The sequence below is a fragment of the Corythoichthys intestinalis genome, chromosome 13 (assembly GCF_030265065.1).
Source record: "Corythoichthys intestinalis isolate RoL2023-P3 chromosome 13, ASM3026506v1, whole genome shotgun sequence".
Classification (NCBI taxonomy): domain Eukaryota; kingdom Metazoa; phylum Chordata; class Actinopteri; order Syngnathiformes; family Syngnathidae; genus Corythoichthys; species Corythoichthys intestinalis.
In genome coordinates, this window is record NC_080407.1 from 23,646,540 (window position 1) to 23,784,675 (window position 138,136).

At 40.6% G+C, this 138,136-nt stretch overlaps 4 protein-coding genes and 1 long non-coding RNA gene across 8 annotated transcripts; 2 read left to right on the plus strand and 3 right to left on the minus strand.

The window, feature by feature from the left end:
* Nucleotides 1–2,809: 2,809 nt before the first annotated feature.
* Nucleotides 2,810–8,745, plus strand: LOC130928040 (uncharacterized). Of its 4 annotated transcripts, none has more exons than XR_009066568.1 (4): nt 2,810–3,088; nt 3,220–8,381; nt 8,513–8,574; nt 8,675–8,745. XR_009066568.1 is itself a non-coding variant. In XM_057854236.1 (2 exons), the coding sequence occupies exon 2, from the start codon at nt 4,083–4,085 to the stop codon at nt 6,042–6,044; it is 1,962 nt and encodes a 653-aa protein (XP_057710219.1). In that variant the 5' UTR covers nt 2,810–3,088; nt 3,220–4,082; the 3' UTR covers nt 6,045–8,486. The 4 variants fall into 4 exon arrangements, 1 of the variants encoding a protein (XP_057710219.1); XR_009066567.1 differs by having other exon boundaries at nt 3,220–3,281; nt 3,382–8,381; nt 8,513–8,745; XR_009066566.1 differs by having other exon boundaries at nt 8,513–8,745.
* Nucleotides 8,746–19,454: 10,709 nt separating this feature from the next.
* LOC130928077 (zinc finger protein OZF-like) lies at nt 19,455–28,543 on the minus strand. The gene is made up of 3 exons (XM_057854305.1): nt 28,177–28,543; nt 27,788–27,901; nt 19,455–20,695 (listed from the first exon to the last, which is right to left on the minus strand). Exons 1-3 carry the CDS (start codon nt 28,286–28,288, stop codon nt 19,590–19,592), a joined length of 1,332 nt encoding a protein of 443 aa, XP_057710288.1. The 5' UTR covers nt 28,289–28,543; the 3' UTR covers nt 19,455–19,589.
* Nucleotides 28,544–31,615: 3,072 nt separating this feature from the next.
* LOC130928107 (uncharacterized) lies at nt 31,616–33,896 on the minus strand. Its single transcript, XR_009066631.1, has 4 exons — nt 33,695–33,896; nt 33,157–33,384; nt 32,902–33,054; nt 31,616–32,703 (listed from the first exon to the last, which is right to left on the minus strand). It is a non-coding gene; the product is annotated as an uncharacterized LOC130928107 (long non-coding RNA).
* Nucleotides 33,897–37,006: 3,110 nt separating this feature from the next.
* LOC130928015 (oocyte zinc finger protein XlCOF6-like) lies at nt 37,007–77,079 on the minus strand. Its single transcript, XM_057854189.1, has 3 exons — nt 76,804–77,079; nt 72,779–73,162; nt 37,007–41,566 (listed from the first exon to the last, which is right to left on the minus strand). The coding sequence occupies exons 1-3, from the start codon at nt 76,808–76,810 to the stop codon at nt 39,345–39,347; spliced, it is 2,613 nt and encodes an 870-aa protein (XP_057710172.1). The 5' UTR covers nt 76,811–77,079; the 3' UTR covers nt 37,007–39,344.
* Nucleotides 76,338–90,302, plus strand: LOC130928088 (zinc finger protein 773-like). The gene is made up of 2 exons (XM_057854315.1): nt 76,338–76,599; nt 89,495–90,302. The coding sequence occupies exons 1-2, from the start codon at nt 76,389–76,391 to the stop codon at nt 90,247–90,249; spliced, it is 966 nt and encodes a 321-aa protein (XP_057710298.1). The 5' UTR covers nt 76,338–76,388; the 3' UTR covers nt 90,250–90,302.
* The last annotated feature ends 47,834 nt before the right edge of the window (nt 90,303–138,136 follow it).

Genomic DNA, 138,136 nt, shown 5'->3' on the forward strand with positions numbered 1-138,136 from the left:
CAAGAATGACTTTAATCCAGAACCTCCGTAGAGTTGTTGTCTCAAATGTACGTTTGATAAGGTCGCCGTCATTTGCTCTCTCTACAAGTTGATCCTCCTGTTGCACAGACATGCTCGAATCACTCGTTTTATTCACAAACGGGTCACGAATCCACTCCTTCGCCGTTCGTGGGTCTTCGAGGTTGTAGGCTCGTCAGGTGCCCTTTTCGCTGTAAAAATATCTCCAAAGACGTCTGTTTTCCAGTCACCTTCGCTCGTGTGGTGGCTAATTATTTCCGGGAACAAATGTGCTGCGCCCACGGCCTATTAATACGTTATTATGGAGGACAAGCGCATATAGATATATTATATACACAAACAAGATGTACTGCTAGCAGTCCAATCAATGGATTTCTATGACGACATTCTAATCTATTATATCTATCTATCTATCTATATTATATCTAGAGTAGACAGGGATATTGGTGTGTTAAGCAGGGGCACAGGGTTAATTCGGCCAGAATGCGGTTGTTATTAAATTATTATTTCTGTGCGGCCCGGTAGCAAATGCGCACCGGAACCGGCCCGGCAGATGGGGACCCCTGGAGAAGAGTGTAGTTTTTAGCATGGACTACGGTTTTGAAGTTAACGGTTTCACTCAATCGTTGACAGACCCCCATCCCTACTGTACCTTGCTAATGTAACATTAGCCCTGCGGAGGGCTAGATTTCTACTAATTATGACTAATGTCGATGCGTGGCTAACGTGTTTTTCATACAGGCTTTATTTAATCTGTAAAAACTGCCCTGTAGAGTCATGAGGGTGTCAAATATAAAAATAATAAAGCTAACCGTCAATTCTAGCTCAGTAGTCATTGATGGATAAAACATCAAGTAGCACTGGTGCCTAATGTGCTCAAGTACAGCAGGTATCATACATTTATTTTGAATACTGCAAAAACTCAAAACTCTTACCCGGACTTACAATTTAGACTAGAACCTAAAATGAGCTTGACACAAACGGAAATTCAATTGAGACACGTGGGGAAAACACTTGGTGATGTGTGATGACAAGAGTAATTACATTTTTAGGTAAGAAATAAGAATTTCTTTTTAGAAGTTTTTTGAGTGAAAGCAGTGATTTTTTTTTTTATTCTAGCCACATCTAAGATGCAATTGGCTTTTTTCAACAATGTACATCTAAAATAAAGACCTTCATTGTCTAAAAGTGGTTTAATATTAGGTGAAATGTCTTGTTTTGTCATGTATATTTATAATTGCTCTTTACCGAAAAAAAGATTACTATTAGTAATCGATGGAATTTTCAGTGGAATACTTGATTACTACAATATTCGACAGCTGCAGCCCTACTTTTAAAGCACTGTAAAAAATGAAGTATTTGACATAGAGCGCTGCTGTCAACATGACTTGAAAGCGAGGGAGATTTTAATCTCTCCCAGTTTTTATTTGCCACTGATTGATCATGGAAACGCGGTGATATGATCCATTATGTTTCATAATAGGAAATACAGTGCCTTGCAAAAGTATTCGGCCCCCTTGAACCTTGCAACCTTTCGCCACATTTCAGGCTTCAAACATAAATATATAAAATTTTAATTTTTTGTCAAGAATCAACAACAAGTGGGACACAATCGTGAAGTGGAACAAAATTAATTGGATAATTTAAACTTTTTTAACAAATAAAAAACTGAAAAGTGGGGCGTGCAATATTATTCGGCCCCCCTGCGTTAATACTTTGTAGCGCCACCTTTTGCTCCAATTACAGCTGCAAGTCGCTTGGGGTGTGTTTCTATCAGTTTTGCACATGGAGAGACTGACATTCTTGCCCATTCTTCCTTGCAAAACAGCTCGAGTTCAGTGAGGTTGGATGGAGAGTGTTTGTGAACAGCAGTCGTCAGCTCTTTCCACAGATTCTCGATTGGATTCAGGTCTGGACTTTGATTTGGCTATTCTAACACCTGGATACGTTTATTTTTGAACCATTCCATTGTAGATTTGGCTTTATGTTTTGGATCATTGTCCTGTTGGAAGATAAATCTCCGTCCCAGTCTCAGGTCTTGTGCAGATACCAACAGGTTTTCTTCCAGAATGTACCTGTATTTGGCAGCATCCATCTTCCCGTCAATTTTAAGCATCTTTCCTGTCCCTGCTGAAAAGCAGGCCCAAACCATGATGCTGCCACCACCATGTTTGACAGTAGGGATGGTGTGTTCAGGGTGATGAGCTGTGTTGCTTTTACGCCAAACATATCGTTTTGCATTGTGGCCAAAAAGATCAATTTTGGTTTCATCTGACCAGAGCACCTTCTTCCACATGTTTGGTGTGTCTCCCAGGTGGCTTGTGGCAAACTTTAAACGAGACTTTTTATGGATATCTTTGAGAAATGGCTTTCTTCTTGCCACTCTTCCATAAAGGCCAGATTTGTGCAGTGTACGACTGATTGTTGTCCTATGGACAGACTCTACCACCTCAGCTGTAGAACTCTGCAGTTCATCCAGAGTGATCAATGGCCTCTTGGCTGCATCTCTGATCAGTTTTCTTCTTGTTTGAGAAGAAAGTTTGGAAGGACGGCCCGGGTCTTGGTAGATTTGCAGTGGTCTGATGCTCTTTCCATTTCAATATGATGGCTTGCACAGTGCTCCTTGAGATGTTTAAAGCTTGGGAAATCTTTTTGTATCCAAATCCGGCTTTAAACTTCTCCACAACAGTATGTCGGACCTGCCTGGTGTGTTCCTTGGTTTTCATAATGCTCTCTGTGTAAATGCAGCTAATCTGCATTCCAATGTAATATAATTTAATATAATCTTTAAAGGTTCAAAAGTTAATTTGTTTTGAATTTAATTATCCATATATGTCTGCTTGTTCATTCTGTATCATTATTTCGTGCAATTCCCATAAGCGCCATAGGGTGGCAACGTTGCGCAGGCTTCCCTAGTTTATCTGCACGAAGTAGAAGTAATGAGGAGAAAGGCCAGAGCTTCAGAATGCGGGAGCCACCGCTCGTTGCAGCCGTACGTTGCACAAGACGGCAAAAGGGAAAGTTCTAGAGGCGAGTGAAGAGATAAATGATAAATCCAAAATCGTTCAAGGTAATTTTTATTTAACATATAACAAATATTTTGTTAATATAGTGTCACATTAGGTGCTCTATTCATTTGTTTTAAGCACGTTTTTGCCTGCCTTTTGTTTGTCTAATGGCGCTCATTGTACATTTTCTCAGAGTGTCCATTAAAGCTGCAGACCAGGTCATATTGTTTTAGCACCCTTGGTCGGCGAAATAAGGTATTAGATAGTGAATTATAATTGAATATTTTATGGTTTGTTTGTGAATGTATGTTAATTTTGTTTGCTCATAATATTTTTTGTATGTAAAATTGTCTAGTTTTCACGGTGCACCAGGTGCTTATGGTGCGAACAAAAGTGGAGAGAAAAATAAAAGAAACTGGAGCATCAGTCGAGACTACTTCGTCTTTTTGGACCGAGGGGCAGCTACAGTGAAAACTTATCGCATCCACGTCTCAGCTAAGTCAACGAAGACATCTCTTGAAGCCAGTCCAGTGATCAGGTGACATTGTTCAACTGCAGCATCACAAATGAACTCCTGGTCTTATTGCCACACAATATAAAGTAACACTGGAAGAAGATTCAACTTCACCTTCATGTTGAGTTTGAGAGACTTTATTGATGGATCGTTTTAAGAATCCCTCTTTCACGTATTGACTCAACACATCTACTTAGCAGTTGTTATATCTCATGTCATATTTGAAGTGACCAATGTAAATATTTAAAATATTTTTCTGTTTAGAAAATGTTATAGCACTTCAAGGGTATAATATTGTGATTGCATTTGATTATTGCTTGAGATAACTTGCCACATTATTCCATATTTTTGATAATTTCTCGGCATCAAAGGGTTGTAGAAGTGTAATAAGCTTATAATTAAGCGCTCAAAACTTATAGTCATATATTTTGACCTGGTTCGGTTCTTACTAAGAACATTAACGTGTTTAATAACATATTGTTGATTAATTGTCCGGTCAGTTTTAGTGTTGCTCGTAAAAAACAGCTAGGCATAGCAACAGTATGTCGCTCCACGAGGAAGAGGCAACCCAATCTCTACAACAGAGCGAATTTGACCCCAGTTTAGAGACTGCAATTGAAAGGGGATTAGAGATGCCCAGTACCAGTATAGTTAGTCAAAACTCAGATGTTTGTCAAGAAAGGCCTGATGGACGCCAACGCACTCTAACTGAGAAAGGTCGAGAATTCCTCCATCAAGAGACCCAAAAACGAGAGAAGGCCTTCATTAAGGCATATGACTCCTGGAAGCAGACAGCAAAACAAAGTAGAGCGACACTAAAATCCTTGTGCTCTCCTGAAGACCTAGGCCATATCGAAAGGGAAATTGAAATAAGACACAGAACAGTATGTCAACAATATGAACCCATCAAGCGTAACCATGCTACGACACCTATGATCGCCAACAAAATGGACGCCTGCAACAATTTAACTGAAGAGATAACCACCCTTGTCAATATGCGAATGCAGCCACGTGAAAGATATAATGAAGAGCTAGAGAAACAACGGGTAAGAATGGTGCTAAATAAAGAGGAGTATGGATCTGTTTTTGGTCGTACAGAGACTGAGACTGTAATTTCAGACCAATCTGAAAGCCAGCCAAGTTTCAACTCATCTCATTCTAGTCAGCGTTTAGAGGCAGAAGCAGAGCTTGCTGCTAAAAGGGAACAGGCTAAAGCAATCGAAGACATCCAGGCTCAACAAGCAAAGATCATTCAACTAGAAAGTGAATTGAAGGTGGCAGAGGCAGCAATAAAGGTAGAGGAAGCAGCCAGGTTAGCTGAAGTTGAGAGGAAAAGAGCTGAGAGGCACAAGAAGCTAGAACAGGAACGAACAAAGCTAGCTCGGATACAAGCAGAGAAGGAAGTCCAGATAGCAGCAGCGCGGGTAAAAGCGTATGACAGTTTTGGAAGTGATTACGAAAGAGAATTTGAATTAAATACAGCTCACCAAGAGATGAATCACACGCTAAACCCAAATGCAACGTCCTTCCAACCTCAACAAGCACCCTCTCAAAAAGCTACACCTGTGGAGGCCATCAGCCTAGCTCAGGCCATCGCGAGCTCTCTCAGTATAAACCGCCTACCTGTGCCCGAACCAACAAAATTTACTGGTGATCCTATCAGGTATGTCGACTGGAAGACAACCTTCATGGCACTCATTGACCAAAAACCTATACCTATAGCAGAGAAAATGTTTTACCTAAAAACCTATCTCTCTGGAGAGGCTCTAAAGGCAGTGGAAGGGTTCTTCTACAGGACCTCAGAAGATGGATACCAGGGAGCTTGGAAGGTTCTAGAAGAAAGGTATGGTAACCCATTTATAGTGCAAAAGGCCTTCAGAGACAAACTTTCCAAATGGCCGAAGATCAGCGCTACCGATCCAATATCCCTGAGAGATTTCACAGACTTTCTGCAAGGTTGTGCAGCTGCTCTACCTCATGTCAAAGGACTATCAATCCTAAACGACTGTGAGGAGAACCAGAAACTACTCCAAAAATTACCAGAGTGGATTGTGCGAAAATGGAGCAGAGTCGTCGTGGAAGAGCTAGACAAGTCAAACAGTTATCCAGATCTGGCGCACTTCATAGACTTCCTGAACAAAGAGGTCCGGATTGTCTGTAACCCCATCACCGCTCCCTTCTTCATGAATGCAAAGGCTAACGAGACGAGAACACCACAGAGGACCAGAGCCCTTAGTACAACTGCACAGATAAAGGAACCCATAAAACAGACCCAAGAGACATTTAAGCCAAAACCACCATGCGCCGCTTGTAAAAATGAAAGTCATGGTATTGTTTGGTGCCCAACCTTCGCATCAAAGAGCTTAGAAGAAAAAAGGGCTTTCATACAGGAGAACAACCTTTGTTTCGGATGCTTGAGGAAGGGGCACACCAGCAAAAATTGTCAAAGGCGACATATCTGCAGCGTCTGTCATGGGCGACACCCCACATGCCTGCATGAATAGAGGAAGCAAAGGACAACAAGAGAGATAACGAACGACACACCTCCTGCAGACAAAGCTCTTGGTCAAGAAGCCCACGTGGTGCACTCTCACACCTCAGTACAGTACGTACCTGCCACCTCCAGCATAGTCCCGGTTTTGGTGTCATCATCATTAGAGCCTCAGCGAGAAGTTCTTACCTATGCTATACTCGACCAGCAGAGCGACGCAACCTTTATCCTAGAAGATCTGCTCGACAACTTGAATGTAGAGTCAGCCCAACCAACGACGTTAAAACTTAGCACCATGACAGCCATTGACACTGTCTTACCAAGTAAGTGTGTCAGTGGGCTGCAGGTTCGAGCACTCCTTTCCGGAAAGCCTATCCAAATAAACCAAGCCTTCTCACGGAGCTTTATTCCTGTGGATAAGTCATACATCCCGACAAAAGAGACAGCCCAGCAGTGGTGTCACCTACAGCATTTGACAAACCAGATACCGACACTCCAAGATTGTGAGGTAGGACTGCTAATTGGATCAAACTGCCCAGCAGCACTAGCCCCAATTGAATCTGTCATAGGTGGAGGAGACAAACCGTTTGCACAGCGGACAGAGCTCGGTTGGAGCATTGTAGGACCATCCAATCTGCATCACGAAAAACAAGGAAGGACCAGCTACGTCCACAGAATTGCTGTAAAAGAAATCCCAACCTCACCAGTCATGGATGAATTGAAAGCCCTTGAGCTAGATTTTAGCGAGAGAAACTGCGAGAAATATATGTCGCAAGATGTTAACTTAGGACAGTTCCTCAGCAAGAAAATTAGGCAGAAGGATAGACACTTAGAGATGCTTCTACCTTTCAAAAATTATTCTCCATCATCTCTTTCAAACAACAAGAAGCTTGCCACCATCCCACTTCAATGTCGGAAGAGGAAGCTGAAGTCCGACCCACTCCCAAATGACTTCAGATCACGGTGGGAGAAGTGGAAACTCTGTCTCGAGAAGCTACAAGAAGTTGTAATTCCACAATGCTATCACCCACAGAACTTTAGTGCCATCATTAGAACAGGACTGCATCACTTTGCCGATGCCAGCTGCAAAGGCTGCGGTGACTCAGAAGTTAAGGTAGCTCTAGCATGTAATACTAAGTCCAACGATAGTGTCAACCTCCTCAACCGTCTAAGTCGGATCTCTTTGTTGATGAAACTCTTGAAAGTAGTCACAAGAATCAAGAGACTAGAGTCCAAAGAACCACACAGAGAGCTGGTGACTGTCACAGATACAGAAAGAGCTGCTAAAATCATCCTCAAGCTCCTCCAGCAGCAAGCTTTTCCCAAGGAGCTGAAGATGATCCAGAGAGGAGAATATCTACTAAGCTCGAGAGCTCTTTCCCGTCTCGACCCAATCCTGCGGAGAAATCTACTCTGTGATGGTGGAAGGTTAAAGAAGTCAACACTGAGTCTGGAACGAAAATGCCCCATCATCCTTCCAAAGGACAGCAATGTCATCAAGCTGATTCTTGCCCACTACCATATCAAGACCTGCCATCAAAGACGAGGACAAACCCAGATGGCCCAATGGGCTCTGGGTTATTGTTGGGGCAGACTTGTGGCCAAGCTCATCCAACTCTCTGCGCAAGGCAGAAAACGAAGGGACCGCCTCATGAAGCTCACGACTAGACAGGAATCGTTCAAACCCCGTGGCAATCTCCAAATGGATGATGAAAATCTCACAAGAAACCAATGGCTACTAGGAAGAGTGGTCGAAGCTATTCAATGAAGTGATGGATTAGCTAGAAGAGCTAAGACCCAAACTGGAGAGCACAAATTGAGAATTCGGGATCATTCATCCGAACCTTCGATTATAGAGAGGCGAATTCAAAAGTTAGTGCTTCTCCTCGAGAGCGAATAGAACTGTTACCTCACTCAAACTTATTAGCGTAAAAGTACAAGGTAAAATCAGTTGCAGATTAGAGTTTAAAATCCTGCAAGAAGCATTTAAATTGTTCAAAGCAGGATTTGGTGGGAGTGTAAATGCAGCTAATCTGCATTCCAATGTAATATAATTTAATATAATCTTTAAAGGTTCAAAAGTTAATTTGTTTTGAATTTAATTATCCATATATGTCTGCTTGTTCATTCTGTATCATTATTTCGTGCAATTCCCATAAGCGCCATAGGGTGGCAACGTTGCGCAGGCTTCCCTAGTTTATCTGCACGAAGTAGAAGTAATGAGGAGAAAGGCCAGAGCTTCAGAATGCGGGAGCCACCGCTCGTTGCAGCCGTACGTTGCACAAGACGGCAAAAGGGAAAGTTCTAGAGGCGAGTGAAGAGATAAATGATAAATCCAAAATCGTTCAAGGTAATTTTTATTTAACATATAACAAATATTTTGTTAATATAGTGTCACATTAGGTGCTCTATTCATTTGTTTTAAGCACGTTTTTGCCTGCCTTTTGTTTGTCTAATGGCGCTCATTGTACATTTTCTCAGAGTGTCCATTAAAGCTGCAGACCAGGTCATATTGTTTTAGCACCCTTGGTCGGCGAAATAAGGTATTAGATAGTGAATTATAATTGAATATTTTATGGTTTGTTTGTGAATGTATGTTAATTTTGTTTGCTCATAATATTTTTTGTATGTAAAATTGTCTAGTTTTCACGGTGCACCAGGTGCTTATGGTGCGAACAAAAGTGGAGAGAAAAATAAAAGAAACTGGAGCATCAGTCGAGACTACTTCGTCTTTTTGGACCGAGGGGCAGCTACACTCTGCACTTTAAACAGAACCCTGAGACTATCACAGAGCAGGTGCATTTATACGGAGACTTGATTACACACAGGTGGATTCTATTTATCATCATCGGTCATTTAGGACAACATTGGATCATTCAGAGATCTTCACTGAACTTCTGGAGTGAGTTTGCTGCACTGAAAGTAAAGGGGCCGAGTAATATTGCACGCCCCACTTTTCAGTTTTTTATTTGTTAAAAAAGTTTAAATTATCCAATAAATGTTGTTCCACTTCACGATTGTGTCCCACTTGTTGTTGATTCTTGACAAAAAAATTACATTTCATATCTTTGTTTGAAGCCTGAAATGTGGCGAAAGGTTGCAAGATTCAAGGGGGCCGAATACTTTTGCAAGGCACTGTATGTTTTCTTCACCAGAGTAATAATGCTTCACTTTTGTTCATTTTTTTGTCTTGATGGAATTCAATTATTTTTTTGTATTTCTTTGGCTCAGGAGTCTCTCCATTACACACTCATTAGTTGATAATGACGAAATATATTGTCATATGAGCAATTCATGCTTTCATATTATTTTCCAATTTCATTCAAAGACTTTAACTTGATAATAAAACACAATTCCAGACTGCATTTATACGGAGACTTGATTACACACAGGTGGATTCTATTTATCATCATCGGCCATTTAGGACAACATTGGATCATTCAGAGATCCTCACTGAACTTCTGGAGTGAGTTTGCTGCACTGAAAGTAAAGGGGCCGAACAATATTGCACGCCCCACTTTTCAGTTTTTTATTTGTTAAAAAAGTTTAAATTATCCAATAAATGTTGTTCCACTTCACGATTGTGTCCCACTTGTTGTTGATTCTTGACAAAAAAATTAAATTTCATATCTGTATGTTTGAAGCCTGAAATGTGTCGAAAGGTTGCAAGATTCAAGGGGGCCGAATACTTTTGCAAGGCACTGTATGTATTATGATTTTTTTTCTGATGTTGGTGGGTTTAAAAAAATCAGTTAATATCCACCCATCAAAACCCACCCATCTATCCATTCATACACACATAAATCCACCTCAACATACACCCACACACATACAGTACAGGCCAAAAGTTTGACACACCTTCTCATTTGTGTGTTTTCTTTATTTTCATGACTACAGTGATCCCTCGCTTTTTCGCGCTTCGAATTTCGCGGTTTCAGTCTATCGCGGATTTTTTTTCAGTCAAAATATATATATATGGCGGAAAACACTCAGGTGACTTGAAGCTCCGTTCTGAGACCCCCAATTTGGCCAAATTTCAAAATTGTCCAATATGCATGTGTGATACATCATTGGAAAGCTTAAAAGCTCAACAGAATTAAAGACGCCATGACTTTAACGAGATATTATCGCGGACTTGTTTCGGTCCAAAAACTCCATGTAGCATGTATCACCGAGTGTCAAGACACAGCTGTGAATGGCCACAGCTGGATTTTTGGGGGATTTTATGGGTGAAACATGGTAATATAACAAGGGTCGCGATGCAGAAATCCCAGACATCAAGGAGTGGTCGAGATGTTCTTTTTCATATATTTAGCCTTTTAAATGTTGTTTTTCAATTCTTCTTTGTTTGGATCAATTATTTATCATCTAAAATATCGGAGAAAATGTGGTAGTAACAAAAAAAATACAATTAAGCGATAGTTATGAGGTAGATATTCGTGATTTTTTTACAGACACCATTTTTTTCATTGTGACGTAATTTGTTTAACAGTTTGAAATATGCGAGTGAATAATTTTTTGAAGTCGTTTTTTTTTTTTTTTTTTAACGAAATATTAGACATCAATTAATGATTATAAGCTAAAAATGACAAAACATTTTGAATAATAAATATAGTTAGTTACCTAAGGTTTATGGCTGGGTTGAAACAAAAGCGTTGCGCGATGTCTGTAAACGGAGGTTTTGAAGGTAAAATGGACAAATTAAAAATAGTTCGGGGGCTTAATGTGCCATGAATCTGCTATGGCAGCATATAGACATATTGTTCTTTCAAGCACAACAGTTTTTTGGCTTAAAACACAGCAGTTTATTTTAAAGAGGAGTGCAAGAGCAGAAACAATGGAGAAATAATAGAGAAAATATGGTGTTAAATCTGCCCGTACCATGACAGAAGGCAAGGGGAGCCTGCCCAACTTATATTCCACCGCTCTGATTCACCGGCCAGCATCACTTGGGAATATCGTAAACTGATTGGCCGAGATGTTTAACCTTGCTGCTATCAAAGGAAAATGGTTCCAAAACGTCCTCCGCCTGCTCTATCCTCTAGCGAACCCAAGAAGAAAAGAAAAATGATAACGGTGCACGAGAAAGTTCAATTACTGGACATGCTTAAAGTTGGCCACAGCTATGTGTCTGTTGCACGCCATTACGGACTAAACGAATCAACCGTTTGTTACATGAAAAAAGACCAGGCGAAAATCCGAAAGACCGCCTCAATGTCGTTTTCCAGGGACACTAAGCGAGTCGTGACTCCTCTCAACAAGACGATTGAAAAATGGAAAATGCACTAACAGTGTGGATATCGGACTGTCGGGAAAATAAGGTAAGTTTCGATACAAACATGATTCGGGCAAAAGCCAAAGCGCTGTATGATAGCCTCATTGCTGAAGGAGAGTTGAATGAAGGTAGCGGTGATGCCGACTACGAAGAAGATGAACCAGAGCCTAGTACCAGTGCTTCCAGTGAAGAAAATTGTGGTTTTGTTGCCAGCAAGGGCTGGTTCGAAAATTTCAAAAAGAGGTTTGGACTTCGCAGCGTTACGTTGCATGGGGAGGCCTCCTCGGCGGACCATGACGCAGCTGTTCTCTACGTTGAGGACCAATTTCCCAAATTAATTGAAGAGGGTGGCTATCTCCCGGAGCAGGTGTTTAACATGGACAAGACTGGCCTTTTTTGGAAGAGGATGCCATCCAGGTTCTTTTTCAGGGAAGAAGTGAAGAGGCAAGGCTTTAAGGCCCACAAAGATCGTGTGACTCTCCTCATGTGTGGGAATGCTGCGGGATTCATGCTCAAGCCCGCCTTCATTTACAAGTCCCAGAATCCTCGCGCTTTGAAGAACAAAAACAAATCCTTGCTATCTGTCTACTCTTCTCAATAAATCATCTTTATCTTCATATCCATTGTTCTGGAGTTTTTTCTTCATTTATCAAGATCAGGGGTGCCCAAGCCTGGTCCTCGAGAGCCCCTATCCAGCTTGTTTTCCACGTCTCCCTCCTTTAACACACCTGACTCAAATGATCAGCTCATCAGCAAGCTCTGCAGGAGCCTGATAATGATCCTGATCATTTGAGTCAGGTGTGTTGGAGGAGGGAGAAATGGAAAACAAGCTGGATAGGGGCTCTCGAGGCCTGGACTTGGGCACCCCTGATCAAGATCATGTGGTGAGAACATTTTATTAATCTTATGCATGTTAATGTACGTATATTAATATTGCATTTACTTTTTAAACTAGTGTACTGTATACACAAAAAAATATATAAAGAATGTAATATACATAAAATAAAATTCTCCTGTATCCCAGCAGCTGAACAGGACAGGTTTAAAAAAAAAAAAAATATATATATATATATATATATGGCGGAAAACACTTAGGTGACTTGAAGTTCCGCTCAGAGACCCCCAATTTGTCCCAATTTCAAAATTTTCCGTGAAATTTGCACGTGTGATACATCATTGGAAAGCTTAAAATCTCAGTTTTCTGGGGGAAGAAAAATTTTGAACAGGTGGGCATTTAAGAAAAAAAAAAACAAATTACACAGCAAAACCCTAACTGGAGGCGAGAGTACGCGAGAGCAGAATTAAGGACGCCACGATTATAACGAGATATTATCGCGTACTCACCTTGTTTCGATCCAAAAACTCCATTTAGCATGTATCACCAAGTGTCAAGACACAGCTGTGAATGGCCACAGCCAGAATTCTTTGGGATTTTATGGGTGAAACATGGTGATATAACAAGGGTCGCGATGCAGAAATCGCAGACAACAAGGAGTGGTTGAGAGTTTGTTTTTCATATAGTTACCCTTTTAAATGTTATTTTTCAATTTTTCTTTGTTTGGATCGATTATTTATCATCTAACATATCGGGGGAAATGCGACTGTAACAGAAAAAATACAATTAAGCGGTAGTTATGAGGTAGATATCCGTGACTTTTTTACAGACGCCAAATTTTTCATTGTGACGTAATTTATTTTAAAGTTTATAATACGCGAGTGAATATTTTTTTAAAGTCATTTTCTTTTTTAAACTAAATATTAGACATCAATTCATGATTCCAAGCTAAAATGACAGACATTTTGAATAATAAATATAAATACTTACCTTCTTTTTATGGCTAGGTTGAAACAAAAGCAGTTGCGCGACGTCTGTAAAAGGGGGTTTTCAGGGTAAAACGGACAAATTAAAAGTAGTTTGGGGGCTTAATGCACCATGAATCTGCTATGGCAGCATATAGACATACTGTTCTATCAAACACAACAGTTGTTTTGGCTTAGAATACTGCAGTTTCTTTTAAAGAGGAGTGCAAGAGCAGAAATGGCTTTTTCAGTCTTCTCTGTGTTTTCCGCCATTGTTAGGGCTGTCAAACGATTACAATTGTTAATCGAGTTAATCACAGCTTAAAAATTAATTAGTCATAATTAATCGCAATTCAAACCATCTATAAAATATGGCATATTTTTCTGTAAATTATTGTTGGAATGGAAAGATAAGACAAGACGGATGTATACATTCAACATACTATACATAAGTACTGTATTTGTTTATTACAACAATAAATCAATAAAATGGCATTATTAATATTCTGTTAAAGCGATCCATGGATAGAAAGACTTGTAGTTCTTGAAAGATAAATGTTAGTACACGTTATGGAAATTTTTATATTAAAACCCCTCTTAATGTTTTCGTTTTAATAAAGTTTGTAAAATTTTCAATCAAAAAATAAACTAGGAGCTCGCCATTGTTGATGTCAATAATAAATATGGTGCTGAAACCCATAAAACCAGTCACACCCAAGCAAACCAGTCACACCCAAGCACCAGCAGAGGGCGACAAAACACCAAAAAACACAAGTAACAAGTGGAAATAACACTTTGCTGTCATTTTAATCTGTTTGAGCGGGGCATGTGCGTTAAATGCGTCAAATATCATAACGTGATTAATTTAAAAAATTAATTACCGCCCGTTAACACGATAATTTTGACAGCCCTTATCTACGTATATATACAGTATATTTGGTTGTTTTTTTTTTGGGGTGGAGGCGCTATTTTGCGGTTTTTCACTCATCGCGGTGGGTTCTGGTCCCCATTAACCGCTAAAAACGAGGGATCACTGTATTTACACTGTAAATTCTCACTTGGGACCTTCATTTGTGTTGCATTGAATGAGGTGTGTCCCAACTTTTGGCCTGTAATGTATGTATGTAATAATGTATGTATGTATGAATGATGTTTGGATATATGTTTGCGTGTGTGTAGGTGTGTCTGTTAGGAAGGAATTCATTTACAAAATATTGTTTTAACAAATCAGTAAACGCTTACTTATTACTGGTAATGGGGACCGGAACCGACCGAGTAAATTGGAAAAACTGCGAAATAGGGTCATGCCCCACACCCATATTAAACATACCTTATTTGGGTGTATAAGTAATATCAATAAGTGAAATCCTAAAAATGCATATGTTATCATTACAACATTAAAGAATAGTTTGAAACGAAAATGAAATATTATGAATACAAATAACACAAAAAAATAATGTATAACTAATACTGTACGTACTGTACATACATTCTCTCATGATACATGTGTGGGGGTGTATGTAAGTGTAGATAAATACGTAGATGAATATCAAGTGCACATAAATGTTTTTAGAACTCTTTTTCATTCCTATAACATGATACTTATAACAAGATCAAAAAATCTGCGATGCAATGACTGTGCGAAAGTTGAGTCACGAAGTAGCGAGTGATTACTCTAAATACTGTGTAGTGTGTGCGAGTGAAAATGATTCCTCAAAGGGTATTATCTTATGACAGGTTGTGCAGTATTTTTTTTTCTGAAATTGACATGAGCGTAGGCAGGGAGAGAACAGTAAAAGTATAACTTGAACATTGATGTACAGCATGGGGAGGGGGTGGGGTTCATTCATTTTAATTCAAAAACAGAAGTTTTTCCACACAGGCTGGCTCCATCCTATCAACTACTGTACCACTCCTTAACCTTTCACTCTCCAAACCACCTCCAAACTATCCAGACTCTCACCTGATCGCAACTCTTCTTCAAACACCCTCATTTTGAGAGGTGTTAGCGAGCTATCAAACCGCGCGGCAAAATCTAAAGCACTCCCAATCACGTGGTACAGCTGGGCAGCGAGGCGTCGGACATCATCGTTTTCGCAACCTCCCCTAAATTAAGCGAGCCTCGGTACGCAAATTGCGGAAATGTCCCTTTATCAAGGCTGGTTTATGCTTCTGTGGTGGACCTACACTGTCAAGGCAGACCCGATTTACGAAGTTTAATTTTCAACAACAGACAGTTCACACACTTAATACATCATCACTGATTGAGAGTGCCTCGGTGCATTTATGATAACGTGTTCGCCATCAAGGTTTCCAACCCAGTTTGGGAAGTTCCATAGCCACCAGAAATCTGCTTTGGCTTCCCACTGGCTGGTGGTAGGACACGGCAAATAAATCTGACAAAACACTGGACAACACAACTTGCTGGCTTCCACCCGAAGCTAGAATTCGTAATGTGACTGCCGGTCTCTATACGGCATCAACAGTCGGACAGACCACCTCCGCAATAGTCTCCGGCGCCTCAATATTTATTGTTCATTGTTGATGAGCTGAAGATCCACATTCAATTCTTGATCTGTTTTAGTTTTTCCCATCCAAAAATAGCCCTTTTGGAAAAAAAATTGAGTTTTCTCCATACAAGGCGTGCACGAAGGCAGTACACACACATACCGGATAGTTAGGAAATAGAAGTGCCCGTGTATTATTATGCAAATCCCAACAGCTAGATAGCGCAATAACATGAACACATTTGAAAACTAAAAGGTCCAATAAGCCTCAGTTTAACACTCCCTTTTCACAACCCTTAAATAAATTGCACACGAGTAACCAACAGCACTCTGCACAGCGGAAGCTCAACAGTAACAATAAAATAATATTATGGCTACAAAAAATATCCTGCCTATTTCAAGACACCAAAGATCTAACTCTAATTCCTCATTGGGCACTATTATACAACCATCATCAAAGTCATCTTCATTTTCGACCTCAAATTCAATATTAGAAAATTTCACTGTTTTGTATTGTAAAAAATCATTTTGCGCCACGGTAACGCCTCCTTTGTCAACAGTTAATTTTTCTGTTCCAATAGCGCCTTATTCATTGTGACCCTTGTAGCAAGCCAGGTGGTGACCATGTTATTAACAAAAACATTTTCGACAGACATATAATCTGCCAAGTTAAATATGCAAATATTTCAGTATTTTATTTATTCTGGTATTTATTTTGAACATAGATGATATACCAAAACTAACTTACTATGACAAAAAAAAAGTCTTGTCGTACAAATACGACTTTACTGTCATGGACCTTTTTTTACGTCTTTATTTTTCTTTATTTGGCCCTCATACTCTCTTGCAACATGTCTCTGTCAACCACAAGTAGTAATAGTAATTTTGAAAAATTGTACATTAATCCCCCCCACAAAAAACTCATTTGTGAGCCAGAATTGATTTTTTTATAATTAGTATTGAAAATGGGTCAGGGGTTAAAAAGGTGAGAAGGGTGTGGAGGAAATACAGTATGTTCCGGTACACTGTACAACCCAACAAAACATTGAGCTCTGTCGACCCACACTGTGTTTCTGCAGGGCCGTGCAGAGACCAGTGGAGGGGCGGGTGCTCGTAGATCAAAAGGTGCACATGAACAAGTACTTACCGTAATACACCTTAAAACAACATAACTTCAATTTTAACCAGCTTTAGGTAATAATTGGCTGCAACTGTGACATACTTTAATTAGGAGGGGGCAACAGTGAATAGAAATCAACACTGTCATCAACACTTTCTGGCTGTGACTCAGTCTGTCTGACTCTTTTCTTCCTTCAACCTCTGCATCAAAACTTCCTTCCTCAACTTGTTCATCTGAGAACAAACCACATCAGATGGTCACTGAGCCACCAACAGCACAGTTTTCTCAAAACTATTATTTCATTATTATCCATTCTTAACAATTCTGGCACCTAACAATTAATAAAGCAATGGCATAAAATCTTATAGAAAAATAACATTATAATTGTGTTTATAATTGTATTTTATACCCAACTATCCTTGCAAACTTATTCTTACCAAGTGTGCTATTCAACCAGCTGACGAGGTATCCACTGCCTTTAGCAGCTTCATCCAACTCTTTCTTTATCCCTCAATCTCCGTTCCTTACAAGGCATATCTATATAATGAAATATAAATCTTAATTTTTTTTATTTTTATTTTTTTAATCAGACTCCCTGTTGGCTTTTATTTTTAAAGCTTTCTAAATTTCTTTCTCAATAACTATGGAGGTGGATTTGTGTCTTTATTATTCAATCAAAAAAAGTGTTGCTTCAATCAAAAACAAAGTTGCTTCAATCAAAATAAATATTTTTAATCCCAAAATAGTCACTTCAATTAAAAAAAATGTTTTTGATTGCAAAAATAAATTTGAGACAAAAAAACATTTGAAAACTATTATTCTTGATTGAAACAACTTTTTTTTGTTTCTTTTGCGTTTGGGCCACATTTTGGCTAGGACATTTGTGTCTTTATTATTTTTCAATCAAAAAATAAGTTGCTTCAAAAAAACAAAAACAAAAAACTCACTTTAAAAAAAATCATTCAATCATAGAAAAAGTTTGCACATGTGTCAATCATCGTTTAACAAAGTGAGCAGCCTCAGAGGGTTTGAGTAGACTCACTTTGAAGCATTTAATAAAGCCAAGCATTTTCTTACTACTTTTTTCTTGTTTAAAATAATTCGATGGGGCAGTAACATGTTTAAAACATGTAATTCTTACATTTTGAAGTGTTTAAAAACCATTTATAAAAGATACTTTGTGTGTGTGTGTGTGTGTGGGGGGGGGGGGGGGGGGGGTGAAAAAACATGTCTTATATATGTATCTTTTTTCCCAATGTAAAATCTGAATAAATACATTGAACACGCACAAAAAAAATTGTGGGGGGGCGCTACTTCGCGGTTTTCACTTATTGCGGCGGGTTCTGGTCCCCATTAACCGCGAAAAACGAGGGATCATTGTATTTCTGAAAAGCTTTAAGAAGCATGAATCATTAGCACCACTCGTCAGGCCGGTGTTGTGCCGACACCGGCCGTCAGCTCAAGTCCCAGCCGAAAATAACGCGTCTCAGGCGGACGACGGGAGCGATGCGAGGCGCCCCCCTCCATCCGAGAGCATGCCGCTTAATTTGACTCAACAGTGCGTTTCTTCGTTTATATTACCGCTAAATACACAAGCTTGACGCCAATTTAACGGGAGCTATTTTTTCACGGGAGATTTGGCTAGCTCTGGCAGTGTTCAACGCAAGCTGCAACGAATGGCAGTAACTTTATTATATCGCAAAATATGAAAACGATTGAAACCACTACTCACTAAATTCAATCTGCTGGCAAATACAGGCAAGTGTGTATGCTGCGCTCTGGTCTGCCCCGGTGTGGATAAGGCCTGCTTTTTGTTTTCGCAGCTTTGCAATGCAACCAAAGGCACTCCTAGCACTCCATGTACACGTAAAGCGTGCGGGTGTTTGGAATAATGGAACGCAGTTTGGGCCGATGATTGGTTCTCGTCAGCGAAGTATCTCGAAGGATTTGCTGACTGTCCAAGTGTCACTTCCGATTTCTGAATTGCTCAGTTTACGTACTGAGTTAATGATGACAATAATAATTAATTAAATAAAATCTCCCGACCCCCCCCCCCAAAAAAAGAATTTCTCGTCGGATCTACGTAGGAAACCCTTTTTGACTTCAAAACGGCGAATTTCGCCGAAAGGTGAGAAATTTTCATGCCTGAATAATGCCACTTTGTAATGAAACGGTGAGCCGTATAAGATGGATCCAACACAGAGAAGGAAGTTTGTGTAAAATTTATTACAAAAAAAACAAGGCAGCAGGCAGAACATGCGAGAAAAAATACAAACAAAAAGAAGCACGATCGGAGTCAGTGAGAGAACCAAGGGAAAGGCGTCGATGGCCAGAAAAATGGCAAAAAACAAAGTAAACGAGTAAGGTAAAACAAACTAATGAAATAGTCCGACACTCGCATATGGTGGCAGGAGTCTTTAAATAATAAGTGCTCCTAATGCGCCTGACAAAGCACACAAACATGACAAACTTGAGAGAGTTCTATCGGCTGAGGTTTAGGCAAAAGGGTGGATGTACATCATACAACAATTGAGCAAAGCAAGGCACCAAAAGTGCCAATCCTCAACAGGATTTAAGGAAGCTGAACGAAATGCAATTGTCCTATGTGCAGAAAATCTGATGAAGCCAGCATGGATGCCAGGCAAAACAGTCATTGGCCTCTGCTCCTCACATTAACAGACACGTCCCTTTATCCGATCCTTCCGAATGAATCCTTGACCACAAACTGAGCAGGAAAAAGTTTTTCGCCAGTGTGGATTCTTGTGTGTCTTTTTAAGGAGCTCTTGACACTGAATCCTTGACCGCAAACTGAGCAGGCAAAAGGTTTTTCGCCAGTGTGGGTTTTTTCATGATCTTTTAAGTGTTGCTTTTGACAGAATCCTTGACCACAAACTGAGCAGGAAAAGGTTTTTCGCCAGTGTGGATTCTTGTGTGTCTTTTTAAGGAGCTCTTGTGACTGAATCCTTGACCACAAACTGAGCAGGAAAAAGGTTTTTCGCCAGTGTGGATTCTTGTGTGTCTTTTTAAGGAGCTCTTGACACTGAATCCTTGACCACAAACTGAGCAGGAAAAAGGTTTTTCGCCAGTGTGGATTCTTGTGTGTCTTTTTAAGGAGCTCTTGTGACTGAATCCTTGACCACAAACTGAGCAGGAAAAAGGTTTTTCGCCAGTGTGGATTCTTGTGTGTATTTTTAAGTAGCTCTTGAAACTGAATCCTTGACCACAAACTGAGCAAGGAAAAGGTTTTTCGCCAGTGTGGGTTTTTTCGTGACTTTGTAAGTTTTGCTTTTTAGAGAATCTTCGACCACAAACTGAGCATGAAAAAGGTTTTTTGCCAGTGTGGGTTCTTATGTGTTCTTTAAAGTATTGCTTTCGAGCAAATCTTTGACCACAAACTGAACAGGAAAAATGTTTTTCACCAGTGTGGGTGTTAGAGTGTATTTTCAAGCTAATTTTTTGAATGAATCTTTGACCACAAACTGAGCAGACAAAAGGTTTTTCACCAGTGTGTATCCTCATATGCGTCTGACAAGTATACTTATTAGCAAAGGTTTTCCCACACTGAGAGCATTTGCAGAGTTTGTCGTCACGGTGAGATTTCTTATGACAATCGTCATTGTAAGGTGAGTGTGATGTGGTGGCATTTCTGTCTGATGGAGCGATGAAAATGTCTGCTTGCAATCCTTCTGTTGAGCTGCTGCCGCCTGGAGGCTCCGCCCCTCTGCCGGCCTGACTTGAACCATCTTCACTCTTCAAGGGCTCACCATTTGACCTGGTGATATGCTCCTCTTCTTCCTCATCTTTAATGTATGGCAGCTCTTCTTCCTCCTTTTTGTTTGGAAGTTGCTTGTGTTGACAGGGCTTTGGATCCTCCTCCTCTGTGATTTGGGGGAGCTCAACATCCTCTTTTACGCTGGAACATGCTGCCTCCTGCCGCTTAGCACCAAGATATTTTCTGAAACCTGCAAGACGCAAGAAAACCATTGATATATTTTTTGGACTACCACCGCGTCTGAAACAAGTACAGTGATCCATTGCGGTTTCGTGGATTCATTGCTTGGTGTGGTTTTAAAAAGTATTTATCAAAAAAACAGTCGGAAGAAAATATGCAGTTTCATTTTGAGGCGCAAAAGACATTGTTTCATATAGAGATGCATCCGAAAATTTGGCGCCGAAACCCATATTTACACATCCGTGGCTGAGTGGTTAGCACATCTGCCTCACAGTTCTGAGATCAAGGGTTCAATCCCGGGCTTCGGCCTTCCTGTGTGGAATTTGCATGTTCTCCCCGTGCCTGCGTGGGTTTCCTCCGGTAACTCCGGTTTCCTCCCACATCCCAAAAACATGCATGGTAGGCTGATTGAAGACTCTAAATTGTCCGTAGGTATGAGTGTGTGCGTGAATGGATCTATGTCTCCTTGTGCCCTGCGATTGGCTGGCAACCAGTTCAGGGTGTCCCCTGCCTACTGCCTGTAGATAGCTGGGATAGGCTCCTGCACCTCCGCGACCCTCGTGAGGAAAAGCGGCATGGAAAATGAATGAATGAATGTTCGTATTTAGGCATTTGTATCGGTAACCACCAAATTCTGATGTCAGTTTTTTTTTGTGGGTGCTTGAATACAACTCTCTTTTCGACGACTAGGAATCTTGTCTGTGGACTAATTCAATTTACCTCTACGGATCAAAAGCGTTAAAATGACGTCTTGTCGGTCTTGGGGAAAACTAATCGATCCTCTAATGGCACATGCGCCGAAACAACAAAACTGGCTGACTGCATTGCTGTGCGCTGCGCTAACCTGTTAGTTGGAAGCAATGAATCACCTGTAAAGTCACTAACGTGTTTGTCAAATATTTATTGATTGGATATAAGCATTTGATAGTGTTTTCTATTGTCACTGCACTATGTCTGTGTATGTTGGTGTACTTGTTATAATTCATTCATTCATTTTTCATGCCGCTTTTTCCTCACGAGGGTTGTGGAGGTGCTGGATATTATCTTTACCATAATTTTCGGACTATAAGGCGCACCTGACTAGAAGCCGCCATACACCAAATTTGACACAAAAATGGCATTTGATCTTAGATAAGCCACACTGAACTATAAGCAGCAGCTGTCCTCACTGTATTGTGGGGTATGTACACAAAAAGATATTAACCGGTAACACTTTATTTAACAGCGGCATCATAAGACCAAATGAACCACCGTGAAGTTTTGAACCAATCTTCTTGAAGCTTCATTGCTGTCATAATTATGACAGTCTTACGGCATTCTTATGACGCCGCTGTCAAATAAAATGTTACCTCTTAACCCAATAAATTAACAAATAACTGGACTATAAGTCGCAGGATTCAAATTGAGGGAAAAAAGTAGCGGCTTATAATTAAAAAAATAAAGTACCTGTATTTTGATATCTACCTACCATCGTTAGCCTCACACTGTTGATTCACACTCTATTATTGTACTAAAAATCTTAAAATATAAACCAGACCAATACCAGTACTAAATGTTGTTTAATGCCAAGTTTACAAAATTTTTGATGAAAAATGCCATGGGCGGCAATGTAGGTCAGGTGGTTAAAACTAAGACCTCCTAATGAGTAAAATTGATAAATTTTCTGCACTTTTGACTTGTTTGATAAGATTAATTAAATTCTACTCAGTGGTTCGTAGACGATTTATTTAAAAAAATATATATATTTCAATGCAGTTCATTAATTATTCAATTTTGGTGAAATCATTTCAGTTCGGTTCCGTTTTTATGTATAGTATACTCATATTTATTTTACAAATATTACTTAACCCTGTTCACAGTTCCGACAATGTATTGCACGTAATATATATATATATATATGGCAGAAAACACTCAGGTGACTTGAAGTTTCGCTCTGAGACCCCCAATTTGGCCAACTTTCAAAATTGTCCGATATGCATGTATGATACATCATTGGAAAGCTTAAAAGCTCAATTTTCTGGGGGAAGAAAAAATTTGAACAGGAGGGCATTTAAATAAAAAAAAAACAAAAAACAGCAAAACCCTAACTAGAGGCGAGAACACGCGAGAGCAAAATTAAAGACGCCATGACTTTAACGAGATATTATCGCGGACTTACCTTGTTTCGGTCCAAAAACTCCATGTAGCATGTATCACCGATGTTACATCTCAATTTTCTGGGGGAAGAAAATTTTTTGCCATATATAGAGTCTACCCACGTACCACGTGTTCGCTGTAAGGTTCCGCCCACTTGTCCGTCAAAACATAGTGTTAACCTATTACGGCTACGTACATTTCTCCTATTTACGGCGTGTTTTTCTGCTCCTTAACATTAATAATCAAAATGGTGAAGGCGTGTGTGGCTGTTGGTTGCACTAACAGAGAAGATGGAAGGAGAGACTTGAAGTTTTACCGTATTCCGAGGGATCCAAAGAGACGAGCGAAATGGACGGCTGCAATTCGACGTGAAAACTGGACACCAAAAAATCACCACAGACTATGTAGTAGTCATTTTATATCCGGTAAGATGCATTTAATATATATTTAGAGGGTTTTGGCCTGACAACCACAATTAAGATCATTGCTAGGCTAATCGCCGACAACATACGACGTAGTACGACATAGTTTCAAATTCAAGATGTTTGTGACTTCCCTTTCTTCCACCATCGTTATTTTTTGAATAATATTTAGCTGTACCAAGTGAAAGAAACTGGCCTCGTCTACGGGGCTGACAAATAACCACAATTAAGATCATTGCTAGGCTAATCGCCGACAACATACACGTATGTATGTAGTAGGAGTAGGAGTGCTATCGCTAAACCATATAAACATTAAAAGCCTTAACTCCATTGACAAACGACATGAAATACATTAGACTTGACAGTGGATGTTAGCAATAACAAAAGAATTCGAATTGAAAATTTCGTAACTCACCTTTCCAAGCACAAGATAGATTCCTGCCAAACGAGGACCTGTTTCACCCAACCAGCAACGAAGTATTTATAAGCGTCCAAGCTCTTGAAGTTTTTCGTGAGAATAGGCTGATTTTGTGTGGACAAGATCATTGTAAAAATCAGCGTAGCAGATGTCAGGCAGACAGGGCGAAGACAGTGGGTCGAAAAACATCGATTTGGGCATCAAATATGGATCTGGCGACTGTATAAAATGAAGCTTTTCCTCATAATGCCTTTTATGCAACAGATCCAGTGAGTTTGCGGCATCAGAAAGCACCGGGTCTTCCATGAAATGCATTTTAAATTCCGCCATCAATTGAAAACAATGCAAATACAGAGTCAAAATGACGGACAAGTGGGCGGAACCCTACAGCGAACACGTGGTACGTGGGTAGACTCTATATATAGGGCTGTCAAAATTATCGCGTTAACGGGCGTTAATTAATTTTTGTAATTAATCACGTTAAAATATTTGACGCAATTAACGCACCGGGCCCGCTCAGAGATTTAAATGTCAGTACAGTGAAAGGCCAACTTGTTAATTGTGTTTTATGGAGTTTTTACGCCCTCTGCTGGCGCTTGGGTGTGACTTGCATATGTTATGTGGCGTAATGTCGCCCTCTGCTGGCGATTCAGTGCAGCTGATTATTTGGGTTTCGGCGCGCTTTTCTGACGTGATTATATGTCGACGCGAACTCACACTAATAGACAGTGCTATTCAGACCAGCTAACGTCCGCATCCAGTATTCAGTGGCAGTTCTCATAGGCCCATCACACTGTTTGTGTCTAATACATGCATCGCTTGTGAGTTATATTCCTCCTTTGTTTATATTCATGAGCATTAGATAGTTATTGATAATGTGTATTTGAATTTGTTCACATATATGGTGAAATGCAGTTACATTGTTAGATGCTTGTGAGCTAATTGGCTAGTGCTACAGCTCAAATACACATGTGTGTGTACATTTTATGTTATTTTGTGATTTATGCAAGTTATTGACACATTGCCTTGTTATTTTCAGTTTTACAAAAATCCAAGAAACGTGCTCCTGTCAAAAAGAGATGACTTCAGTAAAGCCCATGCAACTTTGCCACACCGTCTGATTTCTTTTTGGAACTTATGTTCGCTATCTGTCAATTTGTGTACTCACACATATTGAGGACAGAATAGGGCTACTAGTTTATTTTTTGATTGAAAATTTTACAAATTTTATTAAAACGAAGACATTAAGAGGCGTTTTAATATAACATTTCTATAACTTGTACTAATATTCATCTATTACAAGTCTTTCTATCCATGGATCACTTTAACAGAATGTTAATAATGTTAATGCCGTCTTGTTGATTTATTGTTATAATAAACAAATACAGTCCTTATGTACTGTATGTTGAATGTATATATCCATTTTGTCTTATCTTTCCATTCCAACAATAATTTACAGAAAAATATGGCATATTTTATAGATGGTTTGAAATGCGATTAATTGCGATTAATTACGATTAATTAATTTTTAAGCTGTAATTAACTCGATTAAAAATTTTAATCGTTTGACAGCCCTAATATATATATATATATATATACAGTATATAAAACACAGAACACAGAAAGCCAAAAGAACTGTTGCGTTTGACAGAACAATATCTATATCTAATATATAAAATGTCTATATGCTGCGATAGCAGATTCATGGCGCATTAAGCCCCCGAACTATTTTTAATTTTCCGTTTTACCCTGGAAACCCTCGTTTACAGACGTCGCGCAACCGCTTTTGTTTCAACCTAGCCGTAAAAACAAGGTAAGTAATCGTATTTATTATTTGAAATGTCTATCATTTTTAGCTTAGAATCATAAAATGATGTCTAATATTTAGTTTAAAAAATAAACAACTTAAAAAATTATTCACTCGCATATTTGAAACTTAAACAAATTACATCACAATGAAAAAATTTGCATCTGGAAATAACTCACGGATATCTACCTCATAACTATCACTTAATTGTATTTTTTTCGTTGCTGTTGCATTTTCCCCAATATTTTAGATAATAATCGATCCAAACAAAGAAAATTTGAAAAACAAAACAAAAAAACATTTAAAACAGTTAATGTATGAAAAAGAAAATCTCAACCACTCTTTGATGTCTGCGATTTCGGCATCGCGACCCTTGTTATACGACCGCGTTTCACCCCTAAAATCCCTCCCAAATCCGGCTGTGGCCATTCACAGCTGTGTCTTGACACTTGGTGATACATGCAACATGGAGTTTTTGGATCGAAACAAGGTGAGTATGCAATGATATGACGTTAAAAATCACGGCGTCTTTAAATATGCTCTCTCATGCTCTCACCTCCAGTTAGGGTTTCGCCGTTTAATTTTTTGTTTTTTCTAAAATGCCCTCCTGTTCAAAATTTTTCTTCCTCCAGAAAATTGAGATTTTAAGCAATGATGTATCACACATGCATATAGACCCCAATAACCAACGTCACACAATCACGTCATCGCTGTACTGTGCCGCCATATTGTCCGTCATTGTGTGTCCGTATTGTCAATGATTGTAGTTTTAAAGGTGGATTTACTTGCAAATTATGGAAGCCCCGGTGCTTTCAGACGCTGTAAACTCATTGGATGAGTTGCATAAAAGCCGTTATTTGGAAAAGCTTCAGTCAATCCAGTCGCCAGATCCGTATTTGATGCCCTAATCGATGTTTCCTCCCGCCCGGTGCCGTCCCGTGCGTCAGAGCTCGTCCTGATACCACAAAATTTCCAGTCATACTCCAGTTTATGTCACGATGAGGAGTCGGGTACCCAAAATCGGCAACGGCCCGAATATAAACCGACATTTGGGCAGCTGAGCGTCACCATTGTCACGATTGTACAATGAAACTTGATCGGGGGTTCGACAACGGGCCGCTGTGTGCCGAAAAATTGACGCCCCGCATGAAATGTCCCCTCTACGGGAGCGCTTATTTATAACAGTTTATTGAAGCGAAAACATCAAATGTTTTCATGGACGCATTACAGTAATGGATTTACAACTGTAAGATCAGTTTTGAATAAATAATTCAATTACACAAAATATTAGTACTGTATTTTAGTAACATCGTGGACTGGGCCACATGGGCTAAACATCTTTGAACAGAAATGTATTAGTCTACAGGTTTTCACGACCATATCCCAATGACAATCACACAGGTATGACATTTATTAGTTCAAGCAGAGTAAAATAATACATATTCACAGTACAAGATTTATTAGTTCAAGAAGAGTAAAATAATACATATTCACGGTACAAGAAAGTCGTTTCCGTGTGGGCACTCCCGTCAGGGGGGACATTTCACGCGGGGCGGCTATTTTTCGGCATAACTCCTGTTTCTGCGCTCACCTTCTTGCTGCGCGACCGTGGCGACAAGCTTCGTATGTCTGCGATCGTGTTGGCATCACGACTGTTGATGTTTTCGCCGCTGTCTGACGGCTGCCGACACAAACGCATCACGGACCGAGATAAACATACCATGCAGCTTTAGAGATTTGCCCTTTGAACAATGGGCACATAGTAACTACTAAAATGACCCTATATCTTCTCTGTTACTGCAACCAACCGCCACACTTGCCTTCGCCATTTTGATGAATCAATGTTAACGATTGTCAGGAAGGTTTTTGGATTCGTTTACTAGCCGGTGATTCCTTAGACAAGCAGAAAAACACGCAATAATAGGAGGAATGTACGTAGCGGTAATATGTAAACATGATGAGCTGACGGACAATATGGCGGCACCAGTCAGGGGGGCGGAGTTGTGACGTCACGTGATTGGGGTCTATAGGACAATTTTGAAATTTGGCCAAATTGGGGGTCTCAGAGCAGAACTTAGTCACCTGAGTGTTTTCCACCAAATATATATGTATACCTCATGTAATTCCTTCAAACAAAGCAAATCATTTACATAGAAGGAAATCTTTCAATCGAAGCAGTGGTGAAACCTGATGTTGGCTAACGAGTCCATTGTACGGCTACTAACTAAGCAACACCACGATGTAAAAGGAATGAAAAATACCATATTAGCCTGAAAAACATTTCTGTACTAATGAGGAAAAAGCAATGCTTGGGATGACCTTTGATGTGTATGAACTCTTTTTCTTCCTTAATGGATGGCGACTCTTCCTCCTCGTCCTTGATGCATGCAGACTCCGGGTGCTCAGGATAATGGGCTTGACTGACATCTAGATCTGCAAGACCACGAACAAATCTTATTTCTTCATTTGCAAACTTGTGTCCCCAAAGTTGATTTCTGCTGGACAAAATTCATCCTTGCTATATTTTTGTTTATTCGTGTTTTGTTGTCTTCCAATCCAGCACAAAAATCATTTCAAAGTGCTTGACATCACATTAACTGCGGTTAAAAAATGGAATCCCTTGACAGCACTATTGTTAACATTAAAAATGAATTCTCATCACCGCAATCTGTCATGTACAGTGTACTTATCATCGAAAGTGAACCAACCTTCTAGTCTGTGAAGAAGAACCTTAGCGTGCATTAGTTTACACACAGTCGAGTGTCGGTGACGTGGGGGCTCCTCTTTCACTCCACAAAGTTCCTCCGGTCTCGCGGACATTTTCCCACTTGATTTGTGAATGCTGAGATGAAGATTAGCTAATGGCTTTTTTTTAGACCATAATGGCGGACACGTCGTCGAGAAAAGAGGAAAAAATGGCGAGTCTTTATCTTTTATCTTCTTTACGTCTTTATTTCTTTAATCTCTTTCTCTTATTAAGAGCCAATCGGGGGAGCGGCTGTTGCGAGCGACTCAACATCGCACAGCCAATCACGAGATTAGCGACAAGCAAGTCAAAATCTGCGTAGCCAATCACGAGCGTGGTCCGATTGCGGAAGAGGAGGGCCTTCCATCGTTGTCAAAGCACTTTAAATATTTACGTTCGTGAATTCGTTAACATATCAGCATGGGTCTCTATCACTAACGGTAGCTAATGGAGTTGTATATGTGCATTGTATGTATTTTTTATGCCTTCGCGATGCATATTCAATATTGATGTTGCATGATCTATATTTTTTGCTGTGTACGGTAGTTTTCCATTACGGCCGCTAGATGACAGCATTCGTCCATTTGTTGTAAGCGAATTCAGTCAAAATGTATGCTTGTTCGTGAACGTGTGCACGTCACTGTATTTTCCTGATTAAATTGAAATTAATGATCGTATTTTAGCTTATTCCTTTTTTGTTGTAGTGTTTACAGATTGATCTCATACCTTATGCCCCGTGGAGTTACAATTCCTGATTTTTTGCACCTCAAGGAAGATTTGGGTGAATATGAGGCAAATTAAAGCCATTTGAATTCAGCAGTGGATTCACTAGGGCCAGGGGTCCCCAACCTATTCCACTAAGGCACACTGTGGGTGCAGGATTTCATTCTTACCAAACAAGATGACAACACTTTTTCCCCAATCTGGTGTTTTACAAGTGCAATCAGTTGATTGCAGTCAGGTGTGGCTTGTTTTAGCAGAAGCCTCATTGGTTCAACTGTCTCTGCTGGATCGGCTGGAACAAAAACCAGGACCCACAGTGTGCCTTGAGGACTGGGTTGAAAACCCCTGCACTAGGCCTTGGGGTGGACCCTGAAAAAGTGCCTAGAAAATGAGTTTCGTTCCACTTTCTGGGCACTACTTGTTCAATGCATTTTTTGATAGATAATACCCTTCTGAACTTTGGGTTAAAAGTTCACCCAACGTTTCCCTGCACCAATTTTGTCAAAAGCCAGGAATATATACATAGGGAAATAACAAAAAACGAAAATCTGGTGCTGCCATTTCTGGGTGTAAAATGTCTTACATTAAATTTGGCAACACAAAATCTTTCTCAAAAGTCATACATACATGTACCTAATATCAGAAACAAGTATTGGTGGTTTAGTATACTCATATGTGAATTTAGATCATTAAATGTAGCAAATCTGTGCAAAAAAAATCACTTCAACTAGAGGTGACACCAGCACATGAAGCACATATGTTACATTTATCTAAAAGCTTATGTTTTATATATGAAAACAATTCACAACCTACTATGTAATGAAAGATACACAAGAAGCAGCACACATTGGCCAAAAATGGCTGAAAATCCTACCATGCACCTCAAAACTGGAACAAGGCAAAATGGACTGGATGAAAATAAATGCATTAAGAGCCCAGATAATTGTAACAAAGAGTATTTATTAAAGTGTCAGATTATGTCACAGCATGTCATTTACACCCCCACCCCTGCCTCACACAAAAAAATATATATACAGTGCCTTGCAAAAGTATCCGGCCCCCTTGAACCTTGCAACCTTTCGCCACATTTCAGGGTTCAAACATAAAGATATAAAATTGTAATTTTTTTGTCAAGAATCAACAACAAGTGGGACACAATCGTGAAGTGGAACAACATTTATTGGATAATTTAAACTTTTTTAACAAATAAAAAACTGAAAAGGGGCGTGCAATATTATTCGGCCCCCTTGCGTTAATACTTTGTAGCGCCACCTTTTGCTCCAATTACAGCTGCAAGTCGCTTGGGGTATGTTTCTATCAGTTTTGCACATCGAGAGACTGGCATTCTTGCCCATTCTTCCTTGCAAAACAGCTCGAGCTCAGTGAGGTTGGATGGAGAGTGTTTGTGAACAGCAGTCTTCAGCTCTTTCCACAGATTCTCGATTGGATTCAGGTCTGGACTTTGACTTGGCAATTCTAACACCTGGATACGTTTATTTTTGAACCATTCCATTGTAGATTTGGCTTTATGTTTTGGATCATTGTCCTGTTGGAAGATAAATCTCCGTCCCAGTCTCAGGTCTTGTGCAGATACCAACAGGTTTTCTTCCAGAATGTTCCTGTATTTGGCTGCATCCATCTTCCCGTCAATTTTAACCATCTTCCCTGTCCCTGCTGAAGAAAAGCAGGCCCAAACCATGATGCTGCCACCACCATGTTTGACAGTGGGGATGGTGTGTTCAGGGTGATGAGCTGTGTTGCTTTTACGCCAAACATATCGTTTTGCATTGCTGCCAAAAAGTTCAATTTTGGTTTCATCTGACCAGAGCACCTTCTTCCACATGTTTGGTGTGTCTCCCAGGTGGCTTGTGGCAAACTTTAAACGAGACTTTTTATGGATATCTTTGAGAAATGGCTTTCTTCTTGCCACTCTTCCATAAACGCCATATTTGTGCAGTGTACGACTGATTGTTGTCCTATGGACAGACTCTCCCACCTCAGCTGTAGATCTCTGCAGTTCATCCAGAGTGATCATGGGCCTCTTGGCTGCATCTCTGATCAGTTTTCTCTTTGTTTGAGAAGAAAGTTTGGAAGGACGGCCGGGTCTTGGTAGATTTGCAATGGTCTGATGCTCCTTCCATTTCAGTATGATGGCTTGCACGGTGCTCCTTGAGATGTTTAAAGCTTGGGAAATCTTTTTGTATCCGAATCCGGCTTTAAACTTCTCCACAACAGTATCTCGGACCTGCCTGGTGTGTTCCTTGGTTTTCATAATGCTCTCTGCACTTTAAACAGAACCCTGAGACTATCACAGAGCAGGTGCATTTATACAGAGACTTGATTAAACACAGGTGGATTCTATTTATCATCATCGGTCATATAGGACAACGTTGGATCATTCAGAGAGCCTCACTGAACTTCTGGAGTGAGTTTGCTGCACTGAAAGTAAAGGGGCCGAATAATATTGCACGCCCCACTTTTCAGTTTTTTATTAGTTAAAAAAGTTTAAATTACCCAAAAAATGTTGTTCCACTTCACGATTGTGTCCCACTTGTTGTTGATTCTTGACAAAAAAATTAAATTTTATATCTTTATGTTTGAACCCTGAAATGTGGCGAAAGGTTGCAAGATTCAAGGGGGCCGAATACTTTTGCAAGGCACTGTATATTTACATATATCAAATGTGCATTCACAATAAAACCATGGCACTTCATTGGAACATCCATCTTTTTTGGCAGTCAAATTGAACAAAGGTCTATGTTTTGGGAAAAGGCAATACAGACATTTTTTTTTGTTTTAAAAGGGTTAAAATGGAGAGTACCATCTTGATAATGAATCAAAACTTAGGACAGATTTGACATGGTGGGTGATTACTCATCAATATCACTATCATCAGTGTCATTATCCCATGTGCCTCTTTCTGTTTCCTTTGAAATATTTTCACAGTTCTGGCAGTGGCATAAATCTGTACAAGACATTTTTGCAGACAAGCATGAACATCTTTCAGTCTCACACTTGCTTATCTTGCAACCACAGTGGACTACCTGTGGCACACTATCTGGGGCATGATTTCTAGTCATCCATTTTACTGTTAATTCACCATCCTCAATGTCCCGTCCATTGCCAATTGGTGAAGGGGCACACATCATACCAGTCAGAGAATGTTGCATTACTGCTGCTTGGTAGTTTGCCCTTTTGCTGTGTTGGAAGAGAGCATCAATTGTTGGAGGAATGGACAGTTCTGGCAAAGCTGACGATGCCATACAGAATGCCTTGTATCTTTCATAGTTGACATTTTTGGCAGTTGACTGGCCATATAGATGGCACATATGTTTGCTCAATGCCTCAAATGTAGACTTGTCAAGGTTAAAACTACTACCCAGATATGTAAACGCAGTCAGGTATTCTACTTGCTGACAAGCAAGAGAAAATGTCTTTGTTTTGCCCTTGCCATGAAAGGCCCTGGTCGAGTCACAACCTGTGAATGTATGGATGCCAAAGAGGGCTGAACAAACACTTGGGCCCAGAGCTGGTTTTCCAACCTGATGTTGTGCTACCCATTTTTTCAGTGTCACTTTCTTGGCTTACCTCAGTAGATTCGGGAGCTGATGTACCCGATGACTGAGGTATCCTGTCTAAAAGTTTGTCTGTTGTTGATAATATCTCAAAAAAAAAAAAAAACATTTCAGACATGTTGCGCTGGAAAGGGGTGTGAAAAACCAACTGGAGGAAATCGCGCTTCAATCTTCTTTTCAGGAAAACCTACCTGAAACAAAGTTAAAGGGAAAGATGAGCACAAGACACACATATTCACATCACACACACCCACATTCACTCTTGCACTTATATTTCTCATTCACACAAATACACCAAAGAGAACAAAATTAAACATTCTCTCAAAGCCTTTTTTATTAGAGACTACATTTATATAAATTTTTTTTTAGTATGAAGATTTATATATTACCTGTAGTCTGAAGCATCAAGATCCTCATGGTTCTTCAAGGTGTTCACGAACAACCTTTTTAGCTTGTCCATTCTGAGCACTTCTTTGTCAACGATAATCCTTTGACGGACCACTTGTTCACAAACGAGTTTGTAGCTCTCAGCATAGGGTTGTCTGAAACACACACATAGTTTGGATGTGCAAAGAGTAACGCTTTCAATGCTTTGGCTAAAGGCAAGCAGAATACAAGTGGCATGTTGTTGACCAATGCTTTACCTTTGAAATGTGTAATTTTAGCAAAGTGTCAATGGAATAGTGCAATGTAATAACTCATAGTTCTTCGTCCCTCGTTACAGTTTCTGCTGCTGTTGACTTGGTTAGGAACCTGGTGTAATCTCGGTAACAGGATTTATGGTATCGCACCTCCATTGCAACAGTCTTTGTCTTTGATATGTTGAAGGATTGAAGAGTCTTTCTTCATCTCTGCTGCCTGCAGCAACCGGCCTTTATACAAAAAAAGAATTATAATAAGTCACATCACCGCTTTTCACAGTATATGCACATCACGGATTTAAAAGTAAAGGGTTTGTTGAGGTTGGTGGGGAGTGGGGGGTGTAGCTGTGATCTATTATTGTGAGGGGCACAGCTAACCCGAGTTCGGTAACCACTGCTGGATTCACTCGATAAATCATTCAGCAGCTCGCGTGTTTACTAAACTATAGCCTTAAAAATTAACAACAAATTATTTTCAGTCCATTAATAAATATTGGTCATATTGTAAATAAAAATGGGCGCGTGTGTGTGAGGCACATACCTGCCGACAATGTCTCTGCTCTGGCGAGATGATCCCGCTGCCGTTTGTCTTCCGATCCCAAACGAGCATACTTTGACACTTTTTTTACAAATGATGCAGATGGCTGGAAGGACAGGGCCAGCAGAAGCGATGGGCAAACCTGAACGGGAACGAATTTCTTTCTGGGAGTTTCAGACGCTTCTGCAACTTCGCTAGTACTCGCAGGGGGGTCAGAATGGCTCGCGGCTGCAGATGGCTCTCCCCCAGCACGTGCGAATTTTTTCCACAGCCTTTAACACTTTCTGTTTATCAGTAAAACACCGGTAGCATGTAGTGTGGAATCCAGCATCGCCAGGAATATTTTCAAAATCCATATCCACGCAATGTTTGTATATTCCTGCAAGATCCTTGTTAGCGCCGTGAAGACAAAGCCACTTTTTAAAGCAGGTTCTGTACGTGTTCCACCGTTGAAAAGTGAAGTCCAAGACGTCCTCATTCTTCACGGAAAAAAGATGCATGTAGCATCGTTTATTTCCCACTTTCTGCGCTCTTTTTAACTTTTTTCTCCATTCGCTCGTCTTCGCTCTCCGATGTTATAGACCCTACCCACGTGACGTCACAACTCCGCTCTCCTGACTGGTGCCGCCCACTTGTCCGGCAACACATCGTGTTGACCTGTTACGGCTACGTACATTCCTCCTATTTACGACGTGTTTTTCTGCTCGTTAACATTAATAATCAAAATGGTGAAGGCGTGTGTGGCGGTCGGTTGCAATAACAGAGAAGATAGACGGAGAGACTTGAAGTTCTACCGGATTCCGAGAGACACGGAGAGGAGAGAGCGAGATGGGCTGCTGCAATTCGACGAGAAAACTGGGCTCCAAACGATTACCACAGATTATGTAGTAGTCATTTTATATCTGGTAAGATGCATTTAATATATATTTAGAGGGTTTTGGGCTGACAACCACAATTAAGATCATTGCTAGGCTAATCGCCGACAACATACACGTATGTATGTAGTGAGTGCTATCGCTAAACCATATAAACATTAAAAGCCCTAGCTCCATTGACAAATGACATGAAATACATTAGACTTGACAGTGGATGTTAGCAAGAACAAAAGATTTTGAATTGAAAATTTCGTAACTCACCTTCCGAGCACAAGATTCCTGCCGAATTTTCGTGTACGAGGACCTGTTTCACCCAACCGGCAACGTAGCATTTATAAGCCTCCAAGCTCTTAAAGTTTTTCAAACTTTCATGAGAATAGGCTGATTTTGTGTGGACAAGATAGTTGTAAATATCAGGGTCAGGCAGAGACGGTGAAGGCAGCCGGTCAAAAATCATCGATTTAGGCATCAAATATGGATCTGGCGACTGTATAGAACGAAGCTTTTCCACATAACGCCTTTTATGCAACACATCCAGTGAGTTTACGGCATCAGAAAGCACCGGGTCTTCCACGAAATGCATTTTAAATTCCTCGATCAATTGAAACCAATGCTAATACAGAGACAATATGACGGACAAGTGGGCGGAATCATACAGCGAGCACGTGGTTTTATGACGTGGGTGTGTAGGCTCTATAGTCACCATTTTTGATATCTGGTTGTTATGGTGAGGAGAAAGCGGCTACCTGATTGGCTCATGTGACCAAAATCACACCACTCCCGAGCTAATGGCACTACGCGAACACCAGAGATCAATGCGCCTCAACGCAAAATACTCCCCGGGGTTTCAACACCGTGAACAAAAAATTGACACATTTTCAGAGGGTGAACTCCACGGATTCTTACTTAGAACTAATAAATCTGTTTTATGAAGAAGAAATTATTTAGTGCCCCTGGTAGCGGAGCGAAACTGAACGAAAAGGTAGGTGACCTGACGGCCTAATGAATTTGTTACACTGTGAGGCTGTCTGGTTGTGGTGTGCTGTGGTTTGAGGTGGTGTTTGACGGTGGTGAAGAGTTGTTTGGAGTTACCAGAGTTATTGTTAATAATGTTGGAGTAGTGTGCTAACCTGGCCTTGGAGAGTTCTTTGGCATATTTCCGTTGATGTTTCCGGGAGGCCAACTTATGCACCAACAGCCCTGATGTAACAAAGGCCCACTCCAGGACTCAGCCAGTCCTTTTTAGATATCTCAGCTCCTCTGTGAACTAGGGAGCTGAACGGGTGAACTATCATAGAACTATCATCATAATCATCTTCATTTTCGACCTTCAGTTGAATTTTAGAGAAATTAACTCTTTTTGTATAGTATAAAATGTTTTTTGCGCCATGGTCAACAGTGAACGTTTCCGTTCCAATAGTGCCCTATATACCCTACCCACCGACGTCACAAAACCACGTGCTCGCTGTATGGTTCCGCCCACTTGTCCGTCATTTTGTCTCTGTATTAGCATTGGTTTCAATTGATCGAGGAATTTAAAATGCATTTCATGGAAGACCCGGTGCTTTCTGATGCCGTAAACTCACTGGATGTGTTGCATAAAAGGCGTTATGTGGAAAAGCTTCGTTCTATACAGTCGCCAGATCCATATTTGATGCCTAAATCGATGATTTTTGACCGGCTGCCTTCGCCGTCTCTGCCTGACCCTGATATTTACAACTATCTTGTCCACACAAAATCAGCCTATTCTCACGAAAGTTTGAAAAAGTTTAAGAGCTTGGAGGCTTATAAATGCTACGTTGCCGGTTGGGTGAAACAGGTCCTCGTACACGAAAATTCGGCAGGAATCTTGTGCTCGGAAGGTGAGTTACGAAATTTTCAATTCAAAATCTTTTGTTCTTGCTAACATCCACTGTCAAGTCTAATGTATTTCATGTCATTTGTCAATGGAGCTAGGGCTTTTAATGTTTATATGGTTTAGCGATAGCACTCTCACTACATACATACGTGCATGTTGTCGGCGGTTAGCCTAGCAATGATCTTAATTGTGGTTGTCAGCCCAAAACCCTCTAAATACATATTAAATGCATCTTACCAGATATAAAATGACTACTACATAATCTGTGGTAATCGTTTGGAGCCCAGTTTTCTCGTCGAATTGCAGCAGCCCATCTCGCTCTCTCCTCTCCGTGTCTCTCCGTCTATCTTCTCTGTTACTGCAACCGACCGCCACACACGCCTTCACCATTTTGATTATTAATGTTAACGAGCAGAAAAACACGCCGTAAATAGGAGGAATGTACGTAGCCGTAACAGGTCAACACGATGTGTTGACGGACAAGTGGGCGGCACCAGTCAGGAGAGCGGAGTTGTGACGTCACGTGGGTAGGGTCTATTCGACGTGACCCTTGTAGCAAGCAAGGTGTCAGATGGTGACCATGTTATTAACAAAAACATTTTCAACATAAATTTAGTCTCTCAAGTTAAATACACACATTTTTGTGTTTTATGTATTACAGTAGATAGTTTTTTAACAAAAATGATATACCAAAACATTTCATTTTCTCCCCAACACCATTTTTCTTTATTAGGCCCTCATACTCAGTTGTAACATGCCATACTATACTTATAATAATAACAGTTCATGTAGCTGAAGTTGTGCTGAAACAAAAAACTGTTTATATTATACCATAAATCTATATATACCATTATTTAAAAAATAATAATGATAATAATCTGACATTGTGAACAGTTACTAACAATGCTTCTTATTACTTGAGTATTTTCAACGAAAACTTATTTTTTTTTACATATACTTGAGTACATTTTCGGATGACTACTTTTACTTAAAGTAATATTATTTAGAAGAAATTATTTTACTTGATTAAAATTTTTTTGGGCTACTCTACCCACCTCTGAATATTAGTATAAATTTGAAAAGTACATTTAAATGTACTCATTACTTGAGTATTCTTTTTAACGAACACTTTTTACTTATACGTGAGTACATTTTTGGATGACTACTTTTAAAGTAATATTTAGAAGAAACCCTACTCTTACTTGATTAAACATTTTGGCTACTCTACCCACCTCTGAATATTAGGATAGAATAGGAAAAGCACATTTAAATGTAGTGGACTGAATAAAAACAAGGTATTAAGAATAAAAACAAGCAAGTGCTGAGGTACAAGCACTTTGAAGCAGAGTCAAATTTTCATGGCGGGGGCTGGTACAGGGGCGGCGAAAGTCACTCACAGCAGGGGGTGCTGAGGATCTGTTTTAGTTTTTCCAATCCAAAATCAGCCATTTCGGTCAAAATTTGTCATGCAGGTGCATTTTCTCCATACATGGCAGTATACACGCATGCCGGATAGTTTTCGTGATACTAATAGGCTACTATAAAGACAGCGTTCTAATTAACCTAGTGTTCTGGTATTGGAAATAAAAGTGCCCGTGTATTATTATGCAAATCCCCGCAGCTAGATGCCGCAATGACATACGAACACATTTGAAAACTAAAAGGTCCAATAAAGCTCGGTTTAACACCCCATTTTCACAACACTAAGATAAATTGCACACGAATAAACAACAACAAATAATATGGCTACAAAACATCCTACCTATGTGAAGACACCAAAGATAGATTTCCTTTCTGGACTCCACAGTCTAGATCCTCAACTAACTTTTCCCCACTGGGCATTATAGAGCTGTCATCATAATCATGTTCATTTTCGACCTTCAATTGAATATTATGACAAAAAAAGAATATAACAAAAAAAAACATGGCAACAGTGAACTTTTCCATTCCAATAGCGCCTTATTCAATGCGACCCCTGTAGGTGTCAGGTGGCGACCATGTTATTATAAGAAAACAAAATTTTCAACACAAAACATATATAATCTGCTAAATTAAATACAGAAATGATTCTGTGTGTTTTATTTATTCATTCATTCATTTTCCATGCCGCTTTTCCTCACGAGGGTTGCGGAGGTGCTGGAGCCTATCCCAGCTAACTACGGGCAGTAGGCAGGGTACACCCTGAACTGGTTGCCAGCCAATCGCAGGGCACAAGGAGACGTACAACCATTCATGCACACACTCATACCTACGGTCAATTTAGAGTGTTCAATCAGCCTACCCTGCATGTTTTTGGGATGTGGGAGGAAACCGGAGTTCCCGGAGAAAACCCACGCAGGCACAGGGAGAACATGCAAACTCCACACGTTTTATTTATTTAAAAAAATTAATAAAAAAAATAAAAAAGAGATCCCAAAACTTGACTTGCTGCAAGTAAAAACAACAATTCTTGTAGTAAGAACCCGACTTTACTGTCATAGTCCTTTTTTCTTCTTTATTTTTGTTTATTTGGCTCTCATACTCTGTCAATCCCGAGTAGTAATAGTAATTGGGAAAAAAATATATATTTACATTAACACCCACACAAAAAAACTCATTTGGGAGCCAGTTTTTTAATTTTTTTTATCATTATTATTTTTGCAATATTGAACAATGTATTCTAAATTTCCATATTTATTTAATGACAATATATATGAATGATTTTGAATTTTTGGAATTTGGGGTTTGCGGTTTTAAATATGAAATGTGAAAAGTGTAGTTTGAATAGGAGATTATGATATAAATGATGGCAGTCGGCGAGAGAACCAAAGACGTTGATGGCCAGAAAAGGTAAAACACGAAATGGCAAAGTCCAAACAGAAATGCAATCACAAAAATAAAGTGTACCATGAATACAAACGTAACCCCCCCCAACCCTAACCTAATCTAAAGGTTTTTCGCCAGTGTGAGTTCTTATGTGTTTTTGTAAGTTTATCTTCGCAGTGAAACCTCGACCACATACTGAGCAGGAAAAAGGTTTTTCGCCAGTGTGAGTTCTTTCATGACTTTGTTGGTGTTGCTTTTGAGAGAATCCTTGACCACAAACTGAGCAGGAAAAAGGTTTTTCACCAGTGTGGGTTCTTGTGTGTCGTTTGAGGTGTTCCCCCCGAGCAAATCTTTGACCACAAACTGAGCAGGAAAAAGGTTTTTCGCCAGTATGGGTTCTTTCGTGACTTTGTAAGTTTTGCTTTTGAGAGAATCCTTGACCACAAACTGAGCAGGAAAAAGGTTTTTCGCCAGTGTGGGTTCTTCTGTGTTGTTTTAGGATGCTCTTATGATTGAATCTATGACCACAAACTGAGCATGGAAAAGGTTTTTCGCCACTGTGGGTTCTTGTGTGTTTTTTTAAGGTGGTCTTGTAACTGAATCTTTTCTCACAAACTAGGCAAGAAAAAGGTTTTTCGCCAGTGTGGGTTCTTGTGTGTTGTTTTAAGGTGGACTTTTGACTGAATCTCTGACCACAAACTGAGCATGGAAAAGGTTTTTCGCCAGTGTGGGTTCTTGTGTGATTTTTTAAGGTGGACTTTTGACTAAATCTTTTATCACAAACTAGGCAAGAAAAAGGTTTTTCGCCAGTGTGGGTTCTCGTGTGTTCGTTTAAGTGTTGCTTTTGAGAGAATCCTTGACCACAAACTGAGCAGGAAAAAGGTTTTTCACCAGTGTGGGTTCTTATGTGTCGTTTGAGGAGTTCCCCCCGAGCAAATCTTTGACCACAAACTGAGCAGGAAAAAGGTTTTTCGCCAGTATGGGTTCTTTCGTGACTTTGTAAGTGTTGCTTTTGAGAGAATCCTTGACCACAAACTGAGCAGGAAAAAGGTTTTTCGCCAGTGTGGGTTCTTCTGTGTTGTTTTAGGATGCTCTTATGATTGAATCTATGACCACAAACTGAGCATGGAAAAGGTTTTTCGCCACTGTGGGTTCTTGTGTGTTCTTTTAAGGTGGTCTTGTAAATGAATCTTTTATCACAAACTGGGCAGGAAAACGTTTTTTCGCCAGTGTTGGTTCTTCTGTTATTTTTTAAGGTGGTCTTGTCATTGAATCTTTTATCACAAACTAGGCAGGAAAAAGGTTTTTCTCCAGTGTCGGTTCTCCTGTGTTCGTTTAAGTGTTCCTTTTGCGCGAAACTTTGCCCACAAATTGGGCAGGAAAATGGTTTTTTGCCAGTGTGGGTTCTTTCGTGAATTTGTAAGTGTTGCTTTTGAGAGAATCCTTGACCACAAACTGAGCAGGAAAAAGGTTTTTCGCCAGTGTGGGTTCTTATGTGTTGTTTTAGGATGCTCTTATGACTGAATCTTTGACCACAAACTGAGCAGGAAAAAGGTTTTTTGCCAGTGTGGGTTCTTGTGTGATTTTTTAAGGTGGTCCTGTCACTGAATCTTTTATCACAAACTAGGCAAGAAAAAGGTTTTTCGCCAGTGTGGGTTCTCGTGTGTCTTGTTAAGTCTCCCGCTTGAACAAAACCTTTTCCACAAACTGAGCAGGAAAAAGGCTTTTCACCAGCGTGGGTTCTTTCGTGACTTTGTAAGTGTTGCTTTTGAGAGAATCCTTTACCACAAGTCGCGCAGGCAAAAGGTTTTTCGCCAGTGTGGATTCTTGTGTGTTGTTTTAGGTTTCCCACCGAAACAAAACCTTTTCCACAAACCAAGCAAAAAAAAGCCTTTTCACCAGTATGGCTCCTCCTATGCATCCGACAATTATACTTATTAGCAAAGGTTTTCCCACACTGAGAGCATTTGCAGAGTTTGTCGTCACCGTGAGATGTCTTATGACCATCATCATTGTAAGGTGAGTGTGACGTGGCGCCATCTTTGTCTGATGGAGCGATGAAAGTGTCTGCTTGCAATCCTTCTGTTGAGCTGCTGCCGCTTGGAGGCTTCGCCCCTCTGCCGGCCTCATTCAGACCATCTTCACTCTTCAAGGGATCACCAGTCCACCTGGTGATACGCTCCTCCTCCTCTTTACCATATGGCAGCTCCTCCTCCTCCTTTTTGATTGGAAGTTGCTTTTGTTGACAGGGCTTTGGCTCCTCTTTGATTTGGGGGAGCTCAACATCCTCTTTTACGCCAGGAGATTCTGGCTCAGCACCAAGATATTTTCTGAAACCTGCAAGACACAAGAAAACCAATGATATATTTTATGGACCACCAACGTTTCATCGGCCAATCTTTGTGCAAAACACTGAAAGGATGAGAACAGTGATCCCTCACGACTTCGCGTTTCACGTTACGCCGATTCAGTGCATTGCAGGGTTTAAAAAAATATTCATAAAAAAATAAAAGTGAAAAAGTACACGTCAGTTCATTTTGAGACACAAGAGACATTGTTTCGTATAGAAATGCGACCGAAAATTCGGTGTCCAATGTTATAAATTGTTATCATAATTCTGTCCAAGAATGATCAATGAAGTGATAAGAACAATCATCCAATCTCATCTACGTCCCATCTACATCGTGCAGAATCCATTTTTGGAGATTCCGTTGGTTACCCTGACTTGATTTCGCAGTTTTAACTTTGTCAACACTGTGCTCACTTCAACCGCAACTGATGGGTTTTTTTCTAAACCGGAAGTTCGAGGCAGACACTGTCCAAGATGGCGTTGCCCATATTTCGCTCAGGAAACTTGTGTATAGTTTTTTTGTGTGTGTAAATATTGGCTGCAGGAATTCCGGACCAGGGCCCTGACCAATACTATAGACCCTACTCACCTACGTCACAAAATGGGCGTGTCGCTGTTCCGGCCGCCATATTGTACCTCTTTTTCAGACCTATTCTCATTGTTTTCAATTAGTCGAGCAAGTTATAGAGCAATTCATGGAAGCCCCGGTGTTATCTGACGCTGTAAACTCATTGGATCCGTTGCATAAAAGGCGTTACGTGGAAAAGCTTCGGTTTATCCATTCGCCAGATCCGTATTTGATGCCTAAATCGATGTTTTTCGACCCGCTGGCTTCGCCTGACATCTGATATCCTGATATTTACAACTATCTTGTCCACACAAAATCAGCCTATTCTCACGAAAGTTTGAAAAACTTTTAGAGCTTGGAGGCTTATAAATGCTACGTTGCTGGTTGGGTGAAACAGGTCCTCGTACACGAAAATTCGGCAGGAATCTTGTGCTCGGAAGGTGAGTTACGAAATTTTCAATTCAAAATATTTTTTTCTTGCTAACATCCACTGTCAAGTCTAATGTATTTCATATCATTTGTCAATGGAGCTAGGGCTTTTAATGTTTATATGGTTTAGCGATAGCACTCACTACATACATACGTGTATGTTGTCGGCGATTAGCCTAGCAATGATCTTAATTGTGGTTGTCAGCCCAAAACCCTCTAAATATATATTAAATGCATCTTACCAGATATAAAATGACTACTACATAATCTGTGGTAGTCGTTTGGAGCCCAGTTTTCTCGTCGAATTGCAGCAGTCAATTTGGGTCTCCTCTTCGGGTCTCTCGGAATACGGTAAAAATTCAAGTCTCTCCGTCTATCTTCTCTGTTTTTGCAACCGACCGCCACACACAACTTCACCATTTTGATTATTAATGTTAACGGGCAGAAAAACACGCCATAATAGGAGGAATTTACGAAGTGCTAATGCATTAACATGACTAGTATCCGGACAACATGGTGCGGGGGCGTGGCTGTGACGTCACGTGAGTAGGGTCTTTAAAAGAAAAAATTGACAAACACTTCAAGCGCTGTCAAAATATCCCAAAAATTTAAATTGTTGTATAATGGTCTGGTCACAATGTAGTGACATTTACTGACATTTTTTGACGCTGTTCTTGGAAAATTGGTTTATATATATTGAGAATTATTCAGGAGACAACTCGGTTGATCTAGTTGGTTGTCTATTGGTTGTTTTTGTCTTCTTTTTTCTTTCTTTCCTGCCTCTTCATTGTGTGGATTTAAAATCAAAGGACAGGAGTATCCCACGAAATAAGACTGCTGGACGATGAGATCAGGGGTGGGATTAAATTAGTTTTTCTTCTTCCCACTCCCTGTCGAGCGCAAATAATTTTTCTGAGTTATGTACACATATGTTTACTTGCGTGCAATTATGTAGCCTTTTCTGGTTAGTTTTAACATATACAATTTTTTGTCGTAAAAGTAAGCCAAGTTATCTTAGTTCTTTGAAGAACACAAAGGTGCAACATGATCCCCCTTAGTCTACTCAGGTCTTTGATAATCCAATAAAGGGAAGTCAAAAATCAAGTCTTTGATAATCCAATAAGGGGAAGTCACAGAAGACCCCCAGAACTGTTGAACAATGCAGGCATGCAAACTGGTTAGGGGTGAAAAAGGTGACAAAGTAACATGGACACACGGCATGCGGGGAAAAGTGCATTTCATAGTGCAACCAGAGACATCACGAATTAAACACAGTACATAATAATTTAACATATACAAGTCAATCTCTCATCCTGAAATCAGAACATATTTGACACATTAAGTTGCAAATTATACAAAATCTAAATTATAAAATATACAGTATGTCCCATTTGCATTAAGCAGAGAACAGCTGGACAGCATAAAATATGAATTTACAGGTCAGTATAAATTCCATTCACTTAAATATCATGTGACAGACAGACAGATTATAAGTCTTCAAAAGCATTAACTGTAGTGATCATAACTTTATTTACATTCAACCAAAGCAATTAGTCCCATGGTCCTTAACTTCGATTGATAGGGCATCTTACTGGATAAACGGAAGTACATCCGTAGGCTGTTTTATGAACGGGGGGGTGTACGAACAGTGCGGGAATGGGGGCACTTTCAAATGACCTGTCGCGGAGCTCTCTGGTTTGATAAACTCTCGATGGCTAAACAAATGAAACGACCTCCACAACAAGGCAAAACTCTTCCCTTTCTGTAATTATCGGCGAGTAGAGGGGCCTTAGATAACTCGTTATCAAAAATAACTGGTGACCATTCAGAACTTTACTAACAAAGCCCTGAACATGACTTGTATGGAAGGCAGTAGCTCATCACCCCTAGTTACCTCATGATTTTTTTTCTTTTTGTATCGTTAACAAGCTCTTTACAAAGGGGCCTTAAATAACTCGTCACAACGCCAACTGGCGACAATTCAGACCCCAACTGACGTTTGTTAACTTTACTAGCAAAGCCCTGTGTGAAAGGCGCTAGTTAGCCCCTCTGCTACCTCGAGTAACTGCGTTCTACGAGACGGTGAAATATCGAGGACTATCTGAAGTCAGTTATCAAGAAATTAAGTGAATACTTGTGTTATAGACACCATCACAAGTGCAGGAATTGATCGAACGACACAATTGAATGATTTATGAAGACTATTAAAGGCCCTCAATCAAACTTTTAGCTTTAAGAAGTTAACAATTTTTTACATTACTCCCTTACCTTGCCGCAATTTTGAACGGGTCCGGGCGAGAAGCTGGGATGGAGAGGGGTTTCGCATCCTCATTTCTGATTGGTGATAACTGTGCTCCCGTCTCTGACTATTGTCTGTCATTAGTTGTCACGAGAAGAGAGTGACGGTGATAGGTCTAGGTGAGTGTAGTTTTGAGCATGGACTACGGTTTTGAAGTTAACGGTTTCACTCGCTCGTTGCCATGACACCCCCCCCCCCCATTTTTTTCTCCTAGGATCTACGTGATTCAGAAGAATGACCCATTTGGATTTCAAAACGGCGAAATTTCGCCGAAAGGTGGCAAGTTTGCATGCCTGCCAATGGTTTGAATGATTAATTTTAACGCCCACTAGATTGTAAAATGTGAGGTATATAATGGAGTTGGATTGTGAAATGTGTGTGACTCATTCATTAAATCTTGTGTTTATTGTTCGACCGCACCATGAGACTCTCAGTATTTGTGTGTCGACTACGTTTTTATGAAGCCTCCCGAACAGAAAACGAATGCACAACGTTGTAAGTACGAGGTCGAGAGCCAATGCCAACATGAGTTATATTGTATTTCGGTTTCTTTGTGCATGCTTGAAATAAAAAGCTTCATCATCATCAAAAGTGTTGTGGACTGACAAATATGCTCTCAATTATTTCCTGTTTTACTTTGAAGGACTCGTCCCAACTTCCGGTTTGTCCGTTGCGTGTGTTATGCTACTTTATAAATAAAACTTGTTCCAGTGTTTGCAAAGCAAGAGACGTGTGACGCATATTTTTCCTCCGTTAAATATATAACTTATCCAGCCAACTTTGAGGGGTAACACGCGGGTATACTGCATAAGTAAGCCGCTGACAACAGGTTATGGGCCCAGGGAACCCCAAAAGACGGCTGAAGATAGTTTGGAGCCGCTGAGAAGAGCGACGAACTGCGAACTCGGTGAAGTGGTTAGCGTTGCTTAGCTTTTAGCTGCTAACAGTGCTACCTCGGGGTGCTACCCTGGGCTACCGTAGAAGCTATGGAGCGGCCAAGCCACGGGTCAAGCAGATGGTCACGTTTAACTTTTAACGGAGATGAGAAACAATATGAGCTCTGGGAAACAAAATTCTTGGCCTACTTGCGGCTACAAGGGCTCAAAGAGACAATTTTGAGTGAAAATCCGCAGTTTGATGACGATGATGAAGAGGCTAAGGACGAGGAGCAGAATGAGATGGCCTATGCCGAGCTGATCCAGTTTTTAGACGACAAAAGTCTAGGCCTGGTCATGCGCGAAGCTGCAGATGATGGGAGAAAAGCCCTGGGGATGCTTCGAGAGTATTATGCAGGTAAAGGGAAACCTCGCATAATAAACCTGTATTCTGAACTGACAAGTCTACAGATGGGAAGCAAGGAAAGCGTAACAGATTTTGTGATCAGGGCAGAGACTATCATCACGGCGCTAAGAAATGCAGAGGAAGTCATGAGTGATGATCTGCTCATAGCAATGGTGTTGAAAGGACTTCCAGAATCCTTCAAACCTTTTGCAGTTCATGTGACACAGAGTGAAGAAAAGCTAACATTTGCTGACTTTAAAACTAGACTGCGATCATATGAAGACACCGAAAAACTCTGCGCTCAGGTGTCAGATAATGTAATGAAAGTGAACGTGAAAGATAATACTCCAAGGAACGACGACAGAAACAAAATGGCGGATATGGTGTGCTTTAAGTGCGGTTTGAAAGGGCACAAAGCAAGAACATGCCAAAGAAGACAGTGGTGCAGTTATTGCAAAAGTTCAACGCACAGAGATGCAAACTGCAGACGGCGACCAAAGAGTGAACAAGCTAGACAAGCGGCAGAGGGAGAGAGCAGCAAGTCGTATGCTTTCTTGACCAAGTACCGGGAAGCGGACATCATTCCAGGACGTGGTGTGAAGATGAAGGGCCTAATGGTGGACACTGGGGCTACATCCCACATCATCACAGATGAGACGAAGTTCAAGAGCTTCGATGAGACCTTCAAGGCTGACACACACTGTGTTGAGCTGGCAGACGGAACCAAGTGCCAAGGCGTGGCGAAACGGCGGGGAGAAGCAGAGGTGATCCTCATCGACAGCAAAGGACATCACCATCAAGCAACATTGAGAAATGCACTGTTCATCCCTTCATATCCACAGGACATTTTCTCTGTGAAGGCTGCAACAGCAAGTGGAGCGACAGTAATTTTCAATGACGGAAAGGACATGGTAAGAATGAGTGATGGTACTGTATTCCCTATCAATGTGCAGAACAATCTTTACTACCTATCTACAGCAGACGAGGGTAATGACAAGTGCAAAGGTTGTTTTGATTTGCAAACATGGCACGAGATTCTCGGCCATTGCAATTACAGTGATGTGCAAAAGTTGACAAAACTGGTTGATGGTATGGTAATCAAAGGGAAATGTGAAAAACCTGTATCACCATGTGAAGTGTGTATTCAAGGGAAGTTTGTGCAAACCAGAAACAGAGAGCCGGATGCAAGAGCAACAGAGGTGTTTGGCTTAGTGCATACAGATCTGGCAGTACCTATAGATCCCATTTCTATAGATGGACACAGATTTGCAGTGTCGTTTACTGATGACTTCTCCAGTACAGTTTTTGTGTACTTCCTCAAACACAAGAGTCATACAGTGACTGCCACAGAAAGCTTTTTAGCAGACACTGCCCCCTATGGGAAGGTTAAGTGTATTAGATCGGACAATGGTACTGAGTTTATGTCCAAAGAGTACCAAGAACTTATGCGTAAACATGGCATTAGACACGAAACCTCAGCACCATACTCACCACACCAAAACGGTACAGCAGAGAGAAACTGGAGGACTTTATTTGACATGGCTAGATGCATGTTACTTGAAAGTGACCTACCCAAAACTTTGTGGACTTATGCAGTGCAGACAGCAGCAGTGGTCAGGAACCGATGCTTTAATAATCGCACAAAGCAGACTGCTTACTTTATGTTGACTGGAAAGAAACCAAATATTTCACAAATGCAAAAGTTCGGTGCTGTATGCTATGCATACAAGCATGACAAGAAGAAACTTGACTCTAGAAGTGAAAAGGGAGTTTTCATTGGATATGACAAAAATAGTCCAGCTTATTTTGTTTATTATCCAAACAGTGAAAAAGTACTAAAACACAGAATGTTGAAATTTGTGACAAAGCCATCTACACAGCAACAAATCCAGACAGAAATGAGCTCAGATCAGGATGATAGTGATGATCATTTGGACTCTGGTAGAGCAGACAGAAAGCCATATACAGTGGAAACAGTGCAGGATGGATGCAGAACTGGGCAACCCTGTATCTAACATGGTAACACAGCCGAGCAGTGCAGACAGTGTGAGACAATCAACTTGAGTCAAAAAGAAGCCTAGTTACCTAAATGATTATGTGACTGATGATGATGACCAAGTGTTTACTAACATTGACTACTGTTATAGACTGGCGTGCGACGTACCACAGACATTTAAAGAGGCAAAAAGTTCACTTAGTGCTGACAAATGGACCAAAGCTATGGACGAAGAGATGGAGTCATTGAATGAAAACAACACGTTTACCCTAACAGAGCTACCCCAAGGAAAGTGTGCAGTGGGGGTACGTTGGGTTTATGCATTAAAGAAAAATGAGGATGGCACAGACAAATATAAGGCTCGTTTCGTTGCTAAGGGCTACAATCAAAAACATGGCATAGATTTTAAGGAAACATTTTCTCCAACAGCAAATATGTCAAGCGTGAGAGTACTAATGCAGAAAGCGGTTCAGGAAAATTTGATACTCCATCAAATGGACGTAAAGACAGCTTATCTTCATGCACCCATAGATTGTGAGCTCTATGTAGAACAACCAGAGGGTTATGAGGTAACAAGTACTGAACAGAAGCTTGTGTGTAAACTTGAAAAGTCACTGTACGGCCTTAAACAGGCAGGTCGTAATTGGAATCTGATGTTACATTCTTACTTGATTGACAACGACTTCATTCAGAATGAAGCTGATCATTGTGTCTATTTCAAAGAAAACGGAAATGACAAAGTCATCATAATAATATGGGTTGATGATTTAATCATAGCTGCTACTGATGAAGAAATAATGCAAAATGTGAAAAACATGCTTGCAGCTAGATTCAAAATGGAAGATTTGGGAAAATTGACACATTTTCTGGGTATTGATTTTGATCAGTCAGAAGAGTGTGTGAAGATGTCACAAAAAACCCTATGTGGAAAAGTTACTTGTGAGATTTAACATGGAGGATTGTAAAGCTAGAAAAACACCATGTGAACAGAAATCTGACTACTCTGATGATGCAAAGCCACTAGACAATGTAACTAAGTATAGAGAAATGGTTGGAAGTTTCATTTACTTGTCTATGTGCACACGGCCTGATTTGAGTTTTGTAGTTAGTAGGTTATCACAGTCATTTACAAATCCCACTGAAGAGCACTGGGTAACCGCCAAACATGTACTGAGATATCTGAAAGGTGCTACAAACAAAGAACTATGCTACCGAAAATCTGACAAACTACAGATACAAGCCTACAGTGATGCCGACTGGGCAGCAGATGTTACTGATAGACGCAGCACAACTGGCTATTGTGTATGTCTAAATGAAAAAGGTCCTGTTGTGTCATGGAAAACCAAAAATCAGCAAACTGTTGCATTATCGACTTGTGAGGCCGAATACATGGCACTAGCTGCGACTATTCAAGAATGTTTACATTTGACCCACCTACTGAATGGTATGAAAACATGTGGGCATTCACCTGCCAAAGTTTTTGAGGATAATCAGGGTACTATAGCTCTAGCAAAGAATCCTGTGAACAGGCAGAGGAGCAAACACATTGACATTAAGTACCATTTTATTAGGTCTACTGTAAATGATGGCAAGGTAGACCTACAGTATTGTCCAACTGAAGTGATGCTTGCAGATGTTATGACGAAACCTGCATCACAAATTAAGTTGTCGAATTTTTCCAAGTTGTTATTTGGGTCATGAGTATTTTATTTTTTTTTTTTTGATGTAAAGTTACAAGGATGCCAATAATGTGAGAGCAAGTGGGGGTGTTGTGGACTGACAAATATGCTCTCAATTATTTCCTGTTTTACTTTGAAGGACTCGTCCCAACTTCCGGTTTGTCCGTTGCGTGTGTTATAGTGCTGCAACGATTAATCGATTAACTCGAGTATTCGATTAGAAAAAAATATTCGAATTAAATTTTGCTCTCTCGAGTATTCGTTTAATTAAAGAGGGGATGTAATGGTTTATTTTCAAAGTGTTTGCATCAAGTTTTATTGATTTGGGTGGCTACACTGCCCTCTCTTCGGCCTCATTTCACATGGCTGAATCTAGCTGGTCCATGTTAAGACCAACATAAGCAAAGTTTTTTTTCTAATGCTTTCGTAATTTGGTTTACAGGTATATTTCACCATTTTCTGTTGAAATATGTGTCCGAACAATTTGCTAAGAGCATTGTAAAAAAAAAAAAAAAAAAAAGTGTTTTATAGCATTTAAGCTAGCAGACTTTTGCTGTGTAAGTTAGCCAATTGTTCTTTTGTAGTACATAAATCCTTATTTTATTTTATTTTTTTAATAACGTTTGTGGCTAAGCTCGGGTATTTTAATTTTTCATGTTCCTTATCCGATTACTCGATTATTCGAAATAACTAGTTCATTGATTAATCGACTACTAAAATAATCGATAGCTGCAGCCCTAGTGTGTTATGCTACTTTATAAATAAAACTTGTTCCAGTGTTTGCAAAGCAAGAGACGTGTGACGCATATTTTTCCTCCGTTAAATATATAACTTATCCAGCCAACTTTGAGGGGTAACACGCGGGTATACTGCATAAGTAAGCCGCTGACAACAAAAAGGATATTTCGATGAGAGCATATCAATTACCTTTTGGGCTACAAAGTATCACAATATATCGCCTTTTAATATATTTTCACTAGAGGTGCACGATAATTATCGGTCCGATAATAGGAATTATGACATCATCCCAATAAGTCCAATAACATTATTAAAGGGCAACTGAAGAGCTTTCCGGATTTTGGTGTAATTTTACGAATATAAACTTTGGACGAGTTTGTCAAAACAACCATGACATTATCATCACGTAATTGCAAGGCTAATTTGCGTTTTTTTTTTTTTAAGTTTTTTTGCACTCCGTTAAATGTCCCTTCCCAAACCCGGAAGTGTGACGTAAATTCCCCGACGCAACAGAAGACTAGTATCCACAGCTAGCATAGCAGTAACGACTATATCAGTGGTATTTCCACCAAAGGTAACTATTCAGGATCGCTCTTTGGTGACGCTAGCGATGGCAAAGGCTACCAGGAAAGATGATCTACAATTAATCCCTACATGTTTAAACCTGAGGTGTCAGATGATGATTTACTTGACACAGCAGATGTCGTCATGACGCCAATTGACAGCTCGACACTTCACGAATGGGAGTGAGTGGTAAGCCTAAGTCCAGAATCACAATTTTTCTATTTGAGAGAATGCAATTACATAGTTGTATATATTTTCCATGCTCTCCACATAGTTAAAATTGGATATTAGGTAATGGGACAGCTCCTAGCGATCTCAATATGGTAAAGCTAGCCCAAATGTGGCTAAGTAAATTATATGTTATTGATTTTTCAAAATAAATGACAAAACGATTTTATTTTCCAGGTGTTGCTGTAAAACATCAGGTAATTACCCTTCCAAGAGTATGCCTGTGTCGTCAGGAGATCCCAGACGTGAGAGCCAAACTTGAGGAGGCTGAAGCACTGACCGGGGTATGAATTACATTAAAAAAATAAAACCATAAATTGTAAACAACATTGACATATTTTGTTGACTGTTTAATGTATTCTATTGGTATATAATATATTGTAATTATATTACATTCTGAAACAATATTCAATAGGCCACAATAATAAATGATACCAGATTTATGTTGAATCAGCATCAGCTTTCGCTGTCAGATTGTGACACAACATAGAAAGCTAATTTATACCAAGCAAACAATGGCACACATCAAAGAACATAAATTTAGTAAGCAAAAAAAAGTTAGGATAGCAACAGACTAGCGCAACATTGAAAAATGATAATGGCAGTGGGAAATATGTAATTAATCTTTTCTGTAGCATTAAGTGTTCTCTATACAAAGATATATCATTATTATTAAAAGATGAAGGTAACTAGATTTTTCTTTTAAAAATGTGTACTGTATATATGACTAGTTTATGATTTCATGTCATCAAAGTTTGCTACATTTATTTCTCCTAAGTTATCGTCATCTGATGTCGCAGACGGAAGAAATTTGGCATCTGGCAGGCCTCATAGGATCTCTTCAGTCGTCATCGCTGGACACCGCATTACTTTGGTCATCATATGACTCGACCCCCCTCTCTCTTGATTTTCGGAAACTGGGTGGCAACTGACTTGCAACGCTTTTTTTCATCGTGTTGAGGGTTCCCGCTCCTTAATTTTTTATATTTGGCTTCCTGGAAAAAAAAAAAATCACAGCAGCATGAAAATATTGGATGAATCCTAATTTTAATTAAATAACTTTTAATAATAATTTCTTGGTGATCAAATAACAATGCCCCAGTCAAAGCAGCATCTATTTGATGTTCCCTCTTCAAAGAGGCAGACCTTGATGTTGATGCTGTAGTACAATAGTCATTGTTTTATTGAGATGTATTTGATACATTAGGGCCTGGCAAGTGGATTTTTTTAAATATATAGGCTTTATATTTACCCTGTGACAGGCCAAAAAACAATGAGCCAAGGACCTATTTGGTGCTGGGGACATTTGAATTTACATAATATCTATTGATATACAGTGGGGAGAACAAGTATTTGATACACTGCCAATGGGAAAACCCATTGGCAGTGTATCAAATACTATGGGAAAACCCATTGGCAGTGTATCAAATAGTTGTTCTCCCCACTGTAGTAATAAAATCACATGAGTACACGACCTGTCAGCAAACCTATCTACTTATGACAGGCCAACAGCAACAACAAAAAAATCGGACTTCAACAAACAGTCAGTAGGAGTCCCCCTCGTTTATCAACAGAAGTGCATCAAATTTTAGAATCAGAGGGTCTACTTACGTCTTTGTAAAACCAAGGTTGCATTGTTGTAGGTTTTCAAAGCTGTCGTCGCTGAAATGATGAAAACAATGAGCGACCTGTATGCATGCTCACAAAAACGGTCAAAACCTTTGCAGAAGTTTTTTTGGACCACTCATAGAGTCTCGAGTCTTCCTGTGAGCAATTATTCGCTACACATCGAGATGGCATGACAAATCTCGCAAGTAAAACCCAGAAAATGTTTGCAATATATGGCGAGGATTGCGTGGTGCTATATTTCCGTGTTCAAAGTGGTGGCGAGGCTCCCTGGAAGTTACCCTAACCCTATCAGGTAGCGGTTGGCAGGGCGGCGCGTCCCTCGTTGCTATGGCCATAACTCAAAAACTACGCTGTCAATGTTTTATTTTTTAATGTGACTTTTTGATAGAGGGAATGATGCATTTAATACGATTCAACTGAGTAACCCACTCGAGCGAAATCCGAAAAGCTCTTCAGTTGCCCTTTAATAGGCCTGATAGACATATTTTACCTAAATTGATGACTATGTTAGAGGAATATGGCAGGCTATTGGGATATAAAATGAACATACATAAAACAAAAGCCCTGACATTTAACTATGATCCTCCATCACATGTTAAAATAATGTATGACTGGAACTGGGAGGCGGGTTCAATTAAGTACCTGGGTGTTCAGATACCGAAAGACATGACAAATCTATTCGAACTTAACTATAATCTCTTAAACTTAAAGCAGATCTTCAAAGATCGAATCTCATTACTTCTTGAGTCGGAGTTAAAAAATAGAATCAATTAAGATGAACATACTTCCACGACTGCTCTACCTCTTCCAATGTCTACCTATTAGGTTCCTATTGAAAAAATTTTTGGAATGGGAGAAGTTAATTTCAAGATATCTGTGGTGGGGAAAACAGGCTAAAATCACATTTAAAACAATGCAACTGAGTAAAGATAAAGGTGGAATTGGACTTCCGAATTTACAAGATTATTTCTACGCAGCCCAGCTTCGACCTCTAATTTGTTCCCCAACAGACAATACACGTTGGAAAGAAATTGAATGTACAAGGCTGAAGGGAACTCCAATGTCTACTTTGATGGCCGACACTATATCGTGGCAAGGTTTGAACATTGCAGGTGGCAACAAGACCCATCATTTACTGCAGGTCTGGCAGGACATCTGCAAAAAATGTAGAATTGAGAACTCATTGAAAAGGTTAAGATGGTGTGCTTTAGATACAGAACTTACACCGAACAAAACAGATACAAGGTTTAAAAAGTGGATTTCAAAAAGGTTTGACTTCATATCACTCATTCATACAAGATGATAAATTTCAGGATTTTGAAACCTTGATATCCAAAAACGGCCTAGAAAAAGATCATTTTTACAGATACCTTCAGGTTAGACACTATTATCACCATGATGTAACAAAGAACATAGCTAGACAAGAAACTCTGGTTCTACAAGAAATTGTAGATCTCTTCGAGTCGAAGACCTGTAATAAAATGATTTCCAAATGGTATAAAATTAAGAGGTCAACAAAGATGGATAATACTCATTTTATAAAACAAAAATGGGAAGGCAGTGTTTCCCACAAATGAACGAGACTGTGGCGGCCCGCCACAGTCTCGTTTGCCCCCCCCCCCCCCCACCCCGCCGAATTAAAAAAAAAGAAGATAATAATCAGATGCGTCAGTCAGCCGATTACACAGCTGTAGCCCACTCCACTCTCTCGCGGGTAGTAGAGTAGCATTTTAGAGTAGTATTTTATTTATTTATTTATTTAAGAGACGCAAGGGGAACGAGTAGGAAAAATGGGAGAACGAGCGAGATAGCGAGTGATAGCGGTCGCATGTCTTAGGAGCACGCTGTTATTTTGTTATTGTTTTTCTGTATCATTGTTACCACAATCAAGTGGGTAAGCAAATACAGACTTCTCTCCTTCTTCCCCATATCCGGGGCATTACAATAGTTTGGATCGGACTTTTCGGCGAAAGTGAGCGGTGGACGGCCGTCTTGGACGGAAAGCAAACTTTGATTGAACTTGCGCGGAGAGGCAGGGCCCAAAATAAAGCCTTGCTCTATTTTCAGAGCGTTGGTCACAGTAAAATATTTATATTTATAAATATATAAATATTTATATTTATATGACTCTCATACCTCTCCTTGCTAAGTTAATGGTACCTCGATGTGCGTTTGTGTGGAAATTTAATTCACGAACAACGGGGAAAAAACTATTCACCTTCTCACCGAATCAAGTAAAACTCTTTACACGGCTATTAGAATTCCCACAGTCCTGTAAATGGGTCAGTTGACAGAAGGACTGTTATTGTTGTGGTAATGTAGTACTTACGAGGGTCAAATAAAAAGGAAAAAGGAGGACTACGACGGCGGTCTGAAACCCGTGGCTCTCGGGCTGCATGCGGCTCTTTAGCGCTGCTTTTTTTTTTTTTTTTAAATGGAAAAAGATGGGGGAGGGAAATATATTTTTTGTTTTAATAGGATTTCTAGGAGGACAAACATGACACAAACATTCTTTCAATTCATTAATATTGTAATGAAGTTAAACTTGTGGTGGCATCGTACAACAGAGTAGTCACGTGGTGCGCTATAGGATCCACTGCAGGGAAAATAAACATTTAATCATGAAGGCTAATTATGTATTTCTAGCCAACTTAGTCATTTTTATAGTAGGCTAATATAGCTAGTATTGATAATTGTACAAGGCTTGTACAAGGCTTTGAATTTTTTGCTGCTCCAGACATACTGTATCAGTTTTGTTTTTTTGTTTTTTTGGGTGGGGGGTGAGGTCAAATATGGCTCTTTCAACAGTTTGGGTTGCCAACCCTGATTCACTACGAGATGTAAGTCGTACTATTGCTACGAGAAAAAAAGTCGCATTATTACATAGGGTAACGTAGCTGTAATCAGCTACGCATTTTACATACATATACCGTAGCTGAGAGCTATAACATTAGCCTAGCTAATGAAATATTTCAAATATATCTTTGTTATGGTTCTTCTTGGGGGAAAAAAATAATGAAGAAAAAAAATAAAAATTCGCCGTGGCACGACATGGTGAGGCTGTCCGACTCCAATGCAGCCCACCACCACAGTTTCAAAAAATCCTATGGGAAACACTGGAAGGGGAAGGATTATGCCACTTGAGGAAAAAAAAGTTGTGGGAGAACATGTGCCAGTTACAATGGACCACTACGGGCTCGAATGTATGGCACGAATTCTGTTGGAAAAATATTATGAGATACTTTATAACCCCAGTCCAAAGACAACACCTGGGTAAAGGAGACGCCTGCTGGAGAGATTGGACCAAATGGAGCGGATCACTCACATATATTTTGGAAATGCAATGTTATTACACCCTACTGGACTGAAATTCAAGGACATTTGGAGAACATTTTCGGGCAACATATCCCTTTTAAATGTGAATGTCTGTATCAGGTTGATTTGAAGCTGGAAAATTTGAAAGCCAATGATAAAAAACTGTTGAAGATCTTACTAGTAGCCATTAAAGGGATCCAAGGATAGAAAGAGATGTAGTTCTTAGAACATCAATGCTACTACGAGTTATACTAATTTGAAATTAAAACCCCTCTTAATGTTTTCATTTTGATAAAATTTGTAAAATTATTTTAACTAGTAGGTCGCCATTATTGTTGTTGACGTCGCAGCACGGTGGCGTCACATGGACTTGCTGCCGAACTTACACAGTGTCACTCGTGAACGACATAAACATGTCGACGGTTCTGCCCTTCCAATTTGAACCCAAACGTAATATTATTGAGAAGTATAGCCCTGTCGATATTTCACAAAATGAGCAGCAAAAGCAAAATGAACATTTACAATGGGATGAGAGGAGCAGCGTACATGTGTCAAGTTCGCTAGTGACAGCTAGCACTCCTACTCTAGTGACCGAGAAGGAGGGTGTTTGAAAAAAAATGTTAAAAAATGTTTGCAGATCTTCACGGTAAACTATTGTGTGATCCAACTTACTCCAATATTATTGTAACGTCTACAAAATGTCACCCGCTTAGTAAAGTTGCAATTCTTTATTTTGGAAACTTATACAACACATGGCTGCTGTCTGCCGCACGCAAATACCCCCACTATAGTATAGACCCTACTCACATGACGTCACAACCACGCCCCTGCGCCATATTGTCTGTCAACTCGTCACTGTTGATGCATTACCGCTACGTAAATTCCTATTATGGCGTGTTTTTCTGCTCGTTAACATTAATAATCAAAATGGTGTAGGCGTGTGTGGCGGTCGGTTGCAATAACAGAGAAGATAGACGGAGAGACTTGAAGTTCTACTGGATTCCCAGAGACCCGGAGAGGAGAGCGAGATGGGCTGCTGCAATTCGACGAGAAAACTGGGCTCCAAACGATTACCACAGATTATGTAGTCGTCATTTTATATCTGGTAAGATGTATTTAATATATATTTAGAGGGTTTTGGGCTGACAACCACAATTAAGATCATTGCTAGGCTAATCGCCGACAACATACACTCAGACGTTGTGAATGAACTACCTGAAAATATATAATTATAAGGGAATAATAAGACAGTTGTCATACAATTAATTTACAATTTCACTATTGAGTTCAAAAGCCAAAAAATAAATTCAACTAGGGACAATCTGGAGTAGTGCTATCGCACTTCATATTTATGTATGTAGTGAGAGTGCTATCGCTAAATCATATAAACATTAAAAGCCCTAGCTCCATTGACAAATGACATGAAATACATTAGACCTGACAGTGGATGTTACCAAGAACAAAAGATTTTGAATTGAAAATTTCGTAACACACCTTCCGAGCACAAGATAGATTCCTGCCGAATTTTCGTGGACGAGGACCTGTTTCACCCAACCAGCAACAAAGTATTTATAAGCCTTCAAGCTCTTAAAGTTTTTCAAACTTTCGTGAGAACAAGCTGATTTTGTGTGGACAAGATAAATATCAGGGTAGCAGATGTCAGGGCAGAGACAGCGAAGGCAGCGGGTCGAAAAACATCGATTTAGGCATCAAATATGGATCTGGCGAATGGATAAACTGAAGCTTTTCCACATCACGCCTTTTATGCAACACATCCAATGAGTTTACAGCGTCAGATAAAACCGGGGCTTCCATCAATTGCTCTATAAATTGCACGACTAATTGAAACCATTGAGAATAGGGCTAAAAAATGAAGGACAATATGGCGGCCAGACACAGCGACACGTCATTTTGTGACGTAGGTGAGTAGGGTCTATAGTATAATACGATTCGTTACATTATTATGGAGATAGTTAGCATCCAGAGCTGTCGTGTGATGGCATTAGTACACACACACGCAGCGGTTTGATTTTTTTTTGCATCACCTTACCTTATTTTTTTCACGTAAATGTGCTGTCCAAGTCGTTGATTATAGTTTATACTAGAAGAACGGTATGACGGAAAATTTTAGTAATTTTGAAACCCTGTCGTTTTCATACCACGTTATAATTTCAAAGCAGTAATTGACACATGTTTATATACCGCAATGTTTTCTAAACCATGGAGGCGAACAATACAGACGAGACATTTCTGCTCCTCGTTTTACACATGGGAGCATTTGTAAACATTACCCTTGAATACATCCTGAGTACAAAACGCACAATTGCTGGAATATGGGCAACACAATGACAAACACTGCAACAAATTAATGTTGGGCGACGGTTTGGAATAACGTCAGTCTGGGGGGACATGGACCGCAGACAGTTTCAGCCCCCGAGTATCAGTTGAAGTGCATGATGATGACAATGGCTTCCCTGTGCATTACCTCAAGAAGCCTCAATACATACGGCAGAGATGAAGACGTTGGCATCATCTGAGGAGGGCCACCTGATTAATACAGATGGGTTGTCCTTATTCCTGCTAACCATGAAATTATAAAGTGTGGGGAAGGTGTAGTTGTTGATTTTATTTGTTTCCCCGATTTAAAACAAAAAACAAAACTTCCCCTTCTCCAAAATTGCCTAATTATCTCCCCTTTGTTGATATTAATAAATTTTCTGTTGCAAAACGTGACTTGAAGTGTTTATGATTTAATATGTACAAGTACGGGTGTCCTAAACTTGTTTTTAGAATGAGACACTTGATTTTTAGCTCACATGATTTCATCTACTTTTAGGGTGTCAAAAATGCCTTCCCGCTCAGAAAAAAAAGATATTTTAAACTTTCCAATGATGAATCACATATGCACGTTGAGATTTTTTAAATATGGTCAAATTGGGGGTCTCAGCGGAACGGAACTTCCCAGAGGAAAAGAAAATCTGAAAAGAGATCTCCAAAATATCTCATTTATTTCTCCTAGACAACTGTGAGATCTGTGTGATGCCAAACTGAGACTAAGGTTTATTTCTCCTGTGTCTCAGTTTTTTCTCTGGAGCAATAAAATGCACTAAATCTCAATTTAGTCTCCTTTTAAGTTTCAGTAGAGATCTCAACGAGCTCTCATATAATTCTCAGAGGTTCTCAACTTTTGTGTCTATTTGTGATCTCAGGCAGAGAAATCAGAGAGATCTCTCGATGAACTCAGTCTACTCTTATCACAACTTCCGTTCATGCATCTCATACTGAACTCAGACAGAGCAAATGAAGAGCTCTCCACAAGCACTCGTTGGATTCTCAGGCAATGCAAATTTATTTGTATAGCATAATTCAACACAAAGCAATTCAAAGTGCTTTACATCACATGAATAACCACGATCAGCGATAAAATGATTTTTAAAAATTAAAAACATTAGTTCAAAAGAAAGTTATAACAAAGACAATGAAAAGTCAATGATAAAAAAACTGTTGAATATTCTATTAGCAGCCTCTAAGAAATCTATTTCTAGGTAATGGCTTTAAAAAAAATCAACTGTTGAGGAATGGATAGATATTGTACATGAAATTTACATCATGGAGAAGCTGTCATTTTAACTTAAATTAGAGATTGATACATTTTATTTGATATGGTCCAAATGGACAAACGTGAAACCAATTAGAATGGATTTCAATTGATGCTCAACAGAGAAAGTAGCTCCTTACTTTTTCGGGGGTAAGAAAACAATATCAGATGTGCTCCCAAATGTCTTAAGTTGCTGTATGTTTTTTATTTATGTACTTTTTAATTAATTTATTATTTATTTAATTTCTTTTTTGTTGTTGTTTCCGTTAAAAAAGTAATGTATCGAGAAATGGACTATCGTCATTCACTGTTGTAAGTACAATGTACAGTATATTATTGTTGAGAATCTAAATGAAATTAAAAAAGAAAAAAAAGAATTGAAACAGGTAATAAAATTATACTTAAAATGAATAAAAAGCAAATTGCTTGAAAGTTAAAAAATATAGACCGTTATGGATATGCTGTGATAAACAAAAGCGATTTTAGTCCTGATTTAAAAGGAGCTAACAGTTTGAGCACACTTCAGACCTTCAGGTAACTTGTTTCAAAAGGTGAGGAGCATAATACTAAATGCTACCTCACCCTGCTTGGTTCTTGTTCTTGGAACATACAACAGATCGGTTCCAGACTACCTTAGAGGTCTCTATGATTCTTTTGGTCCAAGGCCATGAAAGCGTTTTATAGACGAGCAGTATCAATTTCTAGTCTATCCTTTGACTCACTGGAAGCCAGTGTAATGATTTCCAAAACTGGTGTAATGTGGTCCAGTTTCCTTGTACTGTATTTGTAAGGACTCTGGCAGCAGCATTCTGTACTAGCTGCAGCGTCCTGACTGATTAAAAATTTTTTAATTTTTTTTAAAATCAAGACCTGTAAATATACTGCTGCAATAGTCCAATCTTCTGAAAATGAACCGCACAATCAAAATTATCTGTATCCTCTATAGAGGAGCAATATTCATGCTTTACTGGTGTCAGAAATGGAGCTGCAGGGTCAATGAAAGTGGGGATGACGGGATAAAAAGGCATAAATAGTTCATAAATATGATTTTACATATAGAAGTGCACAAAATATGGTATGCAATTTATTCAGAATGAAAAGGGTTATAGTAATTGAATAATTATAAAGTATATTATATATGAAGAGATAGTTATTATATATAAAGAGAAATTGATTAACAAATAGTTAGAAAAAAAATCAATAATCATAATGAAAACGATCACGGTGGTACATTTACAAACCGGTAGGTACAAAATGCACAAAGGAAAACTCTTACTGATGTGTAATAATGTTACCCTTCTAAAATTGTTATTATGATGGTATTATAAGGTCATTAAATTTCATAAAAACGAAATAATATGATATTGAATTAATGAAGATGTAAACATTTCAGTTAGCTTAAATTAAAATGAAAACAAGGCTTTAAAAACTCCAAGAACTGAAAATGTATTGTATATTAATAAAGCCAAATAAACTCAACTTATGAATATCTTTTTTAAAGATTATTTTTTATTTTTTATTTTTATTAGCCTTATGTAGTCATGTGTATATAAACAACATTTTTGTAAATTAATTCTTACTTAAAATGCAGCTGAAACCACTCAGCGTTGACCGGCGCTGCAGCGCTGTTTTCTTCATGCACTGTCAAGCTGTATGTGGCGCGAAACACTGTGAACTTTCAACCCTGAAGATAATGCAGACCTAACGTCTACATTGGAAGAAAGCGCCATCAGTCACAAATGCTGCTTCGTCATTGGTTAACTCATAAGGGGGAGGCTGACCTAACGACATCAAGTCGTACTCATGAAGTTGGTGTCAGGAGGAATGGAGGAAGAAACCGTTTCAGGACAAAAAAGAGGGTAAGTAACATCTTTGTCGAACGGAGTTTGGGTATAATTTATATGGCTTGTGTTTATGCTAGTTCTGATAGTTTTTTTGGGGGGGGAAACTGGTCGGCAATAAGTGGCAAATAGTGAAGCTAGCTAGCTAGCTTGGGGGGCCATGAATTTACTGAAGTAAACATATTCATGTAAAAATATTAACTTTGGAATTATTTCTACAAACAGTGGGCCTAGACAGTCTTGGAGTTACATAAATTGTGTACAATTGGAACATCTTCTCATTGCAGTGAGACCCATTTTCTCTAGCTTCATGCAACGAGTTTACATTGGGGTGACCAAAGGTGGGTAGAGTAGGCAAAAATGTCACTCATGTAAGAGTAGCATTATTTCAAAATATTTTTTTATTTTATTTTATTTTTTTAACAATTGTATTTTTTTCCTGAGCGCAACATTATCTGTATGAACTGTTGTTTTAATGATACTGTAAAAAAAATTCCATTGCATAACCACATTAAGCCAAAGGGGGAAAAAAATCATTGAATTCCAATGAGAAAAAAAAAATCTACAAATGAGGCATTATTCGTCCAAAGAGCATGAGTGCCCTCTGGTGGAGAAAATAGTTCCTAGTTTTAATAGTGAAGAGTTCCTTCATAATTACTCGTTTGAAATTAAAAGTAAAGATACACGATAATATCGGTTACCGATAATTATCGGCCGATAATGCCAATTATGACGTCACACAGATAATACAGATTTTAAAAAAATCAACCGATAATGCAATCCGATAATTATATACTTGATTTAGCCTCCAAATGTGCGCAACCAAGCAGTTTTCTCCACTTCTCCACCGCCGCCTGCTCAATCCCTCCCCTCTCTGAAGCCCCTGTGGGAGGAGGGGTTCATGAGTACTGCGTCATAGAGGAGGCGGTGTTAGACATCAGTGTTGAGGCACTCTCCCTAGCGTGCGTTGCTTTTCCCGTGTGTGAAATGAAATAAATGACGCTCTCGCCATCAACAAAACAGTTCCACGAGGCGTAAAGAAAGCGTCCTCATTGAACACCACTAACCCAGCAGCCATTTAAAACTGCATCACAAAGATTTTTGGAACGAATACGAGGCTGCTGCTAGCGCGAATGCTAAAGCTATTGTAAACACAAACTATAAAGGAAGCTACGGGGCTTGTGACGATACAGAGACGCTGCGGTCCTCCCAGAGTCGGGTTGTTTGGGAATGCAGCCCAAAGCGGGTGGTAAACTCCCATCTATGGCTAAACACCTCACGAGACCGATAGTCGACAAGTAGCTGTCTTCTGACGGTTCCCGCCGCTCCGGCAGGCCGCCGCCTCGCCCTAGGCGGGCAGAGCAGAGCAGAGCCCTGCACCGAATACGCCGCAGTGAACCGGCCGGGGCGGGCAGATATCCGGTACGAACTTAGCTGCTGCCGCCACTCCAGTTCAAGACAGAGGCCTGGCGCGGGTGCTAATTTAGCAGCCGGGTGGACTGAAGGGCACAGGCAGGAGGAAATTCCCGAAATGACCCGATAGCCAAACCTCTGGATGAAAAATTAATGCGTTTTATACGACCGCGATTCATCGTGAAAGACATGCCGATCACATCAGTTTTACTACGGACATTTACACAAGTGATGTCAAGAAAGCATGTTTATCATGACGGCACAGTGGTTAGTTGAGTCCTCCAGTCAGTAATGCATTCAGTACGCTTTAAATTTATGGCGTCTTAATCAGAGCATTCTTCTTAATTCTAGTGAAATAATTTTCCCCATCTTGTTTGACTGTTGAAGACTAGTTAACAGATGAATGCGCCAGATTATTCCACTTACTTGAACTAAATATTGCCATTTGTTCTTATTAAGCCCAAACATATAAAAAAATGTCATTTTTCACCTAAATCAGGAAAAAAAATGCTTTCAAATAATGTTTTGGACCATACATATTCTTGAATAAAGAACATTTCTGACATGTTATTTATTTATTTTTTTTAGGATTATGTATAATAATGTATTGCTTAAAATAAGGCTGTTAAGCTTATTTTCAGCTGGCTATTTTTCTTCAAGAAATCTGAGTGAAATATACTTGAAGTGCTGGCAGTTAATTTCACTTGTTTCCAATAGATTTACACTGAAAACAAGGGAATTTAACTAGTTTTAAGGAGTTGTGTTTTTGCTGTGTAGTAATGTTATACGTTAGGAATGGCTTACTTTTAAAGGCATTTTTGTGCAACTTATGTATTTACTCTAAGTAATTGTTGCCAAAAGTTTACCATTACACAATGTCGGACAATCTGTCTTTATTTAGATGTTGGAATTTACTACTTGTTCACATTTGATGTTGAAAAAAAGAGCAATAATATTTTTGCACAGTAATATTTTCTCTTGTGTATACTTTAAAATTTTACATAAATCTTTTAATAAAATTATCGGCCTGACATTATCGGTTATCGGTTGGAACGAGGAGGAAATTATCGGTTATTGGTATCGGCTGAAAAATGCATTATCGTGCATCACTAAATAAAAGGATCATATCTCCGGTTTTCCATGGTCAGTTATCTGCTCAATGCCCCCCTCCCGCTCTCCCTCAATCTCCCGACCCCTGCGCTCGCTGGTTTGTTTTCTCTGAGCTCTATGTTTGACACACGCGTTACAATTGTGCCATGAAGCCAGACAGCTGGCGGAAGTACACCGATCGGCTGAATTGGACGGTAGAAGGATGACTTCTTTGGAAACAGCCAAGGGAGATTATTTTTGGCAAAATAAATGTTGCATGTTGAAAAACATCTGGGAAGCCTATCTGAATTTGTGTCTCTGGATATGGAGATTGTTTTGTTGTATAACGGAATATTCTATCCATACAGAGAAGGCATACTTTAAAACTGTAGTTATAAGGCATCTTTGAGTAAATTCTGCGTATCATTTAAGTACCCCGAGGACATGCTGCTCTGCCTATTTTTTGGGAAATCAAATTATGGTCACCCTATTAACATTAAAAACTTGAGACATAGGGAATTGAGAAGGTGCATCTTATATATATTAGCAATAAAAAGGTTTTTTTTTTAGGAGCAGTGTACAGGAAAGAGCCCAACAACTTGTCCAAGAAAAGTGCAATTCTTACAGAAATCTTAACATCATGTATCATCATGGATTTTCACTTTAATGTCTCTTTGTTTTATGATGATTGGTATGGGGGATTTTAAAAGATATTGTTTCAGTCCTTCGGTGGTCTAATATGGTTAAATGAACACAATCTGTGTATCTAAAGATATTAAGAAGTTGCTGTACCAAATTATGAGTTGTGATGACAGTGTAAAACCAAATAAGACATTGAACCACTTTTTAAAATTAAAATGTATTATATTTCACAGATTGAATGGCCCAGCAGGAAATAATAAAAAAGAGATGCGGAAAGGAGCGCGATACCCACCGAAGAAGATGAGCTTTTATGACCCAGACCCTGACTCACCCAGAGATGACCAAGGTGGTAATTGAGTTATTATCTTACTACACGGCTTATCTAATTTTTAAAGTGATTGTTATTTTTAACTTGCATTGGACACTATAATAACCATTTTGTTTATTAGTGTCTGATCACTGGGATTATTATCAATATTGGCAGTTTAGGGCACAAATATTGATTTACAGGATTTTTTTAAAAGAAATGTCTAGAAAAGGGAGCGTAACATCACTTGAAACTGTATATTTTGGTGACAGAATTTTGCAACTCCATTCGTACAATTATCTCTACATTGGGGGTGGTGGTGATTGATTGATTTAAAGATGTTCTTTTAAAATCAAAATTATCTCATTGAGGATAAGCGACTCAGAAAATGGGGGGGGGGGGGGGGGGGGATTCCATTATAGGCATCAATTTGCAAAAAGCTTTTTAATTGTTGCGACCTGCAGAACTCTATTACAACTTGATTGCAGTTTTAGACTTTATTCTTTAAAATGTTTTGACAATTTTCTGAACTGTTTTAGCTGCCCATTATTTGAAATGAGAAAAAGTAAAAAATACAATGAAATGCATTTGATATATATATTCGATTTGCAAATTAATTTTTCAACCGGCCTCGAAAAATTTTCCGTTCGCATGTGAACGCTGATTTCTCACAAAAAAAAGTCATCATTGGGGCATCAAAAATTCTGGGATGATGAGTGGCATAAAAGTTGTATACAGAATTTTTGGGGAAAAAATTATGGTTCCTTGGAAATTTGCCAAAAACTTTCCATTCATTTTTAATGGGATGCCACGTCCTAATTTCTAATTCACTTGTAATGTAATTTACATCGCATTGATGCCATTGACGGCCATGTATGTCGAATCTATTGATGCCAATGTACCTGGATTCCACTGACGGCCATGGGCGTTCAAATTTCCCATTCATTTCCATTGTCATCCACATTGCATTGAAACACAAGTACTCAATTGCCGATGAGGGCTATGTACGTCCATGCCATTGACAGCCAAGTATGTAGATTCTATTGACGTCAATGTAATTGGACTTCATTGACGCATATTTAAGTCGAAGCCATTGACGGTCATGGACGTCCAAATTTCCCATTCATTTCCAACCTCGAAATGTCCCCAAACCAATCTGGGCAGGGCTAAGATCTGTATCTCCACACAGCAAAGCCCCATAGTAATTTCTCCAGAAATTAGTTTCTAGTTCAATTTCTAATTTGTGCTTTCTTTTATACTGGCAGCTTACACCATGCGCTGCAGTACGCTGGATAAGATGGACACCAGTCGAAAAAAGCCTTGATCAACAAATGTCGCATGAGGGGTACAACATAAATTCTAGATGTACTTAGACATTTGTTGCAGTGTTCAAAGCCCTAATACTGCTGGGCTTAGAGACTTAATTTTTGTTTGCTGTCTTAAAAACTGTGTTGAACTTTGTTGTTAATATTATGGCTGTTGATGTTATTATAGCTATTTGAAATGTTGTAAATTGTTTGCACTTTGTTTTTGGTTGGTGTTAATTAAAAAATGTTTGCCCGCCTGTCTGCCTTGCCTCCATTTGCCTGCGTTTGGGTCCGCACCACTTGCCCGCCCACATTCTTTGACAAAAATTCTCAACAGTACTCAATTTTCAAGTACAATGACTGTGTTGGATTTCACTAAAGCCATTTGTTCTAGAATGATAAAGCCTGATGGCTTTGGGTGTATCTTCTGTATCCCTCTGTCATGCAGTGACGAGAGAGTAGTGTCCACCATTGTTTCTTTGGTCCATCAAGATATTATGAAGTGGATGATCTGTGTTTAGAATGGTGAATCCAGTCAGGTGGGAGGAGAGGGCCACATGATTTAAGTGTCTCGTGTGTGCGTGCGCGCAGACGCGCGCGCATGAGAGGGAGAGTGAGCGAGAGACCCGTATATTTCTCCATAGTAGCTCCAATAATGCTCATTTTCTTTTTCAAAGGAGAAAAAGGAGCCATTAAAAACACTGAATTGAGATTAGCAAGGTATCTCCCTTAAAGTGCTTGTGACACGAAAAAGCATGTTTATTTCATAATACACGCGGTATTTTATGCTCCTGAATGATATGGACCGCTTGGATGTGTGTGGAAGCGATCGCTATATTTATTTAGTTTTTTGAATCCTGCGCCAGGAAAATGAGTGACTTCCGGCTTCGGTCTCGCATTGAGGAGGAGGGCGCTGTGACGTGTACGGTAGAAGACGTCCTCTTCACGCTACAGTGTACTGTTGTGTATGAGGACGAAGGATTCAGCTGATTTTGTGGATTAATACTTTTATTTTTTGCATCACGCCAGCCAAACGGCTGCAGAAAAATCATTCTGTATGCGGGAGAGGCGTATGCGCCTTTTTGGAGTTTCAAAAGGTTCCCATTCACCGTGGATATTTACTGTGGGACCATTGGACTTACAAGGAAGTGAGTAAACATCTTGTTTTGTATTATGTCAAATACGAATACAGTGATTACAAAGTAAACACTATAAAATTCCTTTAAATAAAGGACTACTTACGTTTGATCATTGATAGGCATGTAAAAAGCTATCCTCACGCTCATTAGCAGTTAGCTGTTAGCACGTTAGCTACACAACAATTCCAGCCACCCTCCTCCAGGGAACGAACTGTAAATTGCTCTCCGCCGGGCGGTTTGCCGATCCGCAAAGAAACTCGACAACCGGGTCGTCATGTCAAATAATCCAGGCTAGTTATGTGTGATTTTCCACTTCGAAGACTTTGAAACATCCCTCGGTTCGGGTTAGCATGTCGGCTAGCTGTCACTCCTTCTGGTCTGTTTGCATTCTCCGAAGCCGGGGAAGGGAAATGACATATGTCCGATTTAGGTGTCATAAAATATCGTTCGGCAGGTGTGACAGTAAAGGTAAAGTCGACTGTTTTGACCATTATGGAGTAATTTTGCCATGTCGTCTTGAATAAATGGATTTTTATTATTTTATATTCCATTTAGCACAAGTTATTTGTCATGACCATGCCATTTATTTAGCAATTGGGGAAAGTACTTAGGTAAAAAGAATATCCTGTAAAAATATTGAAGTAAAGAGACAGAAACATTTTGCCGCTCTCTTCGTCGCGTTTTCCTCATTGTGAATAGTTCCCCCTCGACGGGCTGACTGGTCCTTCTCAAGCCATTTATATAGCTATTGGGGAAAAATACTTGGATAAAAAGAATATCCTGTAAAAATATTGAAGTAAAGAGACAGAAACAATGACATTTTGCCGCTCTCTTCGTCGCGTTTTCCTCATTGTGAATAGTTCCCCCTCGACGGGCTGACTGGTCCTTCTCAAGCCATTTATATAGCTATTGGGGAAAATACTTGGATAAAAAGAATATCCTGTAAAAATATTGGGAGTAGAGAGACTGAAACAATGACATTTTGCAGCTCTCTTCGTCTCGTTTTCCTCGTTCTGAACAATTCCCCCTCAATGGGCTGAATAGTAAAACCGATGAGCCTAGTCTACCGCTGACGTCATCCACCTGTTGGGGACGCTAAAGCCCTATAATTGTAGGCGTGGCTAACCGGCAGATTAAAAGACTAATTTCTCGTCATCTGCGCTTTGCTAAATTGTTGTATATGGTCGAATCGTCTCAAAATATGATTCTAATTCACATAATAATGCCATTTAAGACTTTTTTTCTGGTGTCGTATGCTCTTTAAGTCTCAAGTATGATTCCCTCTAATTTATTGTCTCACCTATTTCTCCTAGTGAATTTTAGGAAAAAACATCTGAGAAACATTTTAGACAAAATAGAAACTGCAATGAGGCTAAGATGAGAATCTCAAATTTATCTCCCGAGCTATAGAAGAGCAAGCTTTGAGCAATAAAATTTTCCTCTGGGTTCAAGCCACCTGAGTGTTTTCTGCCATGTGCTCGTCTTTTACACAATCATGCTACACATGCTTATTTCGCAGACGATCACTCTACTAGGGCTGTCCCAAACGACTAATTTCCTCCCGATTAGTCAACCGACTATTTTTACGATTAGTCGAATAATCTAATAATTTAAAAAAATTTTTTTTTTTTACTAATTTAATAATATAATTTTTGTTAAAGATGATTAATTCACCAAAAACATTTTGGAACACCTAAATTCTTTATTAACGTATAAATAAATAACATAAATATCAATAATAAATCACAAACAATGAGGTTAAATGCTGCTGGCATTAACTGGTACAAAAAACTGTAAACGGAAACACTGTGACTTCACCGTTTTAACAGGAGTCAAAACAATTCTTACTCTTTTTGCGGTATGTCATTGTCTATATTGTTCTAAATGTTAAAATGAATTGCAATGTCCCGGACAATCATTTTCAGAATACTTTGTGTGAGTTCAGATGCTCTTTCCGGTGTGCATTCCGCATTTTTTGGGGAGGGGAAAAACTGTTCAACTTTTGTTTGTTTTAACCTGAAGATAATGTAGAGGGCACACTGAAATATTACCACAATTATTTTGAATGAAAGACACACATACCCACAGTAACAAAAAGTATATAGCATTAATTTTGTAGTATACTACTATATGTAAAACTTTACAATATTAAATAACTAACATTAGTGCAGTCATGGATTACAGTAAGCAGGCCAGTGGTGTTTCCATATATATTTTTTATTATATTATGTATATACAGGATATATGTATATATTTTCCCTAAGTGGGAGCTTCAATGATCCTAATAAATGTAATAATAATTAAGAAAAATATATAATTATATTAATTATTTTATTAAATAAAATGCGCGTTGATACGACGCACATAAAGGCAACTTCCATTTAAAAAATCGTTAGAGAGTTGTATGGACTTACAATCCGCTAGCTTGTTTCTTGTTGTCTTCGAAAATTATACTTGGCTGACGGCACTTCAAGTGTTTGTGAATAGCTGACGTGCTACCGTGGTATGCGAGCTCAGCTTAGCAAAGAGTACACACAGTGGCACCCTCCATATTTTCCTTGATATAATTCCGGGCTCTAGCCATTCAGTTCCGCTTTTTTGGTTTTATGCCGCTTTCACGTGTTACCATCTCTGCCCTTTTTGGAAATAGGCGGTGTTTTTAACTCCTCACCGGCGATTCACTTGGCTCGTTGTCGTCGGCTCGTCTGGGTTCGTCCGATTTCCTCCTCGGGAAGGCGGCGGCGTGCATAAAAACACAGAGCGGCGTCGGATGGCTCTTTAAGGATACTTTTATTGACCAAAACAAAAACGTGGGGGATGAAGTCACTCAACTCGGCGCTACCCGCTCACTTATCCAACTCGCCGATCTCGCTCCCTCTCTCTCGCTCGCTCGCCCACTTTCTTCCTCTTTGCTCAATCTGACAACGCCGGTCACATTGAAATAATAGCGGCCCCCTTGTGGGTGCCGGTAACAACCGCTTGTATCGCGAGTGCCTGCCATTCTAAACTTTATTTGCATGTAATTTTTTTTAACCCGTCATTACAAGCAGTGCAACGGTTTGCGGTTCAAAACCGAACCGTACGGTTCGCCCTGTACGGTTCAATACGCCTTTATGAACCGCGCCTTTTTGGTTTTGCAATTACAGTAATTTATTCCGAACGCTTGTGGAATGAATTGGTCAAACTCTGTGTGCCTTTGGGTGACGTGAAGCGCAGCTGTGGAGAAATTCCCACCCCGCGAGTAAACGTCCAATCGCTGTCAAGCACCTGTGTAATAGGAGCCGAGTAACGCCCTCTCTCGCTTACGAGCGAGGTGAAAGTGAAACAAGAAAGAAAACAAAAAAAGTTATGGCGAGCGGAGGAGTCGACAGACCGAATTTTGAGGAAGCACCGGCTTCTTTCAAATCTGCGGTGTGGCAACATTTCGGTTTCCCCGTGGACTACAATGCAGATGGAGAGAAAATATTGAAAAAAAAAAAAACAATTTGCAAGCATTGCTCAGCACTTGTTCCCCATGCTAACGGCAACACTTCTAACATGACTCAGCACATCAGCCGGCATCACCCACAGACATCGTTTTCTCAGAGCAGGACAACCCCGAAGATAACACCAGTGAAAACACACGGGTCTATAGAAGAGGCGTTCCAAAACCCTTACAATATCAGGTCAGAAAAACACAAGAAAATAACCCACGCAGTGGGGATGTGCATTGCAAAAGACTTGCAACCATATTCCGTGGTTGAAGATGCGGGCTTCGTTAATTTAATTGCAACGCTTGACCCGCGTTATATTGTTCCCTCGCGGACATAGTTCGCGAACAACATAATCCCCGACATTTATGAAATGGCACGCAAAGCCATCGAAGATGATTTCGCGAAAGCACATAGTTTCGCCCTGACCACTGATAGTTGGACTTCCCGTGCTACAGAGTGCTACTACCTAACTGTGACGGTCCACTATAATTCATACCTGTCAAGTTGTACGGTCTCATCGTAATTTGTACAATTGAGCACTGATTTTTAAATGTGTACGCCGTACGTTACGTTCAAAGTCTGCATGTTTTTCGTGCATTGCGGGTTTTTTTTGTTTGGTTTTTTTTTCATCCGTTTGGATTTGGTCACCGTTTCTGCAACGAAACGAGACAGGCAGATGGAAGAGTGTTTGTTGAGACGCTGTAGCAAACGCGATGCTAGGCGGCTCCAATATTTCCTGACTGTGGCCGACATCATACAATCTACGCCTAGATATCTCATGCATGTAGAACTACATGCGAAATGACACTTGGTAGCGTTAGAAAACGGCCGCCATTTTAGAGCAGTAAACTTCTCAGAAAGGCTCTGTTGTCGTAAACCTTCCGAGCGAACCTAAATAACTTTTTATCCAAAATGCTCCTAAATCGGCAAAATCTTGACTTGAGTCTATCTTTAAAGGATGAGACAGTTTTGAAATGTTCACATGTCGAAAGTAGACAGAGGGACCTAAGGCAAAAACGGGAGCAATTTTATCAACTTTAACGGTTGATTCACAACATTAAATGACCTCCAAACATAGCAAGGTTACTATGGTTTGGGTTTTTTTTTTAATGAAAAAAAAAACATGAAAGGTATCACCAGTTACTTTGCCAAGTAACTTTTTCACTACTGTGCGTGTATTTCAGTAGTCAGTCACTACACTTGCCAAAGAGCTAAGAGGCATTTTAACAGTCGAAAATGTTTACATTTTAAGTGTTTATTTCATTTTTTTAAAAGCAAAATAAAGGCAGTTACAAAAAAAAAAAAAAAAAAAAAACGCAAACCGAAACCGAAACCGTGATCCCAAAACCGAGGTTCAAACCGAACCGTGGGCTAACTGAACCGTTGCACCATTTACGTCATCGAAGACGTCGACTAGTCGGGAGAGCTCTACACTCTACACGCGCTTCCATTTCATAAGTTTAAACATAGACGTGTTGCACCTTAAACTCGCGCAGATGTGCCAATGTCAAAATGAGTCAGTCATAATTCGTAAAACAACAAGGATTGGACACACTGTTGCATAAAGACTAAACGGGTTGAACGAATGCCACCAAAAGACAGTTCCGGTTTCTTCTTCACACAGAGCCCCACATTCCCCTCAAGGTGAATAACGTAATACTCACAGAACAGCGAGTGTGATGTGAAGTCGTCACTCTCTGATGGTCGAGCGATGAGCTTGCCTGCTTGGAATCCTTTTGAACTGCTGCCACTCAGAAGCTCCGCCCCTCTGCTGGCTTCACTCGGAACTCCATCTCGCTTCAAGGGCTCATAAGTCCACTTGGGGATGACAATCACCTCCATTTTAACATATGAAGGGTCGTCCTCCTCCTTTTTGAGGGGATCAGGTTGCTGCTGCTCCTCAATGTGGGGGTTCTGCAGTCTAATGCAGTACTCCTCCTGCTCCTCTTTAATTTGGACGAATTCTTCCTCCACCTTCTTGATGTATGGCAACTCTTTTTCCATGCGAGGAGACTCCTGGCGTTCAGGACAATGAGCTTGACTGACATCTGCAAGACCAAGACCATAATTACACATGGGCAAGTTTTATGTCTTCATTAGCCATAATCTGTACCCCCCCAAAATTTACTGTTTTAGAAGTAAACCTCTGTGACGATTTTGTATTTATTCGTATTTTGTTGTCATCCACTACGTCACAATGTAATAGAGCCGTCCCGACTAGTCGACGTAGTTGATGAAGTAAATGCGTCGACGAGCACAATATCCCGTTGACAGTTAAAGGCAAGTTAAAAAAAAAAATACATGTGTGGAAAGTTGAGAAAGGCGGATGCTCGGGATGCAAGCAGAGAAAGTGGCGCAAAGCCAAAAAAGCAGACCACAGTGGCCAAAGCATGGACTTAATTCAATGGTTAAAAGGAGGGTGTCACTGTCATGTGCAGGGTTACCAGGGTCACCATTTCGCTATTTTGTCACACCCCTACTTAACATGCAAGAAAGAATTATGATTCTAGCTTCAGCCCTCTAGTGAATTTTGACCATTATTTTTCACCGTTGTACAATTTGTTTGTTCGGTTTTGCAGATATTTGCTCCAGTGTTATAAATTTAGCCATTAGCGCGTGTTAATATTTTGTTTATTTTTCCCAATTGAGCAACATTGTTTTGTTTATTAGCGATCGTTGAAGTCGCCAGTAGCAGACGGGCCTGACTACATGAAATATTCAGATCACCGCGCAGAGCAAGATTTGGAGACAATGGAATCCCGCAGTTCGAAAGGGATGAGAGTTCCTTCATTACCTGCAGTCAGACCTGTTGTACAGTTTCACACTGCCAAATAGCATGCAAATATGTATCTGGAGTATTCTCCTGACAGTTTGGACCAAGGGCGTAGGTTTGCATAGGGACATAACACTTCCAACTTTTTAGCAAAAAGTACAGGCAGGTTATGTGTTTAAACCTATGCCCTTGGTTTGGACATTTATTGGATTGGCAAAAGCCCATTTTGTACGCATTAAATAGAGTTTTATACTATCTATGCAGTATTTTAAATTGCAGATTGGTGTTCGTAGTCATTGTAAATGTATTGTTACAGATTTGTATCCCAGCAACTATAGACCCTACTCACGTGACGTCACAGCCATGCCCCCGCGCCATGTTGTCCGTATACTCGTCATGTTAATGCATTAGCGCTTCGTAAATTCCTACTATTATGGCGTGTTTTTCTGCTCGTTAACATTAATAATCAAAATGGTGAAGTCGTGTGTGGCGGACGGTTGCAAAAACAGAGAAGATAGACGGAGAGACTTGAAGTTTTACCGTATTCCGAGAGACCCGGAGAGGAGAGCGAGATTGACTGCTGCCATTCGACGAGAAAACTGGGCTCCAAACGACTACCACAGATTATGTAGTAGTCATTTTATATCTGGTAAAATGCATTTAATCTATATTTAGAGGGTTTGGGGCTGACAACCACAATTAAGATCATTGCTAGGCTAATCGCCGACAACATACCGTTTCAAATTCAAGATGCTTATTTGTTCCACCATCTTTATTTTTTGAATAATATTTAGTTGGTAACAAGTGAAAGAAGCTTGCCTCGTCTATGGATCATCGGTTAAACAGGGGTGTCCAAACTTTTTGCAAAGGGGGCCTGATTTGGTGTGGTAAAAATGTGGGGGGCTACCTGGGCTGATTTACGTAGAACAATACATTTAAAGAAATGTTAGCAAGCCCTTCTGTGTGTCACATTTGCTTTATTATTTTTTCAAATACATAATTTCAACAGTCTCGTCTTTGTGGCGTTGTCCTTCGACACTCGGGCTCTTGCGAAATACTGCTGCTGTGCTAACTTCAAGTTGCTATAATTTCTCGCTGCGTATCTTTCCTGTAATGTTGTCGTACATGTCAGCGTGTCTTGTTATTATCGCGCACATCGTACTCTTTGAAAACAGCGACTGTCTCTTTGCAAATGAGGCAGACACAGTTGTTGCGTGTTTTATTGAAGAAATAGTCCAATATCCACCTATCCTTGAAGCGTCGGCCATCGCAGTCAACTTTTTTCTTTTTTGGATTGTCGCCATTTTAGAAATCACACAGGGTAATGTTGCTTAGAGTGCTGCTCTTAATGTTTTTCAAAGTTTAGTGAGAATATGCTGAGTTTCTGTGGACAAGATAGTTGTCGATATCAGGGTTGCAGATGTCAGGCAGAGAGGGCGAAGACAGCGGGTCGAAAAATATCGATTTAGGCATCAAATATGGATCTGGCGAATGGATAGACTGAAGCTTTTCCACATAACGCCTTTTATGCAACGCATCCAATGAGTTTACAGCGTCAGATAACACCAGGGCTTCCATGAATTGCTCTAGAACTTGCACGACTAATTGAAAACAATGAGAATAGGTCTAAAAAATGATGGACAATATGGCGGCCGGATACAGCGACACGTCATTTTATGACGTAGATGAGTTGGGCCTATAGACCCTACCCACCGACGTCATAAAACCACGTGCTCGCTGTATGGTTCCGCCCACTTGTCCGTCATTTTGTCTCTGTATTAGCATTGGTTTCAATTGATCGAGGAATTTAAAATGCATTTCATGGAAGACCCGGTGCTTTCTGATGCCGTAAACTCACTGGATGTGTTGCATAAAAGGCGTTATGTGGAAAAGCTTCGTTCTATACAGTCGCCAGATCCATATTTGATGCCTAAATCGATGATTTTTGACCGGCTGCCTTCGCCGTCTCTGCCTGACCCTGATATTTACAACTATCTTGTCCACACAAAATCAGCCTATTCTCACGAAAGTTTGAAAAACTTTTAAGAGCTTGGAGGCTTATAAATGCTACGTTGCTGGTTGGGTGAAACAGGTCCTCGTACACGAAAATTCGGCAGGAATCTTGTGCTCGGAAGGTGAGTTACGAAATTTTCAATTCAAAATCTTTTCTTCTTGCTAACATCCACTGTCAAGTCTAATGTATTTCATGTCATTTGTCAATGGAGCTAGGGCTTTTAATGTTTATATGGTTTAGCGATAGCACTCTCACGACATACATACGTGTATGTTGTCGGCGATTAGCCTAGCAATGATCTTAATTGCAGAGCTTGCTGATGAGCTGATCATTTGATTCAGGTGTGTCAAAGGAGGGAGAGATGGAAAACAAGCTGGATAGTGGCACTCGAGGACCAGGGTTGCTGACCCCTGGTCTATAGCAGGGGTTCCCAACCTATTCCACTAAGGCACACTGTGGGTGCAGGATTTCATTCTTACCAAACAAGATGACAACACTTTTTCCCCAATCTGGTGTTTTACAAGTGCAATCAGTTGATTGCAGTCAGGTGTGGCTTGTTTTAGCAGAAGCCTCATTGGTTCAACTGTCTCTGCTGGATCGGCTGGAACAAAAACCAGGACCCACAGTGTGCCTTGAGGACTGGGTTGAAAACCCCTGGACTCTACGGAGTGAAAGGTCGTTGCTCCATTTTCCGATTGGTAAATATGTAGAAATGTTACATGAGAATAATTTAAGTGCGTTACATGATATTCAAATTAGTAAAAGACGATTAATAACAAAAACAGTAAAGATAGAAAACAAAAAATGGGGTGCTGAGTGAGAGCACTAATCAGACATTTTGTGTCTTTAAACATTGTAATTGTAATGTATATTATTTGCGAGTCAAAAGTAAACTTACTTACCTGACATTTGGGACTTGACGTTTGCTTGCGCGGCGACGTGTTTATCCCAGGCGCGTTGTTTCTCTTTGTTAGCTGCTAAACTAGGCTAGGCTAACAAAGCAGGCCTCGAAGTTTCAACGTGCACCCAGACGACTCGAAGCAGAAGCTAGATTGAACGGATTCTTGTGCAAAAATATATGACACCTTTCAGTCGATTACATTGCGTCGTTGGGCTTCGTGGATTGGAACCACCACTTTTCCAAAGCAATCGGACGGCAACTCCAACCACTCACATCCTCTACGTCATGACGCATGACGTGCGCGTACAGATTAGTGTTGTATCGGTCGCGAACGATTCGAGAGGAGTCTGGCTGCAGCCAGACTCTCTTGGGACGATTCGTTCTTTTTGAACAAATTGTTTGGGTGAACGAGACCGAACTAATCCCCATCTGCACTGATTCGTTCTATGAAGGTGGTGCTTGTTCGCTGCGTGGGAGGGCGTTGAGCAAGCGGCAGCGTCTTCTGACATCGCACACGACCAATCAGACGCCAGCTTCATCGCGGGCAGGGGAGGGAGCGGAAACAGAATCAGGGCGTCTGTCACTCACTTCCACGTGTGGCCAATAAGCAGCCAGCGTGCAGGCAGGGGGGCAAGACTGAGTTTTGTCACTTTCTGTTCAGTGACTCGGTCCTCCGGTTCCTGACCTAGCTTGCTGCTAACTTGATTTTCCAGTAATGACTATGCGGTGAACGAATCAGAAAATGAAAGTAAATGACTTTGTCACATATTTGTTAACGTGGAGCCTATCAAATGCTGCTCAAACAGACAAAAACACCACACAAATCTAGCGAGCATGGTTTAGAGTAGTACTTTTCTCAACAAACTCGTGACTGCCTATGACGTCATACTATCAAATTTACAGTAATTTAAAACACGGGTAGCTACGAGGCAAGCAAAAGCTGAGCTGCGGTCGCGTGACGGCAGTGAACCGGGCAGAGAACTGTCACTACATGGAGGCTTCATGGCAGCGATATTTACCTCATATGTGCACAGAAAAAAAATATTTCGTATGATCACCATAATACTGATTTGCAATGAAACTGTATATACATGTCAATTTTTTTCCGAGTGTTTTATTTTTTTTTTCGTGTCAGAGCGTGTCAGGTGTTGGTTGGTTTGACAAATTATGTCAATCCGTCCATCATGTGCTACTCAAGCGCCCAAAAACAACGCACGCGGACACGGGAGATGTCGCAATATGTCTACATTTTTCTTAACAGACTAATGAGAGTAGAAAGGCGACATCGTAAAGAGCAAACAATTATTTCTCGTCAGCATTTGACGATCTGAGATGCGGGGACGACAGGGGAGCTGACCGGATTATTTTATTAATACCAGTGCAAAAATTCAATACGATCATCTTAATACTAAAAAACAAAAATACAATAGAGCGAGATGTAAATATGAGGTCGTTCCATATTTAGAAATTAAACTTTCGATTTATTTTTATTTTCGTGACAGCAAGCATGCTGCGTTGGCTGGTAGCAGCAGCATTGTATAGACCCTACTCACGTGATGTCACAGCCACACCCCCGCGCCATGCTGTCCGTATACTCGTCATGTTAATGCATTAGCGCTTCGTAAATTCCTCCTATTATGGCGTGTTTTTCTGCTCGTTAACATTAATAATCAAAATGGTGAAGTCGTGTGTGGCGGTCGGTTGCAAAAACAGAGAAGATAGACGGAGAGACTTGAAGTTTTACCGTATTCCGAGAGACCCGAAGAGTAGACCGAGATTGACTGCTGCAACTCGACGAGAAAACTGGGCTCTAAACGACTATTTTGGACTATCCAAACGTCATTTTATATCTGGTAAGATGCATTTAATATATATTTAGAGGGTTTTGGGCTGACAACCACAATTAAGATCATTGCTAGGCTAATCACCAGCTGCGTCACCAGTAGGTGGATGGTGATGTAGTGTAAAGCGCTTTGAGAGCCTTGAAAGGTGGAGAGGCGCTATACAAGTATAGCACCATTTACGTAATCAGGTGACAGAGGATTGTTGCTTTTCTCTCCTGCAATGAAAAAGTACAATGAAGAAATAAAAACAGAATATATGCACCTAAGTTATAGAATTACATTACTCCACTCGAGCGCACACATCACCTTAGATCAAAGCCATTCTTAGTCAGATTTTATTTCTTTGTGCACGTGGAAGTGCGAGGCTGTCCTCTTGAAACATCGTCACTAGCTGAGTGGTAGCTTGGCCCAGCAGCCAAACACGCCCAAACACACTCAAACGTTAGCATAATTAAAAAAAAAAAAAAGATAATAATAAATTTGCATATCTGCCAGTGTAGTTTTTGGCAGCCCTTTTAATTTTAGTCTCAGTCTTTTGGGTAGTTTTAGTCTAGTTTTAGTCGATGAATATTCAAACAAGTTCTAGTTGATGAAAACTCAACAGTTCTAGTCTAGTTTTAGTTGACGAAAACTCAAAAAAATTATGGACTAGTATTGGTTGATAGATACGCAAAGTTTTAGTATAAAATGTTGCCAACAATTTCGAATGAACATTGACAGTCAAGTAAACACATATTTTTACAACACAAGCTTTATTTTGGTGAAATTTACACAATTAATGCACGGAAATAAAATAACTACTGTGCAGGGTTGTACAAGTCAAATGTAGCTTGCAATTTATAAGGAACTTTAGGAGGCATACATCACATGTTTGGAAATTAAAATAGGCCAAACCCTGATAACTGTAAGACAACACAAAACTAATAACCGACTCCTAGCCCACTCAGAACAAGTCCAAATTGAATTGCACTGCAGCAACTCACCTGTGGAAGTGTAATAGATTGGAAATATCCCATGATTGATAAAATTCATATATATGTTAATTAAAAAGACAGATGAAAAAAAAAAAGTGGTAAAATGTTAGTGTTGAAGAAGGGGTTAAAAACGGATTTTGAAATGGATAACATTATTAGCATTCATTGAAATCATTTTTAAAATAACTGAAACGATGTGAGACCTGCTCTCCTAGTTTAGCCTCAGTGAGAAAAATGATCGGCGATCGACTAGTAGTGTCTGCTGAATGAAGGAAAAGGGAAAGCTCGCCACTTTGCCTCATTCTCCTTTGAGCTATTGAAGGCAAAACATCGTGGTTTGAGTGTTCATTCTGATATCCCTATCCAGGTATGAAACACTGCACAAAGCATTTACATATACATTTGTAAATATTTCGTTTTGATATATATTTGTATTACTTTTCTGTGAATGTTAAAAATGCCACTTTTCTCTGTATTGTCTTAGCTAGTTCGCCAGTTAAGGGGTAAAATGGCCGTCATTAACGGCCGATAAGGTCAATTGTTTGGTTGTTCGTGTTTATATTTATCTTCTTTGACATAGTTTGCAACTTTGTATTACATGTCTAACAGAAGCTTGAGAGAAATTAACATGTTTATGATTTTTTTCTTTGTCTGTAAAACTGACTATATGAAAAAGCCTTTGGGAAAGTGCACATTATTTAGAATGCTAATGATATATTTTTGATACGTTTTTCCTGTTTTCTTGGACATTTTATGTTAAATACAATTCTCCTTTGAGCTATTGAAGGCAAAACATCGTGGTTTGAGTGTTCATTCTGATATCCCTATCCAGGCTGCAACATATTGGGGGCTCGTCCGGGATGGATGTGACAAGGACCTGCTATCTGGAATAGAAGTCCTGTTTTCATTCAACCCATTACACATCTACAGCCTGAGGGGTCCAGAACGTGTGGTGGTTTAACGCCTGCAGAAAGACGCTTGCGATCTGAGGTTAACTACGAGTGCCAAGAGAGCCAAGGTGTCCAATCTGCAAAGAAGTTATCGCACCACATCAGCATTGGCCACGAGTTGGAGATTGAAATGGCGTCTATGGAGATCGAGGACTTGAAACTTCAAGTTGGTGGTGCTCTTTATACATTAACAAAGGACAGTTTAATTGAAATTTGTGATTTTCTATGTATTACTGGTTCTGAGCTTGAAATGGTGTCGGCAAAAAGTCGTCCGTCTATTGTAGCATATATAACAATGTATTTAGAGACAAAAGACTTTAGCGAACTTGAGGATGAGGGCATGGCAGAACTTTTGGCCCTAAATGATAAGGTTGTTGAGCTACAACAACTTGCTAAAACACAAAAAAATGCAGCTTTGCGTGAACAACAGGTGGTGTTTCAAAAAGAGCAAGCCAATCAACCTTTAGAGGAAATGCGCTTAGAAGAACAAATTAAGGAGTTACAGCTAGCATTAGCATTGTCACGGCTGGAGAAAACAAAGACTGACGAAACCAAAAATACAGTCAGTGAGGAAAATGACAATATAAACCGTAATTATGCATCCGCTAGACAGATTCCACAGCCCCGGCTTTCATTGCAGTGGGGAAGAGAATTCAAAATATCAGGTCAAATTGGTGAGCCCGGCCAGAAAGATAAACTTACCTTTTCTAGTCTCGCACACCAAATTGAGCAAGGTATCAGCAAGGGATTTCCTGAACTAGAGATAATTGATGCAGTGATAAGGGCAATAGCACCAGGTTTACAACTTCGTAGCTATTTAGAAGGTAAAACCAACCTTACTTTACCTATATTAAGGAGAATTCTCAGATCTCACTATCAAGAAAAAGGTGCAACGGAACTATACAAACAACTCACGTCCGAAGTTCAAGGTAACAAGGAAACGGCACAAAATTTTCTGATACGTGCGTTAGATTTGAGGCAAAAGATTTTGTTTGCATCACAAGAAGCTGAGTCTGGTCTAAGATATGATCCCATCCTCGTGCAAAGTATGTTTCTCCACACTGTCCTTACTGGTCTGCAAAGTGAAAGTGTTAAGAGTGATCTTCAGCCATACCTACAACAAACAACAACAAGTGATGAAGTACTATTCGAGAAACTTAATATTGCTTGTGCCAACGAAACAGAAAGACAAAATAAGAAGAAATTACTTTCCCAAGTGCGATCAACCACTGTACATTCAGTTCAGTCAATTGACACATCTACGGATAAAGAATGTAAAAATATAATATCAGAACGTTCAAGTAAAATTCAGTCTGATGTCCTAAATGAACTGAAGGAAATGCGCTCTGACATGGCCACACTGAAAAATTTAAGCGTTGAAGTGGCACAAATTAGAGAATCAATGCAACAATCAAACTCATTGCCAACACAGTGTCAGGCTTCACCTGTCGCCCAAGAATATGCCCCACCCTACATGTTCCAGCATCAACCACAAATGTACTGGCCTCCCAAAGGACCAGGGCAAAGAGGAGGGACAGCTCAATATCAACAGGGGTTTGCTCCACAGCGCCATCCGCCTGTAACAATTCGCTCAGGTCCCAGAAAATGTATTGGCTGTCGACAGAATGGAAGTGAGACTTGCAACCATTGTTATAGGTGTGGCAGTGATGAACATTTTCTCGCAGGTTGCAAAATGAGGGTGGTGAGACAGGACCAGGACAGTTCTTTAAATGGAAGAGGGCTACCCCCACGGGACAGAGAGTAGCCTGCAACAGATTGTCCCAACAATATTGCACTTATTGTGGTATTACTGGAAAAAATCTAAGACTAAGAAAATGTGCCTCTTGTAATAAAACATATTACTGTTCAAAAACCTGTCAAGTTGAACATTGGCCAACACACAAAAAACAATGTGACGATCATCCACGTTCTAAGAAAAATGGCATCACCAAGGAAGAGGATGACAAATCTAATATCATCTCTTTGGTAGGGAAACGATGTGTTGTTGAGTGCTACATACAAGGCCACAAGACTCATGCATTGTGGGATACGGGTTCTCAAGTGTGTATTGTTGATGAAAAGTGGAAAAGCGAGAACTTGCCAAAAGAAAAGCTCAGAGATATTTCTGAACTTCTTGATATGTCTGATGATTTTACAATTACAGCTGCTAATGGACAAAGTATGCCTTATGAAGGGTTCGTTGAAGTCACTTTTGGATTAGTTGCAGAAGATGCCAATTCAAAAAAATTTATTGTTCCCATGTTGGTGATGAAAGGGGGAAGGCTCTCACAGCCCATCCTGGGTTACAATGTCATTGAGCAGCTGGTAAAAACCTATACAGCAGAACAGTTGGATACTGTAAGAAAAGAGCAATTCCATGAAACATTAAAGACAGCTTTCCCCAGCCTCGAGAATGACTGTGTTCTAGCTTTTATCGACCTGGTGACCAGTGAACAATCGTGTGAGTATACTGTAAAGACAACTAAAGAGCGAACACTTGTCCCCAAACACACCTCTGTTCGGATTGACTGTAAAGTGCAAAAAGAGCCATTTAAGGAGAACACAACACTTCTCTTTGAACCCGACATAAATCCAAAGTGGACTGAAGGGCTTGAATTCTGTGACACTCTAGTAACAGTCAGACGGGGTGTTAAACCTTATGTTGTTATTGATGTACAAAATCCAACTGATCACGACATTGAGTTATCAGGAAGAACTGTTGTGGGCACAGTGCAGCAAATCCAAGCTGTTCACCCAGCATCCATTTTGGAGAGGTCACCCATCGTCTCAGTGAGTCAAATAAGTGTAGATGCTGAACCAGTCGCGAAATGCTTATGGGATCCACCAATTGACTTAAACCATCTGCCAGAACTAGAGAGAGAAGTGGTAAAAAATATGCTCCGCGAAGAGTGCTCCTCTTTTTCTAAATCGGATGATGACATTGGGCAAATTGAGAAATTGAAATTGAGAATTTCCTTGAAAGATGTAGATCCAGTTGCACGGACCTATCTGTCAGTACCAAAGCCTCTGTACAAAGAAATGAAAGAATACTTGCACAATCTCATTGCCCAAGGGTGGGTGAAGAAATCAAACTCATCTTACGCCTCACCAATTGTCTGTGTCAGAAAAAAAGATGGAAGTTTGCGTCTTTGTATAGATTACAGAGCATTAAATAAGAAGACACATCCTGACAGACAGCCAATTCCCCGTGTTCAAGACATCCTTGACAGTCTTGGTGGAAACTCATGGTTTTCCTTACTAGATCAAGGAAAGGCCTATCATCAAGGGTTCATGGATGAGGACAGTAGACATTTAACAGCATTTGTGACTCCATGGGGCTTGTATGAATGGATAAGGATTCCATTTGGACTGATGAATGCACCTGCAGCCTTTCAACGCTGTATGGAAGAGTGTCTGGAGGAAGTACGAGACACCATCTGTGTCCCCTACTTGAATGACACGTTGGTATACAGTCAGTCATTCGACCACCATGTCAACCACGTCAGAAAGGTCCTCCAGCTGTTGAGAAAATACGGAGTCAAATTGAAACCCAGCAAATGTGAATTGTTTAAACATGAAGTTCGCTATCTTGGAAGGATTGTCTCAGCCGAAGGTAGCAGAATTGACCCAGCTGACACCATCGCTGTGAGAGGCTTGAAAGAAAAAAAACCAAGCACTGTTGGAGAGCTCCGAGCTGTTATGGGCTTGTTGAGCTATTATCGACAATACATCCAGGACTTTTCACGCATAGCGGGTCCACTTTATGACTTGCTGAAAGGAACAGAAGACGCTAATGCACCGCAAAACAGGGCAAGTATAAGACGTTCTACAGGAAAGAAAAAAGGAGTACCATCACAAAAACCGATTGACTGGACTGAGGATCATCAGTGCATACTGTCACAGTTAATAGATTGTCTAACTGAGCCTCCAGTCCTTGGATTCCCAGACTTCTCACGGCCATTTATCCTGCACACGGATGCCTCAAATCAAGGTCTGGGAGCAGTTTTATACCAGCGACAAAACGACAAACACCGCGTCATAGCATATGGTTCCCGAACACTGACTGCTGCTGAAAAAAATTATCATCTTCATTCAGGAAAGTTGGAATTCCTTGCATTAAAATGGGCCATCACAGAAAAATTCAGAGATTATCTGTTTTATGCACCAACTTTCACTGTGTTTACTGACAATAATCCACTTACATATGTCATGTCAAGCGCAAAACTCAATGCCACAGGTTGCCGATGGGTAGCAGAACTGACAGACTTCCATTTTACCATTCGCTATCGGCCAGGGAAAGAAAATGTGGATGCCGACAGTCTGTCGAGAATGCCTGTAAATATTGAAGAAATGATGGAACAGTGCAAAGAGGAGCTATCATCAGACTGTGTGGCAGCGACAGCCTATGCTGTTCAGGTTCAAGACTCCAGTCCACCAGGAATTGGTCCAATACTGGCATCTCAGCATTGGTCAAAAGTGGACGAAGAAACACAAAAGCCTTTTTCAATGGCTGAAATCAAGCTAGCGCAACAAAACGACAAGGACATTGCTCCAATATTGCACTTCAAATTGGAAAACAAGAAACCTTTGGGACAAGAGTTCACAGCCCTTAGTTTCCACAGCAAATGCTTACTACGGGAATGGGAAAGACTACGAATTGATGAAAATGGCATTCTCCGTCGAAAGACAACAAACAGAACCCAGCTGGTGTTACCTGAACAGTACAAGAGCAAGGTATTGAAAGAATTACATGATGACATGGGCCATCAAGGCATCGATCGAACAACGTCATTGATCCGAGACAGATTCTTTTGGCCTTACATGCAAAAAGAAATAGAACATTATGTGGCAAGAACTTGTACATGTTTAAAACAAAAAACACCAAGTAAAGAAACAAGGGCACCGCTTACCAGCATTGTCACGACTCAACCGTTTGAACTTGTTTCAATTGACTTCCTCCACTTGGACAAATGTAAGGGGGGATATGAGTATATTCTTGTAATCGTTGACCACTTCACTCGTTTTGCACAGGCTTATGCCACCACCTCCAAGTCTGCTAAAGTAGTAGCTGATCGTATATTCAATGATTTTGCCCTGAAGTTTGGACTACCGGCGTGGATACACCATGATCAAGGGGGCGAATTTGAGAATCAGCTTTTTGCCCAGCTAAAGAAAAATTGTGGTGTACTTGGTTCGCGGACAACACCATATCATCCCCAAGGAAATGGTCAAGTTGAACGCTTTAACAGGACACTGCTTCAGATGCTGAGAACACTTACAGAAAAGCAAAAGACAAATTGGAAAGAATCATTGAACAAACTGATCTACGCCTATAATTGCACTCGATGTGAAGTCACAGGTTTTTCTCCCTTCTACCTGTTATTCGGAAGGTCACCAAGATTGCCAATTGATCTCGTATTTGGTCTTACAACTGAAGTAGGAAATGAAGACCACCGAACATACATGGAGAAATGGAAAAGAGAAATGCAGGAAGCAAACGAAATTGTCCAAGCAAATATAAAAAAATCAACTGAGAGGGGTAAAAGACACTATGATAGCAGAGTGAGAACATCTGTCTTGTGTCCTGGTGACCGTGTTCTGGTTCGGAATTTGACGCCTCGAGGAGGCACAGGAAAGCTTCGTAATCACTGGGAAGAGGATATCCATATTGTGATTCGTCAAGTTGGAGAAAATAACCCAGTGTATGAAATCAAACCTGAAAAGGGCAGAGGAAGAACAAGAACATTGCACCGAAACCTGTTATTACCATGTGATCATTTACCTTTGGAAATTCATCCGCAACCAGCACTTAAACAAAAGAAAAATACAACCCTTGCAGAAGAAACAGACCAAGAGCAAGAGAGTGACGAAGATGAGTGTGTGTACTATTACAAGCCAGTAGTAGAGTATCAAGCACCCATTACAGACATGACTACTGAGCCAACTCGAGAGACACCAGCATTAGACACTGATGAACGTGGACCTCACACAAACACAGCTGGAAGACGACAAGATGATGTGTTTTTGAGAGATGAAAATCAGAGTGATGTTGAGCCACGGGTAGAGTTTCAAGAGGAAGTTCCGATATCGCTCCACAGTGGTTCAGGAGGAAACGAAGAACATAATGGTAGATACCCAAGAAGAGAAAGACGACCTCCTGAAATCCTTACCTATGACCGGCTGGGAACTCCATCATGCTGTAGTACATCACACACAAGAAGAGAGCCTTACCAGTATCCATCTTTGCAGTACAGAGAAGGTCAGTTGGTGACAGTGTGGACAAACCCATTCCAAACATACCAGCCTCACGATATGCGAGCGTATTGATTGATAGTTTATTTAGTGCCATTGTGTTTCAGAAAAATTCTCAGACAAAAACAACCACTATTTTCTGCAGTTACAATTACTTGCAAAACGGTTCATTTTATCTCATAAACCTATGATGTCGGGACGACATCTTTTTCTGCAGGGGAGTGTGTAATAGATTGGAAATATCCCATGATTGATAAAATTCATATATATGTTAATTAAAAAGACAGATGAAAAAAAAAACGTGGTAAAATGTTAGTGTTGAAGAAGGGGTTAAAAACGGATTTTGAAATGGATAACATTATTAGCATTCATTGAAATCATTTTTAAAATAACTGAAACGATGTGAGACCTGCTCTCCTAGTTTAGCCTCAGTGAGAAAAATGATCGGCGATCGACTAGTAGTGTCTGCTGAATGAAGGAAAAGGGAAAGCTCGCCACTTTGCCTCATTCTCCTTTGAGCTATTGAAGGCAAAACATCGTGGTTTGAGTGTTCATTCTGATATCCCTATCCAGGTATGAAACACTGCACAAAGCATTTACATATACATTTGTAAATATTTCGTTTTGATATATATTTGTATTACTTTTCTGTGAATGTTAAAAATGCCACTTTTCTCTGTATTGTCTTAGCTAGTTCGCCAGTTAAGGGGTAAAATGGCCGTCATTAACGGCCGATAAGGTCAATTGTTTGGTTGTTCGTGTTTATATTTATCTTCTTTGACATAGTTTGCAACTTTGTATTACATGTCTAACAGAAGCTTGAGAGAAATTAACATGTTTATGATTTTTTTCTTTGTCTGTAAAACTGACTATATGAAAAAGCCTTTGGGAAAGTGCACATTATTTAGAATGCTAATGATATATTTTTGATACGTTTTTCCTGTTTTCTTGGACATTTTATGTTAAATACAATTCTCCTTTGAGCTATTGAAGGCAAAACATCGTGGTTTGAGTGTTCATTCTGATATCCCTATCCAGGCTGCAACAGAAGCAGGTAGCCCGGTACACCCAATCCAAAGAGCAAGCGCATTTTCTTTGGCACATTTATTGAAATTCGCCTCCCCAGACAAGCCGCACGGAATCAGCGACACCTGAACAAAGTGCTGCTCTGCCGATGCTGCCTCCGCGCGCGCCAACCAGGAAGGCGGAACTTCGCGCGTTCATCTCTGATGTTAACCCTTTGTACTGACTCCATGTTCCAAAAGTTTGAAAAAGACTCGCCGAAAGCAGGTTGACAATTTATTCGTCGACAATGGTCAAAAACAAGGCAAAAACAGATGACGGAGGGACAATTCTGGATCCAAAACAAGGCTACATGTTTCCAAGCAGCAAAATCTGTCTTATCTCAGTGTCCAGTGTTTTCTAAGTCCGTGGGCCGGTCGAAGGTGTGTCCGGGCGTTGCTTTGGGATCATCCCTCTCTGGCCGGTTTCGGGCTGTTTAGGTTCGTGCGTGGATGGGATGTGGTTGCCACAGCGACCGACGTTGGTCTTGACGTCACAAGCGCCCGCTATCAATTTTGTTATCCGGGCTGGCTCTACTTGTTTTAGGACAAAGAGCACTTTGTCCTTGCAGAACTGATTTGCAAGTTTTGGTGCGTCAATCTTGCTCGTGATGCATATGTTGGGCTTCTATGATAAGATGTCGTTGTGTATATATGCTGCTTTTCATTAAACTATGGTGTGCTATTTATTTTATATTAGGTGCAGTCCTGCAGTAAATATGAGAAATGGTAGTATTCCCTGGTTAATTATGTTACGTGTGTTCGAGTAATGCAAACAGTTAGACGGTGCCTACGAGAAATGGTATCATTTTTCCTTTTCCCCCTCAGGAGCCCCGATAAGGTGATTAACTTCACTGTGTCAAGGGCACTGAGTGGAGTCTGCCTAAGTCTTCCGAAACTATAGTTAGATGAATGTGTTAGACTAATGCAAACAATAATATGGTGTGTGCGAGAACGGTACCTTTTCCCTTCACATTGTTCCAACGAGCCTGGCTTATATTTGGACACTGTGGCAATAATAGACGACTGTATCCTGTTGTTCTTCTTGTTCTCTTGGGGCATTTCGACCTCAGGGATCTGGATGGGGGGAGAGGGATGCATTTACAATTTCAATCAAAATATCCAGTATTATATATATGACAAGAGTATCTGAATATTTACTGTAGTATGCATGTTGTAATTCAACACATTTTGGCTCAACCATGAAAAATAGGTAATGCATCTGTAACTGGCCTGTTGAGCGTTTTATATAAACTCATTGGCTGCCATTGACGACTCTTGACGTCAAATTCATTAAAAGTGGGAGAGCTGGCAAAGAATGTTAATGTTGCCAACCTTTAAGCTGACATTTTTAGCCGATAGTTTTCGGCGCCGAGTTTTCGGTCGCATCTCTATTCGAAACAATGTCTCTTGTGTCTCAAAATGAAACGACGTGGATTTTTTCACTTTTTTTTTTTTAATTGAATATTTTTTTAAACCCTGCAATGTACTGAATCCGCGCTGAGGGATAACTGTACTCGTCTTCTCCAAGTTTTACAAAAAGGTAAAAGACTGGCCGATGACACGGTGGTGGTCCATAAAATGTATCACATGTTTTCTTGTGTCTTGCAGGTCTCAGAAAAAGTCTTGGTGCTGAGCCGGACTCTTCTGGCATAAGAGAGGATGTTGAGCTCCCCCAAATCAAAGAGGAGGAGAAGGAGAGAGAACAGCAACTTCCAATCAAAAAGGAGGAGGACGAGCTGCCCTTTGGTAAAGAAGAGGAGCATATCACCAGGTTGACTGGTGAGCCCTTAAAGAGTGAAGACGGTCCGAGTGAGGCCAGCAGAGGGGCGGAGCCTCCAAGCGGGGAGAGTCGCAGCAGCTCAACAGAAGGATTGCAAGCAGATCTTTACATTGCTCCATCAGACAGAGATGGCGCCACGTCACACTCAACTTACAAGGATGATGGTCATAAGACATCTCACAGTGACGACAAACTCTGCAAATGCTCTCAGAGTGGGAAAACCTTTGCTACTAAGCAAAATAGTCGTAGGCATATGAGGATCCACACTGGTGAAAAGCCTTTTGTCTGCTCAGTTGGTGGTCAAAGATTCAGTCGAAAGTCCAACTTCAAACGACACACATGTACCCACATTGGCGAAAAACTTTTTTCCTTCTCAGTTTGTGGAAAAAGTTTTGGTCAGGTGGGAAACTTGACAAAACACACAAGAATCCACACTGGCGATACACATTTTTCCTGCTCAGTTTGTGGTCAAGGATTCGCTCGGAAGGATCGGATTAAACACGTGTGTGTTGGACACACGTTTACACATGTAGCAAAGCTTCATGATGCTTCATTTACTCTATGGTGCCGTCAAGTGGTCTAGAAGCCCAAGAGTTCAACAGTGTTAAGAATTCAATGGCTATTTGCTTAAAACCCTTTCTTGCCAAATGTATCACAATTGATACACTTAGAATTTCATGATTTTGAGACTAATTCAGAATTTAGAAATATCTTTATTCAAAATAAAAAATAATGGATGCAAGTCAAATCATGCATCTGAAGGTTCCATGAGAAAAAAAAAAAGGATTAAGCAAGGGTTATAGACAGGGGTGCACATAAGTGGTCCGCATGCGCGCATGCGTACCGGACGTAGACAAACGCGCTGGCCCTCAACGACTTCCATACGCTTTTGCGTACCGATGGCTGACCACCGTATTTGCGGCGGACACGAGAAAATAACTTCTCAAAATGTCACAGGCAGGCCACACTGAGTAATTACTTCCGTGTTCCCCCACCCCCGTCAAAAGACAGACAGACGACAGAGACGTTACCGGAGCTACCGAAAAAAAGGACTTTTGCTGAAAAGTAGGAGGTACCATGGCTAGAAGCAAATGATGCTCGCACGGAAATGCGGTACAAAATGTGCTGTGAGAATCCCAATGTCCCCGATAAGAGCAGCGCATTTTATGTAGGGTCAAAGAATTTCAGCCATCCAAACTTTGAAAAGCACGAAAAAAACAGAGTATGTGGCAATTAAGCAAACTATCGATGTCAAACAGGACCCCGCTCGCCCTATGGACAAGTGGCGGAATAAAGGTAATGAACAGCGACGTGCACTGACAAACGTGTTTTTGCTCGCATTTTACAAAGCTAAACATGCACGTTCAATAAGGTCTTATGAGGAGGACATCCCACTTTTAAAAAGGGTTGGAGTTAATGTGGGAGCCACATAATGCCCTTTATTTTGAATTGGTGCTTTTTATTTCTTTACATTTCACTTCAAAGTAATGGCAATTTTGTTGTGCCAGTTGATGTTAATCAAGCATTAATTGTTAATATAATTAATTAAAGTTAATTGGCTCTAAGTAAAGCTTGTCATAAATTTATCTCATCAGGCGGGTCGGCTCTCAAGCTCAATGAGGACCAAGTCACATCTCCAGGTCCTCCTCTGAGAACCTAGGCAAAAAATTATGTGCACCCCTGGTTATAGATATTACAGCGCTTATTACACATTTTTTTCTGTTTACCAAATTGTAAAAAAAGTTTCATTAAGACCTATTTTTTCAAATTTTGTGATTCTCTGACAGTTGCATCATATTGCAGGCATTACAGGGTTAAGCCAAAGATATAAATGTGCTTATGTTAGTAATTTAGTTTGTGAACAAAATACAACAAATGTTAAGGATAGTTTGTTATTCATTTTTATTTAGAAATAATAGCTTTCCCACAGTGGCTGGCTTTTCTTTTTTTGGACAATATTTCAACAGCTTTAGAAAATATTCTTTCACAAGGCACAGATGAAGCTGGGGTGCAAGTGTAATGCAAGTGCCATATTATATAAATTTGGGTAGGTATTTTTATGTGTCTCCCGGTACACTAATCGATTGTTCATTCTATCGATGTTTGGTTCAGAAGGTACTTTTGGACCTCGAGGGTTGCATCAGCTAGGGTGTTTGGGGATTAATGAAGTTTTTCTCCCTTACCTTATTGGAAGCAATCAAATCAAAATGTTCCCATACAGGGCCGGATCGCCTTTTTCGCGCAGGTTCCATCGCAAGCAACGGACAAGGCTCGAAAAAAGATTGCACAAGTCGCACTTTTGCGCACAGGTGTAACAAGTATTGGAGCCCAAAATCCACAAAAAGTGAGATAACAGGCGATCGCCATTGCGTTGTGCAACCAATTTATACCGTAGTCTGTACTGTGTTTGCAATGCGCGCCAAACTTCGGACCACTCCCGAAGCGTTTACGTGATTCAGCCGGCAGGCGAGGCTTTACACGTCATCATGGAAAAGCGCTATATAAGTATAACACCATTTACCATTTCTGAGTTTTGCCGAAATGTCGCGCGCCTCGATACAAGCTTCGTGGAAACACCCCTCCCATTACTCGACACAAGCTTCGGAACCACGGCCCATTTTGTCCCATCACTAGTGTTGGTGTGAGAAGCAGTGGCCAATGACTATTTTGCCTGTTATACTGGCTGCCTTCATCAGATTTTGCATGCAGGACAATTGTATTCTGTAGAGCTTCCTCAAATCCTGTTGAGGGTTGGCACTTTTGGTGCCTTACATGTGCTTTGTCTAATCCTTGTACGATGTGAATCCACACTATTGCCAAAAGAATTGGCTCACCCGATATAATTCTCAAGTGCCATTATTTACTAATCTAATACTCTCTCTCTTTCAGACTACCGTAATTTCCCGAATATAATGCACATTTTTCCCCCAAAATCAACTTGTAAAATCATGGGTGCGCATTATACACGGGCACATGGATGGAGACAGAAATATATATATATTATATATATCTAAAGACAGATTTTTTTTATTGACACGGCCATGTTGTGCTGAAGAAAACGTATGCGGCGATCCGTTGCCGACCATTACGGTACGTGGCATCACAATTTTGTTTCGGTAATACTTGTTTCGGTAATACCACTCTGATTGGTCGAATGATTTCGTCTGTGTTAAATTCTGCTTTATTCACTCTTCATAAAGCACAGAATTCAGTTTCTTGAACTCATTTGAGTCAACGTTTATTGCTAACTCGGCAACTTGGACCATAACAAACGTAACACAACACAGACTTCCTTTGACCGTCAACTATATCTGTTCCTCGGGAAACTCAAACCCAAATAACAATAGTTCCTCTTGTTACAGTCCACAGCGATGCGCTCTCTCCGTTTTCCGACTTCAGACTCCACTTTTATTTTATGGTATCAATCCATGGAAGAAACATTTATTCATCATGATGAAACGAGTAATTTATACAGCAGCCTTTAAAAGATGAGTCACATCTGTTTTGTTTTCTCCTGGGTTCTGGTAAGTTGGAGAAGTTGTCAAATCATATTATTACCGGACATATTGTCAGTTTACGGTCATGTTTTGACCTACCACTGTGCTATGCTTGTGCTGTGTTTCACCAGTCAGTAAAATGACATTTTTGTATCTGTACACAAGCTCTGTTTTCTTGTATTCTTCTATTTATTAGTGCTAAAATTAGGGTGCGCGTTATAAACGGTTACAATAATTTCCCCTAGATTTTACAAGTAAATTTGGGGTGCGCGTTATACACGGGTGCGCCTTATATTCGGGAAATTACAGTACACTTTTCACAGATATTTAAAACCGTAGACCCAAATTTTAAAAATTCAAAAGTTATTCTAAAACACAGCCTCACAAGATGCTTTCATTATTGTTGACTTAAGTGAATTAATAATTGTTATTATTGATTAATTGCTCATTTCAGGTTTTGTCCACCTTTCAGACACAATAACATCATATACAGTAAATGGGTACCAGTGGCACATATGCTCTTTGGGACTAGAGGTGGGAATCTTGGGGCACCTAACGATTCAATTCCGATTCAGAGGCTCCGATTCAATTATAATTCGATAAATGATGCCCCCCCTCCCCCGCTTTTAAAGTTTTGTACATTAGTTCGAAAATTGTTTTAAAATCCTCTCTGGCTAAACCAAACTAGTATTTCAGTATCAAGTTAAAAACAGTAAATAAAATAATCAAGTCCCCATTCTGTATCAGCAGCTTTAAACTACATTCAATTAATTTAATGTTGCTAATCAACCGTTAAAGTTGTTAAAATTGCTCCCGTTATTCCATAATTTCCCTTCTGTCTACTTTCGACACGTCAAAGTTTTAAAACTGTTTCATCATTTAAAGATAGATTGAACGCAAGACTTTGCCGATTTAGAAGTATTTTAGATAAAAAGTAAATTCGTTCGCTACAACAGAGCCTTCTAGAGAAGTCTACTGCCTTAAGATGGCGGCTGTTTACTAACGCCGGTAAATCTGTCAATTCGTATCTAGTTCTCTATACATGTTGTAACTCCGCCGTTGTCTTTCATTTCGCATCTAGTTCTACATAAATGTGATTTCTACCATAGCCGTATGTGGCTGTATGTCTGTAGCAACTAGCAACTGGGCATTGTTTGTAGCGGCTGTCGGCCGCAATCAGGTATTACTGTTTTTTTTATCTGGCGACATGAGTTGAACATGATATTCACCCTCGGTCCATTTCTCATTGCGCCCCGAAGACCACGCTGACTGTGATTTAGTTCCGCTTTACCAGGTATAATTCAATAATCGGAATTTGGATGTTTGTGAATTGTTCTCTAATCTTCCATGGCCGAATCATGAATAATCTAAGAATCAGAAATTTCGCACGCCTCTACTTGGGACCATGTGTATTGTAAAAATGCAACTGTTAAAAATACTGAAAAACTGAAAATGGCTTTTGCTTCATTTTTTGTTGTTATTTCTTTGCTGAAATGCAACTAATTGTGCTCAATGTGCCAATAATATTGCACTAAATCGACTTTAATATCAGAAAACATTGTCCAAAGAATTGATATTGTATCATCATAAACTTGTTGATTTACACCCCACTTTTTCAAAGTACCACAATACATACTTGAAGAATACTACAATCTCCAGTTGGCTGTAAAATCCTTCAAGTTATAGCCTGTATGTGAGGTGCCACCCTTCAAGTGAAAGTCCAAAAGGGGAAGTTCAGAAATGTTGACAATAGGCTTAATCTTTGAGTTAGTGGGGGTTAAATAGTCGGTGGAGGTGATTTTAACTAATTCCGTGCAGTTAGTAAGTTATTAGTTTCCCGGAGTGGCTAAATAGCTAGCACACATCAATGAGCCTGTCATAGCATGCAAATAAAAAACATCCACGCATGAAAATCACAGATGACTCATGAAATCAATAGTTTTAGCTATGTTTTCAGGGAATTTGTGGAAACACATTTGCCCATTTCTAACGTTTCCACAGCCTCTAAATGCACATTTCACTATGTTGCCATTCTTCAGTCAAGACTATTTAGACTGATGCTGCATTCGAGGAAGGTGGAAAAGCGGAGTTTTCCAACCTCCGACTAGGATAAATATAATTGGAATGCCACTCGAACAGGGAGGCCCTGTTCACGAGTTGCTTCAATCGGACCACACTCGACAAAATGCGCTGTCCATCGAAAAGCAGACCGACAAATTCTAAAGAAGGCAGTTACAGTGTGGTCTATTTACATTAGCCGTTGTTTTTCCTCCACTATTTGATCGCTTGTGTGAAGGCAGGTTTGCTGGAGGTCAACATCTCTTTTGATGGCCAAAATAAAAAATGCTTTGGACGCTTTGAGGTCACACCTGATACCATCCGAGTGGGATAAGTCTGACTTCCCGCCTTCGTCCAAAGCAGCATGAGCACGGGTGGCCGAAGCACTCCTTTCTATAGTCGTCACATTACACATGTAAAAAATTAGTCCGGCAGAAATAAATGAACTACATCAGTTTGATGTGAGTTTTGACCCCATTGGTATTTTGAACAACAGATCACCATTTTGAATTTATTTGACAATGTTAGATCTGTTAATATCGTTTTTTATTGGCATGCTAGGAAGGAAGGTGTGTGTGGTTCCAAACACAAGCAGCGCTGTAATAGTATTCTATAAACCAGACCGCAATGATTGCTCCATTTATGGTAAAAATGGATAAAATCACATATCTAGATTGCATGATAGTGTTTATAAATACTAGTTTTACATTTGGAGTGGTAAGGCGACAACTGAAAAGTATGTAAACTGTTACGCAGAAGGGAAAGCTCCCATGTCTTGGAGGGAGTTTCATGTTTGTGTTAGCACTAGCATGGGAAATTAACTTATATATTATATAATACATACAATACATTGAAATGCAAGATGGATTATTTTTTTCACAACTAATTTTTCCAGAGCATGCCTAGATTTTCTTGATTCACTTACCTGTGGTAATATATTAAATAATAACGTATACGTAAAATATTACAGTAATAATATTTTTATTGAACAATGGGTGAAATTGGTGTCATGATTCACTGTTCGCACCTAACATTTTAGAGATCGTGATGGTTGGTTGTGCAGCGTTCGGATGCACCAGTTGGTCCGAAAAGGGCGACCGAATGTATGGTTTCCCGAAGGACCAAGACTGGCAGGAAAGCTGGATGGCAATGGTCAGCTGTAAAAATATGAAATTGAAAGGGGCCAGCAACAACTGCAAACTATGTCATGTAAGTCACGGTTACAGAGGGAACATTACTTGCCTGCATTTCAAAAATGTAGAGTATTATGACTTTTTAATATTTTAAGTAGAATGGAAACTGATCTTGCAAACCAAACATCAGGTACACTTTGAGGATGACCAGTTCACTCCAACTAAAGCAGAAGGCAAGTTAAAGTTGAGGCCGGATGCAGTCCCAACCATCATTATTCATCGCTCTAAGCCAAAGAAGAGGACATTTCCTTTTGGGAGGGTGCCTCCAACCCGAATAAAGACGGATCATACATTACATTAAACTTTGGTATGATACAGAGTTACTGACCAGCAGTCAACAACATTTCCCATGTCAAGTAATTCAAGGATAAACTACACTCCTAATACTCTAAGATAATTATATTTTTCATATTCATACATTCAGCTTCGAACACAAGAGGTCAGGAATTGTCCTGGGATTTACACACAAAATTTCGATCTACATCATTGTTAGTTATTTCATAATTTAGCTTATTTATTCATGCATTTGATTTTCACCTATAAACATTTCTGGTGGCTACAACAGCAAAGCAGAACCAACTCAATGATATCACCAGACTGTTGACACATGGCAGTGCCATAGCGGTTTCTAATTGTGGCAGAGGATTTGATTCATGTTACAGTAATGTCCGTTAATTTTTTTTCTCTAGGAGTGTAGTGTACCCTTACTTTGGAGATGACAATAGGTGCAAATGTAAAAACACTAACTGCATATAACATTAAGAATTCCTTGTTATTGTTACAGAAATTCAGGGAGAAATTGAGGTGGGCATGTTGGGCGACAGAGAAAGAGAGCACAATGAAGATGACACTCTATCCAGGCCAGGTGATCCAGGGATGGATGAGCCTAGTGCCACTCAGTCAGGAACCAGCGGTGATAATGCCCCAACGCTAGGACCAGATGCTCCAGGGACCACGCTCTCAGGCAAAACGGCAACTGTGGAAGGATTAATGAAGGAACTCACAAGGGAAAAACAATGACAAGGACAGCAGAGAGAGCTTTTAAAGAACCAAAAAATAATTTTCAAATGAAGAACAAATTATTAGATCAAAAGTTCAGACAAATCTTTACCAGAGACCAAATTCAATCCCTGGGACTGCAAAAGAGGGTAATTCAGTGGGGGAAAAAAGACCATTAAAAAAAGCTAATACAATTTACCGCTGGCACTACTGGTTCACAAGCCCTCCAGGAAATGCAGATTCCACTGCCCAACATCCGCACGCTGTAAAGGAGGATGCAGCATGGAAAGCTGGAGCCTGGGATTTTGGGGGAAGTGTTTGAGATCCTGAGGCTGAAGGCAGAACTGCTGAATGAAATAAAAAGAAATTGTGTTCTCTCCTTGGATGAGATGGCCATTACTCCATGTGTGGAGCTCCATATGGGAACAGGAAGGCTCTTTGGCAATATAACATTGCCTGACCACAACCACACATCATGCCAAATGTTCCTCATCTTGTAAAGAACTTGAAGAGTGCCATTATTTGTGGTCACATCATCACCATACCACAGGATGTGGTGGAAAAGGAGCAGTTACCAGCCAGTGATGTCTCTTTTGCCCCTTTAAAGGATTTGGTGTCCTTCCAAGAGCGCATGCCACTTAAACTGGCACCGAAACTATGCAGAAGTGTAATTGAGCCTAGCCATTTGGAAAAGATGAAGGTGAGTTCAGCAATGCAAGTCTTCAGCCAATCTACAAGTGCTGCTCTGAGGTACATAGTGAAGGAAGAGCACAGACCAGTGTCTTTCCTGAAAACTTCATGGTTTTTGGAGAAGGTGGACCACTGGTTTGACCTTATGTCGTCCCGGCATGTCATCACTGCCCTCAGTCATTTAAGGATTGAAGAGTATGAAAAGGCCATCAGCCTCCTCCACGACTCCCATCTTTTTCGGGGCATGAGGATCGATCTCCAGGGCAGGTGGAAACCTGTGCAGACAGGACTGGTGATGGCCACAAAAACAATATTGGAGGTCCAGCAGGATCTGTTGAGAAACTGACACAAATTTGTTCTTACAAGCAGGTTCACTCAGGACTGCCTGGATAATACTTTCTCCTGTATTCGACAGAGGAACTCTGTCTCGACACCCGTGGAGTTCCGCTATGCACTAGGGGCTGTCACTGTAGGTCAGTATCTCTCAACCACCCACACTGGCAGTTATATGGATGACGCTTCAGACCCCTTAGCAGACTCCCTGGACATCAGAACCAGTGGCTAGCTACAGTGCTTCTGAGGTTGTGAGAATTGAGCAACTGACAGAACTATCACCACCTGAATTCACAGAGTCATGTGCCCTTTACCACCTGGCAGGATACATAGTGAAGAGGGTCATCAGGTTCTCACTCTGCAACGAATGCCAGTGTGCATTGGTTGAAGCACCTACCAATACCACCAGAGAAAGTCAGATTGCTGTCTTGCTGCAGATGAAAGAGTTTAAAAAGGGTGCATTATACCAGCCGTCGGATGAGGTCTTCACTCTCTTAAAGGTTGTCAAACGGCTGTTCCGTTCGGCAAAGAATGATTCCCTTTTGGAATCCTCCAATGTTGTGGCACAGCTGGAAAGAAAGGCTATGAGTCAGCACAGCAACCTTCCCTCATGCCATGAACTGGAAAAAAAAAATGTGACAACTTAAATTAGGCTAAGATTGAGAATTCAATCCATGTGCTGAAAGGACACAAGGGACACCTTGGCAGCAAGAGTCAAAGAAGGCAAAATCAACTGAGCAGACTTTCTCACAAAAAGTCGCATCAACAGGGCCATAGTAAAATACCTTTCTCCTCTCCATGGGTGAATTTACCCTCTTTATTCCAGCGCACAGTCTACAGCCTACAGTCTCCCTCAGTCGCTACAGCCAGCAGTCGCAGCCAGTAGTCACCGTTAGCAGGCACTAGCAGCTTTTCCGCCACACAAGCAGCAGCATAATGTGTATCATAAAAAAATGCAACACCTGACCTAAAATTATAAATAAAAAAATAAAAAAGTTTTCTACAATACTTTTGTGTCTATTCTTTATTGACATCACTTTTCAATCTTTACACATAAAAAAAATATATAAAATTTATATGTACACCCCCCCCATACATACACACACACACACACACACATATATATATGTATATATACACATTATATAGACATGTATATACAGTGGGGAAAATAAGTATTTAGTCAACCACTAATTGTGCAAGTTCTCCCACTTGAAAATATTAGAGAGGCCTGTAATTGTCAACAGGGGTAAACCTCAACCAGGAGAGACAGAATGTGACAAAAAAAAAAAAAAACCAGAAAATCCCATTGTTTGATTTTAAAAGAATTTATTTGCAAATCATGGAGGAAAATAAGTATTTGGTCTATACCAAAAGTTCATCTCAATATTTTGTTATGTACCCTATGTTGGCAATATTGGAGGCCAAACATTTTCTGTAACTCTTCACAAGCTTTTCACACACTTTTGCTGGTATTTTGGCCCATTCCTCCATGCAGATCTCCTCTAGAGCAGTGATGTTTTGGGGCTGTCGTTGGGCAACACGGACTTTCAACTCCCTCCTCACCCCGTGGCGTCAAAATGATAACAAGAACGGGGAGCAAAAATCCCAGAACCACACGGAGGGACCTAGTGAATGACCTACAGTGAGCTGGGACCACAGTAACAAAGGCTACTATCAGTAACACAATGCGCCGCCAGGGACTCAAATCCTGCACTACAAGACGTGTCCCCCTGCTGAAGAAAGTACACGTCCAGGCCCGTCTTCTGTTCGCTAGAGAGCATTTGGTTGATCCAGAAGAGGACTGGGAGAATGTGTTATGGTCAGATGAAACCAAAATAGAACTTAATGGTAGAAACACAGGTTCTCTTGTTTGGAGGAAAAAGAATACTGAATTGCACCACTATGCTGTGGTGAAGTCCAGAGCAAATTTCAGGTTGTTTTCTTTCACGTACTTCAAGGTTTTAGCTGCTTTCCACACTTCCTCTTTAACCACACACAAGGAGAACTTTGTGATGATACCTCTTGTTTGAGTTCTTCCAGGGATTTTAGGGCCGATCCTGTGCACTGCATCAGTGGTGTTAAGAAGACAACCTGTTAAATCAGGCATTACCGTCTGATGGCAGACTCAAGAAGGTCTTCTTTCTCCTTTGCCTTAACTCCATACAGTCTGAGATTCATCCTCCGAGAGTGACTTTCCAAGTCGTCGATTCTTTTCATTCACGCATCGAGCCGGCCTACCTTTGTTGATGCAACTGTTGACTCAAGAGTGTTCATGTTTCCTTTAATTTCCTCGCAGGTAAAATCAAATGATTTTTGAAGGCCTTCTATTTGCAATGCGAGACGGTCTGCGCTCTCTGTAATTAGCGTTGACAAGCTAGCATACAGCATGTCCCCATCTCCTAGCACATTAGTTTTTTAGGAGCTAGAGAACAGGTCGGGCAAACAGGAAGAGGGCAAGTCTTCCATACCGTCTTCAAGCGGCATTGGCAGAGTGGCGGAACAGAGGAAAAAACGGTACGAACAATTGCAGTCGTAAATAAAGGACAAAAATCGTAATAGCGTATCGTACGAATGCTGCTTTTAGACAATTTAAGAACTAGGTGGATACTGCCCACTTGAATAACTGCTTTGCCGATATGGTTGACTCCTTGTTTGCAGAATACTAACTTTTCTGTAATTTTGGGCACAAACTCAGCTCATCAGAATAATCCACTTGTTGGGATGTTGTGTTGCTTTGATACTGCGATAACTTTTTTTTTCATCTTGAGCAGTGTTGTCTCTGCCGCCCAAAGTTCCAAAATGGTTTCATTAGACCATCCAAAATCTCCAAAAATACTCAATACTCGATTCCCGCATATAGTTGGAAATATATTTCTAATACATATGGTATTAACTTTGCATGCATTTGGTGAAGTTAACACAATACGTCATTACTATGACTGTTTTTGTTTTGTGTGTTTTTTGGGGGGCCTAATATATGGTAGTAAGGAGCATTTCAATTGCAATAAGGGTAAGGAAAAATGAATAATTATAAACATTTTTTTTTAAAATTGCAATTTTGCAGCGCCAAAAATCTTTACAATATAACGTTAAAAGGACTTTATGTCCCTCCAGCATTATGTCATGTCAAACAAATAGCAATTATGCATGAGCACAAATATAACAATAAAAACTGGAAATTATTCAACAACAAAAAAATGTCAACAATATCCAAAAATATTTATGATATAAGAAAAAATGAATTATTCACATCCAAAACTATTTACAAAATACAATTTCAAGCAAATATTTAAAATATATAAGAAAAACAGAAGCAATTATTCACAAGCACAAATTAACATTTTGTTCTGAAAAAACGAAAATAATGTTTCCAAATTATATTTATAATGGTAAGCACTTTAGAGCGTGTTTCTCCACTCCTATATGGTTTGGCCAGGATCAGGACGATACCATTTCCCTTTGACTTGGCGATGACCATTGGGGCAGTTTTTTGCCTTTCCACATTTTTGGCACTGGTATTGATGATTTTCTTTATTGCCTTTTCTTTGGGGCTTTCCCTCTTGCCTCACGCTCCGGGTCTTCAAGAGTGGAAGAGTCTGTGAAAAGACAAGATTGTTTTCAGTATACTCCTATCAGATGAGACACACGCAAATAGACACAAACACTCAGACACAAACCTTTCAGCTGCTTGCTGGCCAGGCACAGAACAAGCAGACTTGCGAGAAGTTCTCCAGGGCCCAGGCAAGGTTTTCTTTTCTGATTTTAATGAATATTTTGGAGAAGCCTTGTCAGATGGATGCAGTTGGGAGTACAGCTTCAAAATCTGGGAGATTTCATGTATTGACAATGCTGTGAATGTTCAATTCAGGCCAACAAACGCCGCTAGATCATCCACTGCCTCCCAATTAGCGATTATGCCGGCAAAAAAAAAAAGCACACAAAAACATCCTTACAAAACTGAAGTAAAAGTAGAGATGAATTCATCAATGCGTCTGTGATCAAATGCAAGTTTACCGGGGTTGATGTCAGAAGTCCACTTGAGTTCATGTTATCCAATGATCTATAGACCCTACCCACGTGACGTCACAACTCCGGCCTCCTGACTGGTGCCGCCCAATTGTCCGTCAACACATCGTGTTTACCTGTTACGGCTACGTACATTCCTCCTATTTACAGCGTGTTTTTCTGCTCGTTAACATTAATAATCAAAATGGTGAAAGCGTGTGTGGCGGTCGGTTGCAATTAGGGGTGCAACGGATCACAAAACTCACGGATCGGATCGTTCCTCGGATCAAGAGTCACGGATCGGATCATTTTTCGGATCAGCGAAAAGCAAAAAAAAAAAAAAAAAAAAAAGTAAATATAATTTTTGTTTATTGAAAACTGAAATTATTAAATTAGAATATATAAAAGTAGTGCACAAGGCATAATATCTTCCTTTTAACAAAATTATAACAACTTAAAGTGCAACAGCAACATAGAAATGCACATCTTCTCCTTTTAATATTGGTTCCAATGACCACTAGTAAAATAGAAGGAGATGGTCCATTTTATTGACTGAGACACCCTTTTGTGATGCCAAATTCACTACATGTGCAAAGCACCCTATTTGTGGACCCAGTCCTGCTTCCTTCACTGCATTTATTTGATTTTTTTTTTTTTTCCCCATTATCAGTTGTTACTGGGATATTAGTACTGGGCCTCCGTATCTTCCATTCTTCCACTGCTTGTTTCAGTACCTGCGCAAGATGAGTGCCTGTGTGACTCTCATAGAGGGGGCGTGTCTGCAGCACTGGACTTTTCATCTCCCACTCTAGTGTGATAAAGTGAGAGGTTATCGTCACATAAACTCTCCCTTCCACTGGACGTCCACCCGTCCGTCGTGAGCGCAACAGTTGACGCCCGGGATAGTTCATTCACAACGTTTTTCTTTTCTCCCTCGTAGAGATTTGGCACAATCTTTTCACTAAAGTGTGTGCGCGATGGGATGTCGTAGCGTGACTCAAGCACTTTCAACATGTATTTAAAGCCCTCGTTTTGAACAATTGAATATGCTCTCATGTCTGCAGCTATAAACACACCGATAGCTTTAGTGATGGCTTTAGCCCGGTCGGATTATGCAGGAAGAGGCTGCTTAAATGGTCGGTGATGAGCGATTGTTTGCCAGGTTTTCTTCGGTCAGTAAAACACCCGGGTGATGTCGCTTCTAATGCGTGAACATACTGGATGTGTTTCCGCTGTCATATGGCTTCTTATGTCACAATGCGTACACACTGTCGCGGTTTTGTCCACTGAACTTTTTCCTTTGTCATCATACTTGACAGGGAAACCAAAATGCGCCCATACAGCGGATTTAAGTGTAGCAGGGGCGTTCAAGCTCCTCCTTTCTTCCACTTGCCATGTCTGCATTGTGCACTCTGCTCCCCTCTTTCTCCGCTCTACACAAGTTTGTGCGCCCGGAGCACATTTTTTTCTCAGAAATCAATCCGCGGATCACATGTGTGCCGAACCGATGACGTTGATCCGAACGGATCGCGGACCAATCATGATCCGTTGCACCACTAGTTGCAATAACAGAGAAGATAGACGGAGAGACTCGAATTTTTACCGTATTCCGAGAGACCCGGAGAGGAGAGCGAGATTGACTGCTGCAATTCGACGAGAAAACTGGGCTCCAAACGATTACCACAGATTATGTAGTAGTCATTTTATATCTGGTAAGATGCATTTAATATATATTTACAGGGTTTTGGGCTGACAACCACAATTAAGATCATTGCTAAGCTAATCGCCGACAACATACACGTATGTATGTAGTTAGTGCTATCGCTAAACCATATAAACATTAAAAGCCCTAGCTCCATTGACAAATGACATGAAATACATTAGACTTGACAGTGGATGTTAGCAAGAACAAAAGATTTTGAATTGAACATTTCGTAATTCACCTTCCGAGCACAAGATTCCTGCCGAATTTTCGTGTACGAGGACGTGTTTCACCCAACCAGCAACGTAGCATTTATAAGCCTCCAAGCTCTTAAAGTTTTTCAAACTTTCGTGAGAATAGGCTGATTTTGTGTGGGTATCAGATGTCAGGCGAAGCCAGCGGGTCGAAAAACATCGATTTAGGCATCAAATACGGATCTGGCGAATGGATAAACTGAAGCTTTTCCACGTAACGCCTTTTATGCAACGGATCCAATGAGTTTACAGCGTCAGATAACACCGGGGCTTCCATGAATTGCTCTATAACTTGCTCGACTAATTGAAAACAATGAGAATAGGTCTGAAAAAGAGGTACAGTATGGCGGCAGGAAACAGCGACACGCCCATTTTGTGACGTAGGTGAGTAGGGTCTATAGATGAATGATTTAGAATTGTTGTAATTTGGGGTCTACCATTTCAAATATTAGCTGTGAAAAGTGTAAATTGAAAGAGGGAGAGTATTGTATGAATAATGCCACTCAACTTGAGAGTTAAATCAGGTGAGTCAATACTTTTGGCAATAGACAAAGCACATGTAAGGCACCAATAATGCCAATCCTCAACAGGATTTGAGGAAACTACAGACTACAATTAACCTGTGTGCACAATCTGATGAAGGCAGCATGGATGACAGGCAAAACAGTCATTGGCCACTGCTTGTCACACCAATGCACACGTGTCTCTTAATCCGATACTTGTATGCAAATTTTTGACCACAAACTGAACAGGAAAAAGTTTTTTCACCAGTGTGGGTTCTTGTGTGTCGATTTAAGTTGCTCTTCTGAGTGAATTTTTAACCACAAACTGAGCAGGAAAAAAGTTTTTCACCAGTGTGGGTTCTTGTGTGAATTTTTAAAACGTTCTTGAGCCAATGTTTGACTAAAATCTGAACAGGAAAAAGCTTTTTCATCAGTGTGGGTTCTTATGTGTTCTTTTAAGGAGCTCTTGTGACGGAATCTTTGACCACAAACTGAGCAGGAAAACGGTTTTTCACCAGTGTAGGTTCTTGTGTGTCGATTTAAGTTGCTCTTCTGAGTGAATTTTTTACCACAAACTGAGAAGGAAAAAGGTTTTTCGCCAGTGTGGGTTCTTGTGTGTCGATTTAAGTTGCTCTTCTGAGTGAATTTTTAACCACAAACTGAGCAGGAAAAAGGTTTTTCACCAGTGTGGGTTCTTGTGTGAATTTTTAAAACGTTCTTGAGCCAATGTTTGACCACAATCTGAGCAGGAAAAAGCTTTTTTATCAGTGTGGGTTCTTGTGTGTTCTTATAGACCCTACCCACCGACGTCACAAAACCACGTGCTCGCTGTATGGTTCCGCCCACTTGTCCGTCATTTTGTCTCTGTATTAGCATTGGTTTCAATTGATCGAGGAATTTAAAATGCATTTCATGGAAGACCCGGTGCTTTCTGATGCCGTAAACTCACTGGATGTGTTGCATAAAAGGCGTTATGTGGAAAAGCTTCGTTCTATACAGTCGCCAGATCCATATTTGATGCCCAAATCGATGTTTTTCGACCCACTGTCTTCGCCCTGTCTGCCTGACATCTGCTACGCTGATATTTACAATTATCTTGTCCACACAAAATCAGCCTATTCTCACGAAAATTTGAAAAACTTCAAGAGCTTGGAGGCTTATAAATACTTTGTTGCTGGTTGGGTGAAACAGGTCCTCGTCCACGAAAATTCGGCAGGAATCTATCTTGTGCTTGGAAAGGTGAGTTACGAAATTTTCAATTCAAAATCTTTTGTTATTGCTAACATCCACTGTCAAGTCTAATGTATTTCATGTCGTTTGTCAATGGAGTTAAGGCTTTTAATATTTATATGGTTTAGCGATAGCACTCTCACTACATACATACGTGTATGTTGTCGGCGATTAGCCTAGCAATGATCTTAATTGTGGTTATTTGTCAGCCCAAAACCCTCTAAGTATATCTTAAATGCATCTTACCGGATATAAAATGACTACTACATAGACTGTGGTGATTTTTTGGTGCCCAGTTTTCACGTCGAATTGCAGCCGTCCATTTCGCTCTCCTCTTTGGATCCCTCGGAATACGGTAAAACTTCAAGTCTCTCCTTCCATCTTCTCTGTTAGTGCAACCAACAGCCACACACGCCTTCACCATTTTGATTATTAATGTTAAGGAGCAGAAAAACACGCCGTAAATAGGAGGAATGTACGTAGCGGTAATGTTTCCCTGTTACGGCTACGTACATTCCTCCTATTTACGGCGTGTTTTTCTGCTCGTTAACATTAATAATCAAAATGGTGAAGGCATGTGTGGCGGTCGGTTGCAATAACGGAGAAGATAGACGGAGAAGACGGAGAGACTTGAAGTTCTAACGGATTCCGAGAGACCCGGAGAGAAGAGAGCGAGATGGGCTGCTGCAATTCGACGAGAAAACTGGGCTCCAAACGATTACCACAGATTATGTAGTAGTCATTTTATATCTGGTAAGATGCATTTAATATATATTTAGAGGGTTTTGGGCTGACAACCACAATTAAGATCATTGCTAGGCTAATCGCCGACAACATACACGTATGTATGTAGTGAGAGTGCTATCGCTAAACCATATAAACATTAAAAGCCCCAACTCCATTGACAAACGACATGAAATACATTAGACTTGACAGTGGATGTTAGCAATAACAAAAGATTTTGAATTGAAAATTTCCTAACTCACCTTTCCAAGCACAAGATAGATTCCTGCCGAATTTTCGTGGACGAGGACCTGTTTCACCCAACCAGCAACGAAGTATTTATAAGCCTCCAAGCTCTTAAAGTTTTTCAAACTTTCGTGAGAATAGGCTGATTTTGTGTGGACAAGATAGTTGTACAGTTCAGGGTAGCTAGCAGATGTCAGGCAAATACGGCGGAGACAGCGTTTCGAAAAACATCGATTTACGCATCAAATATGGATCTGGCGAATGGATAAACTGAAGCTTCTCCACATAACGCCTTTTATGCAACGCATCAAGTGAGTTTACGGCATCCGAAAGCACCGGGTCTTCCATGAAATGCATTATAAATTGCTCGATCAATTGAGACCATTGATAATACAGACACAAAATGACGGACAAGTGGGCGGAACCATACAGCGAGCACGTGATTTTGTGACGTCGGTGGGTAGGGTCTATAAGGTGCTCTTGTGACGGAATCCTTGACCACAAACTGAGCAGGAAAACGGTTTTTCACCAGTGTGGGTTCTTGTGTGTCGATTTAAGTTGCTCTTCTGAGTGAATTTTTAACCACAAACTGAGCAGGAAAAAGTTTTTTCACCAGTCGTGGGTTCTTCTGTGTCGATTTAAGTTGCTCTTCTGAATGAATTTTTGACCACAAACTGAGCAGGAAAACGGTTTTTCACCAGTGTGGGTTCTTGCGTGTACTACTAAGACATTCTTACAACTGAATCCTTGACCACAAACTGAGCAGGAAAACGGTTTTTCACCAGTGTGGGTTCTTGTGTGTCGATTTAGGTGGCTCTTCTGAGTGAATTTTTGACCACAAACTGAGCAGGAAAAAGGTTTTTCACCAGTGTGGGTTCTTGTGTGTTGATTTAAGTTGATCTTCTGAGTGAATTTTTGACCACAAACTGAGCAGGAAAAAGGTTTTTCACCAGTGTGGGTTCTTGTGTGAATTCGTAAAACGTTCTTGAGACGGAATGTTTAACCACAAACTGAGCAGGAAAAAGGTTTTTCACCAGTGTGGTTTCTTGTGTGTGCTTCAAAGGCATTCTTACAACTGAATCCTTGACCACAAACTGAGCAGGAAAACGGTTTTTCACCAGTATGGGTTCTTGTGTGTTGATTTAAGTGGCTCTTTTGAGTGAATTTTTTACCAAAAACTGAGCAGGAAAAAGGTTTTTCACCAGTGTGGGTTCTTGTGTGTACTTGTAAGGCACTGTTACAACTGAATTCTTGACCACAAACTGAGCAGGAAAAAGGTTTTTCACCAGTGTGGGTTCTTCTGTGTTGATTTAATTTGCTCTTCTGAATGAATTTTTGACCACAAACTGAGCAGGAAAACGGTTTTTCACCAGTGTGGGTTCTTGCGTGTACTACTAAGACATTCTTACAACTGAATCCTTGACCACAAATTGAGCAGGAAAACGGTTTTTCACCAGTGTGGGTTCTTGTGTGTCGATTTAAGTGGCTCTTCTGAGTGAATTTTTGACCACAAACTGAGCAGGAAAAAGGTTTTTCACCAGTGTGGGTTCTTGTGTGAATTCGTAAAACTTTCTAGAGACGGAATGTTTGACCACAAACTGAGCAGGAAAAAGGTTTATCACCAGTGTGGGTTCTTGTGTGTACTTGTAAGGCACTGTTACAACTGAATTCTTGACTACAAACTGAGCAGGAAAACGGTTTTTCACCAGTGTGGGTTCTTGCGTGTAATACTAAGAAATTCTTATAACTGAATCCTTGACCACAAACTGAGCAGGAAAACGGTTTTTCACCAGTGTGGGTTCTTGTGTGTCGATTTAAGTGGCTCTTCTGAGTGAATTTTTGACCACAAACTGAGCAGGAAAAAGGTTTTTCACCAGTGTGGGTTCTTGTGTGTGTGCCTAAGGACCTCTTCTGAGTGAATCCTTGACCACAAACTGAGCAGGAAAAAGGTTTTTCACCAGTGTGGGTTCTTGTGTGTACTCCTAAGGCACTCTTATGACTGAATCCTTGACCACAAACTGAGCAGGAAAAAGGTTTTTCACCAGTGTGGGTTCTTGTGTGTTTGCCTAAGGAGCTCTTCTGAGTGAATCCTTGACCACAAACTGAGCAGGAAAAAGGTTTTTCACCAGTGTGGGTTCTTGTGTGTTGATTTAAGTTGGTCTTCTGAATGAATTTTTTACCACAAACTGAGCAGGAAAAAGGTTTTTCACCAGTGTGGGTTCTTGTGTGTCGATTTAAGTGGCTCTTCTGAGTGAATTTTTGACCACAAACTGAGCAGGAAAAATGTTTTTCACCAGTGTGGGTTCTTGTGTGTCGATTTAAGTGGCTCTTCTGAGTGAATCCTTGACCACAAACTGAGCAGGAAAAAGGTTTTTCACCAGTGTGGGTTCTTGTGTGTACTCCTAAGGCACTCTTATGATTGAATCCTTGACCACAAACTGAGCAGGAAAAAGGTTTTTCACCAGTGTGGGTTCTTGTGTGTTTGCCTAAGGAGCTCTTCTGAGTGAATCCTTGACCACAAACTGAGCAGGAAAAAGGTTTTTCACCAGTGTGGGTTCTTGTGTGTTGATTTAAGTTGGTCTTCTGAATGAATTTTTTACCACAAACTGAGCAGGAAAAAGGTTTTTCACCAGTGTGGGTTCTTGTGTGAATTTTTAAAACGTTCTTGAGACTGAATGTTTGACCACAAACTGAGCAGGAAAACGGTTTTTCACCAGTGTGCTTTCTTGTGTGTGCTTCTAAGGCATTCTTACAACTGAATCCTTGACCACAAACTGAGCAGGAAAACGGTTTTTCACCAGTATGGGTTCTTGTGTGTTGATTTAAGTGGCTCTTCTGAGTGAATTTTTTACCACAAACTGAGCAGGAAAAAGGTTTATCACCAGTGTGGGTTCTTGTGTGTACTTGTAAGGCACTGTTACAATTGAATTCTTGACCACAAACTGAGCAGGAAAACGGTTTTTCACCAGTGTGGGTTCTTGCGTGTACTACTAAGACATTCTTACAACTGAATCCTTGACCACAAACTGAGCAGGAAAACGGTTTTTCACCAGTGTGGGTTCTTGTGTGTCGATTTAGTTGGCTCTTCTGAGTGAATTTTTGACCACAAACTGAGCAGGAAAAAGGTTTTTCACCAGTGTGGGTTCTTGTGTGTCGATTTAAGTTGCTCTTTTGAGTGAATTTTTTACCACAAACTGAGCAGACAAGAGGATTTTCACCAGTGTGGCTCCTCATATGCATACGACAAGTATAGTTATCAGCAAAGGTTTTCCCGTGGTGAGGTTTCTTCTGACCATCATCTTTGTAAGGTGAGTGTGACGTGGCGCCATTTTTATCTGTTGGTGTGATGAAAATGTGTGCTTGTGATCCTTCCGTTGAGCTGCTGCTTGGAGGCTCCGTCCCTCTGCTTGACTCACTCGGACCATCCTCGCTATTCAAGGGCTCACCATTCGACATGGTGATATCATCCTCGTCTTTAAAGTAAACTGCCATCAGTTCTACCTCCTCCTTTTTGATTGGAAGTTGTACTTCTCTCTTTAGCTGTTGAGTGTCAGGACCAAGATGTTTGCTGAAACCTGCAAGACACAAGAAGACAAATGATATATTTTATGGTCCGTCTATCCAGCTACTAGGCCGTGGGGGTAGACAGGTTGAAGGAGTGAGTGTATATACACACGCGTACTAGATGCATTCTCATTCCCATGACAACGATGCACTGATTGGCTGTTAGTCATCGCGCATTGACACGCCCTCAACCTTCAGGCGCAAGCAGTGGCAATTTTATTTATTTTATTATTATTATTTATTGATTTGAAAAAAAATGTAAGCAGTTACAATTTTATTCATGACTTGAGTATTCTTTTCACCCAATAATTTTTATTTGTACTTGAGTCTATTTTTTGGATGACTACTTTTACTTGAGTCATATTATTGTGACGTAATGCTACTCTTACTTGAGTCAAATTTTTATCCAATCTACCTTCCCCTGTTGAAAAGGAAATGACTCAAGAATGTCCCCAAATGAAGTATAAATAATAAATCAAACTAGGCCTGCAAGCAGGACTGAACGGGCCCTCGCAGTTTGGCGCAACTCGGACGCCACGCAAACTCGGACGGCATGCAGGTCGGGGTGGTGGCAGACAGCCCCCCTCTACATCTCCCAAGTTATGACTGTTCAAAATATGTGGAGAGAGAAAATGATGACAGTCATAATCACTTTCCTTTTGGACCCTTCTGCTTTACCCAAACCTCAATAATTTTCATCAGCCATCTCAACACGTCTTAAGGCTTCCCTTATGCAGGTTTGAGGTTGATTGATTTTTTTTTCCCTTAGAGGAGGAGTGTGTCCCGTAAAAAAGTGCCGTTCCTGTTCCCACTAGGAGGCGCCAGGTACAATTGGTAATATTTCAATCCAGTCCTGCTCAGGCTGGGAGACCTCACATACATGCCAGATTTAAAATACTAGTAGATTGAACGTTGTATGAGGGAGTTATCCGTAGTTTTGCCGAAAAAATGGCCGACTTTGGCACCCCGCCCAGGTCAGGCCCGTGAATGAAAACACACCATTTTGATAACTTAAGATTTCATATGTCTCATGAACAATCTCGCCCATTTTGAGGATGATCAAACTAATTCCCTAGGTGCAAAGGCCTCAAATGTGCACACTGTAAATCGATAAAAAATTCACATTCAATCCAAAATACCTGATTTCCTGTTGGGTTTGGAATACGCGTGCAAGAGACTTTTTGGAGCAGTTTTGTACAAGGTATCGGCTCTCCAAATTTCAATCCTCTACGTTGAAAAAAACTAAATGGAGAGGCCTTTTTGAAAAATTCAAGGGGGCGCCACTGAGCCATTTTGTTACATGTTTTCGTAACGTTGCAAGATTATCGAACCTTACGCAATGCTGCATGTATGTGCAAATTTTGGTGAGTTTTCGTGCATGTTCAAGCCTCCAAATGTAAACTACTGTGAACCGGGAAAAAAATTCACATTTGATCCAAAATACCCGATTTCCTGTTGGATTTGGAATATGGATGCAGAGGCTTTTTGGAGCAGTTAGGCATAAGGTATCTACTCCCCAAATTTCATCGCTCTACATTGAAAACCTGAGAGGAGAGACCTTTTTGAAAATTTTAAGGGTCAAGGGGGCGCCACTGAGCCATTTTTTGACATTTTTTCGTAACGACGCAAGATTATCAAAATTTACGCTAAACTGCATGTATGTGCAAATTTTGGTGACTTTTCGTGCATGTTCAGGCCTCCAAATTGGCCATTTTCTTTTGCCCTGAAAAATAATAATAACTCGCCCTGCAAGCAGGACTGAATGGGCCCTCGCGGTATGGCGCAACTCGGAGCTCAGGCAAAGTGGGACGGCACGCAGGTCGGGGCGGTGGCAGTCGACAACAGACAGATATCCAGGCAGATATATTGCATGTCTGAATGTTGAGAATGAGTGGCGAGACAAACTGGCGACGGTCATTATGACTTTCCTTTTGGACCCCTCTGCTTCAACGAAACAAAATTGTTCATCAGGCACCTGAACACATGTCTTAAGGCTCCCCCGATTCAGGTTTGAGGTCAATTGATTTTTGTCCCCGAAAAGCAGGAGCCTTTCTCGTTAATTAAAAGGGTGTTTCCTGTTCCCACTAGGGGTTCAGGGCGTAATGGGTAATATTTCAATAAGGTCATGTGCAGGCTGAAATAGCTCACATTCATGCCAGATATGAAAAAGATTGCACCTTCAATCAGTAAGTTATTAGTCATTTGCTGAATTGGCGTGTTGTCAAAAATACGCCGCATTTGCTCCCCTGACCAGGTCAGGCCCGTGAATGAAATGCCACCATTTTTTTTTTTTTTTTTTTTTTTTTAAACCTGTCCTGTTCAGCTGTTTGACACAGAGAATGGAAGTCTAAGTGCCCGGATTCTGAACAGTTTTAATGTTTCACATTGAGAGTCTGACATACTCCCATTGTGATCATTCAAAATACCTTTTTATTATGACAAAGCAGCGAACAGGAAGGGATTATGGGGGGACAGAAGAAAAGAAATACAAGAGAAGAAAGAAAAGAAACATACACAAACAACAACAAGAAATACATTGAACATCTAAACTAGTTACTAATATGCTGGTGCTATCGTCAGCGAGATGTATTTCCGGTTTACACCATGTGGGGGCCTATTGGCCAGTGAAAGAGGAGAATGGGGGTGGGGGTGTCTATAAGCCTATAAGCTAAGTGATTGAAAGGGGTAAAGTGTACACAAATCAGTTCTGTGATCTAGAACCCAGTAAACGTGTGAATCTCTTATGAGTGTAAGCCCGTTGGCGACCAACCCTATGCCGCCGCATCGCCAATCCGGGCACCGGGACCCCCAACCCGAGCATGCCCTACCACATCCAGCAGCACGCAAGCCCCACCGGGCGCGCGACAGCCACGCAGAAGGGCAGAGAAGCCGCGCGGGGGCCAACCCAGGGCCACGGCCCCCACCCAGCCAGCCCGGGGAGGGAGGGCGGGCGGGGGAACGGGGGGCCATGCACAGCCCATCCCTCCTCCCGCAACCCAGCAAAGGAGCCATCGCCCCCCCCCCCCCCCCCGGGACCCAGGGTGGTCCCCCGGGCCACCCGCGCACCCATCAACCGGCCTTCAGGGATGGCAGGAGGGTGACGCATCACCAACCCCACGCCTACACCCACCCCCGCCCGCCCACCCGGGCCACGAGCCACAGCCGCAGCCCCCCAACCGGCACGGCACGCCACAGGACCCCCAGCGGCCCACCAAGCCCCAGGCAAGGCAGGGCCCCCCGCCGGTGCAGGCGACACCCCACTGATACACCGGCGCCCAGCCAGCAACCTGCAACGGAGCGCAGGGCGGATGCCCAGCCAGAGAAGAGAGGGGAAGGCGGAGGCAGGAGAACGCCCAGGAACTGCCACGGGGCGATGCAAAATCGGAGACCCGACCCCCCAACCCACTCCCGCGGCCGGCAGCCGAGGCAGAGGGGAGGCCACACCCCAGGAGCCACGCCATATAGAAAAAGTGTGGGACCCACCTACCACCCTATTACTGTGGCTGCCAGGTTCCCGACTGGCAGCCATCACCCAGCACCGTTATGGGGGTGTGAGGGGAGGGTAGTGCAATGTATGCATTAAAATAGGAGAGCTTGGCTTGGGGCAGTGGGACCGCAGCATGGAGTTTCTGTCCAGCCGCCCGTCCCACCGCCCTTTGCCAGAGCTCTCCTATGGAGTATGATGTGTGTGGTGCATTTAAAAAAGGTGCAGGGATGGCGGGGCCTGTGATGAGGAGGCAGCCGTGAGGTACCCCCACCCCCCAACAGGTCCCAACCATCCCACAACCTTGGTTTGTGGTGCATTAAAAACAGGGGGGAGCCGGGCCGGGACTGTAAAGCCCCGTCCCAACTCTCCCCGGAGAAATGTATGAGCATGTAAGTGCCAGGGTGAAAAATATTTACAGTGCCGAAGTGAGAAGTGCGTGAGTTAAGAGGCAGGCTCCCGCGGGCGTGGCCCCGTCCACCAGAACCACCAGCCGCAGGGCGGAAGAAGCGTCAGGGCCCCGATCAATCCCCGCCCCAGACCACCCACGGCGCCTCCGCAACCCCCCCCCCCCACCCACTGAGCACCCACCCCGCACTCCGAGCAGGCGCCACACCAAGCGCCAGCGACCAGGGGACGTCCACCCCACCGGCAAGGGACAGCAAGCCTCACCCAAGGCCCCGCGGGCCCCAAGAGGCCCCGTCAACGACCCCGCCGGCTGGGGGGCAGCGGCGGCCGCCGCAGCCCAGGGAGGCAGACAGGGCCGGAAACAGACCAAGGGGAAGGAAGCGCACCCCCCACAACCCACCCCCGGGCCAGGACGGGCGCGCGGCATGACACCAGAGGGCACCTCCCCGGCACCCGGTACAGGGAGACGCGGCTCTGGCCGGGCGGACCTGGGAGGGAACCATGGCTGCCGCATACACCCCCCGCCCCCCACCCCAACTCCACCGCCCGCCCGCCCCCCCCGGCCGGCCGGGAAAGGGCCGCGGCCCCGGACCGGCACCCGCGAGGCTCCCCCACCCGCCCACAACACCAGCGCGCGCCCGACGGGACCCCCGCACAGCCAGACGCAACCAGACAAGCCCCGGCCGAAAATCTCGGGGGCCAAGATCGGCGACGGGACGGCCCAGGGCAGGACGCCAACAAACTCCACCTGTAAAGCTGACAGAAGAAGAGGTTTATCAAACACCATTAGATGTATGCCAAGGACCGGTGAAGTGTATTATTTACGCATAGTTCCTTAATTGTTCCAAGTCTGATAAGTAATATATAGGGTGTTCCCAAAAAAGTTGCATAGGTTCCCCAGCAGCTGGAAATCAAATTGTCTATGAGTATCCTTGTAAAATAAGCCCATTGACCCACTAAACTGTGAGGGAAGAAAAATTATTTATTACATGCTGTTGGGAGTGTATAAAAAAGTTCGGATTTAAACATGTCCAGTTTCCAGCTGCAGAAGGATGCATACAACTTCCCTGGACACCCCGCATACATCAATTTATGTATACATTTTAATTATTTTTGTGGCATTCCTTCGCAGGTGAGAGAGAATCCTTATTCTATGTTCATCATTCTTGCGACCATTTCCCACTGTTGTTCGTATTTGTCCATTTTATTTGTCTGTTTGGCAGATATTTTCTCTAATGTTATATATTCAATGATTAGATTTAGCCATTGGTTAATGCTAATGTTTTGTTTGTTTTTCCAATTCAACAATATTGTTTTTTTGGCTATCGTTAGACTTGCTAGTAGTGGACGGGTTTGATGGATAGAGATATTCACTGTATTCAGATCGCCAAGTAGACAAAGAGTTGGAGATAAAGGAATCTTGCAGTTCAATAGGAAAGAGAGTTTCTTCGTTACCTGTGCCCAGAAATCTTGTATTGGTTTACATTGCCAAAGAGCATGAAAGTATGTATCTGAAGTATCTTCGTTGCAGCTTGTACATTTATCGGATTGGGAGAACCCCATTTTGTGCATTTTAGATTGAGTAATATGCCATCTGTGCAGTATTTTGAACTGTATAAGCTGAAGGTTCTTATTCTTTGTCATTATAAATGTATTTTTACAGATGTTGGAACAATAGTTATTATCTAATGTTACCGAAAGTTCGTTATTCCATTTTTCAATTGGTAGGCAAGTAGAGTTGTTACATGAGAGGGCTTTATATACTTTTGAAAGTATTTTTTTTTGTTGAGGATGTATAGAGCCTACCCACCGACGTCATAAAACCACGTGCTCGCTGTATGGTTCCGCCCACTTGTCCGTCATTTTGTCTCTGTATTAGCATTGGTTTCAATTGATCGAGGAATTTAAAATGCATTTCATGGAAGACCCGGTGCTTTCTGATGCCATAAACTCACTGGATGTGTTGCATAAAAGGCGTTATGTGGAAAAGCTTCGTTCTATACAGTCGCCAGATCCATATTTGATGCCTAAATCGATGATTTTTGACCTGCTGCCTTCATCGTCTCTGCCTGACCCTGATATTTACAACTATCTTGTCCACACAAAATCAGCCTATTCTCACGAAAGTTTGAAAAACTTTAAGAGCTTGGAGGCTTATAAATGCTACGTTGCTGGTTGGGTGAAACAGGTCCTCGTACACGAAAATTCGGCAGGAATCTTGTGCTCGGAAGGTGAGTTACGAAATTTTCAATTCAAAATCTTTTGTTCTTGCTAACATCCACTGTCAAGTCTAATGTATTTCATGTAATTTGTCAATGGAGCTAGGGCTTTTAATGTTTATATGGTTTAGCGATAGCACTCACTACATACATACGTGTATGTTGTCGGCGATTAGCCTAGCAATGATCTTAATTGTGGTTGTCAGCCCAAAACCCTCTAAATATATATTAAATGCATCTTACCAGATATAAAATGACTACTACATAATCTGTGGTAATCGTTTGGAGCCCAGTTTTCTCGTCGAATTGCAGCAGCCCATCTCGCTCTCTCCTCTCCGTGTCTCTCGGAATCCGGTAGAACTTCAAGTCTCTCCGTCTATCTTCTCTGTTATTGCAACCGACCGTCACACACGCCTTCACCATTTTGATTATTAATGTTAACGAGCAGAAAAACACGTCGTAAATAGGAGGAATGTACGTAGCCGGAACAGGTCAACACGATGTGTTGCCGGACAAGTGGGCGGCACCAGTCAGGAGAGCGGAGTTGTGACGTCACGTGGGTAGGGTCTATATTTATTATTTTATTTACGAAAGGTGGTGGGTCTAACGTACCCGTTAGTGATGGAAATTTGCTTCTGATGGCTGCCCTGATTTTATTGTATTGAAGGAAATTGACCCCTTTGATCTGGAAATCTTGTATTATTTTTTCATATGACATGAATGTATTATCTTTAAACAAATGCTGTAACTGGTTTATTCCCGTATCATCCCATGTGCTGAAATGAATAGGAATTTTATTAACGCCAAAGTCTGGGTTGTGCCAGATTGGTGAGAATTTACACGGGGCTTGTTGTGATTGCGTAATTTCCATACCTCTCCACCAGGCTTTCAAGGTGCATGCTATCATTGGGTTTTTGAAGCAGCTATGGTGCTTAATACTAGAACTGATAAAGGGGAGGTTTGCCAATTGTATTTGGTTGCAGTCTGTTTGCTCTAATTCTGAAAATTTTAAGGGTCAAGGGGGCGCCACTGAGCCATTTTTTGACATTTTTTCGTAACGACGCAAGATTATCAAAATTTACGCTAAACTGCATGTATGTGCAAATTTTGGTGACTTTTCGTGCATGTTCAGGCCTCCAAATTGGCCATTTTCTTTTGCCCTGAAAAATAATAATAATAACTAGCCCTGCAAGCAGGACTGAATGGGCCCTCGCGGTATGGCGCAACTCGGAGCTCAGGCAAAGTGGGACGGCACGCAGGTCGGGGCGGTGGCAGTCGACAACAGACAGATATCCAGGCAGATATATTGCATGTCTGAATGTTGAGAATGAGTGGCGAGACAAACTGGCGACGGTCATTATGACTTTCCTTTTGGACCCCTCTGCTTCAACGAAACAAAATTGTTCATCAGGCACCTGAACACATGTTTTAAGGCTTCCCCGATTCAGGTTTGAGGTCAATTGATTTTTGTCCCCAAGAAGCAGGAGCCTTTCTCGTTAATTAAAAGGGTGTTTCCTGTTCCCACTAGGGGGCGCCAGGCGTAATGGGTAATATTTCAATAAGGTCATGTGCAGGCTGAAATAGCTCACATTCATGCCAGATATGAAAAAGATTGCACCTTCAATCAGGAAGTTATTAGTCATTTGCTGAATTGGCGTGTTGTCAAAAATACGCCGCATTTGCTCCCCTGACCAGGTCAGGCCCGTGAATGAAATGTCACCATTTTGATTACCTAACATCTCATATGTGTCATGAACAGTCGGACCAATTTGGAGGACTATTCAACTTATTGCCTGGGTGTAATGGTCTCAAACGTGCATGCTGGTTTTTGACTAAAATGCCATGTTCTGCAAGATTCAATCCATAATACCCGATTTCCTGTTGGGTTTGGAATATGGGTGCAAGACACTTTTTGAAGCAGTTTTGCACAACGTATCCACTCCCCAAATTTCATCACTCTACGTCGAAAAAAACTAATAGGAAAGGCCTTTTTTAAAAATTGAAGGGGGCGCCACTGAGCCATTTTATTACATCTTTTGGCAATGTTGCTAAATTCATGAAATTTACATGAAGCCGCATGCATGTGCAAATTTTGGTGAGTTTTCGAGCATGTTCAGTCCTTGAAATTGGCCATTTTGAGACAAAATGCCGAGGGTCTTTTCACTTTCCTGTTTGGGTACTGCTACATCAACGAAAACTCAATATTTTTTATCAGATACCTAAAGACATGTCTTAAGGCTCCCCTGATGCAGGTTTGAGGTCAATTAACTTTTTTCCCAGGGAGGAGGAGCCTTTCTCGTAAAAAAGGCAGTTTCCTCTTCCCACAAGGGGGCGCCAGGCGTAATGGAAATTATTTCAATGCAGTCGTGTTCAGGTTAAGACACCTCACACGCATGCCAAATATGAAAAAGATTGCACCTTGTATCAGGAAGTTATTAGTCATTTACTGAAATTGGCGCGTTGCCAAAAAAAACACCCGACTTTGGTACCCCGCCCAGGTCAGGCCCGTGGATGAAAAATCACCATTTTCAGAACTTAGTATCTCATATGTCTCATGAAGCTTTACACCAATTTTGAGGAAGATCCAACTTACTGGCTCGGAGCAATGGTCGTAAACGTGCATGCTGGTTTTCGACGAAAATGCCATGTTTTTCAACATTCAATCCAAAATATCCGATTTTCTGTTGGGTTTGGAATATGGGTGCTATAGACTTTTTGAAGCGGTTCGGGACAACGTATCCACTCCCCAAATTTCATCGCTCTACGTTGAAATACATCAAAGCATAGGGCATTTTTAAAATTGAAAGGGGGCGCCACTGAGCCATTTCTTGATTTTTTTTTTTTTTTAAACATTGCTAAATTATCGAAATTTATGCGAAGCCGCATGTATGTGCAAGGTGAGTTTTTGAGCATGTTCAAGCCTTCGAATTGGCCATTTTCATTTGCCATGAAAAAAAAAAAAAAGATATATTGCATGTCTGGATGTTCAGAATTAGTGGGGAGAGAAAATGGCGACGGTCATTATGACTTTCCTATCGGACCCCTCTGCTTTAACAAAACAAAATTGTTTATTAGGCACCTGAACACGGTCATTATGACTTTCCTATTGGACCCCTCTGCTTTAACGAAACAAAATTGTTGATCAGGCACCTGAACACATGTCTTAAGGCTCCCCTGATTCAGGTTTGAGGTCAATTGATTTTTGTCCCTGAGAAGCAGGAGCCTTTCTCTTTAATTAAAAGGGTGTTTCCCGTTCCCACTAGGGGATGCCTGGCGTAATGGGTAATATTTCAATAAAGTCATGTGCAGGCTGAAATACTTCACATTCATGGCAAATATGAAAAAGATTGCACCTTCAATCAGGAAGTTATTAGCGTATTTTTTGGACTACAAGTCGCACCTGAGTATAAGTCGCACAAGCCATAAAATGCCCAACAAAGAGAAAAAAAACATATATAAGTCTTACCGGAGTATAAGTCGCATTTTGGGGGGACATTTACTTGATAAAATCCAACACATAGAACAGATATGTCATCTTGAAAGGCAATTTAATATAAAAATACAATACAGAACAACATGCTGAATAAATGTACAGTGTACAGTGCATAAACAACGAAATGCAAATATACTGTCCTCACCAGGACGCTACCGCTCGGTCCTGGCTATATACAGCGAACTCCAAAAAGACAATGCTGGACGTCCGCATAATTTGTTGAATCAATTTGGTCCTCGATAGCAAACAGGTTCACATCAACGTAAATAAATGATAATTAGGTACTATTACAGCAATAACGTAACAGATTAGCATGCGTTCGCTAGCATTAGCACACCATTCAAACAACCACACAACTGGCTGTAAGTGTCCGCTCGCGGGTGGAAAACACACAACAACAACAGAAAAGATGATACACGCAGGCGTTGCCTCTGTAGAGATATTTTAAAAGCATAAACAATGAACGTAGGTTCGCAGCCGTCTTTCCCTCTCGCTAACTCGTCCATTCACTCACTCACTCACTCACTCACTCACTCACTCACTCACTCACTCACTCACTCACTCACTCACTCACTCACTCACTCACTCACTCACTCACTCAGAGCTACGTAGCTGTCTGTCTTCTTCTGGTGTGCGAGCGCTCTTCTTCACGTAAACAAGTGCGAGTGCGCTCCCAGGTGGGCGTGAAAGCGCCACAAACTAAATGCATCCATTTCAATATAAAAAAGTCAATTATACAATTGAACATACATTGCCAAAGGCAGAACGCGAACGTGGCCATAGCTATTAAGAGTTATTCAGATAACTATAGCATGCTAACAAGTTTACAAAACCATCAGTCCAAAACACCAAAATAACATGCAAAATTATATCATAATGTGTTAATAATTTCACACATAAGTCGCTCCTGAGTATAAGTCGCACCCCCAACCAAAATATGAAAAAATGTACTGAATTGCCGTATTGTCAAAAATAAGACACATTTGCTCCCCTGCCCAGGACAGGCCCGTAAATGAAATGTCACCATTTTGATAACCTAACATCTCATATGTGTCATGAACAGTCTGACCAATTTTGAGGAGCATTCAACTTACTGCCTCGGCGTAATGGTCTCAAACGTGCATGCTGGTTCTTGACAAAAATGCCTTGTTCTGCAAGATTCAATCCATAATACCCGATTTCCTGTTGGGTTTGGAATATGGGTGCAAGAGACTTTTTGGAGCAGTTTTGCACAACGTATCCACTCCCCAAATTTCATCACTCTACATCGAAAAAAACTAATAGGAAAGGCCTTTTTTAAAAATTGAAGGGGGCGCCACTGAGCCATTTTATTACATCTTTTGGCAATGTTGCTAATTTTATGAAATTTACATGAAGCCGCATGTATGTGCAAATTTTGGTGAGTTTTCGAGCATGTTCAGACCTTGAAATTGGTGGTGGCAGATCCTCCTCTCTAATCATCTCATTAGAACCTAACATGCACGAAAGTCGCCTATTTACATTACCACACCCAAGAGATAAAAAACCCTATTGGAGAGAGTACTACAAAAAAGGAGCAACTACTGAGCTGTGCAGCCAAGCCCTTATTCAAAACCAAATTAATCTTCTAACTGGGCCAATTCGACCAAGTGTGCCAAATATTGTGGCTCTATAAGCTGCCTGAGTCTCTGAAAAAAAATATTTCCTTTAAATGGCGAACAAAGGGTCGTCACGGCAACAGATAGAGACACGTGGACATGTGCCGTAAATAAGTATTTTAATAGGTCTTGAAACTACAATGACCAACCTGAAAAGAACTGGACATGTATTGGAAAAACGAGTGACTTTCTATTGCCACTAGTTGGCGCTGTAGGGTTGATGCAAATGACCCCTACAAGGCCCTTCAGGGTATGACTCTCAACAAACACGGGAAGTTTGGCGCAGATATGTTGTATATCTGCCGAGTTATGACTGTTCAAAGTTTTTTGCGTGACAAATTGTTGACGTTCATTTTCACTTTCCTGTTTGGACCCCTCCGCCTCAACGAAACCTCAATATTTTTCATCAGGCACCTGAAGACAGGTCTTAAGGCTCCCCTGATGCAGGTTTGAGGTCAACAGATTTTTTTCCCTTGGAGGAGGAACCTGTCTCGTAAAAAAAGGCATTTCCTGTTCTCACTAGGGGGCGCTAGACCTAATGGGTAATATTTCAATGCACTCGTGTTAAGGGTGGGATACCACACATACATGCCAAATATGAAAAAGATTGAACGTTGTGTCAAGGAACTATTAGTCATTTACTGAATTTGTCATTTTGCCGAAAAAATGGTCGACTTTGGCACCACGCCCAGGTCAGACCCGTGAATGAAAACGCACCATTTTCAAAACTTAAGATTTCATATGTCTCCTGAACAGTCTCACCAATTTTGAAGATGATCCAACTAACTCCCTCGGCGAAAAGGTCTCAAATGTGCACCCTGTGAATCGATAAAAATTTCATATTTGATCCAAAATAACCGATTTCCTGTTGGGTTTGGAATATGCGTGTAAATGCTTTTTTGGAGCAGTTTTGGACAAGGTATAGACCCCCCAAATTTCATTGCTCTACGCTGACATACCCTAATGTTATAGGCCAATTTTAATATTTCAAGGGGGCGCCACTGAGCCATTTTGTTATATTTTTTTGCAACGTTGCAAAATTATCGAAATTTACAATTTTCCGGACGTATGTGCAAATTTTGGTGACTTTTCGTGCATGTTCAGGCCTCCAAATTGGCCGTTTTCATTTGCCCTGAAAAAAATAAATAAATAAATAAATAAATAATCCTTTGCAAAACAATAGGGCCTTCGCACGCTTAGTGCTCGGGCCCTAATAATCCTTTGCAAAACAATAGGGCCTTCGCACGCCTAGTGCTCGGGCCCTAATAATAATAATAATAATCCTTTGCAAAACAATAGGGCCTTCGCACGTCTAGTGCTCGGGCCCTAATAATCCTTTGCAAAACAATAGGGCCTTCGCACGCCTAGTGCTCGGGCCCTAATAATAATAATCCTTCGAAGAACAATAGGGCCTCGCACGCTGAGAGTGCTCGGGCCCTAATAATCCTTCGAAGAACAATAGGGCCTTCGCACGCGAAGTGCTCAGGCCTAACTAGCCCTGCAAGCAGGACTGAACGGGCCCTCGCGGTATGGCGCAACTGGGACGTCACGCAAAGTGGGAGAGCAGGCAGGTCGGGGCGGTGGCAGATCGTTCCCCTGTAATCATCGAATGAGAACGTAACATACAGGAAAGTGTCCTCTTTTTTTGGGAAGAGAAATAAATGCACACACCTAGGAAAAAAAAAAAATTGAAGAGGGTCCTACAAATAAGGAGGTGCTACTGAGCTGTGCAACCATGGCCTTACTGAAAACCTAAAGGAATGTTCTTATTGTGCCAATTCGACAAAGTGTGCCAGATTCTGTGGCTCTGTAAGCTGGCTAAGTCCCAGAAAAAAATAGACTTCGTCTAAATGGGCAGGCAATATCAAATGGTGGTCAATGCAACAGACAGAGAAATAGGGACATGGGCCTTAAAATGTAGCATTTCAAAATGTCTTCAAGTACAGTGATTAACCTGAAAAAAAGTGGACATGTATGAGTAGAATGGGTGACTTTGTGTTGCCACTAGTTGGCGCTGTAGGGTTGATGCAAATGACCCCTGCAGGACTTTCAGGGTACGACTCTCACCAAGCAAAGGAAGTTTGACGCACATATGCAACTCGGAGGTCACGCAAACTCGGAGGGGACGCAGGTCTGAGTGGTGGCAGATTGTCTCCCTCTAATCACCTAATGGAAATGTAACATGCTGGAAAGTGTCGTCTTGTAATATTTCAATGCAGTTGTGTGTATGCTGAGAAACCTGTCATACATGTGGGAGATGAAAAAGACTGCACCCATGAGATAGTGATTAGTCATGTATGGAATATGGAGTGTTGCTAAAAAAAATGGCCGACTTTGGCACCCCGCCCAGTTTAGGCCCCTGAATGAAAACTCACAAGTTGTATAACTTAAGATGTCATATGTCTCCTGAACGGTCTGACCAATTTTGAAGACGATCCACATAACTTGGTAGGCGACAAGATGTCAAATATGCATCCTGTAAATCAATCGAAATTTCACATTCGATCCAAAATAACTGATTTCCTGTTGGGTTTAGAATATGGGTGCAAGAGACTTTTTGGAGCAGTTTCACACAACGTATTGACTCCTCAAATTTCATCACTCTACGTTGAAAAAACCTAATAGGATAGGCCTTTTTGAAAATTTGATTGGGCGCTACTGAGCCAATTTGTATTTTTTTTTTGGCATCGTAGCAAAATTATCAAAACTTACACAAAGCCAAATATATGTTCAAATTTTTGTGAGTTTTCGAGCATGTTCAAGCCTTCAAATTGGCCATTTTGAGACCAAATGAGAGGGTCTTTTCACTTTCCAATGCTTCAACGAAAACTCAATATTTTTCATCAGATACCTGAACACAGGTCTTAAGGCTCCCCTGATGCAGGTTTGAGGTCACTAGGTTTTTGTCCAGAGGAGGAGGAGCCTGCCTCGTAAAAAAAAGGCGTTTCCTGTTCCCACTAGGGGGCGCCTGGCCTAACGGGTAATATTTCAATGCAGTTGTCTTCAGGCTCAAATACCTCACACGAATGCCAGATATGAAAAAGATTGAACCTTGTATCAGGAAGTTATTGGCCATTTTGAGACAAAATGCTGAGGGTCTTTTTACTTTCCTTTTTGGACCCCGCGGCTTCAACAAAAACTCAATGTTTTTCATCAGATAGCTGAACACATGTCTTAAGGCATTCCTGATGCAGGTTTGAGTGCAATTGATTTTTTTCCCAAGGAGGAGGAACCTTTCTCGTAAAAAAGGTAGTTTCCTGTTCCCAGTAGGGGGCGCCAGGCTTAATGGGTAATATTTCAATGCAGTCGTGTTCAGGTTAAGACACCTTACACGCATGCCAAATATGAAAAAGATTGCACCTTGTATCAGGAAGTAATTAGTCATTTACAGAAATTGGCGCGTTGCCAAAAAAACACCCGACTTTGGTACCCCGCCCAGGTCAGGCCCGTGGACGAAAACTCACCATTTTCAGAACTTAATATCTCATATGTCTCATGAAGACTTACACCAATTTTGATGAAGATCCAACGTACTGGCTTGGCGCAATGGTCTGAAACGTGCATGCTGGTTTTCCACTAAAATGGCATGTTTTTCAACATTCAATCCAAAATACCCGATTTCCTGTTGGGTTTGGAATATGGGTGCTGCAGACTTTTTGAAGCAGTTCTGGACAACGTATCCACTCCCCAAATTTCATCGCTCTACGTTGAAATACATCAAAGGAAAGGGCATTTTTAAACTTGCAAGGGGGCGTCACTGGGCCATTTCTTGATTTTTTTTTTTTAACGTTGCTAAATTATCGAAATTTACGCGAAGCCGCATATATGTGCAAATTTTGGTGAGTTTTTGAGCATGTTCAGGCCTTCAAATTGGCCATTTTCATTTGCCATGACCCATGAAAAAAAAAATCCTTCGAAGAACAATAGGGCCTTCGCACGCTAAGTGCTCGGGCCCTAATAATCCTTCGAAGAACAATAGGGCCTTCGCACACGAAGTGCTCGGCTAACTAGGCCTGCAAGCAGGACTGAACGGGCCCTCGCAATCTAGCGCAACTCGGACGTCACGCAACTCGGACAGTGTGCAAGTCAGGGTGGTGGCAGATCGTCCTCTCTAATCATCTCATTAAAACCTAACATGCTCGAAAGTTGCCTCTCTACATTCACACACCTAAGAGATAAAAACCCCTATTGGAGAGAGTACCACAAAAAAGGAGTGAATAAAGGGTCGTCACGGCAACAGACAGACACATGTGGACATGGGCCGTAAAATAAGTATTTCAAAAGGTCTTGAAATTATAATGACCAACCTGAAAAGAACTGGACATGTATTAGAAAAATGAGTGACTTTCTCTTGCCACTAGTTGGCGCTGTAGGTTTGATGCAAATGACCCCTACAGGACCCTTCAGAGTATGACTCAACAAGCACGAGATGTTTGGCGCAGATATGTTGTAGAAGTTATGACTGTTCAAAACTTGTGGTGAGACGAAATGGCTTCAGTCATTTTCACTTATCCTGTTGGACTCTTCTGCTTCAACCAAACCTCAGTATTTTTCATCAGGCACCTGAACACATGTATTATGGCTCCCATGATGCAGGTTTCAGGTGAATATATTTTTTTTCCTTGGAGGAGGAGCCTGTTTAGTAAAAAAAGGCATTTCCTGTTCCCAATAGGGGGCGCTCGGCCTAATGGGTAATATTTCAATGCACTCGTGTTAAGGGTGGGATCCCGCACATACATGCCAGATATGAAAAAGATTAAACATTGTGTCAAGGAGCTATTAGTCTTTTACTGAATTTGTCATTTTGCCGAAAAAATGGCCGACTTAGGTCCACGCCCAGGTCAGACCCGTGAATGAAAACGCACCATTTTGAAAATTTTAGATCTCCTATGTCTCCTGAATAGTCTCACCAATTTTGAAGATGATCCAACTAACTCCCTCTGTGACAAGGTCTCAAATGTGCACCCTGTTAATTGATAAACATTTCACATTCAATCCAAATACCCGATTTCCTGTTGGGTTTGGAAAATGGGTGAGAGAGACTTTTTGGAGCAGTTTTGCATAAGGTATGGACTCCCCAAATTTCATTGCTCTACGTTGAAAAAACCCAATAGACCCTACCCACCGACGTCACAAAATCACGTGCTCGCTGTATGGTTCCGCCCCCTTGTCCGTCATTTTGTGTCTGTATTATCAATGGTCTCAATTGATCGAGCAATTTATAATGCATTTCATGGAAGACCCGGTGCTTTCGGATGCCGTAAACTCACTTGATGCGTTACATAAAAGGCGTTATGTGGAAAAGCTTCAGTTTATCCATTCGCCAGATCCATATTTGATGCCTAAATCGATGTTTTTCGACCCGCTGTCTCCGCCGTATTTGCCTGACATCTGCTAGCTTCCCTGATATGTACAACTATCTTGTCCACACAAAATCAGCCTATTCTCACGAAAGTTTGAAAAACTTTAAGAGCTTGGAGGCTTATAAATACTCCGTTGCTGGTTGGGTGAAACAGGTCCTCGTCCACGAAAATTCGGCAGGAATCTATCTTGTGCTTGGAAAGGTGAGTTACGAAATTTAAATTCAAATTCTTTTGTTATTGCTAACATCCACTGTCAAGTCTAATGTATTTCATGTCGTTTGTCAATGGAGTTAGGGCTTTTAATGTATATATGGTTTAGCGATAGCACTCTCACTACATACATACGTGTATGTTGTCGGCGATTAGCCTAGCAATGATCTTAATTGTGGTTGTCAGCCCAAAACCCTCTAAATATATATTAAATGCATCTTACCAGATATAAAATGACTACTACATAATCTGTGGTAATCGTTTGGAGCCCAGTTTTCTCGTCGAATTGCAGCAGCCCATCTCGCTCTCTTCTCTCCGGGCCTCTCGGAATCCGGTAGAACTTCAAGTCTCTCCGTCTTCTCCGTCTATCTTCTCTTTTATTGCAACCGACCGCCACACACGCCTTCACCATTTTGATTATTAATGTTAACGAGCAGAAAAACACGTAAATAGGAGGAATGTACGTAGCCGTAACAGGTAAACATGATGTGTTGACGGACAATTGGGCGGCACCAGTCAGGAGGAAGGAGTTGTGACGTCACGTGGGTAGGGTCTATAGGAAAGGCCTTTTTTAAAACTCCTTTCTGTCGCCACTAGTTGGCACTGTAGAGTTGATGCAAATGACCCCTACAAGACCCTTCAGGGTATGACTCTCAACAAGCACGGGAAGTTTGGCGCAGATATGTTGTATATCTGCCGAGTTATGACTGTTCAAAGTTTTTTGCGAGACAAATTGTTGACGGTCATTTTCACTTTACTGTTTGGACCCCTCCGCTTCAACGAAACCTCAATATTTTTCGTCAGCCACCTGAACACAGGTCTTAAGGCTCCCCTGATGCAGGTTAGAGGTCAACAGATTTTTTTCCCTTGGAGGAGGGAACCTGTCTCGTAAAAAAAGGCATTTCCTGTTCTCACTAGGGGGCGCTAGGCCTAATGGGTAATATTTCAATGCACTCGTGTTAAGGGTGGGATACCGCACATACATGCCAGATATGAAAAAGATTGAACGTTGTGTCAAGCAACTATTAGTCATTTACTGAATTTGTCATTTTGCCGAAAAAATGGCCGACTTTGGCACCACGCCCAGGTCAGACCCGGGAATGAAAACGCACCATTTAAAAAACTTAAGATCTCATATGTCTTTTGAACAGTCTCACCAATTTTGAAGATGATCCAACTAACTCCCTCGGCGAAAAGGTCTCAAATGTGCACCCTGTAAATCGATAAAAATTTCATATTCGATCCAAAATAACCGATTTCCTGTTGGGTTTGGAATATGGGTGCCAATGCTTTTTTGGAGTGGTTTTGGACAAGGTATAGACTCCCAAAATTTTATCGCTCTACGCTGACAGACCCTAATGTTATAGGCCAATTTTAAAATGTCAAGGGGGCGCCAATGAGCCATTTTGTTACATTTTTTTGCAACGTTGCAAAATTATCAAAATTTACATTTTTCCGAATGTATGTGTAAATTTTGGTGACTTTTCGTGCATGTTCAGGCCTCCAAATTGGCCGTTTTCATTTGCCCTGGAAAAAAAAATTGAATTAAATAAATCAATAAATAATCCATTGCAATACAATAGGGCCTTCGCACGCTTAGTGCTCGGGCCCTAATAATATGGGCTGCATCGGAGTCGGACAGTGCGTTACTAATTGCAGCTACGTTACCTTTTGTAATAATAGGGCTTTTTTCTCGTAGCAATAGTACGACTTACATGTCGTAGTCTTTTTTTTTTCCTTTTTTTGGGGCCCTAATTTGGAATGAGCTCGACGACAAGCTAAAAGTGTTGAAATCCATCTCCACCTTTAAAATGATGCTGAAACGCATTCTGATCAGTAAATATAAAAATTCCAACATATCGAGGTTATAAATTCTTCTCTTCTACGTAAGTATTTCTTTGTGTGTGTGTGTATTTAGTGTTTAATGTTATTGTTTGTCAGTATGTTATTGCATGGGGATACTATAATATGCGATAATTCACGCTTTCTGCTCTTATAATTTTTCTTATGATTGTCTTATTGTACGCAGGCTCCTGGCTCTAAGCTTTGAGTAGCTTCTTAAATTAAGGAGACCGGACTCACACATGATCCTAGCTCAGCATTATGAGATGATGTACACTTTGTGAATATGCATGTGTGTGTGAATAAATTGAAATTGAAGTTAATGGTACTACATTACCACAAAAATAATCGTCATTCTGTTAACGGACCCATTTCAAGGAGTAGGAGGAAATTCTAATACCCGTGTAAAGAGTTTTTCCTAGTTTCGGTGAGAAGGTGAATAGTTTTCTGTTGTTGTTCGTGAACTACATTTCCACTTTTACGAAAATCGAGGTACCAATTAGCTTAGCAAGGAGACGTAAGCAAGTTATTTTTCGAGTGTCCCAGAGCTCGCAAAACTTGGGGGGAAAAAAAGCGCATTTATCAAGGTTTCATCATCCATTATTACGTATCCGTCCTCTGAAACAGGCTGATAGCACAAATATAAGTAGGCCTGCCCCTCTGCTATTGGATGCGTTGTTGACGTTAGTGTGGCGAGGCAAGGCTCCATTTTTGCCCGCGCCTCTCACCGCAAACTCATTCACACTTGCTGTTCCATCCAAGACGGCCGTCCACCGCTCACTCTCGCCGAAAAGTCCGATCCAAAATACTCTAATGCCCCGGATGGGGGGAAGAAAGAAATGAGTCGGTATTGGCTTACCCACTTTATTGTGGCAACAATGATCAAGAAAACCAATCACAAATAAAAGTGGGCTGCTGCGACATGTGATCGCTGTCTCGCAGATTCTCATTCCCAACTCGCTTGCCCCTACAGCTTCCCAGTCTTAAGGGGACTACGCTTTGTTCTGGACATTACAATATACAATGAATAGGTTGCCGCTGAACCCTTCACACTAGGCTGCCGCTAGTTTGAAACGGCCCAAAAAAATTAATTAAATAACACATCTCATTTGCAGGGAGTAGCGGCTTTTATTTTGGTGAGGCGCTGCGCCACAATCTGATACATGTAGGGGAAACCCTGAAATCAGACTTAATATTTGAAAGAAAAAAATATCGTGATAATTATCTATTTCGACTGATACATTTTTTTTTTTTTTACGATAACAATTTTTGTCATATCGCCCAGGCTTGAACCAAACGTCCTCTTTTGCCTGGACATGCCCCTTTTTTACATCCTGACCGGGACGCTCGGCGGTGTTTTATGATGTGTCTTATGAATTCATGAAAATGTCTGTTTTTCATTCCTTTTCACGGGACCAACTAGCGCACGTTGAAATTTACTGACGCTTTGCACAGAATACTACGGTACTGTACTGCCTGTGACGTGTTCCCAGAGAGTGTTCAAAATTATTCAACACCCCCTCTGGATAAGTGTTTTTGCGAGTTTGACATTCATTTTTCATTTTGTTTATAATTACATCAAATAATGACATGTCAACTAGACAAATACAGCTGAAATAACAAAAAAAGTTTGGGGAATATTCCAATTAGTGGCCTTTCTGTGATTAGCTCATTGACAAAATTATTCAACCCCCCCCCAGTCCACCACTCTTAAGAACAAAGGTTTCCTTCAGGTGTTGTCAAAAAGCTGATGAAAACATCTGTAGATGTGAACGGAACCCTAATGAGCAGCAGTCAAGCTGATTTAAAAGGACTTTGACACATAGCTCTTCTTGGCAATTATTGACATCTTTACAACATGGTGAAGCCCAAGGAATGGTTTTAAAAAAAAAAGTTCAGAGAGGAGGTCATTTCACTTCATATAGCAAAAGGATTCAACATTTCAAGAGATACAATTGGGAGCATAGTCCCCAAGTTTAAAGCTAAAGGCAGAGTGGAAACACTACCTGGGTGTGGTAGAAAGAGGTTGCTGTCTGCAACTGTTGTGCGATACCTGAGGTGAAAGGTGGAGAAAAATCCCCAGGTGATAACTGAGGAACTACGACAGGAAATGTCATTGGAAGGTATTCAGATTTCACCTCAGACAATAAAACGCACACAGCGAAATGATGGGTTCCATGCAAGAACTCCCAGTCCCCTCTCCCTCCCCGCTGACTCCAAAGCACCAGAAGTATGCCAAAAACCAAGTGGACAAACCACAAAGGTTTTGGGATACTGTTCTCTGGAGTGATGAGACCAAACAAACTTTTTGGGCCATTGGATCAATTGTACATGTGGAGAAAGAATAATGCCTATAAAGAAAAGAACACTCTATCTACTGTGAAGCACGGTGGGGGGCCAGTCATGCATTGGGGTTGTTTTGCTTCTTCAGCTACAGGGAATCTTCAGCGTGTGCAAGGTATTATGAATCAAGTTCAATCTTGGATACAAATGTCATGCGGTCATTGACAAAGCTAAGGCTTGGGTGAGGTTGGACCTTCCAACAGGACAATGATCCTAAGCATACCTCAACATCTACCACATCTTGGTTGCAAAAGAAGTGCTGGAATATTCTGGAGCGGCCTTCGCAATCACCGTACTTAAATCCCATTGAAAACCTCTGGTGGTATATGAAGAAGGCAGTTGCAGCACGCAAGCCCAAAAATGTTAATGAACTGGAGGCCTTTGTGCATGAGGAATGGGCAAAGATCCCTGCAGATCACTGCAAGAAACGTGTGTCAAAAGATGAGACTTCACGTCTAAAGAATGTTGTACTAAGTACTAAAGTACTACATATCTAAGGGGTTAAATAATTTTGTCAATGAAGTAATCACAGAAAGGCCATAAATTGGAATATTCCCAAAAATATTGTTATTTCAGCTCTATTTGTGCCTTTGTTATGTCATTATTTGATGTGATTATAAACAAGATGAAAAATGAATGTCAAACTGGCAAAAACACCATCTACTGTGGGGGTTCAATAACTAATTACACAACTGTACATGTAGTAGTATACTATAATATTAATGCTACATATTTTAAATATGTATTTTCTTATTAAGAATTGTTTAGAATCAAGTTGGAAAGGTGAAGTCACAGTGTGTTGCCTATATGCCCCACTATGGGAAACCAGTTGACCATTTACAGTGCGTTGCTGCCACCTGCCGGACAATTCACTGCATCTATTTTTTTTGTCACAGTTTGGCTCACAAGATCATTCACTTAACAGTGGTGCCCAAACTATTCCACATAGGGCTGCAGTGAGTGCACCATTTCATTCCTACAAAACAAGACGACATCTTTTCACCAATCTGGTGTCTCACAAGTGCAATCAGTTGATTGCAATCAGGTGCTGTTTGTTTGAGTACAAACTTCATTGGTTAAACTGTCTGTGCTCGATAGGTAGGAACAAAAACCAGGACCCACAGCGGCCCTTGAGGACAGCTTTGGACACCCATGACTTACACAGTCTGGTGTCTTGCGGTACCATTGACACTCGTGAATGCTTTCTGTTACGTTTCCGCCTCGGAAATATATGTAAGTATTTTAAGTATATAATAATATATGAATACACAGTATATGTATATTTCTGTGGAGAAAAGTTGTATGTACAAAACGTCTTAAATTGTTGTGTTATAGAAGCCAGCCTATGCTAAGGCTAGTAGCTCAAGGAATTTGTGCTATACATATAAAAGTTGTGTATACAACCAATGTTCCCTCTAATCTTTCATGTGTCTAAGCAGACACACAAACTCCCTGAGCACACTGCGGAACACGGTGCGCAACATCAGATGTGTACACTTGGCTACGCACGCCTGTTCAAAACCCTGGATAATAGCAAGTTACTTGGCTTATTAAAATAATCAAACTACAGCAGCAATTTTCATTAGTTTACTTTTAATATCATTGACATGGCCCACATAAAAAGACAAAAATCTCATTGTTCATGAGATGTGTATCATGTTATATGTGAGAGTCCTGCTTTAACCATCGGAAGAATCCTGCTTTGACCTGGGTAAGGTTCAGTTGTGGCATAGATGACTTAATGAATAAAACATAATGAACAATCACAATGGGAGTACAGTATAACAAACTCACACATTAAAATTGTTCAGACAATAAGGACTGGGCCTGAACGATATTGGAAAAAACTATTGCTGCAATTTTTTGGGGGTTTGCGATATTAATTTTTTTTTTTTTTTTTTTGTAAAGAAATTTTCACTAGATGACTTGAATAGCTTTTTGGAATGACTTTGGATGACTCACAATGACCAAAGTGTACAGTGATCGCGGTTAATGGGGACCACAACCTGCCGCGATAAGTGAAAAACAGCGAAGTTGTGCACCCCGCCCCCCGAATTTTTATTTTTTTGTGTGTGTGCTCAAGGTATTTATTCAGATTTAGCATTGGAAAGAGATACATAAAAGGCATGTTTTTTTCTCACTTGTCCCCCAAAGTATGATTTTTAAAAATGTGTATATATATATGTATATATATATATATATGTATATATATTAGGGCTGTCAAACGATTAAAATTTTTAATCGAGTTAATTACAGCTTAAAAATTAATTAATCGTAATTAATCGCAATTAATCCCAATTCAAACCATCTATAAAATATGCCATATTTTTCTGTAAATTATTGTTGGAATGGAAAGATAAGACAAGATGGATATATACATTCAACATACGGTACATAAGGACTGTATTTGTTTATTATAACAATAAATCAACAAGATGGCATTAACATTATTAAAATTCTGTTAAAGTGATCCATGGATAGAAAGACTTGTAGTTCTTAAAAGATGAATATTAGTACAAGTTATAGAAATGTTATATTAAAACGCCTCTTAATGTTTTCGTTTTAATAAAATTTGTAAAATTTTCAATCAAAAAATAAACTAGTAGCCCTATTCTGTCCTCAATGTGTGTGAATACACAAATTGACAGATAGCGAACATAAGTTCCAAAAAGAAATCAGACGGTGTGGCAAAGTTGCATGGGCTTTACTGAAGTCATCTCTTTTTGACAGGAGCACGTTTCTTGTATTTTTGTAAAACTGAAAATAACAAGGCAATGTGTCAATAACTTGCATAAATCATAAAATAACATAAAATGTACACACACGTGTCCATTTGAGCAGTAGCACTAGCCAATTAGCTCACAAGCATCTAACAATGTAACTGCATTTCACCATATATGTGAACAAATTCAAATACACATCATCAATAACTATCTAATGCTCATGAATATAAACAAAGGAGGAATATAACTCAAAAGCGATGCATATATTAGACACAAACAGTGTGATGGGGCTATGAGAACTGCCACTGAATACTGGATGCGGACGTTAGCTGGTCTGAATAGCACTGTCTATTAGTGTGAGTTCGCGTCGACATATAATCACGTCAGAAAAGTGCGCCGAAACCCAAATAATCAGCTGCACTGAATCGCCAGCAGAGGGCGACATTACGCCACATAACATATGCAAGTCACACCCAAGCGCCAGCAGAGGGCGGAAAAACTCCATAAAACACAATTAACAAGTTGGCCTTTCACTGCACTGACATTTAAATCTGTCTGAGCGGGCCTAGTGCGTTAATTGCGTCAAATATTTTAACATGATTAATTTAAAAAAATAATTAACGCCCGTTAACGCGATAATTTTGACAGCCCTAATATATATATATGTATGTATGTATATATATATATGTATATACATATATATATATGTATGTATATATATTAATAAATGGTTTTAAGTACTTCAAATGTAATAATTATGATCAGTTTTAAACATAATTGTCCAACCAAATCATTTTTGAACAACAATAAAGTACTGTAGTAGAAAAATGCTTGGCTTTATCAAATACTTCTGTTTATCTACCTTAGCTGTGACTCTTAGCTGTGACTCTTGGTGGACATGTAGAAATTACAAACTCCTCATGATCACTTCTGGCATTTAATTTATATGTCTCAAACGTCTCAACAACACACATTCAGTCCAAAGCGGCTTCCTTGCAGAAACTGTTTAACAAGTTTAACGATGATGGACAGCTGATGCGCTTTGATGTCCGCTTCTTTGGCAAGATCAAAGAACCAGCATCGTTAACTTTAATAAGCAAGTGCTGCAGTGACTGTGAGGCTCAAAGAACTGGGAGAGGGAGGGTGTGAGGCCTTGCGCAGAGCAGAAAGTATGGAGGACCAGGAGTGCAAAAATTCAATAAATAAATACACAATTAAATAAATAATTAAAGTGTCATTAAAATGCTTTTATATCAATATATATTTATTTATTTCAATATTTCAATTTTTATTTATTTCAATTTATATTTATTTATTTCAATTTATATTTATTTATTTCAATTTATATTTATTTCAATTTTTATTTATTCATTTCAATTTTTATTCTTTTATTTCAACTTTTATTTATTTCAATTTTTATTTATCTATTTCATTTTATATTTATTTATTTCAAAATGTATTTCAATTTTTTCATTTATTTCAATTTTTATTTATTAATTTCAATTTTTATTTATTTCATCATTTATTTATTTATTTCAACATTTATTTATTTCACTTTTTATTTATTTCATTCTTGCACTCTTGTTCCCCGTGTGGCCGCATGAAATTATTTTATCTGTCATTGGCTCATCAAACTCGGTGGGCGGGCGTGAACTAGGCGGGGTTTGAGTTGATCGAGTAATAAGCGATTGCTTCGTCCTATTTCTTTCCAACATGGCGGTATTATCTGAGATTTTGCATGAGCTCTCTTGGGACATGTTAGATTTCTCAGAACAAGTTCTTGGCGTCATGCTAGTTTGATGCGTCTGGACAACAAGACACGTCACATCACGACACAATACGCATCTTTAGGAATCGTTAAAGGGATCATTAAGGCTTTTTCATAGGAATGTCGAGGCCTCGAAACACTAGGAACCGGTTCGGAATTGGAATCGGATTTCGATTCCCATCCCTACACATGCATGTTGACATTTTTTAAATATGGTTGAATTGGGAGTTTCAGAACGGAACCTCAGGCCACCTGAGTGTTTTCTGCCATGTGTTCGTCTTTCACACAATCATGGTGCACATGCTTGTTTTCCAGACGATAACACGCGCTTCCATTTCTTAAGTTTACACCAGTGTTGCACCTTAAACACGCGCTGATGTTCCGATGTCAAAATGAGTCAGTCATGTTTTGGAAAACAACAAGGCTTGGACACACTATTGCATAAAGACTAAACGGATTGAAAGAATGCCACCAAATGACAGTTCTGGCTGCTTCTTCAGACAGAGCCCGGCACTCCCCTTAAGCTGAGTAATGTGATACTCACAGAACAGGGAGTGTGATGTGAAATCGTCACTCCCTGATGGTCGAGCGATGAGGATGTCTGCTTGGGACCCTTCTTTTGAACTGTTGTTGCTGCCATTCTGAGGCTCTGTCCCTCTGCTGGCCTCACTCACACCGCCATCTTCACCCTTCAAGGGCTCATCAGTCCACTTGGGGATGTCCACCCCCTCCACTTTAACATATGGAGGGTCCTCCTCCTCCTTTTTGAGGGGATGAGGTTGGTGCTGCTCCTCAATGTGGGGCTTCACCACTCCAATGAAATACTCCTCCTGCTCCTCTTTAATGTGGATGAATTCTTCCTCCACCTTCTTGATGTATGGCGACTCTTCCTCCATGCGAGGAGACTCCTGGCGTTCAGGACGATGCACTTGACTGACATCTGCAAGACAAAGACCATAATCACACATGGGCCAAATTTTATGTCTTCATTTGCCATAATAGGTCACCCCAAAAATGTACTGCTTCAGAAGTAATCCTCTGTGACCATTTTGTATTTATTCGTATCTTGTTGTCATCCACTACGACCCAATGTAATTGAGCCATCCCGACTTGTTGAAGTTGTTGACATTGTCGATGAAGTAAATGCGTCGACGAGCACAATATCTCGTCGACGGTTAAAGGAGAGTAAAAAATGAACAAAATACAGGCATGGAAAGTTGAGAATGTCAGACGCTCGGGTTGCAAGCAAGGAAAGCGGCACAAAGCCAAAAAAGCAGACCACAGTGGCCAAAGCATGGACTTAATTCAGCGGATACAAGGAGGGTGTCACTGTCATGTGTAGTCTCTCGTAAGTCCATGTTAGGGATGCGCAATACAGCTTTAAGTAAAAAAGAACTACGAGAATAAAGTTGTACTATTGCTACAAGAAAAAAAGTCATTATTATGTAGGAGTAATGCAGCTGTAAACTGCTACACACGTTACCTTAGCTGGGAGCTATGACGAAGCATTAGATTATACATCTTTCAATTGATCACCATTTGATGGAGATGAGTCAAAATATTCAGGATTTCCTTTTTTGTAAAACCAATTCTAAAACACAAGATGCCTTCAATATTGTTGCTTTTAACGGAGGCGGCATGGCACTACGTAAAGCACGTAGCTGCTTGTTCAGCTACGTAATAATTTTTCTATTGTCCTTCTTGTGTTGAGGCGGCAAAGGGAGAAAAAAATTGGTAAAAAGTAACTGATGGATTACTTTTGAAGTAACTTAGTTACTTTGATAATGAAGTAATCAGGAAAGTAACTAGATTACTTTTTAGAGGCGTAATCAGTAAATAAATTACTTTTTCCAAGTAATCTGTGACAACACTGCATGTGATATTCACATCATTAATATCGCCAGAGTGTACTCGCCCGGGCTCGGCGCCATGTAGGACGTGTGTCGCAGGCGCTCCGTGGGAATGCTATATTTAATGCCA

Coding starts and splice junctions, on each gene's coding strand:
- LOC130928015 (XM_057854189.1), bottom strand. Junction 41,567..72,778: donor CACATCACACTCGCTGTTCT/GTGAGTATTACG, acceptor TGTGTCTTGCAG/GTTTCAGAAAATATCTTGGT.
- LOC130928040 (XM_057854236.1), top strand. CDS start 4,083: ATGTCGCTCCACGAGGAAGAGGCAACCCAATCTCTACAACAGAGCGAA.
- LOC130928088 (XM_057854315.1), top strand. CDS start 76,389: ATGACAACACTTTTTCCCCAATCTGGTGTTTTACAAGTGCAATCAGTT. Junction 76,600..89,494: donor GTTGCTCCATTTTCCGATTG/GTAAATATGTAG, acceptor TGTGTCTTGCAG/GTCTCAGAAAAAGTCTTGGT.
- LOC130928077 (XM_057854305.1), bottom strand. CDS start 28,288: ATGTCCGCGAGACCGGAGGAACTTTGTGGAGTGAAAGAGGAGCCCCCA. Junction 27,902..28,176: donor TCTTCTTCACAGACTAGAAG/GTTGGTTCACTT, acceptor GTGGTCTTGCAG/ATCTAGATGTCAGTCAAGCC. Junction 20,696..27,787: donor AGAGTTCATACACATCAAAG/GTCATCCCAAGC, acceptor TGCGTCTTGCAG/GTTTCAGAAAATATCTTGGT.